This window comes from Drosophila gunungcola, unplaced genomic scaffold (assembly GCF_025200985.1).
Source record: "Drosophila gunungcola strain Sukarami unplaced genomic scaffold, Dgunungcola_SK_2 000126F, whole genome shotgun sequence".
In the NCBI taxonomy this organism is placed as follows: domain Eukaryota; kingdom Metazoa; phylum Arthropoda; class Insecta; order Diptera; family Drosophilidae; genus Drosophila; species Drosophila gunungcola.
This window is the reverse complement of record NW_026453287.1, coordinates 86183-210970: the sequence shown is the minus strand read 5'-3', so window position 1 is coordinate 210970 and position 124788 is coordinate 86183. Positions and strand designations below refer to the sequence as shown.

The 124788-nt window shown below is 43.3% G+C and overlaps 20 protein-coding genes and 1 long non-coding RNA gene across 33 annotated transcripts; 8 read left to right on the top strand and 13 right to left on the bottom strand.

The window, feature by feature from the left end:
* Positions 1-5489: 5489 nt before the first annotated feature.
* Positions 5490-6978, bottom strand: LOC128265464 (SET domain-containing protein SmydA-8-like). The gene has a single exon (XM_053001485.1). It carries the CDS (start codon positions 6701-6703, stop codon positions 5633-5635), a length of 1071 nt encoding a protein of 356 aa, XP_052857445.1. The 5' UTR covers positions 6704-6978; the 3' UTR covers positions 5490-5632.
* Positions 6979-7748: 770 nt separating this feature from the next.
* Positions 7749-17409, bottom strand: LOC128265463 (vinculin). Of its 3 annotated transcripts, none has more exons than XM_053001481.1 (6): positions 17330-17409; positions 15353-15497; positions 10251-12441; positions 9571-9701; positions 9108-9506; positions 7749-8554 (listed from the first exon to the last, which is right to left on the bottom strand). In XM_053001481.1, the coding sequence occupies exons 2-6, from the start codon at positions 15407-15409 to the stop codon at positions 8447-8449; spliced, it is 2886 nt and encodes a 961-aa protein (XP_052857441.1). In that variant the 5' UTR covers positions 15410-15497; positions 17330-17409; the 3' UTR covers positions 7749-8446. The 3 variants fall into 3 exon arrangements, with proteins under 3 accessions (XP_052857441.1, XP_052857444.1, XP_052857442.1); XM_053001484.1 differs by having other exon boundaries at positions 17232-17346; XM_053001482.1 differs by lacking the exon at positions 17330-17409 and adding an exon at positions 16021-17071.
* Positions 17410-19205: 1796 nt separating this feature from the next.
* On the top strand, positions 19206-20588 carry LOC128265465 (histidine-rich glycoprotein). The gene is made up of 3 exons (XM_053001486.1): positions 19206-19297; positions 19380-19447; positions 19929-20588. Exons 1-3 carry the CDS (start codon positions 19280-19282, stop codon positions 20320-20322), a joined length of 480 nt encoding a protein of 159 aa, XP_052857446.1. The 5' UTR covers positions 19206-19279; the 3' UTR covers positions 20323-20588.
* Positions 20589-21470: 882 nt separating this feature from the next.
* On the top strand, positions 21471-34558 carry LOC128265468 (protein pecanex). The gene is given in 11 exon segments (XM_053001490.1): positions 21471-22131; positions 22218-22527; positions 22590-23540; positions 23609-26719; positions 26782-28182; positions 28490-28650; positions 28717-29116; positions 29181-29527; positions 29594-31138; positions 31140-32090; positions 33068-34558. Coding segments are annotated over 11 exon segments (10443 nt in total). The 5' UTR covers positions 21471-21978; the 3' UTR covers positions 34181-34558.
* Positions 34559-35620: 1062 nt separating this feature from the next.
* LOC128265470 (probable ATP-dependent RNA helicase kurz) lies at positions 35621-40173 on the bottom strand. Its single transcript, XM_053001491.1, has 5 exons — positions 39989-40173; positions 39734-39925; positions 36638-39666; positions 36006-36208; positions 35621-35941 (listed from the first exon to the last, which is right to left on the bottom strand). The coding sequence occupies exons 1-5, from the start codon at positions 40061-40063 to the stop codon at positions 35850-35852; spliced, it is 3591 nt and encodes a 1196-aa protein (XP_052857451.1). The 5' UTR covers positions 40064-40173; the 3' UTR covers positions 35621-35849.
* Positions 40174-40473: 300 nt separating this feature from the next.
* On the top strand, positions 40474-43238 carry LOC128265478 (DNA-binding protein K10). Its single transcript, XM_053001510.1, has 2 exons — positions 40474-41904; positions 42767-43238. Exons 1-2 carry the CDS (start codon positions 40609-40611, stop codon positions 42860-42862), a joined length of 1392 nt encoding a protein of 463 aa, XP_052857470.1. The 5' UTR covers positions 40474-40608; the 3' UTR covers positions 42863-43238.
* Positions 43239-43812: 574 nt separating this feature from the next.
* On the top strand, positions 43813-46107 carry LOC128265480 (odorant receptor 2a). Its single transcript, XM_053001512.1, has 2 exons — positions 43813-45763; positions 45821-46107. The coding sequence occupies exons 1-2, from the start codon at positions 44615-44617 to the stop codon at positions 45869-45871; spliced, it is 1200 nt and encodes a 399-aa protein (XP_052857472.1). The 5' UTR covers positions 43813-44614; the 3' UTR covers positions 45872-46107.
* An 18-nt stretch (positions 46108-46125) lies between these two features.
* LOC128265473 (protein crooked neck) lies at positions 46126-48551 on the bottom strand. Its single transcript, XM_053001499.1, has 2 exons — positions 48397-48551; positions 46126-48330 (listed from the first exon to the last, which is right to left on the bottom strand). The coding sequence occupies exons 1-2, from the start codon at positions 48430-48432 to the stop codon at positions 46249-46251; spliced, it is 2118 nt and encodes a 705-aa protein (XP_052857459.1). The 5' UTR covers positions 48433-48551; the 3' UTR covers positions 46126-46248.
* Positions 48552-48875: 324 nt separating this feature from the next.
* On the bottom strand, positions 48876-51412 carry LOC128265487 (alpha-tocopherol transfer protein-like). The gene is made up of 6 exons (XM_053001522.1): positions 50962-51412; positions 50236-50395; positions 50004-50085; positions 49640-49942; positions 49162-49298; positions 48876-49101 (listed from the first exon to the last, which is right to left on the bottom strand). Exons 1-6 carry the CDS (start codon positions 51101-51103, stop codon positions 49020-49022), a joined length of 906 nt encoding a protein of 301 aa, XP_052857482.1. The 5' UTR covers positions 51104-51412; the 3' UTR covers positions 48876-49019.
* A 120-nt stretch (positions 51413-51532) lies between these two features.
* On the bottom strand, positions 51533-54034 carry LOC128265486 (alpha-tocopherol transfer protein-like). Its single transcript, XM_053001520.1, has 6 exons — positions 53786-54034; positions 53344-53503; positions 52845-52926; positions 52428-52766; positions 51989-52125; positions 51533-51933 (listed from the first exon to the last, which is right to left on the bottom strand). The coding sequence occupies exons 1-6, from the start codon at positions 53925-53927 to the stop codon at positions 51864-51866; spliced, it is 930 nt and encodes a 309-aa protein (XP_052857480.1). The 5' UTR covers positions 53928-54034; the 3' UTR covers positions 51533-51863.
* A 1202-nt stretch (positions 54035-55236) lies between these two features.
* Positions 55237-62305, bottom strand: LOC128265472 (UNC93-like protein). 2 transcript variants are annotated; one of them, XM_053001497.1, is made up of 5 exons: positions 61490-62305; positions 59585-60071; positions 59060-59479; positions 56485-57832; positions 55237-56112 (listed from the first exon to the last, which is right to left on the bottom strand). In XM_053001497.1, the coding sequence occupies exons 2-5, from the start codon at positions 59729-59731 to the stop codon at positions 55751-55753; spliced, it is 2277 nt and encodes a 758-aa protein (XP_052857457.1). In that variant the 5' UTR covers positions 59732-60071; positions 61490-62305; the 3' UTR covers positions 55237-55750. The 2 variants fall into 2 exon arrangements, with proteins under 2 accessions (XP_052857457.1, XP_052857458.1); XM_053001498.1 differs by having other exon boundaries at positions 56485-57829.
* Positions 62306-62460: 155 nt separating this feature from the next.
* On the bottom strand, positions 62461-64948 carry LOC128265484 (protein prenyltransferase alpha subunit repeat-containing protein 1). Its single transcript, XM_053001518.1, has 3 exons — positions 64341-64948; positions 63799-64187; positions 62461-63729 (listed from the first exon to the last, which is right to left on the bottom strand). The coding sequence occupies exons 1-3, from the start codon at positions 64430-64432 to the stop codon at positions 63020-63022; spliced, it is 1191 nt and encodes a 396-aa protein (XP_052857478.1). The 5' UTR covers positions 64433-64948; the 3' UTR covers positions 62461-63019.
* Positions 64949-65570: 622 nt separating this feature from the next.
* On the top strand, positions 65571-67716 carry LOC128265477 (U3 small nucleolar RNA-associated protein 15 homolog). Its single transcript, XM_053001508.1, has 2 exons — positions 65571-65781; positions 65851-67716. Exons 1-2 carry the CDS (start codon positions 65689-65691, stop codon positions 67363-67365), a joined length of 1608 nt encoding a protein of 535 aa, XP_052857468.1. The 5' UTR covers positions 65571-65688; the 3' UTR covers positions 67366-67716.
* Positions 67717-68615: 899 nt separating this feature from the next.
* LOC128265482 (ubiquitin-conjugating enzyme E2 Q2) lies at positions 68616-74398 on the bottom strand. Of its 5 annotated transcripts, none has more exons than XM_053001516.1 (9): positions 74376-74398; positions 72661-73163; positions 70881-70997; positions 70522-70809; positions 69824-69898; positions 69471-69762; positions 69254-69402; positions 69117-69195; positions 68616-69048 (listed from the first exon to the last, which is right to left on the bottom strand). In XM_053001516.1, exons 2-9 carry the CDS (start codon positions 72820-72822, stop codon positions 69017-69019), a joined length of 1194 nt encoding a protein of 397 aa, XP_052857476.1. In that variant the 5' UTR covers positions 72823-73163; positions 74376-74398; the 3' UTR covers positions 68616-69016. The 5 variants fall into 5 exon arrangements, with proteins under 5 accessions (XP_052857476.1, XP_052857475.1, XP_052857473.1 ...); XM_053001515.1 differs by lacking the exon at positions 74376-74398 and adding an exon at positions 74309-74371; XM_053001513.1 differs by lacking the exon at positions 74376-74398 and adding an exon at positions 73380-74073.
* On the top strand, positions 71535-72265 carry LOC128265496 (uncharacterized). The gene is made up of 2 exons (XR_008268878.1): positions 71535-71631; positions 71755-72265. It is a non-coding gene; the product is annotated as an uncharacterized LOC128265496 (long non-coding RNA).
* Positions 74399-75588: 1190 nt separating the features above from the next.
* On the top strand, positions 75589-77700 carry LOC128265491 (protein yippee). The gene is made up of 4 exons (XM_053001527.1): positions 75589-75781; positions 75930-76156; positions 76224-76383; positions 77157-77700. The coding sequence occupies exons 2-4, from the start codon at positions 76039-76041 to the stop codon at positions 77242-77244; spliced, it is 366 nt and encodes a 121-aa protein (XP_052857487.1). The 5' UTR covers positions 75589-75781; positions 75930-76038; the 3' UTR covers positions 77245-77700.
* On the bottom strand, positions 77696-78383 carry LOC128265492 (mitochondrial import inner membrane translocase subunit Tim9). The gene is made up of 3 exons (XM_053001528.1): positions 78195-78383; positions 77998-78093; positions 77696-77936 (listed from the first exon to the last, which is right to left on the bottom strand). The coding sequence occupies exons 1-3, from the start codon at positions 78252-78254 to the stop codon at positions 77805-77807; spliced, it is 288 nt and encodes a 95-aa protein (XP_052857488.1). The 5' UTR covers positions 78255-78383; the 3' UTR covers positions 77696-77804.
* A 686-nt stretch (positions 78384-79069) lies between these two features.
* On the top strand, positions 79070-83716 carry LOC128265489 (RNA-binding protein 1). The gene is made up of 2 exons (XM_053001524.1): positions 79070-79694; positions 83001-83716. The coding sequence occupies exons 1-2, from the start codon at positions 79297-79299 to the stop codon at positions 83086-83088; spliced, it is 486 nt and encodes a 161-aa protein (XP_052857484.1). The 5' UTR covers positions 79070-79296; the 3' UTR covers positions 83089-83716.
* A 360-nt stretch (positions 83717-84076) lies between these two features.
* LOC128265476 (alanine aminotransferase 1) lies at positions 84077-95551 on the bottom strand. 3 transcript variants are annotated; one of them, XM_053001506.1, is made up of 7 exons: positions 95324-95551; positions 91818-92061; positions 91374-91518; positions 87747-87836; positions 87027-87289; positions 85387-86210; positions 84077-84804 (listed from the first exon to the last, which is right to left on the bottom strand). In XM_053001506.1, exons 1-7 carry the CDS (start codon positions 95337-95339, stop codon positions 84656-84658), a joined length of 1731 nt encoding a protein of 576 aa, XP_052857466.1. In that variant the 5' UTR covers positions 95340-95551; the 3' UTR covers positions 84077-84655. The 3 variants fall into 3 exon arrangements, with proteins under 3 accessions (XP_052857466.1, XP_052857467.1, XP_052857465.1); XM_053001507.1 differs by lacking the exon at positions 95324-95551 and adding an exon at positions 94816-95060; XM_053001505.1 differs by lacking the exon at positions 95324-95551 and adding an exon at positions 94719-94742.
* Positions 95552-95767: 216 nt separating this feature from the next.
* On the bottom strand, positions 95768-98943 carry LOC128265494 (uncharacterized). The gene is given in 5 exon segments (XM_053001529.1): positions 95768-96189; positions 97544-98114; positions 98116-98257; positions 98259-98362; positions 98784-98943. Coding segments are annotated over 5 exon segments (1188 nt in total). The 5' UTR covers positions 98835-98943; the 3' UTR covers positions 95768-95869.
* A 20-nt stretch (positions 98944-98963) lies between these two features.
* Positions 98964-108518, bottom strand: LOC128265471 (uncharacterized). Of its 4 annotated transcripts, none has more exons than XM_053001492.1 (6): positions 108325-108518; positions 105221-105454; positions 103509-104788; positions 103304-103448; positions 102243-102602; positions 98964-101744 (listed from the first exon to the last, which is right to left on the bottom strand). In XM_053001492.1, exons 2-6 carry the CDS (start codon positions 105407-105409, stop codon positions 101355-101357), a joined length of 2364 nt encoding a protein of 787 aa, XP_052857452.1. In that variant the 5' UTR covers positions 105410-105454; positions 108325-108518; the 3' UTR covers positions 98964-101354. The 4 variants fall into 4 exon arrangements, with proteins under 4 accessions (XP_052857452.1, XP_052857454.1, XP_052857453.1 ...); XM_053001494.1 differs by having other exon boundaries at positions 103304-103442; XM_053001493.1 differs by having other exon boundaries at positions 105221-105451.
* Positions 108519-124788: the final 16270 nt, after the last annotated feature.

Below are 124788 nucleotides of genomic sequence, written 5' to 3'. Positions count from 1 at the left end.
AAACTTTATTTATGTCCAAATTTCTGACTTTTTTGTAAGGGGGTACATCATCATTTTTTGCAGAAATTTGACAATCTGAAAAAATTTTAACTGTGAATGCCATTCGATTGGAAATTTTATTACGAATTCAACGGTGTATGACATTCCAACATTTGACCATTATTTCCCAGGGTTTTGACACAAAAACCAAGTTTTTAATGTGTTTTTTGGGGTTTTTGGCGATTTTTCAAACAAAATTATTTCTTAAGAGTCTTTTTGTTGTAACTTCGCTAAAAGAAGACCCAAAGTCAAAAGAGTTGCTATTTTGAACAGCTGGCAACCTATGCCATCCATCCCTGATCGATTGAAAACATTAATTTAGTTTTGACAAAAAAACCAAATTTTGAAAAACGTTATATAAAAAATTTTTTTTGTCCAAATTTTTGATTTTTTTGTAAAGGGGTACATCATCATTTTTTGCAGAAATTTGACAATCTGAACAAATTTTAACTGTGAATGCCATTCGATTGGAAATTTTATTACGAATTCAACGGTGTATGACATTCCAACATTTGACCATTATTTCCCAGGGTTTTGACACAAAAACCAAGTTTTTAATGTGTTTTTTGGGGTTTTTGGCGATTTTTCAAACAAAATTATTTCTGAAGAGTCTTTTTGTTGTAACTTCGCTAAAAGAAGACCCAAAGTCAAAAGAGTTGCTATTTTGAACAGCTGGCAACCTATGCCATCCATCCCTGATCGATTGAAAACAATTAATTTAGTTTTGACAAAAAAACCGAATTTTGAAAAACGTTTTGAAAAAAATTTACTTAGGGCCAAATTTCTGATTTTTTTGTAAGGGGGTACATCATCATTTTTTGCAGAAATTTGACAATCTGAAAAAATTTTAACTGTGAATGCCATTTGATTGCAAATTTTATTACGAATTCAACGGTGTATGACATTCTAACATTTGACCATTATTTCCCAGGGTTTTGACACAAAAACCAAGTTTTTAATGTGTTTTTTGGGGTTTTTGGCGATTTTTCAAACAAAATTATTTCTGAAGAGTCTTTTTGTTGTAACTTTGCCAAAATAAGACCTAAAATCAAAAGAGTTGCTATTTTGAACAGCTGGCAACCTTTGCCATCCATCCCTGATCGATTGAAAACAATTAATTTAGTTTTGACATGAAAACTGAATTTTGAAAAACGTTTTTTGAAAACTTTATTTATGTCCAAATTTCTGATTTTTTTGTAAGGGGGTACATCATCATTTTTTGCAGAAATTTGACAATCTGAAAAAATTTTAACTGTGAATGCCATTTGATTGCAAATTTTATTACGAATTCAACGGTGTATGACATTCTAACATTTGACCATTATTTCCCAGGGTTTTGACACAAAAACCAAGTTTTTAATGTGTTTTTTGGGGTTTTTGGCGATTTTTCAAACAAAATTATTTCTGAAGAGTCTTTTTGTTGTAACTTCGCCAAAATAAGACCCAAAGTCAAAAGAGTTGTTATTTTGAACAGCTGGCAACCTATGCCATCCATCCCTGATCGATTGAAAACAATTAATTTAGTTTTGACAAAAAAACCGAATTTTGAAAAACGTTTTGAAAAAAATTTACTTAGGGCCAAATTTCTGATTTTTTTGTAAGGGGGTACATCATCATTTTTTGCAGAAATTTGACAATCTGAACAAATTTTAACTGTGAATGCCATTCGATTGGAAATTTTATTACGAATTCAACGGTGTATGACATTCCAACATTTGACCATTATTTCCCAGGGTTTTGACACAAAAACCAAGTTTTTAATGTGTTTTTTGGGGTTTTTGGCGATTTTTCAAACAAAATTATTTCTGAAGAGTCTTTTTGTTGTAACTTCGCTAAAAGAAGACCCAAAGTCAAAAGAGTTGCTATTTTGAACAGCTGGCAACCTATGCCATCCATCCCTGATCGATTGAAAACATTAATTTAGTTTTGACAAAAAAACCAAATTTTGAAAAACGTTATATAAAAAATTTTTTTGTCCAAATTTTTGATTTTTTTGTAAGGGGGTACATCATCATTTTTTGCAGAAATTTGACAATCTGAAAAAATTTTAACTGTGAATGCCATTTGATTGCAAATTTTATTACGAATTCAACGGTGTATGACATTCTAACATTTGACCATTATTTCCCAGGGTTTTGACACAAAAACCAAGTTTTTAATGTGTTTTTTGGGGTTTTTGGCGATTTTTCAAACAAAATTATTTCTGAAGAGTCTTTTTGTTGTAACTTCGCCAAAATAAGACCCAAAGTCAAAAGAGTTGCTATTTTGAACAGCTGGCAACCTATGCCATCCATCCCTGATCGATTGAAAACAAATAATTTAGTTTTGACAAAAAAACCGAATTTTGAAAAACGTTTTGAAAAAAATTTACTTAGGGCCAAATTTCTGATTTTTTTGTAAGGGGGTACATCATCATTTTTTGCAGAAATTTGACAATCTGAAAAAATTTTAACTGTGAATGCCATTCGATTGAAATTTTATTACGAATTCAACGGTGTATGACATTCCAACATTTGACCATTATTTCCCAGGGTTTTGACACAAAAACCAAGTTTTTAATGTGTTTTTTGGGGTTTTTGGCGATTTTTCAAACAAAATTATTTCTGAAGAGTCTTTTTGTTGTAACTTCGCCAAAATAAGACCCAAAGTCAAAAGAGTTGCTATTTTGAACAGCTGGCAACCTATGCCATCCATCCCTGATCGATTGAAAACAATAATTTAGTTTTGACAAAAAAACCGAATTTTGAAAAACGTTTTGAAAAAAATTTACTTAGGGCCAAATTTCTGATTTTTTTGTAAGGGGGTACATCATCATTTTTTGCAGAAATTTGACAATCTGAAAAAATTTTAACTGTGAATGCCATTCGATTGCAAATTTTATTACGAATTCAACGGTGTATGACATTCTAACATTTGACCATTATTTCCCAGGGTTTTGACACAAAAACCAAGTTTTTAATGTGTTTTTTGGGGTTTTTGGCGATTTTTCAAACAAAATTATTTCTGAAGAGTCTTTTTGTTGTAACTTCGCCAAAATAAGACCCAAAGTCAAAAGAGTTGCTATTTTGAACAGCTGGCAACCTATGCCATCCATCCCTGATCGATTGAAAACAATTAATTTAGTTTTGACAAAAAAACCGAATTTTGAAAAACGTTTTGAAAAAAATTTACTTAGGGCCAAATTTCTGATTTTTTTGTAAGGGGGTACATCATCATTTTTTGCAGAAATTTGACAATCTGAAAAAATTTTAACTGTGAATGCCATTCGATTGGAAATTTTATTACGAATTCAACGGTGTATGACATTCCAACATTTGACCATTATTTCCCAGGGTTTTGACACAAAAACCAAGTTTTTAATGTGTTTTTTGGGGTTTTTGGCGATTTTTCAAACAAAATTATTTCTTAAGAGTCTTTTTGTTGTAACTTCGCCAAAATAAGACCCAAAGTCAAAAGAGTTGATATTTTGAACAGCTGGCAACCTATGCCATCCATCCCTGATCGATTGAAAACAATTAATTTAGTTTAGACAAAAAAACCGAATTTTGAAAAACGTTTTGTAAAAAATTTATTTAGGACCAAATTTCTGATTTTTTGTAAGGGGGTACATCATCATTTTTTGCAGAAATTTGACAATCTGAACAAATTTTAACTGTGAATGCCATTCGATTGGAAATTTTATTACGAATTCAACGGTGTATGACATTCCAACATTTGACCATTATTTCCCAGGGTTTTGACACAAAAACCAAGTTTTTAATGTGTTTTTTGGGGTTTTTGGCGATTTTTCAAACAAAATTATTTCTGAAGAGTCTTTTTGTTGTAACTTCGCTAAAATAAGACCCAAAGTCAAAAGAGTTGCTATTTTGAACAGCTGGCAACCTATGCCATCCATCCCTGATCGATTGAAAACAATTAATTTAGTTTTGACAAAAAAAACCGAATTTTGAAAAACGTTATATAAAAAAATTTTTTTGTCCAAATTTTTGATTTTTTTGTAAGGGGGTACATCATCATTTTTTGCAGAAATTTGACAATCTAAAAAAATTTAAACTGTAAATGCCATTCGATTGGAAATTTTATGACGAATCCAACGATGCATGACACTCTAACTTCCGACTATTATTTCCCAGTCTTTTGATACAAAAGCTGATTTTTTACGCCCTTTTTAGGTTTTTGGAGATATAAGAAAATAAAATATTTCCAAATAGTCTTTTTGTTGTAACTTGGCCAAATTAAGACGCATAGCCAAACCAGTAAGTGTTTTATACAGATGGCGACCTATAAAATCCATTCCGTTCAAGTTACTATAAATTTCATTTTGTTATTATGCAAAAAGCGATTTTTTAAAGCCGTTTGTTAAAAAGTGGTCCATTTTCGCATATTTTTATAAGGGGTTACATTATCCTGTTTTAACAAAATTTGAAAAACTGAACAAATTTTAGCTGTGAATGCCATTTGATTAAAAATTTAATGACGAACCAACGATGTATGATATTCCACCACTTGATAACATTTGATAGCATTTTAAGAGTATTTTTTGTTTAACTATAGCCAAAACAAGGGGTACATCCAAAAGAATGAGTGTTTATTAAACCGATTCTATTTCCCCGATTAGTGCCTAAAATAGTCATTAAAATAGAAAAGAGTATGCGAACCAAAATACTCAACAAATTTTAAATTGTTTTTCATTGTCGGCTGTTTTCTGGGTCTTTCGTTTTAGATCTGTAGAATTTGTGCGCAAATTTTATATTTAAAGGAGCACAAAGCTAGTGAAAACGAGAAGAAATGGAATTAAAATGAATGTGGATTTGACGTGCTACTGGGTCAATGGGGTATTGAAAAGAATTGAGGAATGTGGGGGGAGGCTGTTTTGACGCGATATACGCGATCTTTGACAGCGCCCGAATTCGGATTCGAATAAATGTGTAATGGAATGTGATGTTGTATGTGGCTGGGGCGCCTTCATTTGCGAAGATAAAAGGTATTGGATACTTTATTATGGGGAAATAATTCAGATGGTGTGTGCACCACATTGCATTTTAGGCATTTGCAATTTAACAAGTTGTCACTGGGCAAATTAAAAACTTTTTAATACATGAAATTTTTCAAAAAATTGTGTGTGGTGTCATGCATTTGTATATCTTTCCTCCAGGAATCAATAATCCCGATAACTCTTATGTGAGCTTTTCTTGAGAACAGATAGAGTTTCTGGGGAACTGGAACTGGAACAAAAGATACTACTCACAGCAGGCCGTTCCTCCTTGTAGCCTGTTCTGAGGATCACCTGGCGATCCATCTTGACATCTTCAGGCCCAAGAACTGCTCACACCTTCGGCCAGCTGCCGTGTCTCAATCATTCACTTGGCCGTGTTGATTAATTGCCCATTGGTTGTAAGATACAGGGGCGTGCTGTAAGGGGGTTTCTTTTCAGCATAATACGTACGTCTCTTTTAGAATTTAGCAGGAGCTACCGAGAAACTTCACTTGCTAGGCCAAAAATAAACCCCTCTGCGTACGCCCATGTGATGTGACATTTTTACGGCCCAGCCGATGAAGCTATTTTCGAGGCACTTCTCGGCGATTGCGACACTCACATGCTCCCATTTTTGAACTGCAGTTCGCCCCATTCGCAAAGCAGAGAAATCCGAACAAATCGAATAATCAGGGGGCCCAATAATGGGCCAGCACTCACCGTGGGATCCTGGCAGCGAACGCACTTGCACATGAAGTGCTTGGTCATGCCGAGGAATATCTTCCTGGCCAGCGTCGACCAGAGCAACTTGGCATAGGTCATGGTGATCTCGCCACCGGCCGGAATCCGTTCGGTGGCGCACACCACAATGGTCTCCCCGTTCTCGAAGTGGTGCGCCGCGTTCGGGGTGCACTGGTGGTTGAGCAGCCCGGCCAGCGGAAAGAGGGCCCGCACCAGCACCTCGTGCCCGTCCACGCTGCTCCGGCTCTCGAAGGCGTTCGTGTTGAAGGCGCAGATGGTGCGGTAGAAGTAGTCCAGCATGTCCTGCTCCCGCGGGAAGTGCTCGAAGCAGTCGGCCGCCCGTTGCACCTCCTGCATGTAGTACCGATCCATGTTGGCCTGCATGGCATACAGCAATTTTCGGGCGGGCTCGTCCAGGAAGAAGCATCGCACCACACTGAGAATCCTTAGGGCGCGCGGTTCAATGCGCTGGCTCTCCAGGGGCCGCCATTTGCGGAAGAGCTTGCACTCGAGGTCATGGCGCGGGGATGTCCGGCAGTCGGAGCACACCGGCAGGCCACATCCGGCCGGACAGAGGGCCTCCGGGTCCGTGGAGCCTGGAATCAGCCGGTAGCAGAGCGTACAGGTGCGCAGATTCGTGGACCGATGCGCCGTCGGGCCCACCAGCAGCGTGTGCTCCCGAAAGAGCTCCTCGCCGGCGGCTATGTCCCGGCTGGCGAAGATGCCCCTGCCGGAAATGGGCGAGTCGGCCACCCGCCAGGCGGGATCCTTGGGCCGCAGTTCGCCCAGGTGCAGGTCAATCAGCTCGGCCAACTCCTGCGTGGAGGCACTGATGCTCATCTGGCTGGATGGCTTCGAGGATCGCGGCGGCTCTTCCTCCACCTCCATCTCCACCTCCATCTCCACCTCCACCTCCTTCTCCTGCGGAACAGATGGACAATTGGACATATCGACGACGGCTGTTCTTAGGGCAGCAACTCTCCTCTCTCTCTCGATTCCGCCGATTAACGAAACGCAACTGACCGCCGCCGCAGCGGAAACTCTCCGATCGTGCGAGTTTTCTCGCTTTTCATCGCTTTTCTCGGAGTCCCAGCTAATTATAGTCCCATTATAGATGGGGCTCTCGGATTTCCCAACTGCTCGCTGGACAGGCACAGCTGGCGGATATGGGGCCGTCGAGATATAAACACAAGCCTTTTATTGGCATTGGGGTTAACCCGCTGATGGCGAAGGATAATTATAGAAAATAATTTTATTACATTTAATATAATTGTCTAAAATAATTACTGCGGTAAATTTTGAAATAATTCAGATCTTAGTTAATAAGATTATAAATTGTTGCGCCCATATTTTAAAATGGTTTTATTTTCCAAAGAGAGTATAGGCCAAATGCTTTTCCTTTCATTTCTTTTAATTTAATGAATATAATATTAGTTCAATTTAGATCTTTCACTTACACCACTACGGTATTCTTTAAATAATTTTGGTTTTAGTTAATATTGATAACAAATAGTTTCATGTTCCAAAGTATATATTAGCCAATTAAATTTGTGAATTTTTGTATATTATTATTTCAATTTATATCACTAAGGTGCATTTAAAATAATATAAATTGATAATTTATATATAAATTATTTGTTAAAAGTGTGTGTTCCGGAGTAAATTAAGCCAAATGCCTTCCTTTTTTAATCTAATGAATTTGACAATCGTTAACAAGCCACTTTGCGTATACTTAATGTACACAAAGGGCATTTTTGTAAGCTATGTACGTTTTAGCACATTAAGCCTAGAAGCATGCTATAGCTTCTTTAAAACCTACATACCGTACATGCAATAAGTTATTAAAAAACTAAAAAAAATGTTGCATACTTTTGAGGGTACTCTAACAAACAGCATTACGTATACGCAAACAAAAGCAAAATAAACAAAAACTAGTTAGATATATAAAAATCAATCTTTGACAAACCTCCAATCCATCAATTAACACACGATATTCAGATTTATTTCAATTATATTTTGAACATGACACACATTGTAATTGGGTTACATGTTTGGGCTTAACACATTCGACAACAGGTGTATTCGCAGTTTTAGTGAGTTAGATTTCGAACATAAACTGGACTTTAAAGTTTAACGAGGGTCTCGATAAATGCTTCTGTTAGTACACTACAAATACGAAGGAGGTGTCGATTTAAAATCAAAAATCGAAGGGTAAGCCCACTGCATATGGTCGGTCACTTATTATATACATTGCATTCGCTTAAATCAGACTGCTTTGCTTGTATGTACATATTGCTTTCCAGTTTCTTTCTTCTCTATCCTTTTTTTTATGGTTTTTCGCTTTTTTGTTTTTATTGCACGCTTAATAATTAATTTTAAAAATATCGAAACAAAATTAGAGAAGGAGAACGGAAAAGGGAACAGAATGGGGCGGGACATGAGCATAAGTTTTTTTTTGTAGCACATAATAAATATAATTGCAGGCAGGCACTTACATAACTGAATTTTAGATGGAACATATTAGGGGATTAACATTTAAAATAGAAATCATTAAGATTAGAGTTTAGCTTTATGTATGTTACACAAGGCACGTGGCAGGTGGCATTTGGAGCAGATGGGTGGATGGTCGGAACAGATGGCCTTGCCCCAGCCCCCAGCACTTCTCCATCATCTAGTACTGCGTCCAGTCACCTAGTACTGGTACCAGGGTTGCCGGCGGACCCACTGCAGCCGATTGCTGGTCTGGTCCGATCGGATCTTAATGCTGGCTCCCTCGGCGGCGCGCACCGTCTCCTTCACCTGCGAAATCGAATGTAAAGAGAGGGGATAAGATAAAAACTTTCTATATATAAAGTTAAAAATCAAAATGATCCTATTTATGTTTATATGAAAACCTATATTTTATATAAAGTATCTATTTCACCTGTCGAATATGAGCGATAACTTTTGTACTAACTGTAGTAACTGATAAAATAATGTTATACTTCAAGTTTAAATTGAACATGACATCATAATATTACATACACTGCACACTAAATGGCATTGTTTTATTTTAAAATATTTGATTTTATGTGGAAAATATTCGATTGGAAATGAGTTCCTATTCATTTAAAATGCATTATATTGAAAATTTCTATATAAATTTTATCTAAAATCTATTCCAAAAATATTCGAATAAAAAAATTGTAATAATTTCCTTTTTAAAATAACTTAAAATTTTTAAACTTAGTATGAAATACTTTGATTTACTACGTATTTTTTTGACCACTGTTGCACATTATACCAAGCTTCTACATTTAACAATGTTCTTAGATCCCCTATTGAATATTGAGCATTGAAGACTTTAACTTACGCTCTGCATGAGGTTCTGGGCATTGCCCACCAGCATCTCGGTGGCCTCGCGATCCTCGTCGGATCCCTGAGCGCCCAGCATGGTGGCCTTCACGGTGGACAGGATCTTCAGCTGGGTGCCGATGGTGGGGATGCGCTCGCACACCTGCAGCAGGTTGGTGCGGATGCGGCGGTCCGTGCACTGGCGGGCCAGCTCCTTGGCCAGCCGCGTCACGTCCTCGGAGGCCTCGGCGATCTTCTTGGCGGTGGCGATCAGCTCCCGCTTGCTGCCCCGCGAGTCGGAGAGCACCAGCTCGCTGAGGCGGGCCATCAGGATGGCCATGCGCTTGGCGGCCGCGATGATCTCGTTGTCCTTGGACGACCACTGGCGCACCTCCTGGTGCAGGCCACGGGCGGCGATCTGTAAAGGCAAAGAGGGGTTAGAAAACCATTCAGCACGAAAGCACTAAGGTCTTGAAGCTCACCAAAATCGGCTGATTGGCATGCGGCATCGTGCGGAAGACGCCCTCATCCTCGTCATCCGTCTCCGGCGGCGGCGGACGCACCGGCGCCAATCCCTCCCTGGGCAGTGGAGGACGAGGTGGCGCACGCTCGGCTGGGCAGCGAAATAGAATAGAGCATTGAAAACGATTAAGAACATTAATATTACAATATTAAAATAATTTTTTAGGATTTTTAAAGCCCCCTTATCTATGTATATTTGAAGTATTGACAACGCTTGAGTTACTTTCTGAATAAAATAGGATTTTCTGATCATAACTCAACTGAATTTCTACCGATTTTGATATAGCTTATAACATTTTATAATTTCAGCATTTAATTTGAAACCATTCCACCAGATTTAACAATTATTGAATTTAACAAATGACTTACAATTTGTTACATTTCAATGAAGAAAGCTAGAAAAAAAATAGATGTATGTAAATCTAATCTAAGTACAAAAAAGTACAAGATCCCATTAATTTCCTTTCTAGACCATCCATTTTATGTTTTCTGGTAATTGCAAAACTAAGATCTGAACGATTTCAAATTAAAATGTTATTTAAAAAGCTTTCCTATCTTTGAACAACTTTCGTGGTTTTTAGGGTAATACTGTTATCCAAATACCAGCCATCGAGGACAGTGCAGCATGGCGTCAACTCACCATTCTGATTGGACAGATGCAGGGCGCTCAGCTCCGGAATGGGTGGCGGCAGGGAGGTGGGCAGCGGAGGCGGCTGCGGCGGGGCAATCGCCTCCCGCACCTCGCGCACATCGCCGAGGAGCCGCTGGAAGGAGTTCTTCCAGGCGGCGGCCGCCGCCGGATCGGCAATGTTGGTGGCCACCAGCTTGGCATCCCCCACCATGGCGGGCAGCGACCGCTCCAGCCGATTGGCGGCCGTATTGAGGCGCTCCGTGAAGACGGGGTCCTCCGAGTTGTCCGCCTCCTGCTTGGCCACCAGCAGCACCCGGTTGATCAGGCGGGCGATGTTCGAGGTGTTGTCCACCATCTTCTGCGGCTGCCGGCCGTGGATGGCGTCCTCGCAGAGCTTGGCATAGACCTGCATGTGCTCCTCGGAGGTCTTGATGAAGTCGGCCGGATCGGTGGCCTGGTCGCAGAGGGTGCGCATGCGCAGCACCGTGTCTGCGTACTGCTGCTTGAGGTTCTGCAAGTGCTCGTCAGCCGCCTTGCTGCCCGGGTAGTTCATCCGGATTCGCCCGGCGCTGATCAGCTGGGGCGTCAGCGAGTCCACCTGGGCGGCGGAGGAGAGCAGGATCTCGGCGATCTTCTTGTTGCCGCAGGCCCCACCGGCGGCCACCATGCGCGAGGTCTTCGAGGCGCGGTCGCTGAAGGCCTGCAGATTGTTGGACTTCTGGTTGAAGTTCTGCTCGCGCCCGGGCGTGCCCTCCGGCTGGAGCACCGCCTCCGTGAACTGCTTCAGCGGCGTGCTCACGTCCATAAAGTCCTGCACAATGCGGTTGACCAAGGCATTCTGGATGGCCGCCTTCAGCTCGTAGAGCTTCTGGGTGAGCTGCTTGGCCGCCTGCTTGGCCGCTGGCCCCGATCCGGCCGCCTGGCGCTTGAGCCGCTCCACCTCATCGCACAGCTGCTGGATCTCGGCCTTCTGGTGGCCCGGACAGCCCTCGGCCACCTTGCGGCCCTCCTCCACGATCAGGTTAATGGCCCGCTCACCCAGGCCGCCGTCGTTGATCTCCGGGTGCTGCAGCCACTTGACGGCCTGCTCCAGGCGACCCTGGATGGTGTGGGCCGTCTGCTGGACCCCGGCCTTGTCCACGCCCAGGACCGCCTGGTGGACCAGCGACTGCAGCTGGCCCAGCCGGTCGCGGATGCCGCGGGCCAGCGACTCGGCCTGCGGACTCTGACCCTTGCCCTCCTGCCGCAGCTCGCACAAGGTGTTGGCCATGGTCGTCACCTCGTCCGCCAGCTTGCGGATGGGATACGAGTCCTGGGGCAGACAGCGCTCCGAGATCTCCGCGGCATTGTCGATCACCTGGCGCAGCGCCTTCTCGCCCACGCCGCCGCGCAGGGCGTAGGGATTCGACAGCCACTCGTTGGCCAGCTCCATCTTGTTGGAGATGGCATTGGAGAGCTTCTTCAGCACGGTGAGGTTGTCCAGCTCGCTGGTGTCCTCGTCGTAGGTGGTCAGCTGCAGCACCCGGATGATCTCCTGCAGCTCGTCGCTCATCCTGGCCGCCAGGTAGTTGCGGTTCTCGGCCGCCTCCTCGGCGCCGCGTCCCTGCTGCTCCACAATGTGGATGTAGACCTTCATGCTGCAGATGAGGATGGGCGCCAGGGTCTGCACCTGCTCCAGACAGCGCACCAGGATCTCGCTGTGCACCTGGTGGGTCAGCTCCTTCTCGCGGGCACTCACCTCCCGGTGCACCTTGCTCAGGCAGGGCGAGAGGTCGCGCAGGAACGTGACCAGCTGCTCCATCGTGTTGATCACCTCCGCCACGGCCAGGTAGTCCAGCACCCGCTTGCACTCCTGGATGATCTTGCGCACCTCGCTCTCGTCGAAGCAGAGCAGCAGCGAGGAGGTGCCCTGCAGGATGCCGCGGCTCCCCTCGATCAGCTTCTTGCGCGCCGGACCCGAGTACGGATCCGAGCGGAGCATGTCGGACGCCTCCTCCAGCAGCTGCGAGGCACCCTCCACGCGGTGCAATGCCGACGGCATGTCCTGGCGCAGGATCTTGTCGTCGGAGCTGTTGATCGTCTCGCGGCCCACCTTCACCAGATTGGCCACCGCCGCCGACACCACCTGCACCGGCCGGCTGAGATCGGGCATTGCGTTGCCATCCTCGGCCTCCTCGTGCAGGATGACCAGGCGAGATACCTGCCGGGGGAATAGGGGGGAAACACACTCTTTAGCAAAGGATTTCGATGGCAAATTTAATAGCCTTAAGAAAATTCCTTAAGTTTAGGAAAACTTCCTAAAATATTAACTTCAATGAGCCCACCACAGGAAAAGATTATTTAAAAAATTACTTTCTACTTTTTCTTTATGAAAGGCTCATCATTAAGACCATGTTTAGGAATTTTTCAAAAATCTAAGGAATTTTTTTTTCTAAGTGTAGGTGGTATACGATTTTGTTCAATGGATTATGGGGCATACATGGTTTCCGATCAGTCAAAAACAGGAAATTCTTCCAAGGGGAAAATAGGAAAAGATCGCCCTACCCTTACCAGCATAATAAATATCACTGAGCTTTTTATAAAGATAATGATTTTTAGGCTCTAGAGCAAATATATATAACAGCTTTGTATACATTAAAAATCAGTATACAGAAAAAAACGTTTTGATCTTTATTTGAAATCTTGCAAACAGAACTTTCAACAAATTCATAATACCCTCTTAACTTAAAAAAAAAAGTAATTTGTAGTTTGTTTTCCGATTTAAATCATAACAATCTTATTGTAAACTGAAAAGTCGCATATAAATTTAAAAAATAAATAAAAAGAAAATCGTTTCCAACAAACTTACAACTTTTGCTGTTAATTTAAATTTTAAAACAAAGTGCCCCAAAAATTGTTCTCCTGAAAATGTAAACAAAGAAATTTACACTCTAGTCTCTGGGCAATATTTTTTATTGTTGAATGCTTAGAGCACAGAAAAATCTATCCGTGGCTGAAATTACTTCTCCATTCCTCCTGATTGCTTAATTGGAATGCGTATACTGATTTGTCACTATTAAACGTTATTAGTCGACTCCTCCAGACACGACAAACTCTTGTAATTATTTTCAATCCTCTAAGTCTTCCCTTGCTGCACATTCTTTCTATCAATCGATGCCTCACAAATTAGAGACAAACAATTTGATCTCGTAAAAAGAGTGCGCTGTCCATTGGTGATCAGTGATTTCTCAATACGATCCCCTCCATTCAAGCGCGCTGATTGATCAATCAATTGCAATGGAGTTGTTTATGGAAGCAAAACTGTTAATGATCGCGCTGCGTGATCGCTCAGAAGGCAAACCCACTCGTACTTATCGTAGATCCAACAGCTTCTCGCTCCATTCATTCACATACTCGGACGCTGATTTTGAGGGGCGTGGGTGGCGCCATGGAACGCCACATGGTTTTGGACTTGACATCAGCACCTGCTCAAGGTGGCCATTTGGCCATTTGGCCATTTGGCCATTAGGCTATTTATAGAGAGTGAGCACTAATCTCCACTGAGCCCCATTAAAGCGAAACTAAATCGAAACTAAATCCAAAACTAAATCGAAGCGCGGCTAAGTCGAAGACATAAGACCAAGCTCTTAACTGGTGTAATCCGGGGGATTAGGTGGGCATTACATGAGGCCTCCCTCCTCCTGTTCTGTTGGGCGCCACCAATTAGCAGCAATTGGCCTACTTGACTAACTAATTATGCAATTAAGCAGCACTAGGCAATGAATAATTATGTCAGAGACAGAGACATATGTGGTTTGACTTTATGTATCCATGTGCTGATTGATGTGCTGAATGATCGTTTTTAATTCATTTGTTTGCCACCATACAAAATCGGCAGATGACTAATGCACTGGGCTTGCTTTTTGGCACAGTTTTCAGACCACCAAAATCCTCACTCATCCGCATCCGCACCGATGGATGCCCACACCTTTTGGGTAAAACCGATACAGATGCAGATGTCTGTACACAGATACTCCCACACACCTTTTCAGTCCACAGTTCTCACCTCCTATAGCCTCTGCTTTTGCCATTTGCCATGATTTCATTTTCATGGCTTGTCCGTCGTAAATGTTTTTATTTTGGTTGTATCTTCCCGCTGATGCTGATGCTGTTGCTGTTGTTGTTGCTGTTGCCACCGTTGTTGTTGGATTTTCCCAAACGTATTTTATGCTTTTATTTTTGGAACTCGGCCAAAAAACATTTGTTTTCTTTGCTCCGCCTGATTTTTCATTCTCATTTGTTGCGTTATTAAATTAAAATTCTGCCTGTCCTCAGAAGCTCAGGTTGGCCGCTGGCCTCTGATCAACATTTATTCTTATTATTTCTACCTCATTTATTTTTAGACAAGTTAAGTAACGCCAAACCAACAAAGATCGCCTCCTTTCCGCGCGTTTGTTTCTTGTCGTGATGGAAAACACACAAAAATAAATGGATATACATTCGGGGGGCGATCAGATCGGATAGGATTGGATCGGATCGGATCGGAAAGGGCGGGGTGGACTACATATACGGCATAACACCCAGCACATGCCAAACAGATGCAATTGGAAGATGTCAGGTGCAAATATCAGCTATCGATAAGGGACCGATCAATGAGTGTTGGTGGGGAAAGTGGAAAGTGGAGTCAGTGGTGCGCAGTCAGGTGAAAACTCACAACTATCGATGTTTCTTCTACCACGCAAACATACACTGGGGAAATACGCGATGCCAAAGCAGTTAATATATTCCATTTAGAACATAGGTAGGCAATTAAAAATTTTTATTAGAAAAATGTTTATTCAAATATTAAAACGTTTAAAAACGTCAAATAGATAATCTGAGAATTGTATACCAAAATTTAAAAAATATAATATCTAATATCAACAGGTCTGTATCTCCCAGTATATGTCTGCGCGTTTGTTTCTTGAATATGTCCACTTAATCAACGTTTAAAAACCATGGAAAGTTACCTTCTTGGGCGCCAATTTGCCTACTAGTTATAGCTAAGCGGACAAAAGATTTACTTGAAACAAAAGTTCAGCCCTTTATCCCCAAACCCAAAAGCGAAATCCCCATTGTCACACGATGCTTACCTGCTGGGCGACAGGATCTAATATGCTCTCGATGGTTTTTGTGTGGAAGACGGGCATTTTGGCTGTGCTTTTTCGTCTGCTTCCTTCTTTTTCAGTTTGTTTATCTCAGAGTTGCTGCTTTCTTGTGGGCCAGATCTCTAGTTAACTGAAAAGATACCAAGAAGAAGAAAAAAACATTTAAATGAGCACAAGACGAACTACGAAGACACACAAACATTTCAGGGGTTATCTTTGTGAATTCCATCTAAATTACCAGATAAGCGTAAGTACACGGGGACAAATAATCAGTGCTCTTCTAGTTTATTTCGAAAATAACCACATTTTAAAAGCTTTGCTTCATGGCACGCCATTAAACGATGTTTTCAAAACACCTTGTTACTGATCATGCATTTGTCCAGACAGAAAATATTCGTTTATAGCAACTATTTAATTAACTTGCATGCAAAACTTAAACTGAGATGGAAGTCAATAAGTGAAATGAAAACAGCATCAATTGATGAGCACATAACTATAAGCCTTGTGCCCAATTTGTATTCCGAACGAATTGCTTGAGATTGAATAGCTTGAGGACCTCAGTTAACTATAAGTTTTATGGGGTATCGTATGGAAAAGAAATATATAATGAATCTACAAATTCAAAAAAGTTATTCTTCGGTGTTTGGACAAACCTTTACCCTGCCTTGCATATTTGTGAGTTCCCAAGGGTTTGGGTTTACATACATATCTGTATATCGCCTAAGTTTCCGCTGTTTGTTTCGGTTCTGTTCTGTTGATTTAATTTTGCTTGTTTGGGCGCTTTCGCTTTAATAACGATGACGCATCTCGTGAGGTCACTCGCCAGACTTTTGGGGGATGTCGATATTGGGTATCGGATTGGAAATGGAAATGGAACTGAGCCTGAACCTGGCATTGATGACGCACTAACTGGCCGAGGGTGCGGACCTTAATTGGCCATGATTTACGGCCAAAGGTGGTAAGTGGTAAGAGGAAAATGTGAAATTGGAAATGCGGCAAATTGGAAAGCGAAATCCGCGCCAAAGACATTGAAAATACGACTTCCTCTAGTGGTTAACTAACTGGGCGTTCGGTGCGTGGGATGAAACAGGTCCCATCCCCTCCTCTCCTTTACCCTTCAGTGCCTCTACTTGGAGTACAAAGTATTTCTGGATTTTTAGAACCGAACCTGCAATGCACACACACACACTCGCGGCCAGATGAATATCTAAATATATATGTCTAAATATATAGAAATAGTTGTGATGTACGTCCGCCACTTATGGAATTTTGCTTTCGATTGATTTTCGCCATTCTCAACGCCCGGATCGAACATTTTTGATGTGGATGTGGGCTGGGGTTTATTGACTTTTGTGGCGGTTTGTGGCCATTTATGGCTAACAAATTCTAGCAAATTTTTGCACAAACACACTCGTTCAATTGGAACAGGTTGATCGGCGCAGCTTCTTATCAGAAGCTGTACAAGTGCTGCTGCTTGGTAGTTCCAATGGGGTATCTGATCACATATAACTCTTCCCAGGGAAAATTCAATTTGGAATCGGGAATTGAGAGCTGCTCCCAATTGGGATAGTGATCGCATGCACACAAACACACTCCAAAACTTATGGTGCAACTCGAAAGTCTCGAAATCGAAATCGGAATTGGAATTGAAATCTCGTCGAAAATCAACCACAAAAACTCCAGAACGTGATCTCTCGTTAATCCGGGTTGTTATTGCATATTATTTGACTGCTTTTTTTGGGTGTCAAATTGGGAGTTATTAATCACGGCACCAATACTCTGGCAGCAGCAACAATTGGTTCACACACAGACGCACCACAACAAAAACATAAAAGAAATGGAAAATAAATGAAAAATAACCAACTGAAACACGGCGGACAAATGTTATTAGCTGCTGTTCATCAACAAATAATTCACGGAATGAAATACTGTCTATATGTATGGCGTTATTTTGTTATTTACTTTGTCTGGCTCGATTTTGCTGCGCCCCAACTTTCTTGCCCGACTATTCTTTCAATACTAAAAAAAGATTTCGATTGGGGGGCACACACACACACATACACATACACAGGCGCACACTCAGCCAGTCTGCGCACAGTGGGCCTGATGATCAAAGTGGCGAGAACAAGTTCTAGCTCATCACTATTTTCGTTTTCAAAGAAATATGAACCGTTAATATTAATAAATATTATTCTTATTAATTTTAAATAATTTCATATTTATAGAAAGCATGCACCAAAGAGTAAGAAACAGTATATATTCAAAGTGTTGATAACGTTTTGGTAAGTTAGATACTATCAACAATATTTCGATTGGTTTGAATACCTGTATTAGACCAACGTATTAATATCAGTTTTTTTACATAAAAATGTATTGAAGTCTATAAGGATGCTGATGTTCTTCCTTACCATTGTTGCTTAGACTAGACATCTATTGTAAGTTTATTAAAACATATTTTCGTCGTTTAAAAAGCAAAATATCTGAGGAAGACTTGAATAGTCACTTGATATTTAAACATACTCTTTTATGAAAGGTTAACTTTTAGTGAGCTTGATGAACGATTCGGACCACTGTGCTGGGGTGACGCTATTATCGCAGTTCTCTGTTCTTTTCGCCTTCTCTCTTTTCCTTCCCCTCTTCTTCGTCGCTGCTTCTTCTTTGCGTTGGGGCTCCAACCGATAACTGCCAACGATATCGATAGGCCTCCACATTCTAACAGTGATCGCATTTGAAAACGAAAAACAAATAATTTGGCCATTCGCAATTAAATAACAGCCGCAAATCTGGCAAATCGCCTGTACGATTGCATAATAAAAATATGCGCCATGTGCATGCGATCTATTTGTAACGTATTTCTCTATTTCTCGCGTTACGTGCCATGTACTTGTACTCCAGCTAAGCGGGGGAAATCGGGTGGGGAAATGAAATCCAGGGGCTGGGCGGCCATGCAACATATCTATGTGGGTATTAAACACACGCTGCACTCCTGCTATTTCCGTTGACTGAGTTTGGGTCTTTTGGAGCCTCAGTTTCGGGCGCAGTTTTCCGTGCCTTCCGTCTGCGTGAGCTGCTGAAAAAAAAAGCAAAAATATTAGAAGAAGTTCACACACAGCCAAGACAAAACGGAAAAACAAAGAGAAACACAATGGTTAAGCCCTCAATGGGAACGAAGCTCCCATGCCCTGCAAATTAGTGAAAAATCCAAAGTCAGGGGATCCTATTTATCTGATTAATTGGGCAGCCAGAAGATGGCTAAAACTGACAAAAAATTCGACTGAAAAACAATAATATATAATGCTTTAAGTCGTGACTTCTAATTCAAACCCAAATTAACTATTTATTCCAACATTAGTAATTTTGTAGACAAATTTGGTTTTTTAATACTAATTATATTAAAATTATATATTGCACTTTTTAATTTATACTATTAAAAAAGTAGATTTATTGAAATGATATGAAAACTAATTAAAAAAATGAAATTAATAAAGATAAATATACTTATTTTTCGCCGTGTAGATTTTACAAATTAAGCCTAATTTAGGCCTTAGTACGATCCCCCACCGTCTAGTCCTCACCTGGTTAAACACCACCCACAATTCATGACACGATGATCGCTGCCATCCAAAATGAATGAAAATTGCAGGTTTTCCACTGAGCTGCGCGTGCGCATGCGCAAAGCAAAACCCAAGACTCAAAACTCAAGACCCATGGCTCTGCCCATATCTCCGATGGACTGCGTCACGGAAGCGCCGCCAACTGGCGCCGGGGTTTCATATTCGCATTTGTATTGGGGTTTTCCACCGCATTCCGTGGGCCTGTATAAATAAAATGGTTGCAGTGGGACAGCAATCAAAGCAGCCGCATCGTCGGAGCCTTCTACACCTCAACACCTTAGAGATCCAGGCAAGCGATATGGATAACCGCAGTCTGGTGAGTGGGGGTCTCGGGATACATATGCCCAGGAATACGCGAGGATTTCATTATATCCGACATCCGTGATTATTTTTTGCAGCTGATGAGGCTCTCGATTGTGGTGGCGCTGGTTTTGCTCCTCGTCTGCGTGCCTGAAACGGAAGCGGGGTATGGATAACCATGGGATTACTCTAAAGGCATTTGAAAATTAGATAGAAGACAAATCGTAATTACTGGAATTTTTTTTTAAATTAAATTTTGATTAGCAATCAAATCACTCGATTTTTAAAGTTTTCATATATTTTCATCGGAGGAATATATATTCGGAAAGCAATTATAGCTTGCAAATATATTGTTAGTAAGTGATCATTTTTATTAGTCTAATAGGAAAATAACATAGTTGACTTAACGTCCTTTTAAAGCATAAAAATATTATTGTGCAAATTTCCTATCTAATTTGACAAGAGTAAAAGGATAAAGTAGTTGTGATAATAACCCTTGCACACAACAATTTTTTTTATACAAGCTTGAAATTATTTAAATTAAAATTCATTTATAAAAAGTATTTTAAAATATCAAATCGAATCTGATTAAAACGATTTATTTCATAATCAATTAGCAAACTAATTGTATTTTCTGTCTTTTATAGAAGCCACCAGAAAAAGAAGAAAATTGTGATCCACGTGCCTATCCACAAGAAGATCGAGAAGCACATCCATACAGTGGTAAAACACGTGCACCACCACCACAAGCCACTCGTTTTAAAGGAGGAGAAGAAGGTGATCCACGAGGACCACCGGCCCATCCAGATCCACCAGACCAAAGAGCACATCCACCACCACGAGAAGCACGACCACCACGATCACCACGATCACCATGACCACCACGAGCATCACCCGCTTCCGGTGGCGCCTCCTGCTCTCCCGGAGCTCGAAGAGGAAGAGGAGGAGGAGCACATCCACCACCACCACAACTACGAGCACAGGGGCGGATTGCGGGACGACTTCATCGGCGGCGATGGGAGCAGCAGCGAGGAGCGCTGACTATGCAGCGCCCAAAATAGGGCGCAGACTGATCCGATCGTGGACCGATCGCCCGTCTTATCCCGACTCTTTGTGATTCCCTAGATACTTATGTACCCTTTTTGTTTTTTTTTTTTCTAGCCCTAATCGTAGATTAAATAATATTAATAAAGTTAACTTGAAGTAAGACGAATTTAGTTATAAGAAAATATGAAGGGATATTTGGTTTTGATCTTTGCCATTATTTAATGATACAACATAAGATAGGGGACTGGGATTTTTAATAAAAATCTAATATTCATGGCTCTAAAAAGTTTTTTTAATTGTTATTACTTCTAAAGTAAAAAAATTAATAACTAATATATGCACACAAAAAAACAAACTTCTTTGCTCTTCCTTGGCCGCCCCAGCTTTTGAAATGCCATCAAAATATTAAAGAGGTGCTTTGTAATTAAAACGACTACAAAATATATCAATCTGAAAAATAAATGAGATTGTATCATTAACAAATGTTCTAAATTGAAAACATTTTATATTTATTTACCAAGCGTAATTACATTTGTAAAGTCATAGTTGAATAAACATGGAAAAATATGTTGAATCATAATGAATGACTCATAATATTTGATTGTGATGTGAGTAACTCTTCGGGAGAATCGCAAAAAAACCAAAATACCAATCAAAAATAGTCATACATGAATAAAAAACAAGCATAGATTAGCCGTTAAAGTTTAAAACGATACACGAATTTAAATAATAGCGCCTAAAAACTGACAAAATACCGATAGGTATCGGTTTTTGACTAAACTATGTAAAGTGATAATAAATAATGGTAATTGCTTACATTAATGGCTAGGCTTTATTTAATTTAAAATCTTATTTTAACACGAAGTGAAGTTATTGTTGGGTAGGTATAGAAAGTTTCCTCCAACTTCGATAGCTCAGCAGAGCTGACAACACAACGATAGTGTATCCATCGATAGTTTTGTAAATACATTTTGTAGCAAAGAAGATAATTAAAATTTGCACTATTGGTACAAAATAGTCGATTTTTGAGACATAAAATGGAAAGCAAAAAAAACAACTTTGTCTCACCATTTCATTGCGATAGTCTTGAGCTAATCGATAGTCCCTACGGTCATTGCCCAATTATCGATACTATCGACAACTTTGACAGCTCTAAACAATAGAAAAAGAAAAAAAATTACGGCAGGATTGCGAGCAATATTCGATTTATCCGTTCGCAGCAGCATTGAGACGCCCCCGGAAAGCCAACTACGGCGGAGTCCAGTCCGGAGTTGCAGTGTATCCTTGCAGCGGATCCGCAGCAGTGCCTCCTGTCCCACGGCCACAGCTTTCCCCGCAGAAAAAGCAGCAGCAGCAGCAGCGACTCTGCCCCTTCGTCCGCCCCCCAACCCCCACGCCCCCCTAGGCCCCGCCCGCCGACCACGCCACGCCCCCCGCTGTACCGCCCACACAACCCCGCCCCCCTTGCCAGCGCCAGCAGCACGGCAGGTTTAATCAGCAAATAAACAAAAAAAACGAATACGAAAACGGAAGCAAAGAGACGACGAAGACGAAGGGCACAAGCTCCTCCTGTGAGTAATCCGGAAGCTGGAGCAGCAGAAGCGTGGATCCTCATCCATCCGGCGGCTGAGCGATGCAGTATAGGCCACCATGGGTTCGCAGACCTTGGAGATATTGCGCCAGGGCGTGTGGGCCTCGCTGACCGGCGGCTACTTCTACGATCCGCACCAAGGTGTTTTCTGCAACGTGGTGCACCTCTACTTGTGGCTCTACCTGCTCTGCTCGCCCTTCGTGGCCTACCTGGTGAGTAGTGAGTAGCTACCAGCTAGCTCCTGATCTGTATATCATACATATAGGTGGGCCTTTCTAATCTCCACCTGATCTTTTAGTACTTTCCGAGCACTTGGTTGACATGGTGCCTGTACTGCGTGATAACCAGCCTGACCATTCTGATGGTGAAGCTGGCCAATCTGGCGCTGCACCGGCTGTACGATCGCGCCCAGACCATGTCCGAGGTGAACCTCAAGGGACAGTTCTTCAAGGTTACCAAGGAGACGGAGCCGCGCCACGACGACGAGGGCGGCATCGAGATGAAGGTCATCCGGCCGGGCGGCTCACGAATCTCCGTGGAGCAGGCCATCAACGAGGCCAGCGAGGAGAACAGCATCATGTCCATCGACAATGTGAACAGCATCATTGGTGAGTTGTCCTTCTTGTCCTAATCCCTGCTCCCTAATCCCTAATCCATTCCGCCACTGCAGATCTCAAAGTCGATGTGCACCGCAAGAACAGCTCCGAATCCATCGAGCTGATGTTCTACGCCCCCTCCATGCTGTCCGGCGGCAGCCAGCAGGATCAGCAATCTCTGGCCGGTTCGGCCAGCGTCAGCAAGTCCATCCGGAGCACTGGGCCGGGCGGCAACTCCTCCACCAGCGCCGCCGCCCAGGCGGATTTGTTCAACAAGTACCTCACCGTCTATCCGGAGGTTGTGGAGGCGGCCGGGAGCAGTGCGGGCAGCGCCGATGGTGGCAGCAGCGGCGGCGATAGCCGCTCCGGCGGAGCAGTGGGTGCGCTGTGTACCGCGGGAGCGGGAACAGCGCCCGTACAGCACGTCCGCACGGGACATCTGTCGCGCAAGTGCTCCGAGGTCTTTAGCCGCCGACAGCGACGACGTTTGGAGCGCCAGAGCAGCCTGGATACGGCGGCAGCCGCTGCTAACAGCTGCAGCGTGGAGCACAAGCTGATGCGCAACCAGTCGGACACGATAGCCACGGCCGCGCCATCGTTCCTGCACTCCCAACCGACGAATAAGGCCCGCCAGAGCCAGGCTAATCCGCGCCAGCACTTCATAGCCAGTACCCCGTCGTCGGGGGGAGATGCATCCTCCTCTTCCACCGCCGTCGTGGTCATCACCCCTGCCTCCGCCTCGAATCCTGCGGCCAACCCCGGACGCTCCTCGCGTCTGCAGCGCCACAGAAGCTCGGAGACGCACGACGAGCGGCAGAAGCACCAGAGTCGCGGCGGTCTCTTCCAGCCCATCCTGCAGCTGCCGCATCACAGTGCGGCCAGCAGCATTGGGGCGCTGGCGGTGATCGGCGGCGGCAGTGGCGGCGCTAACGACGTGGAAGACATGGAACTGGGCCTGGCCAGGAACGCGGGCAGCGGCGGCGTGGCCGACGCCTGCAGCCGGGCACTGCAGTCCTGGATATTAGGTGAGCTAACCAGAGGAAACCCACTCCCAGTTGGAGTTATTATTATTATCTTTCTGTTGCCCACGCAGATCCCTTTCCGGATGTGTACCTGGAGGACGATAGCTACACCAAATCAGATTTGGGCATCGAGCAGCCCCACCAGCCGACTTTCCGCGCCCAGCATCACCATCATCACCACCACCACCACCACCTGCATCATCACCTGGGCGGAGCGATCATCCGCAAGGATCCCACGAGCACAATGTCTGCCCTTCAGCTGGCAGGAGGCGCTCCGCCGTCAGCGGGAGGATCGGGAGCAGGCGGCAGTGGCGGAGGAGGAGCAGCAGCAGGAGGAGGTGGCGGCTCTGCTGCCGGGATGAAGCGACGCAGACATTCCAACGCCACCAGCTACAAACACGGCTCCTCGGGTCAGGGCAACAAGAACTCTCTGGTGAGTGGAGGCGGAGGCGGATCCAGAGGCCCCACCGGCGAGGCGGGGACACCAAGTGGAGGAGTGGGAGGAGCTGGTGGAGTGAGGCGCATCAAGAGCGCCGCCTTGGAAGTACTCTGCCCGCAGCCCTCGGTGTCCAATCTCAGTCCGCATCCGAACAGCGTGGAGGCCATCTCGGGGCAGCAGCAGATGCGCAATCCCCTGCCCCCGCCCAGCAAAAGTCTGGTGCGGAACCAGCACCTCAATCTGTATCCCACGCAGGGCTTTGGCGACGCCAATCATCATCCCACCGCCGGAGGAGGAGGCGGAGGAGGACCGCCTGTGGGCGGCAGCACCTGCAGCAGCCTGTTCTTCGGCAGCTCCAGTGCCTGCGGCTCCACAACGGCCCTGATTGAGCCGCCAGTGTACCCCATAGTGGAGCACTCGGACGAGAGGACGGCCCACGAGGACATTTGCCTGGGCATTGGCCAGGGCAACGCCGACGATGACGACGAGGTGGACGATGTGCCGATCCGGAGGAGGACAAGGGCCCTGGGTTGCAGCCAAACGCACTACAGCGCCGAGTCGGATGTGGGCGGTTTTCTGGCCGACGACGATGCCGCCGATGAGGATGTGTTCAAAGACTTCGACGACAACCTGGATCACATCCTCAGCGAGATGCAGCAGGAGCACAATCAGCTGGACGACGTCCTCAAAAGCCACGATCTCCATCTCCACTCGCAGCTGCAGCTGCAACATCACCATCACCACAAAGGAGCACCAGTGGAGGGTGTGGGATCATCCTCAGGAGCCGTGCCAGCAGGCGCCGGTAATGAGGACGACGACGAGGAGACGGAGGACAACAACACGGGCTCGCGATCTCCGCTGCTCAGCGATCGCAATCGCCAGCAGGCGACGCTGCGCGAGATCCAGGCGGACCAGCAACTGCGCCAGGAGCTGTCCCACCAGTCCAGTGCGGCCCCCGTCGCCCCCAACGCTCCCATGCCCATTCGCAGCGAGGCGGACTCGGGCTGCCCGTCCAGCGACTGTGAGCAGGTGAGCGCCAGCTCCAAGGATCAGCTGCTGTCCGGAATGGAGTCCGAGCAGAGGCTGCACCAGCACCAGCAAGCGCCGAGGTGCCAACTGGACGAGGAGCAGCCCTGCACCTCGAAAATGGCGGCCAAGAGTCTGGGCGCCATTCCGAAGGTGGTCAAGTACCGGGAGGTAGACGAACTGAGGCGGCGAAGGAGAGGAGGCTCCCCGGCGGATGCCGCCGAGCTGGGCAACGAGTTCGCCCTGGTCAAGCAGACGCAGACCGGCAAGCTGGCCTCGCGCAACTCCTCCTCCTCGAACTCGACGCACAGCATCAGCCTGACCGACAGCCTGACGGCCGACATCCACAAGATGCTCTGGCTGATGCACGGCGGGGCGGTGGACGAGCGCGGCCGACCCATTACGGGCATCTCGTCGGACGGCACTCCCATCCCGGCTAGCAGCAGCCTCGTGCCGCCGAACATGTCCAACGCACACTTCCAGTTCTACCAGGACGCCATACAGGCGCTGCAGGGTGCCCATCCCACCGCCGGCTCCAGTGTGGAGCACATGACGAACATCGAGCGGGCCCTGGCCCGCGACAAGCTGCGCCTCGATGCCAAGCTGATGTGCGAGCAGCTGGCCGCCGCGGCGGAGGCCAACTCGGGCGGAGTTGGAGTTGGAGTGCGGGGCAGCACGCTGGCCAGCCAGCAGATGACACAACAGCAGGTGGGCATGTTGATGCGCGGCAGCTCCGGCTCGCGGCATCCGTCGAGTGCTCCCTTTTCGGTGCAGGGACTGATCAATGTGATCCGCAACGAGCGCCAGGTGGCGCGCAGCCAGTTGGACGCACTGCAGCAGCTCAGCGATGCGGCCGCTGCGGTGGCGGCCAATGCCAGTGAAGCTGCCTCCGTTTCGGCCTCGGGAATCGGCGGAGGAGGAGGAGGTGGTGCATCAAGCGGGGGCGGCGGAGGAGTATTGAGCGCCCTGGGCCTGGCCAATCACCCCAGCAACCAGATCAGCCAGATCAGTCAGATCAGCCAGATGAGCCAGCCCATGCTGAATGTGGACGGGCACTTTGCGCCGTACTGCGACTACTGGCGGCCCGCCTGTCACCTGTCGGCGGCGGAGAAGCCAGTTGTGCCCAAGAGCTTCTACAAGTACCGGTTCCAGTGGTGCGGCCAGGAGCACGAGTTCAAGATCGCCATGGACCGGCTGGAGCTGCTGGCCCTGTTCGACCGCGACCTCCACTGGCTGCACGTCCTGCTGGCCAGCCTGCTGTGCACGCTGGTGGCCTGCCTGGGAGCGGCCATCCTGCAGCACGACCACTACAAGGACCTGTGCGCCCTGCTCTTCTGCGCGGTGATTGCCGGAGCGCAGTACTCGCTGGTAAAGAGTGTCCAGCCGGACGCGGCGTCGCCGGTGCACGGATTCAACAAGACGGTGGCCTACTCGCGGGCCATATACTTCTGCCTGGGCGGCGGCATGCTGCTGCTGCTCAAGCGCCTGGACACGGACTACGGGGAGAGGCCGCCGGACCCGGTCGTCTTCTTTGGCCTGCGCTACTCGCCCGCCGACGTGGTGGCCCAGCTGCTCCATGCCCTCTACATCCTGCTGCTGTGCTTCCCCATCATCTTCTCGGTGGGACTGTGTCCGCAGATCAACACGTTCCTTATGTACCTGCTGGAGCAGATCGACATGCATGTCTTTGGCGGCAATGCTGCCAGCAGTCTGTTGGGTACGTCCGCCCCTCACAATCTCGACCTCTAGTTTCTGATTCCTTACCACTTACATTTGCAGGCTCTTTTTTGTGCGTGGTGAGATCGGTGCTGGCCGTGATGCTGCTCTACGGACCGCTCTACGGAGCGCTGGACGAGCAGCGGGGCACGCAGTACATCCTGTTCTCCATCTTCTGCGCCATGCTGGTGCCCTTGGGCTACCACCTGTCGCGCTGTGCCAGCGACTTCAGCCACCTGTGGCGGCTGATCAAGACCTGCATTGTGAGCACGTATCGGGACGACGAGGACGAGGAGCTCAGCCATGTGCAGCAGGTGGCGACGACGGCGGCAGCGGGCACAGTAACCAGATTGGCCACCAGCACGCCCAAGCAGCGTAGGCAGGCGCCGGATTCGAAGGCGGAGCAGCAGGAGCAGATCGAGCTGAGCTCGCTGGAGAAGCTGGCCGCCAACGAGGAGCAGCCCGCCGACGATCAACTGGAAGCGGAGCCGCAAGATGTGCCCCTGCAGCAGCAGCAGAAGCACAGCAAGTCGAAGGCCTCGTCGCTGGGCAGCAGCCAGCAAACCCTGGCCAAGACCATCAGCAGCAGCAAGCGGGCCATCACGGCCTCCAGCTCGTGCACCTCCATCGGGGCGGCGGGAGAGGGGGCCGTGGTGGTGGCGGCGGAGGACCAGCCTGGTGGCGACCTGCTGGCCAGCGAGGAGGCAGAGGAGGCCTACGACCAAGCGGCCAAAGCCGAGGAGGCCGACGACGACAAGATATCCAGCTCATCGGCCACCAATCCCGGGGACATGTCCACGTTGACAGCGGGAGCGGGCACGGCCACCACGGATGCCACGCCTGCCTGCCTGGAGGCCGATCCGGATGTGGATGGGGAAACTCCAGCTGGCGATGAGAAGCAGCAGCAGGGAACGGGTACTGGAACTGGGACCACCGAGGCCAGTGACAACAGCAGTAGTGGTGGTGGAGCCAACGGAAATGCCAACGGGAGCGGGGCCTCCAACGATCTGCCCGATCCGCTGCCCCGAAAGCTGCAGGCCACCGTGACCACGCGGCTGAAGAACGACCTGGTGGTGATGACCCTGCTGGCGGTCAGTGTGCTGGGGCTGCACTGCAGCACCGTTTTCACCGCCCTGCAGCCGGACCTCAACGTGGTGCTCTACTCGTTCATCGGCGTGCTCGGTCTCCTGCTGCACTACATTGTGCCCCAGATGAGGAAGCACATGCCCTGGCTCTGCTTTGCCCGCCCGCTTCTCCGGCAGCGCGAATTCGGCCAGTTCGAGGTGCTCAACGCCCCCAAGATCATGTGGTTCGAAAAGCTGTACATCTACCTGAGTGTCCTGGAGCGGAATGTGCTCTTCCCGCTGCTGGCCATCTCCTCGCTGACGGCGGACTCGCAGCTGATTGTGGCCAAGTTTGGGCTGCCCTGGGGCACGCTCATTGTGGCCATTTGCGCCCTAAAATGTGAGTCATCCATAGGTTGAGAATGTTACTATGTGAACAACTGCAGGACACAAGAAAATAGTTTGACCGCCTCTTTTGAAAACCTTTTTTTTTTTAACATTTTCAAAATAGTTTGAGTGAACATATTTTTAAAATGGATTAGTTTTGCGTTATAATTGACTGCGGTCTAAAAATTAGTAGTTTTTCTTATTTTTTGGAATAGGCAATGAAATAAGTTGAAAACATTACATTATTATAAACGTCTTCTCTCTTGCTCACTTTCACGCTTATTCCAATCTACCCCTCTCTCTCTCTGTCTATTGATCAGTTGTGAGGAACGCCTACTCGGATCCGACCAACCAGTACCTGATCATCATCTTTACGGTCTTGCTGTTCCGCATCGACTTCACCATGGCCACAGAGACCTTCATCATTGACTACTTCTTCGTGTCGCTGGCCTTCCGCAAGTGCTGCGACTTCCTGCTGAAGGTGAGTGCTCCTCCAGTGGATCCCCGCCATCTAGATGGTAACCGGAGCTCCGAATTCCAATTGCAGCTCCAGTTCATTGTGACCTACATTGCGCCGTGGCAGATAACGTGGGGCTCTGCCTTCCACGCCTTCGCCCAGCCCTTCAGTGTGCCCCACTCGGCCATGCTGTTCCTGCAGGCGGGCATCTCCGCCCTGCTCTCCACGCCGCTCAATCCCTTCCTGGGCAGCGCCATCTTCCTCACATCTTACGTACGGCCGATCAAGTTCTGGGAGCGGGACTACAACACGCGCCGCATCGACCACTCGAACACGCGGCTCAGCTCGCAGCTGGAACGCGACTTGGGTGCGGACGACAACAACCTGAACAGCATATTCTACGAGCACCTCACTCGCTCCCTGCAGCACTCGTTGTGCGGGGATCTGCTGATGGGTCGCTGGGGAAACGTCAATCAGGGCGACTGTTTCGGTAAGTCCTAAATCCAAAATCCAGCTCCTTATGTTGTTGTACTCCAATACCGATGTTCTTTTAGTGCTTGCCTCCGACGATCTCAACTGCCTGGTGCACATCATCGAGCTGGGCAACGGGCTGTGCACGTTCCAGATGCGTGGCCTGGAGTTCCGCGGCACCTACTGCCAGCAGCGCGAGGTGGAGGCCATCACCGAGGACGTGGAGGACAACGACGGCTGCTGCTGCTGCGACCCGGGCCACCTGCCGCGTCTGCTCAGCGCCAACGCCATGTTCTCCACCCGCTGGCTGGCCTGGCAGGTGGTCGCCGCCCAGTACGTCATCGAGGGCTACTCCATTTCGGACAACCTGGCCAGTGCCACGCTGCAGGTGTTCGAGTACCGCAAGGTGCTCATCACCTACTACATTAAGGTGCCTTGCTTTTTTGTTGCTTTAGTACGGGCAATCCGCAAGCTAATCCCGCTTATCTTTTTGCAGAGCATCATCTACTATGTGGTGAGGAACCCCAAGCTGGAGCAGTGGCTGGCCTCCGGGCCCATCCAGGATGCCCTGCAGCACACGCTGGGCCGCCAGTTCGTTGACCTGGATCCCATTTTCAATTTCAACCTGGACGAGGACTTCGACTTCCGCGCGGTGGGCATCACGCGCTCCAGTTTCTGCTATGTGTACCTCAAGTGGATCAACTACTGCGTGGACATGCGCAGGGATGCTGCCTCCATGGGGGCAACCACATCTGCTTCGGCTCCCGCGGCATCTGCTGCTGCTCCAGCGCCGCCGCCGCCGCAGTCGTCGTCGTCAGTGGCTCCAGTGACGCCCGCCCACAATGACTCCAAGAGCACGCCCAATCTGTCGGCGCACGGCGGATCCACTGGTCCTGCTTCGGGCCAGTCCAAGTCGCAGTCGCAGCAGCAGTTGCGCCGGCCGCCCAAGAGTGTGGCCCAGGAGAACAACAGTATCGGCGGTGGCGGCGGCGGAGGAGGAGGAGGTGTTGCCACTGTCGTCACAGGAGGACCAGCGGGGCCAGGAGGAGGCACAGGCACCACCGTGGGCGGAGATCCGCAATTAAGCAGCTCACACAGCTTTGCCAACATATCGCGGCAAACGTCGGAGAGTGCACCCGGCCTTGGTGGCTATGTGACCTACATGGATCAAAACGTGTTCGTGAAGCTAGCCAAGAGCAGCACTTCCACGGCTGCAGGAGGAGCAGGAGCCGGAGCTGCAGCCAGCCGAAAGGAGAGCCAGGAGAAGCCCGCACTGCGGCTGAAGCTGGCCAGCAGCGTGGGCAAGGATGCACCGCTGGTCTCCCTATGCCTGGCCCTCGGACTGCTGGCTCGCCGATCGCTGGCCACCGCCTCGCACAGTTCGCTGACCGGCGTGGAGTTCTTCCTGCACGGCCTGCACGCCCTGTTCAAGGGCGACTTCCGGATCACCTCGCCGCGCGACGAATGGGTCTTCGCGGACATGGAGCTGCTGCACTCGGTGGTCGCGCCGGCCGTCAAGATGGCCCTCAAGCTGCAGCAGGACCACATCACCAATCCGGACGAGTTCCTCGACCCGCACGCCCTGTACGAGGCCATCGACAACTGCTCCAGCGAACTGGTCATCTCGCACGAGGCCGATCCTGTGTGGCGCAGTGCCGTGCTGCGCGGAGCGCCCAATCTGTTGGCCCTGCGGCACGTGATGGAGGACGGCTCGGACGAGTACCGCATCATCCGGCTGACGAAGCGCTGCCTCAGCTTCCGGGTGATCAAGCTGAACCGCGAGTGCGTCCGCGGCCTGTGGGCGGGGCAGCAGCAGGAGCTGATCTACCTGCGCAACCGCAATCCGGAGCGCGGCAGCATCCAGAATGCCAAGCAGGCGCTGCGCAACATCATCAACTCCAGCTGCGACCAGCCGATCGGCTACCCCATCTACGTGTCCCCGCTGACAACCTCCTATGCGGACACCAATGCCCAGCTGTGCGAGGTCATTGGCGGCGCCATCACGCTGGACACCATCCGGCACACGGTGCTGGGCTGGTGGCAACCGCATCCGGGAGCGCTGTCGGCAGGGCTGCAGCTCGGGCTCGGCCCTGGAACCGCATCCCGGTGCGGGACTTGGTTCCGGCCCGGGTGTTCTTCTGGGCGCCTGCAACTTCGGCAGCGGCGGCAGCGTCGTGGGAGCCGCCTCAACGGCCACGGGCGTGGGTGCCTCGGCAGGATCTGGCCTGGGAGGAGCCGCTCCTGGCACAGCCAGCAGCACGGGCGGCGAGTCGGGAGACCTGGCGCCCGTCTTCATCTCCGCCCCGCTATACAACACCCTCACCGTAAACCAGTACTATAATGTGCGCCCGGGAGGCGCCATTCCGGGCGGAGCCATGCCCGCCAACCTGGGCGGCAGCTATGTGAGCGACAGTTTGGCGGTGGTGCGCGGCGGTCTGGCCGTGATGCCCGTGAAGCCCACCTCCACAACTCTGATTGCCGGACTGCTGAACAGAGAGCGGGATCAGGAGACTTTGGGATCCGGCGTGGGAGGAGCATCCAGAGCCACCGGCAGTGGCGGCGTGCGCAGTCGCAGCCAGCTGCACCAGCAGCAGCAGCAGATGGGCGGCGGCAGTCGGGGCAGGGATCACGAGCGAAGGGCCACCCTGCCCATTGGCGCCGAGTCTGGCAAGGATCTGGCCACGCCGCAGACCCAGGTGGAGCACGAGCCAAGTCCGCGCAGCACCAAGCTCTCCTCCTCGTCGGGCAGCCTGGGTCTTGGAATGGGCGTGGGCATGGGCCTGGGCAACATCATCACCACGCCAGGAGACTATCCACGCAAGACCAAGGGACCCATTTGCCTCGCCGCCATGGAAACGGGAACGGCGGAGGCAAAGCCCGCCGCAGTAGTAGTCGGAGGAGCAGGAACTGCTGGAACTAGTGGAACTGCAACCGTCATCAGAAAGCCGCGCATTGAGATCTTCAAGAAGGTCATCATAGTGGATGAAACTGGGGTGAGTAAAAACAGCTTAAGGGGGGATCCTCATCAGTGACTCACATAAAAAAGTGGCTTTTACGATTAAAAAAAAATTTTTTTTTAAAGATTTAAATATATGTGAATAGTTTTTTTATACCCTTGCAGAGGGTATTATAATTTCAGTCAGATGTTTGAAACGCAGTGAAGGAGACATTTCCGACCCTATAAAGTATATATATTCTTGATCAGCATCACTAGCAGAGACGATCTAGCCATGTCCGTCTGTCCGTTTGTTTCTACGCTAACTAGTCTCTCAGTTTTAAAGCTATCTGCATGAAACTTTCCCAAAAGTTGTCTTTCTATTGCAGGTAGTATATAAGTCGGAACGAGCCGGATCGGACGACTATAGCATATAGCTCGCATAGGAACAATCGGAAAAATTAATTTAAAAAATTATAACTTTGCTGTTTTTCATTTTTTTAGTTCTTCGACCTAATGGTTAATTATTTCAGAATTACGGTTTTAATTTCATCAAAATCGGACGACTATATCATATAGCTCCCATAGGAACAATCGGAAAAATTAATAAAAAAAATTATAAATTAGCTGTTTTTTAATTTTCTTCTTAGTTCTTAGAAATATAGTATTGGGTCATTATTTCAGAATAACGGTTTAAATTTTATCAAAATCGGACGACTATATCACAAAGCTCCCATAGAAATAATAAAAATATATAAAATAACTATATAAAAATTGAGCTGCAAATCATCATAGCTTCAATGTTTTTCAACATATACGCAAGTAAATCATAATTTTAATGTTTTCAAAAGTATTTAATTCTTGCAATAGCTGCAAGGGTATATGAACTTCGGCTTGCCGAAGTTTGCTTTCTTTTTCTTGTTTTTTTTAAATTAAGGCAAAAACATTTTTTGAAGCTTACCGATAAAGACCCCCTAAATAAATGCATTTTCTAAATCTCAGTATTAATCGTGAATGAATCATTTCGAATTTCAGATCTACGACTGCCTGGACATCATCGATGCCGTTGTGTGGCCCAGCGAACGGATGCGCAACAATGGCGGGCGGCTTTCGTGGAAGGATTGGGAGCCGAGCGCCGGCATGGTGGGCCATGTGGTCCACTGCTGGACGCCCAACCACAAGGACGTACGTTTCCGATCGCATGTCAACCGCTATGTGTACCTGGTGGAGATCGGCGACCACTACGTGCCCGTGGAGGAGCTGGGCCTGCGGGAGTACAACCAGATCATGGGCAGCACCGAGGAGATGGCCAACTCGCGGCGCAGCTCCATCCAGCGCGAGTTCCACGAGTACAACATGCAGCTGAAGCTGGCCGGGCTCACTCCGATTATTGGAGGTGGAGGCGGAGGTGGAGGTGGTGGATCCTCCACGGCGACAGCCAGTGCCAGCGAGGCCTCCAAATCGCACAAGGCCAAGATCCGAGCTGTGAGCAGCAGCAGCTCCGAGGACGAGGACACCTCCTCCACGCGGTCCATACCCTTGTCGCATGGTGATCCCGGCGATCTGCCCAACTTCACCCGGCTAATGAGCATGTGGAAGGAGATAATATCGGACAATAACAAGCGGCGCTTCTACGATATGGGTGAGTTATCGCCGGAACTGCTCCGAAAGCTGGACGATGCGGTCCAGCAGCAACAGCTGCAGGAGCAGCAGGACCAGGAGCAACAGGAGACGCCTGGAGAGACGGAAGAGGAAGAGCAGGAGCAGCAGGAGGAGCAGAAGGCCACCACCCCAGCCACACCAACAGCCACAGTCACTGCCAATGAAGAAAAGGAAATGGAGGAGGAAATGGAAATGGAAGTGGAAGTGGAAACGAAGCCATATCAGGAAGAGGCTCCACTGGAGGAGGTAACCGTTTCCAAGCCCGAGGAGCAGCCAGCTCCGCCCACACCGCCGCCCAGTCCCGTGCCCACTTCCAGTGAAAGCTCACCCACCCTCAGCAAAGAAGAGGAACAGGAGGAGCAGGAGAAGGTGGTCGATCCAGACGAGGAGACACCCGCATTGGCCTCCAAGGAGGAGCAGGACATGGAGGAGGAGCCACCTGGCGATGGCAATGACAAAAGCGAGACGACGGGGACAACGGTCTAAGGGATCACGATCACTATGGACCTGCCTTTACATAGATTTGCATTTGTTTGCCAAGCAAACACACCAAACACACCAACAAAAAAAATGGCACGGACAAAGGCACACACACCCAATTGGACATGATGGACATCCACAACCTTGTAATACATATCAGCAAAGAGCAGAGATGAAAGGGCTTCCTTGCATGGGTGGTGTGGCCCATTTATATCCGAACACCGAGATCCTGGCCAGAAAACCAACAGCAACAACAAAAACAACAAATGAGAAACACTTCCAAGAAATCAAAGTAAAGTTTATAAAACGACTGCGTTTAGTGTATGCATAGGATTTAGGACAAAAACTACAATAATTCAGACAACAACAAAAAACAAAAACAAACAAAGAATTCAATTTTTAGTATTAATGAAAAGTTATAGATCATACTCAATATATAGGAAAAAAAAGAGCGCAAATCGAGAGCAGAGGAAGATTTTGGACGGGAGGAGATCATAAGATAAATATATCTAAACTAATTGTTGTAACTTGCGAATTGTATATTACGGAAACGGAAACAGAAAACCAAATGCTTCTCAAACATTACCTATTTTGTTCTTTCTCCTCTTGCTAGCCAATACAGAAATATTAAGCGAACCTAAAGAATTTATAAATGTATATTTAACGGAAATTAGTTTAAAGTTAATGTTAAAGAGTCCCACACACACACACAACACACAACACACAGACACAAAACATACCAAAATTGATTGTTAAAGAGTACACAAAAAGATACAAAAACCCGCATAAAATTAGCCTAAGCGATAAGCGAACTTCGGACAGGATTCAAGTTACAAAACTAAGATATTACACACAATTCCTAGATGATTAAGAGGATGATGAGGTTGAGGACGAGGATAAAGTGGAATGACGACATGTAAAGCTCTCACGTTGCCTTAATATATTAGACTGATTTTTTCTACACACACATTTGTAGACGTATGGAAGATGACATTCGAGGAGTCCCAGCCAAATGCAAATGCCTGGGAAGGAGGAGCTGAGCTGCAGCAAACGGAGTCCTAATCCCAATCCCAATCCCAACTAGCGATTTACATGTACATAACCATAACACCATAACATATATAAAGATGATGATATGATGGGAAGAGCGAAGCTAAGCGAACAAAGCTACAGTTTGTCGGCCAATCCGAATCCGATCGTTCCGTTCCGTTCGTTCGTTCGTTCGATGCGTATATAACCAAGGCATATATCCATACTATATAGCCACATGCCCAATTAGCCAAATCTCTCATTCAAACACAGTGTGAATGCTAATTTCTCATTAACAGCAGAAGGATTAACTTACGATTAATTACCCAAGAGAGAAAACCAACAGACAACAAACCACAAACAAACAAACAAACTAAAAAATACAAAATACAAAACACAATGAATATTGATTATTTCTATGTACATATATATATGGATTGTATTAAACTTTAATCGAAACTTAGCTGTTAACAAACAAAAAACATTTTTATTCCCCCTCACTCCACTCCATTTTTTTTAGTTCCATTTAAAACAAATTTCATATTTATATTATACATAAAAAATTATATAAATATATATCAATTAAATAAATAATAAATGAAACTTGTTATACAAAAGATCAGATCCCCCTCACTTTAACTAGCTCTTATAGTTTCTTCTTGTCAACTGGTGGCCACAGGGGCGTCAATTGGCTGAGGGCCACGTCATAGAGCAGATTCTGATACTCCTCCAAAAGGACTACGGATATAGAAAGTGGATTTGCTATAAAAATAAGATTACGAGGAGTCGCCGGTGTACTTACAGTGGGGATCGCTAGTCCACTGGTCGAGCAGCGCCTGGCGGCTGTGGATCTGCTTGGTGATAAGGGCTCGCTTAAAGCGCAGCACCTTTTCGTTCATGCTGGACCAGCTCTTGATCACGGAGGCGGGCGTGGACTTCAGTTTGCCTCGGAAGTCGGCTAGCCGGGGGCACACTTGGCCATCCAACAGAAACATGCCGAAGTAACTGCAAAAGAAAGAGTGTTTTAATCATTAAAAAACCATAAAAATGGGACAGTTTTACAGTTTTTTTACCGTATTTGTATCTTATTCAAGGGCCATTATATTTTGAATTGTATTTTTAAGCTCCAAAAAAATCAAATTTTTTTTATTTTATTAAATTTCTCAACAATAATAAATTTTTAAGGATGCAAACACACATAAATAATTTGGTTGTGGGAATGGTAAGTTTGACCAAAGACGATCAATATAGCGTTGTCTCATCTTTTTGTATGTCGATGTTAAGTGATTAATTTTTTTTGAAAAAAAAATAAACTCATGAATAATAATTGTTTGCAGTCTCAGCTTTTAGAGAATGTAATATAATCCAAAATCGCCCAAAAATAGTAACCCCTTAAGTCCCTTAAGTACCCAATGCAATATCCCAGCGACTTACCAGCAGGCCTTCTCGCTGAGCGGCATCTCCACCTCGCCGAGTGGCAGCTCCCAGCCGGACTTTCCAAACGTGGCGTCCACATGGCAGTAGATCTTGCCAGAGGTGTCGTCAAACCGGGGAGCAGGATCCTCGCGCACCTCACGTATGTTGCAGAGCAGGGGAACATACAGGAGCAGCCACTCCGGCTCGATGGCGGTGATGCCGCGGATGAACATCTTGGTGGAGTCGCCGTTCTGCAGTTCGTACGCCTCCTGGTAGACCACCCAGTCGGGCGACTTCTGGCGCAGCACCGACGAGGCGTGCAGGAAGGCCGGCTCCTCCATGTCGGCACAGTGGTAGGCGTACTTCAGCCGGCGTCGCTCCTCCTTGTCGGCGATGTCGGCCAGCGGCACTTTCCTGGCCACCCGGTCGCCCATGCCGGCCAGTAGAATCTGCCGCAGGAACCGCGCCTGGCCATCCGTGGGCGGCTTCAGTTCGGGATCCACGCCCAGCTCCACATCGCTCACGTTCAGGTTGATCTCGTTGGTCAGCTGGACGCGCAGTTTGCGCACCTCGCTGACCGCCTTCTGGCGCAGTCCGTTGGCGGCACAGAACTCTGGCAACCGGCCCTGGGATCCGGCGTACTCGGCTGCCCCGACGGCCCGCAGCAAGACCATGGGATCCCCGAGCAGCTGGTAGTTGCCACTGGCCGCCCAACTCTGGCGCTTGCGGTAGTAGCGATTGGCGCCGGGCGCCACATCCTCGTCCCGCTGCACGCCCGTCTCGATGAGCACCTCCTGGACGGAGAGGGCGGCCACCAGGCAGACGGTGTAAGGCAGCAGGTTCTGCTGGTGGGACAGGGCCAGCATTTTGCCAAAGCGCGGCGCCACCGGAAAGCGTGAGATGACCTGGCCCAAACGGGTGACAGCTGGCGGCAGGTCCAGAGTCTTCTCGGAGCTGGAGGAGGGGGTAGCCTGGGCCTCCAAAGCACCCAGCACGGTCAATCGCCGCTCGGCCGCCTGCAGCTGCACCTGATCCGGCGGCGAGGGAAAGGGAAAGTGCACCACGCGATCGATGCCCATGCAGCGCATCTGCAGCATCAAATCCTCCACGGGCTTCCGCTGGATGTCCGGCTGGGCGAAGTCCTCGAAGCAGTCGTTATAGACGGCGCTCGAGTAGAGCCGGTAGCAATGGCCGGCGCTAATGCGGCCCGCTCGTCCCGCCCGCTGATCGGCCGAAGCCTTGGACGTGTACGTCACCACGAAGGCGCTCACACCGGTCAGCTTGTCGTAGAGACGGGTCTTCTGGCGGCCGCAGTCCACCACGTACTTGATGTGCGGAATGGTGAGCGAGGTCTCGGCCACATTGGTGCTGACCACGCACAGCCGGCAGCCCTCGGGCACGGGCTGGAAGATGCGGTTCTGCTTGTCCGAGGAGAGCAGCGAGTAGAGGGGCAGCACCCAAAGGGGTTGCCTCTGGCCGGAGGACTCTCCAGAGTCAAGTTCCAGTTCCTCCTCGTTCTCGTCCTCGTCCTCCAATCCCTCCTCTAGCTCCTCTAGATCCTGCTGCTCGTGCATGTCCGCCTCCGTGTCATCGCCCGGCAGCTTGTAGTCGTCCAGGTTGATTTTGGGCAGCGCTATCTGGGCCAGGAACTTCTTCTTCGACTTGCGTATGTTGCGTATAGTTCGTTTCATGTCGAATTCCAGCTCCTTGGGATCCTCCACAGTCTCAGTAATCTCAGCATCAGCGCCATCCTTTGTTTCCTCCAAGGCTTCAGCGTTTTCCGTCACCTGCTTGGCAACCGGCTGATATGGAAAGGTGCGTCGCAGCTTTCGCACCAGCTGGTTGACCTCCTGCTGGCCCGTGACAAAAATCAGGATTCCGCCCTCGGGCAGCTGGTTGTGGATCTTCAGGGTCTTGCGATAGGCCTCCGCCACGTAGTCGTCGGGCGTGCGCTTCTGGAAGTGAATAGTCACCGGGAACTGGCGCGCCTCCACCTTCAGCAACGGCGGCGGAATCTTGAAGAGGCGCGTGTTCTCCGTGAAATCGGTGACACGCAATGTGGCGGACATGATGATCAGCTTGAGCGGCTGGCCACGTTTGTGGCGCAGGGGCACGATGCGCGATAGCAGGCCCACCAGGATGTCCGTGTAGACGCTGCGCTCGTGCGCCTCGTCCAGAATGATCACCGAGTACTTGCTGAGCAGGAAGTCCGTTTCGATCTCCTTGAGCAGCACGCCATCGGTCATGAACTTGATGCGCGTGGCCGGCGTTACGTTTCCCTCGAAGCGGATGAGGTAGGACACTTCGCTCTCGGGCAGATTCATCTCGTGTGCCACGCGCTTGGACATGGCAATGGCGGCCACTCGCCGTGGCTCCGTCACCCCGATCATCTTGTGCTGCGCGTAGCCCGCCTCGTACAGGAACTGCGGCAGCTGGGTGGTTTTTCCGGAGCCCGTCTCGCCGGCCACGATCACAATGGGATTCTCGTTGATGGTCTCCATTACCTGCTGTTCCTCGGCCAGGATGGGCAGCCGCAGGCGGGCCTCCTGCACCTCCGTGGAACGATGCACGGGCACATAAACGGTCTGGTGGACGATGCAGGCGGGAGGAGCAGGCTCTGGTTTTGACTTTTCTTTCGTGGGCGGCGTTTTCACCTTGATTTTTGGTGGAGCAACGGCAACTGGTGTTGGTAAGGCAGCTGGAGTGGGTTGCGCATCGTCTTCGTCGTCGTCAGAAGAGTCATCGTCCTGCTCCAAGCTCACCACATTCGGATTCCTGCGCTTGGCCTCCAGCTCTTCCTCCTCCTCGACGAGCAGCTTGCGCTTGGAGCCCTTGATGGCATTCACATTCGCCCGGTGGCCAGAGCCCGATCCCGAGCTCTTCTCTGCCAGTGCCTGCGCTTGCCGTTCCTTCTTCTTGGCCAGATACTCATCCAGCGTGGGCAGACGCTTCAGGCCCACCGTTTGCACCTGACTGATGGAGGTGTACTGCTGCAGCTCCGTCTCCGGGATTTGCACGGAGGCCAGGTCGCCCAAGAGCTGGGCGCGCTATAAAGACAAAGAAGATTAAATTTAAGAAATAACTCCAGTCCTGAAAATCCCTGAGTCAACCTACGCCCTCCTTCTTCTTCTTTTTGTCCACAATCGCCTGCAGGTGCTTGCGCTGCTTCTTGGTGAGGATCTTCACGTGCTGCACCTTGTCCACCTTGATCTTGGTGGCCCGCTTCCCGGAGGGCAGCACCAGGGCGTTGGCCTCATCGTATCCCGCCTGGCTGCCGCCGGCCACTGCTTCCACATCGATCTGGATCTGTAGGGGATTGGGTTAAACTGGGTGAGCATTGGTTTGTGACATGGCTGGTTCTGGGTTTACCTTCTTCACGGCCGAATTGTCCACTATGGTTTGCGGATTCTGCCGCGCCTTGGCATTGTGCACTTTCTTGCCCATGTTTACTTAATTAACAATATTATTATTAGTATAAGTAATAATATTGAGTCTTTTTGAAAACAGTAAACATCACATCACACGTGCAGCAGGCGATAACAAACATATCGACGGGCTTATCGGGTTGTCAAGTGGAAACAGGTTTAAAAATCGAATGCTGATTATAATTTCCTAGCTATATCACGATAGAAACTATCGATTAGTTTACTTAGTAATTTAAAATGTTGTCTTACAAGGAATATTAAGTGTATAAAATCAGGAACATACAGATAGTTGTACAAATAAACTTTTATGAACTGCAGCTTTGTTGCCAACTACAGCTATCGATAGTTGGGCAATCGATGCCTTAAGAGTTATTGACAACTATCGATGTTTCTATTCGATCTCTCACTACCGATTGTTATCGTAGTTTTTCCTAATATCACTTTTTTTTTATCAGAAAGTAATTGTGAATTATTTGTTGTTTAGCCGCTTTTCGTGTGTCGTTCCCTTCTCTTCGTGAATCCTTGAAGTCCTTGATCCCCTCCAGTCAGTTGGCGCTGCTCGCGATGGTGTCGAAGAACCAATTCCAGCAGAACCGGCCCATGCAGCCGCAGCAGTACCCGCAGCAGCAGCAGCCGCAGCAGCAGCAGCCGCAGCAACAACAGTACCAGCAGTACCAGCAACAGCAGATGCAGCAGCGCAACAATCAGAACAACAACTTGAACAATAATATTAACAACAACAACGCCCGAGCAGCTGCAGCTCCGTATAGGAAGCCCTTCCGTCCGGGCAACAACAATGGCTCCGGACCAGGCGGAAATGGTAATGTCAATGGTAATGGCAGTGGGAATGGCAATGGAAATGGAAATGGGAACAACCAGATGATGTTCTCCTCCAGCCAAATGCCCAGCGATCCTCTGTACATCGACTTCAACAGTCCCGCTCCGGGAAACCACCAGAATCAAGGCGATGGTCTCAAGAAGAAGCCTTTAAAGGGCATCAAACAGCAGCAGCAGCACACCAATCCCAACCAGCAGCAGCTGGGCAGGATGAACAACAACCAGAACAACAAACAGTTGAACCAGCAGCTGCAGCAGCAGCCCTACAACAACAACAACCAGATGAACGGAGGCGACTGGCAACGCTTTCCGGGCCATAACAATCCCAACCAGAATCGAGGCGGCGGTTTCAATGGGTTCCAGCGCGGACCGCCACCGAATCGTCCGCCTGGACGCCACATGATGGGTCCGCCCATGGGCCCCATGGGTCCCGGACCAGGACCCCGTGGCCCCGGCCCAATGGGCCCGTACCCGCAGATGCCTTTCCAGCCGCCGATGCCCGGAATGCGGGGACCACATCCCATGGGCGGACCACCCATGGGTGGACCACCGCCGCCGCCACCTCCGCACTTTATGCGTCGCAATGGACCTGGTCCCGGTCCGGGTCCCATGATGGGTGGACCACCGCCGCCACCCATGCACCACATGCACATGGGTCCACGGATGCCGCCGCGCGGCATGATGCCGGGTCCAGGACCCTTCCTCGGCGGCGGACCGATGAACATGAACGGCGGCCGGATCACGAAGCCCAATCCCAAGCTCATCAAGCAGGCGCTCAAGGGAAAGAGCAGCATCAAGACGCTGAAGAACCTGATCAACCAGTACCCCATCGACAAGCCCTGGGTCACGGACGAGATACGCGACGAGCACGCCAAGAAGGTGGACATCGAGAACCGGCTGAAGGGCCACAAGGACGATGAGCTCTTTGCCCAGTACAAGGGGCAGCGGGACAAGTTCGTGGGCCTCTACGAGGCGGCACGGGAGGAGTATCTCAAGCAGGAGGCTGCCAGCGTCAAGGCCAAGGTGAGCATATGCAGTACATCCCCTAGAGTCAGTCCTCCACTTCTCCCGCCCCCCCGCAGAACAGGTGTCCCATTTGAAAGCCATCCCCCTTAGGGATGCACATCGATGGCGGGTATCGATTTGCAGCCCTAACCGAATCCTTAAACCCCAATCCCTCGATCCCCCGATCTTTGTTGCGTTTGCCAGGTAGGAGAAGAAAGCCGCAACCTGCTGCACTGCCTCCGGTTATCCGGCCATCCCGGAGTACCTGGACAGCAGGTTGCGACCCCTTTCGTTTTTAACCTTCGGTTCCCTTGGCACAAATCAAGCTAAATCAGCAAAATAGAAAATCTATTTGACATAGATTTGCTAGATAACTACTATTCTTAATAAAATAATAATAATAATTACAATATTATATAGGTAAATATCTTGCATACATGGTTGCCACTTTGTATAAACTAATATTAATTTTTTACTTTCCAAGTGGCAAGCGTAGTTGCATCATCAAATGCACTCTTAGTAACTTAATATCCTTAGTTGATTTACAACTATTTCCATATTAAACGAGCCTCAGTTTTCAAGAATGTTCACGCTTTCATTTACACTTTTAATACACATAAAAATGAGCCAAATAGAAAATACTTAGTTTTCAAAAATGTAACTTCGTATTAATTTGATTTTTGAATGCAAATGATTGAAATTGAGTCTGTTCTATTTGGCCAATAAGACTTTTCGAAGTTCCTAGGCCTTTATTAGTAATTGAAATAAGGAAGTTTTCGAAATGCATGTGAAAGCGCGAACAGATCTGGGAGCGCTCTATTTATACACTCAAAAAAATCGCTTTTGAAACACGTTGGCAATACTCGTATTTCTTTTGCAGGATGCCAAGTCAGACAAAGACAAAAACGAAAATTCAAATCAGAGCGCCGCCCCTAAGGCCGGAAGCGCTAAAGATGCAACAATTCCAAATCCCTAGGCAGCCAATGCAACCGAAACCGAATTCAAATACCGAATCAAATCGAATCGAACCGAATCAAGATCAGGTCGACTCACAGAACATAGCAGAAACTAAAATTTAAACGTAAAACTAACATAAAAAACAATTCAAAACTTAAAGTCAAGAAAAAAACAGAAAAATCAGAAAAACAGAGAAAAGCGAGCAAGATCAAGAGTCTGACAATTGAAGACGTATAGAACTCAAGACCCTGACTCGATATCGGCTATATATAAAGCCTTCTTCTCTCGAGGAGGTGCTTTTGTCACACGTTGCTTTTGCGACTGAGAACTGAGCTTAATAACTATAATATTGAAACAGAAAAAAAAAACAAAAAATAAAGAACAACAACCCCAGCGATGATTATGTGGGAGATTCTTTCTAATGACAAAGATTACGATAATGAATAACGCATAACGATTCACACCTTTTTAACGATGATTGTTAATTGTGACCGTAACGTAAAGTAGAGTATTGAAATGTAACCGTAACGTAACAGTTTCCCTAATCGAAAAAACAACCATCTCTTCAATTCTAAGATGCAGCAATATCAATTATTTGTACACATAATTATACACCCTTAGCCACATATATATGCATATATATTGATATAATATATAGATAATTAATATTAATTATTCACTACCCGGTTGCTTGAGATATGCAGCGTTATTGGATCAGAGAGACCGGATTCCAAGCAACCGGGTATAAATCACTCTGTAAGCCTTGGATTACACCACTTGATTGTATTTTTAAATTAATTCTTAAAAATTACAAATTAAGATCACTCTGCGAACGTGTTCTCGATGGTGTGCATCTACGGATTTGTTTTTGTGTTCTTTTTTCCTGACTCCTGACTCCCGACCCCTGACCTCTGACCCGTGACCCTTAATCCGTTTTCTCCCTACCGATAGTAGATTTATTATGCTCTAGATCTTGTGGACCCACTTACACCTGACAAATAACGTTAAAGTAGCCAATACTAGCGAAAAAGTAGCAAGTAATTGTGGGGCCTGTTAAAAAACTCGAGCATAGCACCAATTTTGAACCAGTTAACACCAAACCCTCGATCAACAATAATTTCCTGGCCTTAAGTGGCAAAAAAATTGAAAAAAACACGTAATCAACCTCTGGTTAAATTTAACGTTCACATTAAACTCAATGAGCGCCTTTAAAGCATCGCCAATTTCCATGCAAACAAATCAGTTAACAGCAATCCCTCAATGAGCAATAACTTAACTGACTTTGAAATCAGCAGAGTAACAAATAATTTTAAGGCACAATTAAGCAACAGTAGGCCACAAGGCAAAACCTAATTGGACTTAAAGTAGAATTCGCGTAATCAGTGGGGAAACACTTCCTCAGGTAGCTAAACAAATAAACAAACTGGTAAATAGGGAATATTAAGACTAAATATTTAAGCATTTGGCACTTTGACCTTGCTTGTCAGGTGCCTTTGGGCCTTACTACCTTACAAAAACTCCCAAACCCCCCTCAAGAATGAAGAATACTGCAGAATAAAGAGAGATTTCCAACAAAAACAAAAAATAAAAGCTGAATGAAAACTTTTACTGGGGCATCATTAGGTCTAGGCCTATGGGTATTTTTCCCAGCCACTTACCCGAAAAGTTGTTGGCCCAACTAGCCAGGTAATGGCCTGGTAATCACTAATCACTGGTAATCGCCGCATTATAAAAGCCATTCCTTGGAAGGGACCAACAAGTAATCCGCATCATGGTGGCGAATCAGGAGGGATTGGACACGCATAGTGCTGTATCGTACCACTGGCGTGTTTGGGAGCTCACTGGCCTGATGCGTCCGCCGGGGATTGGCCACTTGGCCTACCGGGTGTACTCCGTGGTGCTCAATTCGGTGGTCACCGTGTTGTTTCCCCTGAGCCTCCTGGCCCGGCTCCTGTTCACCACCAACATGGCCGGAATGTGCGAGAATCTGACCATAACCATTACGGATATTGTGGCCAATTTGAAGTTTGTGAATGTCTACCTGGTGCGCTCGCAGCTCCACGAGATTCGGGCGCTTCTGAGGCGAATGGATGGGCGGACCAGGAGCGTGGGCCATCCCGCGGAGCTGTCCGCCCTGAGGCGCGAGGTGGACATTGCCCAGGGCAGCTTCCGCACCTTTGCCCGGATCTTCGTCTTCGGCACCACCTTGAGCTGCGTCCGGGTGGTCATTCGTCCGGACCGCGAACTCCTCTACCCGGCCTGGTTCGGCCTGGACTGGCAGCACTCCACGCGGAACTATGTGCTCATCAACCTGTACCAGCTGTTCGGCCTGATCGTGCAGGCCGTCCAGAACTGCGCCAGTGACTCCTATCCGCCGGCGTACCTCTGCCTGCTCACGGGTCACATGCGTGCTCTGGAGCTGAGGGTGCGTCGCATTGGCTACAGAATGGAGGAGGATGGCAGTTCCGGGGGGGATCTGGACTACGATGCCTGGCGGGAGGAGGTGTACGAGGAGCTGGTCGAGTGCATCCGGGATCTGATGCGCGTCCATCGGCTGCGAGAGATCATCCAGCGCATCCTGTCCGTGGCCTGCATGGCCCAGTTCGCCTGCTCCGTCGCCGTCCAGTGCACCGTGGCCATGCACTTCCTGTACATGGCGGACGACCACGACCTCACCGCCATGATCATCTCGATCGTGTTCTTCACGGCCGTCACCTTGGAGGTGTTCGTCATCTGCTTCTTCGGCGACCGGATGCGTACGCAGAGCGAGGCGTTGTGCGACGCCTTCTACGCCTGCAACTGGGTGGAGCAGCTGCCCAAGTTCAAGCGGGCCCTGCTCTTCACGCTGGCCAGGACCCAGCGGCCATCGCTCATCTTCGCCGGCAACTACATCGCCCTCTCGCTGGAGACCTTCGAACAGGCAAGGGATTTCATCGTTAACTACCATTTCATTTACAAAACTACATTAATATTCCAGGTCATGCGGTTCACCTACTCCGCCTTCACACTTTTGCTGAGGGCCAAGTAAGTTGCAATTGCAATGGAGCCAAGGTGTTGTCAATACTTTTGGGAACAGGAAAATCCATATTTTGTCATGTGTTCGTAGAATGAATTCATAGTGAAGAGTCGAAATTCAAGAATTTTAGGTTTTTGTAGTATAAAAGAATTAATTTTGACCTATAATATCACTAACAAAAATACCTTTAATATCACTAACTGTTCACAATTTAATATTAAAAAGAGGAATGTAGTTAAAAAAGTAAAGCAAATAAAATGCAAATGTTAAATGTAGTCATGATGATTTATTTAGTTGGTTTAGTCCTTGCATGTTCAAAAATCAGGCGAACTGCAAATGTCGTTTGCTTCGTTTCAAAAGTGGAAAAACATGGAATAACTTGCTCCGCATCAGTCACCGCTGGAGCTGGTTGCCTCCGCTGGAGCAGGATCTGCTGCTGGGGATTCCGACTCGGATGCAATGGCTGCTGGAGCGGGTAGATCGTCCTCCGTGACGTCCTTCTGCTTCTTCCACATCTTGGCGGCGGCCAGGAGCTTGAGATTGGGCCGCGCCATCTCGTCCTCGGGGAAGATGTAGTCGAAGACCTCCTCCCAGCCCTCCTCGACGCCCTCGTCCGAGACGATCTTCTGCCGCTTCTTGATGCGCCGCGGCATCTTGTCCATCACCTTTTGCAGCGCCTGCGCGTCGGCGGCGTCGCGTTCGAAGTCGCGCCACGCCTCCAGCAGCAGGACCCGCGACTCCTTGTCGCCCAGCTGGCGCAGCATCTCGTTGGCTCGCTCGTACACCCGCCTGGCCAGCCGCACATTCAGCTCCGCATCCTGACCGCTGTCGCCGTGGCTGAGGCCCATCTCGAACTTGGCAAACGACATCCACACCTTCACGTGCTGCGTCCGCTCGAGCAGTCGCTCGTACAGCTGCCTGGCCAGCTCCGTCTCGCCCAGGGCCACCTCGAAGTCTATGTACGCCTTCCACAGCAGCTCCGGCATGTCCAGGCGCGACTGCTGCACGGCCAGCTCGAAAATTGCGCGCGCTCGCTCCGTGTCGCCCAGGAGGTTCTCCAGCTCGGCGAACTTCATCCAGGTGACGCAGTTCTCGGGACCGAATTCTAGGAACTTCTCGTAAAGGAGCCGGCAGCGCTCGAACTCGCGCAGCTGGATCTCCAGGTCGATGTAGCCCCGGAAGAGCTTGTCGCGCGGACACATGCCGATGGCCAGGCCGAGCGCCTTGCGCGCCCGCTGCAGCTCCTTGCAGCGGATCTCGAACTGGGCGTACAGCAGCCACAGCTTGCTGAAGGTGAATTGCTTGTGCGGTATCAGCTCTAGGCAGGTCTTGTATATCTGTCGCGTGCGCTCCGCATCCTCCGCTTCGAGCTCCTCGTACAGCGCGTAGTTGATCCACAGGTAGATGTAGCGCCGCCAGAAGTTCTTTTCGTTGGCGGGCGGCACGTTCGCGATGGCCCGCTCGTATGTCTCCCGGATCTGATCCCGCTCGCCTTCGGCCTCGATCAGGCGCAAATAGTCGAACCAGGCATCGTAGTTGGTGGGATTGGCGGCCACCTCCTGCTCGTACTGGTACTTGCGCTTGGACACGATCACGTCCTCGATGCCCGCCCTGTCGCCGTACTTCTTCTCGTGTATCGTGTAGGCCTTGAACAGCTCCTGGGTCCGCTCCTTGGCCAGGTGATCCAGGGCGTACTTGTAGATGATGCGCGCCCGGTCGTGCTCCTTCTGTCCCTCCTCGAAGCGCGCGAAGGCGATGAACAGCCGCTCCTCGATGTACTCGTCCCCAAAGAACTCCACCGCCCGCTCGAAGACGCGCCGCGAGCCATGAATGAATCCGTGCGACTCCTCAAAGCGGGCAAACTTGATCCAGTTCTTCACGTCCGGATGCACGTAGACAAAGCGCTCGTAGACCTCGCGGGCCCGGTCGATCTCCTTGTAGCGCAGCTCGAAGTTGACATAGGTCTGCCAGGCCTGCTCCTCCGGCTGCCACTCCATCCAGCGCTCGAACACCTGCCGTGCCCCGGCCACGTTCTCCAGCATCTCCTCCATGTAGGTGTACTTGTACCAGAACTGATTCACACGCGGCATAATGGTCACCGCCCGATCCCACAGATTGCGGGCGTGGTTCACCTGCTTGTTCTTCATCTCCATTTCGGCGTACTTCAGCCAGAGGGTCACATTCCGGTGCTCGTTGTCCAGTGCCCGCTCCCAAATGGAGCGTGCCCGCTGGATCTCCTGCTGCTGCTCCTCCCACTGGGCGTACTTGATCCAATGGCTGACCACCATGCGGTTCTTGCGGAGATTGTCCTCGAAGGTCTTGCGCTTCCGCTGCTGGTAGTCGGCCAGCTCGGCGGGATCGGAGATCTTCTGCTTGGGCGGCGGCGGCAGGATTTCCAGATCCCGCTCCTTGGCCTCACGGAGCAGCTGCTCCGCCGTAATCTGCACCTCCGCCGGCGCCTTGTTCTTCACCTGGTAAAATTTGTGGGTTAACTGCCTGCTTCCAGATGATCTGATCTGCATCCATGCCGTACTCACCTTGGCCACCTTGGGCATCTTCTGCGGCCGCTCCATGGTTTAAATCTTATGTGTGTGCCTCCTTACTCAACAAACTTAACTTAAATTAGATTTCCTTTATAAATAATGCCACCAATGTGTTGCGATAACACACAATGTACGTCTTTCGATAGCTTGTTATCGATAAGCGATGAGAGGGCTGCCACAGCCGTGGCATTTCTCTTCTATTAAGTGTGAAAGGAATATTTTCACAAAAAGTAGCTAAGAAATTTGGCTTTTTAAAAAACGTATTTTTAAATAAATTAATCAAATAAAAGAGTAACAAACCGTATATACCAACTTATAAACATGACTTAACTAAACTAGTCACAATACTAGTGCATTTATTTAAAACTGTTAGCGCTCTGAAAATAATATTTGAGCTGTTTTTGGCCCAAAATAAAATAATGATTATCAGTAAATATTTATTTGTATTTTCCTTGACAAAACTCAATGGTCAATTCAACACAATTACAATATGAGCTTTATTTAAGATACGAAATGCCGCAGGAACCATTTAAATACACAGGCACATATATAAAGTCTATAAATATGAAAAAAAAACAATACCAATTAACGAGTAAGAACAATAATGCCCTCTCCAATTATTTGAAAAATCTCCATGAGTTTCCGTTACGCTTCTCGGTTTTCTCCACCACCCAGTGATTGGGATTCATCAGATAGTCACTACAAAAAAAGGCAATGGGGCGTTACTAAACGGTCCTCACTTGCAGATGACAAACCCACCGATGCTCAACCAAGGTCTTTTGGGTCTGTGTCCGCAGAGTTTCCAGAGATCCGGCCCCTCCGCCATATTCCTCCGGCAGCATCGCCCGGGGCACAAATTCGTACAAGGAGTCCATGCTGACCGTGTGGAAGCGGATCTGAATTTGAAGAAATAATGATGAAAGTTATAACATTTTATGACATTTTTAAAATTGATATAGCGATTGAAAAAGTATCTAACATTTTTCATATTTTTTTTTAATATATACGATTTTAAATTAGTTTCAATCTTAAACTTATGAAAAAAATATTTTTAATTAGAAATAATTGAGCCCGTTATAAGAATCATTTCTTTAAAATTTACCAGTTTTTTCCCTTTATTTTATACTTGACTTGACTATTTATATTTATAATTGTTCCAATTTTTAAGATAAGTGATGCCTCCAGCAGCTAATAATAAATTTATTAAAACCCATACCCACACTTTTGAGTAACCTACCAGTTTAAAGACCTCTTCGCTGATAAACGGCTTCACCACGCTGACGATCCGATCCAAGTAAGTGGGACAGTTGACCATGTGGATGGCGCGCAGGCGCACGGGAAAGGCCAACTGGAGGAACTTGATGTAGGCGCGCAGAGTGCTGATCGTCAGCCGGGAAATGTGCCGCATGGTGGTGCCCTTCATGTCGAAGATTTGCACCTCGCCTTCGGATAAAATTTCCGGGTTTCCGGGATCGTCGGGCGTAACAAAGCGACAATCGCTGACCATGAAAAAGGCGCGCGTGTCCTCCGTGTGGTGCATCTGCGGACGAGATTGGTCAGAGAACAGGAATTCTCGATTGGAAATATTATATACTGCTCACCTTGGTGGCCTCAAAGTCCCGGAAACAGTAGAGCGATACCTTATATTTTTCCGGTGTTAGACCCGGCAGCGGTAGGATGTCACTGAAAAATGATTGTAGGTTCATTATTATAAAAAAAAAAAATTTTTTTTTTATAAATAAGCCTATTACTACAAATGGATGCCATAGATGGAAAAACTAAAAAGTAAAAAATAGGATCTCCTGCTAGATAAGAAATAATGAGCCCACTCACGCGTAGTCGAAGGTGCGCCGGCTGTCCGCATCCAAAGGATCCCTCTGGATGAAAAGATGCGGATGCCGGTTGCGCAGGGCGTAGTTCACCTCGATGAGCTTCTGGGTCTCCTCCACGTTCCCAAACATGCACTGGTAGAAGCGCCGGAGCAGCAGCGGCTCTGCAAATAGATATATGTATATAGTATTCTGTCCAACTTGTCAAACACATACTTTAAATAAAAAATAATTGGAAATGTTAAGGAATATATGTAAAGTTTTAATAAATTGAAAAGTGGTCTTTAAATTTTATAACTCATACGACCTGTTGCATTATATCAATCAACTTATTTTTAGTCTGGTGGTAAGAACTCAGCTTAGCAAACAAGCAAATGTGCTCTCTATATTTCGACTCCGTTGTTAAAAATTATAACTGTCATACGTGTCGGATGAGTAATTTTTATAATGATTTTCCAATGCTTCATTTGAGTAAGGAATTTTTTGTTGTGGACCACCCTAATGCACACACACATTGTAACAATCATTTTACAAAGGTTCTTTAGTTAGGTGGTTTGCTTTAGGCACGTTTGACTGTACATCATTTGTTTGTATACAATTTACTGCAGTGACGTAAGGCGGCGAGTGGAGCGGCCTACTAACGACCTCATTAGTGGGCGGTGGGTGGTTTTTAATGGGCAATGGATTTTTGATGTGTAGTGTGCGGTGCGGATGTGAGTTTCTTGCTTACCAATTTCCTTGGGCAGCTTCTCATTTTGCCGGAACCACTCGAGCAGCTCCTTGAGATCCCGTTCCCGTTCCCTGTCCCTTTCCCGTTGCAGCTGTTCCGTCGTACCGCTGTCCTCCGTCTCCTTCCCACCCACGCGGCTCATTGGTGCGCCTGGCTATCGATTGCTCCGCTTTCACTCCCACCTGGTCCACCTATCGCCTATCGCACGCAGCTATCGTTTTCGAATCGCTTTCAAACCAATTTCAAAGAAATCACTTTCGAACCGAACCGTTTGGCTTGAAGCCTGACAAACGACTGACTTGCGAGCCCCGCATCGATTTAGTTTTTGAATATTCAATGCCAATGCGTCTGCGATTAAAAACACGTAATTTCATAATTGCTTTTGTGCCGTCGTTTGGCCAACGCTTAATTGCGCCTAAACATGTGCCGGCCCAGCTTCTGGATCTGCCTAATCACCTGGTCGTGTGCCGCATCCGAAATTCCACATCCATATCCACATCCACTGATGACACAATTTTTTGGTTTCATTTGATATTAATCTGCGAGGCTCTTTTAATAAATCCTCATAAAATACAAATATATGCATTTATTGGCAAATAAATTATATATATTGGTCACATTTTTGCTAATAAATCGACAGTAGCCCCTTATTGGATAATTGAATAAATTGAACTTAACATAAATAAATGGTAAGAGTGTGATAAAATATGAAAATAATTAGAAATTCTTGTTGAAGGGCAGCTTCGATACTTTTGAAACCCCAAACCTGTAGTAATTTCGGGCACTCTCCCGACGACTAATCGATAGCTTCCCTTTGGCAAGGCGCGCTCGTTGATCACATTTGAATACATCATATCTCATTCGCAGGATATGTGTGTGGAAGTTATCAGAATATTGGAATATCAGAACCAGGACCAGCGGCTTTTGCTCTGGGAGGTCACTTTCCAGTAACGCTCATCGCTCAGGTAGGCACTAAAATAGAATTTGAGTAACAACTCCAATATTGGTTGCTACTTTCCGAACTTACCTCTTATCCTTGATGGACTGAACACCACGGGCCTTGAGTTCCGCTATAGAGCCCGCCTTTCCACCGTACTCCTCCGGCAACATATCCCTGGGCACTTCCTTGTAGAGGCTCTCCAAGCCCTCCGTGTGATACTTGATCTGTAATGGAAATTCATGTGGAAGTGTGAAAAAGTAGAAATTATTTCGGAACTACACTGATAAAAAAATGGAGTAGTAAAAATAAATATATGGCGATTGAATTCCAAAGTTCGTTCATATTGCATATTTAAATTGAATAGTCACAATGTTGGTGCAATGCATATTATGTTACATGAGTTAATATTAGAACATTTGAATTATTGTGCAAAATATTGGATTTAAAATGGGTAATGTTTATATTTTGTATGGTTTAAATTATATTCCAAACATAGAGTATGAGTTTTGTGCTTTTATGAGCGTACCATATTGCGAACTTCCTCCCTCAAAAAGGGGGACATCATGGAGATGAGCCTGTCCAAATAGGAGGGACAATTGATGACATGCATGGCCTGCAGACGGGAAGGATACGCCTCCTGCAGGAACTTCATGTAAATACGCAGCACGAAAATGGACACATAGGCCAGGTGACGAAGAGTGTATCCCTCAATGTCCACGATCTGAACATCCCCTTTCGCAATATCCGCTTCGTCCAATTCGTAGGCCTCTTCGTTTCCGGTTCCGGTACCTTGATCCACATCCGGCATTGTAAATCGCGCATCACTCATCATGAAGAAAATTTTGGTCTCTTCCACGGAATTACGCTATACAACAATAAAATGTATAGATCATTAGATTACTTAACAGAATAATTTAAAACTTATAAGGCTGCCAATACACACCGTTTGTGGATCCAGATCGGCCATACGGAAGAAGAGCAGCTTGTTTCCCTGGGGCGTAATGCCGGGCAATATCAGAAGATCTCTGAAAACAGGATATAAAATTAGTTATCAATTATTAATTTCAGTCCGATCCTATAAGGTTTATATATTCTTGATCAGCATTACAAGGAGAGTCGATATAGGCTCTCAACTTTATACGCTACCGAAAAAACAAAAGAAAAAGAAATTATAAATTTGTTGTTTTTAAATTTTTACAAATTTTTTCTAAGAGATATGGTTAATTTAGTTTTATTTTAATTTTTAATTGTATTAAAATTGGACAACAACATAGGAATGATCAATAAACTTCATCGGAAAATCAACTTAGCTTCATTGTTCTCAAACATACACGCATGAGTACCGACATATTGCTGTTTATTTAAATGCTTAATGTAAACATTTTGTAATGGAGGCAAGGATATATAAGCTTTGCTTCCTTTCTGGTCTTTGTTTTACTTACGATACCCTCAAGCCCTTGGCTGTCATCTTGTCCTCCATATTGCGATCCATGAACAGATGTGGATGCTTATTCCGCATACTATAGTTAAGCTCCACCAGAGATTTGGTTCGCTTAACATCGAACTCCATACATTTGAGGAATCGTAACATCACTATGGGTTCTGCGAGGAATATGTTACATGAAAATGGGTAATCCTTTACACTTTACGTTTGATAATCCATGGAGATAATTGAGGGATTTAGCACTCCCCATACAGAATAGTACCATAAAAACAGGGAGATAGCCATGCACTTGACCTTCGACACTGCCCACTTACAAGGTTAATGGATCGTTGGCCATATCAGGTTATTGCGCGGCCATTAATTCTGTCTCGCACTTGACTGGCTATCAATCGAAGCGAAACCCATTTGGGTTCGATTCTCCTGGCTTACGGCTAACTTACCGATCTTCTCGGGCAGATTGGGATTGCCCTCGAACCAGGCGATCAGCTCCGCCAGCTTGGCGCTCCATTCGGCTGATGATAATGATGAGGAAGCGGACTCTTTATCCCCTTTATCTACATCATTATCTTTATCTTTGTCCATCGGGGCAAGCAAGGCGGGAACGCGTCTCTCTGGGGCCGCAAGTACCCACTAACTAAGCAAGTAACTTAGCTAACTAGCCCAATTGATAAAGCTAACAAGACTGCACACACAGACCCATATACCACACTCGTTATATAGAAATGTATACACATTGTTCCCAAGCGATCTATAGCTTTTCACGCTCCAAACGGCGAGAGAAAAAGCTCCGATGCAAAGCTCGTCCGCAGAACGCACAATTGAATCCAAATCCAGTTGTTTGTAATTAAGCAAAGACCCAGAGCGGTCTTTAATTGCTTCATTGGAACCATAAGAACCATTAGAACCATTAGAGCCCAAGACGAACCAGCAATACACTTGTTTTTTGAAATCTTTATTGGATCTGGAGATGGACACCTACAATATACAATACACATCCAATACACGTAGAACTCGATCTTATCGTCTGCCCGGCTAAACTCGTTTGCGAATGGCTTTGTATTCAATATTCAATTCAATATTCAGATGGAACCGCGCCGCTAAGAAAAAAATATATATAGTATGTCTTTGTGTATACAGTATATATAGTATATGGCTAGCAACATACTCGCCCGTAATACTTCTAGCCCCCGATGTATGAAATCGTCACAATGGTCACAAAATGGTTATTCTCAAAATTCTCAAAATGTTAACATTGTTTTTTACTAGACCTTAGACCTTAGGATTTCACCTTGTTATCATAACAGTTTGCAGCTAGCTTTATCTTTATCTTTATCTCTACCGTTATGTTCGTCTGAATCGGGATGGGTGTTAGCTATGATCAAAGTGGAGGGTCTCGAAACCTACATAACGCACATAACACCGATTAAACACATACATAACATACACATTAGTTCTGGACCGGATCAGATCGGATCGCTTCGGTTCGGTTCGGTTTGGGAACTGCAAATTGGTAAATTGGCAAATTGGCAAAGTGTCAAATCGGCAAATTGGAGTGTCGAATTGAATAGACCTACGCCTAGGAGTTTACTTTAGGAAATACTCGTACACAAAAACCTATTTTGGGCAGCATATTACCAAGGCCTTGCGGCGAAATACACACGTGGATACAGCAATTGATATCGTATCATCTCAGATCGGATATACTATATATATAACATTCTACATGCTACATGCTTATTGTGGCTTATAAAGCTCTTCTCCCCTCTATTTGATAGATAAGTTATAGACATGGAACAACATTACTGGCACTGGCAAATGCTACAAATTGAGAATGCACACATCTCGAAGGGAGTTGGGATCCCTTCGCACATGAGTATATAGATCAATTTTATGAGCTAGTCTTATCCTCTAGGCCAGCAGGTCGGAAGTCGGGAGGCGATGGGATTTTCAAGGGTTATAGGTTTGGCATCCTGGACAAGAGTTCCTAGATTCCTATGGCTCTTCACATGCATAACTGGAGGTTAGCTGTACCTCTCCGTACCCCAAAGTTTCTAGATCTCTATGCATAACTTTAAGTTAAGTTTCCCTTAACAGGAAGTTAACTGAAAGCTAGCTTAAACCGTATCTTTATAACCCATAGCCCTCGACTTCTGCCCGCAGAGCTTGGAAATACTGAAGTGTAGCTTGCGTCGTCGATTGACTTGTGTCTCTCGTTCAATACTGACGGCTTGCGATTGGAGGAGATCTGGCCGCGGATGCGGTTCCGTGTCCGTGTCCGTTCCAGTACCGGTACCAGTACCAGCACCCACACCCGTATCGGTGTCCGTATCCGGAACATGTCACATGGTGTGCGTCCGGGCCACGATATCCCGTCGCATTCGTCGGGACTAGCTGAAGATGCTGCGTCATAAGCTGACGAGCGTTGCCTTGCGCTGTGCCTCCAGTCGGATCTCCAGGGTGGCATACGGGGGCACGCTGATCACCAGGAGCACCACCAGGGCAATGATCTTCAGCGACTCGCAGAGGAAGCCGTGTCCGGCGAAGGTCAGTCCCAGGCCGAGGAACCGGAGGGCCTGCAGCGGAGCCTGCACCTCGGGCACATGGGCGGCATGGTTGAGGGTGACCAGCGAGAGCAGGAGCGTCTCCCACATCCCGTTGCAAGCGCCCCACGAGGCGGCGATCACGTAGAACAGGGCACTGTCGTCACTCGATGGCTTCCAGCTGGACAAGGCCAACAGCAAACAGGAGTGGAAGAAGAAACCGGCCACTGAAAAGGAAAATATCGAGGGATGTTCAGTTATGTTGCAAGGAAAAATAACTTCATAGAAAGTTGGCATCATTTGTTAAAAATATGTTTTATGCTTTAGAGTAAACATTAAAATATTTAATATTGCTTTTTTAAATTAAAAACTCACTTAAAGTAAACTAAAAACATGATAATGTCATGACTAAATATTTAATGGGCGTATCCAATAGTAAAATTGTAGCTTTACATTTTATTTTAACTTAAAACTGAATTTTTTCATACTTAAAAATAAAAATGAGAATGAAGCACACTTTGATATAAACACAACACCCCTCGGTGATAAATTAGTACCCAAAATATTTAATTTAAAGTGAAAATACTAATTATACTCACAAATAACGACGATCCTTTTCACATGCCGGAGAAGCATGCTCAGCGTGCAGGATACGATGAGCTGCATCAGACCCATGCCAATCAGAGCGCCGGCAATCATGCCAATGCCCAAGGAGCAGGTCACGAAGGCTCGCAGGAAGTCGCCCAACATGTAGGCCTGCTCCGTGCCCACGAAGTAGGCCAGTGGACCGGCGAAGAGCAGGGTGTCCGTAATGCTCACGTCCCTCGAGCGTTCCGGACGAGCTGGCGAAGCCGTGGCCTGGACCTTGTCCACCATTGTGGTCAGGGACAGGATCAGGGATGCCATCGCGAAGAGGACATAGAGCCAGAGCAGGGATTGCCCAGCCACGCGGGGCTCGCTTTCGATGAAGCCCGCGTAGACCGAGCTGGGTATGGAGCTGCCATTGGCCCAGCCAGCGGCCAGGAGCGAGTGCACCCGCAAGGGACACATGTCTGCCCCGCAGATCCGGTCGCCATGCTCGTTCCGGTTGTAGAAGTCCCTCAGTTGCGGCGGCCAGCTCTCGTTGCCATAGTAAACCAGTCCCGAGCAATCGCCCGTGAAGTCGCCATCGCTGCAGGCCAGCAAAATGGAGGCCAGCAGGGCTCCGCCAATCAATCCCAGATCCTGTGCCACCCGGAACCACCTGGCCAGGCGTCGCACCTTCTGGTCCCGATTGCAGAACATCTTGTGCTCCTCCTGCAGCACGTCCACTGCCTGCGACTGGGACTGCGACTGGGACTCGCAGGAGCAGCTTAGCCGACCGCCAAAGTGGACAATCAGGGCCGCCTTGGAGCCAGCCGATCCGCCCAAGGTCACGCCGAGCAGCAAGTAGGCCGGCAGCAGGGTGTAAATTGAGGCGTACAGATGGGACAGGAGGAAGAACACCACTGCCAGGTAGTTGGCCACCATCAGATATCCATAGCCATAGCGTTTCATCAGCCGAATGCTGGGCAGGCTCATGCCGGCGGCCACCAGGAAGAGGGCACTCAGCAGCAGCGACCCGATCTCCGGCCCGAGGGGCAGCCACTGCTCCCGGTGGTGCCACACCGCATTCGAGCCCTGCAGCGCCATCACCGGCAGCAGGACGCAGTTCATCAGGCCGTGGGCCAGGCTCAGGCAGCTGAACTGGCGCCACACCCTCTGGCGCACATGCGCGGGCACCTTGTGCCGGCAGTTCCGGTTGTTCAGCGTTATCAGCCGCCGGATAGAGGTGGCCCCAATGGAGCTGTTTATGGACTCCCGACGACGCGAGGCCGCCAGAGCGGCCTGCACCTGGTACGAGGACACGGGATTGATCCGATGCGAACGGGTCGAAATGGGCGACGGCGAGTATGTGGTCAAGTGCTGCTGAAAATGATAGAAGAAATACACTGATAAAAAAAAACTGAGTAAACTCAAGTATTTAAATTTATATCGCTTTGGCTTTCACCCCTTGCAGTTATTATAAATATGCAAATTTTAAGTATTGTCAACTTTTTTCACTTATTTCAAAACAAAGAATTTAATATAAAACAAATAGGGTCAATTTTAAGTGTAATATTTTCCACATTAATTTTAATATTTTAATATGCATGGTATTTATTATAAGTATTTTTTATTTTATTTATATATGTATATGTAACATTTTCCATGAATCTGGATGAAATCAGGATAATGGCGTTGCAGTCAGTAGCCTTGGGCTTCATAACAGTTGAGTGGGCGGATTGGGATGGGGAGTAGGAAATGTGGGGAATAGGTGATGTCTGACCAGGTTCGACTTAATTACTTGTTGTGCAACTGGGAATGATAATCCATTTGCGCGCTCTGTCATCTGCCACCTGCCACCAGCAGCCCACAACTTAGCGAAACATAAAGCCACAAGATGGTCAAGTGTCCAAGGCAACGGAGAGCTCATCCCCAATGTCCATTACCTCGTGCTGCGCTCAGATTCCATTAATAATATGTGACAAAGTGCATATGCCCACCGCACAAAAAGAATATTACAATATATGATATAATAGTTATTTTGAAAGGTTTTCATATTATTTTGAGCCAGCGCTATACTTAATAAGTCCATTTGGTACATAATTATTGAAATTAACATGATTAAAATATCAAAATAGAATTTTTTATCCAATAATATATATATATATATATATATATATATATATATATATATACTGCAATCAACGACTTGTAGGGTGAAAACCAACAAATTATTAATTTTTCATTTTAATTTGGTTTAATGATTAACACAGTCTTTGTTTTCATTTTTTTGAAAACGCTGCTCCTGAAAATTTGAGGACGTCTTAAGATTAAGGACCATTGAGGGTTAAGAGCGCGAGTTCTTTAGTCAATTATACATAGGACACCACAAAATCGGAAATATAATTTTAATAAAAAAAAAATAAATTCAAAAAGTGGACTTAAATTGAATTTTTTTAATGGCGAAACCCATTATTTTTTTTAAATGTAATAGTAAAAAATTAAATTTTAATTTTTTTCAAAATGTATTAATCTTGAAAGGAAGAAAATTCATTTCTGGTCTTCCTTTGACCATACAAAAATCAATTTATTATCTGTGCACCCACTCACCTCCATCATCTGCTCGTCCCAGACGTTCTGAGCTCCGCCAGAGCTGCGGGTCCGGAGCACTCGGTGTCTGGTGGTCAGCGAATGGCGGTGCTGGTGGTGCTGATGGTGCTGATGCTGATGGTGGTGCGAGTGCTGTTGTTGTGGTGCATACTTCTTGCTCATCCCCATCCCCAGCAACGCGAAGCCACCGGTGGTGGTGGCCACTGGAGCGCCCGAAGTGGTGGCCAAACCAGATCCTGTGCCCAGCGCCTGGTTCTGCGATTTGCCGGCATTCGTTCCATTGCCACTGGGCAGCTCGCCGTTTCCGGTGGTTCCGACGGCTCCGACTGTCTCAGTTCCTGTTCCTCCGGCGGCATTAAGGCTCAAGGATCCTCCGCCAATCCCCAGACCGGCCATTATATATGCATTATACGAGGATTGCTGTGGAGTAATTAACAGAAATAATTCGATACATGCTCAAATCGCTTTTTGTATTATCGATAGGCAAATGTAAACGATGACGATAGACGATAGCGCAACACTCACCTTACGCTGCTGGGCAAAGGCGGACAGTCGCTCCCGCTCGCGACTTGTGTCCCGGGCACGCTGCTCCAGCAAAAGTTCGTACTCGCGCCGCTTCTCCCGCTTGCGCTCCGCCTCCTCAAGCTCGTGAAGATTCGGCAGACTGCCCATTTCGTCCGGTTATTGCCAACTGGCCAACTTATCGAAACTTATCAGTGAAGTTATGTTGATTCTGCTGCTGGGGCCGCTGCAATTCCGACACTGGCATCGCTATCGCTCCAAAAAGGCGAACTCATGCTGCTGCTGCCCTGCTCCTTCTGCTCCTCCTTCTGTTGCTATCTCCTGGCCGGGTTTCCAGTCCAATCCAGTCTCAAGTTATTGTCCTTTCGGCGTGGGCGAGTTCATTGTCCGCCGTCGACATGCCACGCCCCCCGCGTGCCGCGCAAAAATATGTACATATGTATGTAAATATGTGGAGCAATGCAAGTAAAGTTTCGATGCAGCGGAATGCCTGTGAAATGGTGACAGGAAATGAAAATAAAGAAGTGCTAGGGTATCGAATGATAACGCCATCTATCGGCTGGTTACCGAGTTGTCATCTGCACCTGGAAACTGTCACCCACACAAACACACTTCCGCAAACATCCTTGGGCTCACACACATACGCACACATCCGCTGGTCGTACATGCATTGCATACTTATGTGGGACATGGTGCTACATTCATACATACATTCCGTACCGTTACTCACGACATTCTCAGCTATGGGTACAATCACTTACCCTACAACATGTTGTATGCAGTCGGGGTAAAAACAAAAGTGGCTTTTATTTTAAATTAAAATGAAATTACAAAAATAATTATTATTTAAAGAACTAAACTAACCTTTATTTGATTCCCATTGCTTATTAAACTAAAAAGTAATATAATAACACATATACATATATATATATATATATATACGTAATTAAATTTCAAAATAACTGCGAAGATTCCCACATTGTTAACAGAAAATATTTAAAATGGAAATAATTCCCAAGCCTACGGATATATATAATAAGACTTCCCTTGAACTTTGCTTTGATTCTAATTATTTTTATCAAAACTTTGTAGTGTATAGTGGGATACTAAGGACTATTTTATATAAAAAAAAGCCATTCCCTTCCTGTGCACTCATCTTTATAAGCATCCAATACCAATCCCTTCCAGCTTTAGAAACTGAGCTAACTAAGGACCAAACCAAATTAAAATTCCATTGAAATGGCTTACCAAGTTACAAAACCGCAATGAGGACATGTGAAGGCGAACACTAATTTGTTCTCTTCAATTCTTGGTAAGGGTCAGCCAGCTGACCCAGTTCACCTTGTGCCTAATCCGCTTATGCCAATTAGCATGAGCTGCAATAGCTATTATGGCGACCGCGGTTGTAGTTCCCATGGCCGAAGGAACTTCGCAGCACACACACCCGACGCAAATCATCAGGTGTGTCCATTTTGAGTTATCTACACATTTGCAGGCACCCCAGGGTCAGGTATTCCCGAATCCGGAATCCGGAGTATATGTATTCCAGGGCAGGACGGGAATGGGAGTTCCTTGGAGAAGGCGGGCCCCGAAAACAATGGCACACCATTTTGCAGCTCATAATCAACTCATAAACAGACTTGCCACTACCCTAAGCACCCCACCCCCCAAAAAAAAACTCAATTGAGGCGCAGTTTTGGGCCCACGCCCCTAGGGGTGGAAAAAAATAGGGGGAGGGGGGAGGGATGGATAACAAATGCAAAGGTCCCGATGAAAAACGAATATGAATATTTTAAAAGCCAAACAAAGACAGGCACACAAATAAGCACAACCCCTTACTCACTGCTCTTTGTAAAAGCATTAGGAAAATAATATACAGCTTTATAGATAATAAAAACCATTAATTACTTTTAAGTTTTCGGAGACCACTAAACTATGTGCACCTCTCTCGGGTCGAAAATTGTTTTTAAATTTCTAAACAAGCCAGCACTTTAGCCACTCAACAACACACACTTCACTAAAACACCGCCGCTCGCGAACTGCTCCAGAAACACACTGAAAAGCTGGCAGGGATTACGGTCTGGCGACTCTGAGTCCGCTGCTGAAATTGTTGTCATCTCGGGCCTTCGACAGCATCTCGCAGCTCGCATTTCGCATCTCGATGCCAGACCTGCGCACTGGCCCCCAAAAGTCCCATTTCTGCACCGCCACAAAAGCGATATTATGCGATATAACATTAAAAGCAATCCCTATTATCAAGCGTGTTAAGTGCTACATTCAGCTGTGGGCAAAACGATATCCCCAAACTGATAATGCTCTATGTTAGATAGCATTTCCACAAAACGTTTATATCAATATTATAACTTTGGAAAAACAAACCCCTATATGATGCATTTAAAATGGTCATTATTACTATTAAGAAATCGATATCTTTAAAAGGAGAGGGCAGTTCGACAAAGTTTAGTTAATTATAGGTTTTCATAGCTATGTGGTCATAAATGTAATGAATTTTTGTTATCGCAAAATTTGTTTTTCAATTGCTAGGATGATAAACTTATAACATTCGATGCAACATGATACATTTTAAGAATACGTTATTTAGTTTACTAACCTAAATTTGGATTTTTAGTTTTTTTATAAACTATAATTTGAGTTAAATTATTTGCATACACTCTTTAAAGTTTATATTTAAATTTCAAATGAACATGTTTAAGAATTACTTTCCCAGCTCTATAATTTATCTTAGTTTTTGGTATTAGGTAAGATCAAAATTAAACGAAAGAGTAGCAAATTAAACCCGAGCAAGAACGAATATTCGCCGATTTCTCGCTGTGCTGGGGATAACAAAGTCTGACCCACCCATTGAGCGGCCACCTCCGTTGTCTATTGGTTGGATTTATTTAAAAACTAACTGCAAATTGGCTAACAACAAACACGTGCATGGCATTGGTTAAATCTGAACAAAATCTTAACAAATTATGCCAGACCAGATCGAGAATAAAAGTGAACAGTTAACGCTAACAGATATCGAAATGCATCTGGTGGACCACTTGGGATCTATTTGTCATATCGGGCTAGTTGAACTTTGTCTTTGGGACGTACAAGTAGAGTATATATTATTTATTTTCCGTATTCCGTTTTCCAATCCGATTAAAATGCCTGATGTTTTACTCATTTTCCTATTTTTGGTGTATAACCGTTCCTTACAGACTTTTTGAAAATTAGCATTTTAGTTAATAAACAAATTATTACTGATTACAACTATTTCTAGTTTTTATATAATTTTCGCTTAGCAAATTTTGATGTTTTCGAAATGCATTTGCTAGAATTTGAACGGATGGAAAACGTCAATAGGCAAAGAGATTAAGTAATCCTATTGGGGTAGATTGATTTGAGCTTTTCTCAAGGTTTTAGGTTTCAGGTTTCAGGTCACGCTGTCTAATCCGCCCGATAGCCAAAGCTCAGGTGGAGATTGCACCAGCGCCGGTGCTTACCGCCCAGAGAGGACTCCTCGCGCCGCACGGCATCCAAAAACGGCAGCTTCTCAAAATCAAAGGTACCCAAATGGACCGTGGGAAGCGGTTGACCGCTGTCCAAACCCATCTGCAGGCGGACGCACTGCTCCACGATGAACTTGAGGGCCGCACGGCGATGCAGCTCGAAGCAGTCCCGCGGTCCATACATCAACCGTTGCTCCACACACAGCCGCATGTCGCTGGCGGCCACATTGCAGCAGTAGAGGAACGATCTCAGCCTCTGGCTGCTTATGGCGCTGCGGTCCACATCGGGCAACAGCACCTGCAGCAAATCCTCCGCCTTGGGTTCGCATTTTAGTCCATAATTGGCCAGCAACAGCTGCAGACTGGCCAAAGGCCAGGAGGAGCCACCACTGGCGCCGGAATCGTTGGGCAGCGCGAAGTTGAGCTCGTACGCGCGTCCCAGGAGTACCTGGCGGTAATGGTAGCAGCTGTAGTCGCTAATGTGCTTGCGCATGAACTTCTCCGTGCGCAGCAGCTCCGACTGGAGCAGGCAGGGGCCGCTCTGCAGGATCCACTGGCGGTGCGACCAGGCGTGGTAGTTACTGGCACATCTATCGGCGGCCCTTTCGCAGATCCCAATCTCGTTGGGCCAGTCGATGGCATCGGCACCTGGGCGGGAAAGAAGAAAATGTGAAGTCTGTTGGTCTGCAATCTGTAATTCCCGTCGGGAACACTCACTTTGGAAGGAGTACAGCCAGCGGCGGTAGGCGAATGCCTCATTGGACTTCGGTTTGATGGAGAGCACCAGGGCCGAGAACTGCAGCTCCTTGTTGATACTGAGCCTATTCTTTTGCACCAGCTGGCGGCGAATGTGCCAGAAGGTGGTCACGTCCGGATTGATCAGCAGGGCCACGTTCAGGTATTTGGCCAGCGAGTCACTCTGCTGCTGCTGCTGGAGCGCCCGGAGCTGCTGGGCCGACGTCTGGCGGCGATGGGAGATGAGGGTGCGGTGGGCGTGGTCGTAGACATGCTGAGCACACCACGATTCCAGGCCCAGATTGTGCTCCACATGCACCACCGGTGACTTGTTGCAGTTGGTCTCCTTGGGTATGATCTCGAAGGAGGCGCTGGTGGGGAAACAGGTGCAGATATTCAGAGATTATAGAGGGTTTGAGTTTATGAACCATTTATTAGCCTATGATTCAGTGAATCATAGATTCTGTATGCCTTGCAAGTGAGTTCATAGATGGATCGATTGGGTGCCAAACAGCCAGACTCACAGATCTTGATCCTTGAGGAACACCGCATTGATGTCCCTGATGATCTTCTCGCAGAGCACCTTCTTCTCGTTGCGTTCCTCCTCCATCTCCATGGAAGTGGGTCCGACGAATGTGCAATTCCGGGGTGGTGGATGATTCTTCCTCGGGAATAGGGATCTCGCTTCTGTTCCGTTCGATTAGAGGGTCTCAGGCACATTGATTGTCTCCAATTAATGCAAACATGCTCAATGCCTCCGGTTAATTAAGATTTGGACGGAGGAGGAGGCGGCGGCGTCGGCGGCGGAAGATGGAGGAGGCTGGGACCCTGGCACAATACGGCTAAACGTCTATGTCTATGGAACCCCCAGTGGCGGCCGCATCACAACAAATAAATTTCAATTAAAGCCGGGACTCGAGATCTAGCCTCTATTATTATTATTATTATTTTAGTGCCCAGTGCGAGGGGCTGTCACTCTGGATCTGGCTCTCCAGCGGATCGCAAATTTGGAAACGTTTTTCTCTCTTTTATGGGGAACAGCGAGCATATGTTGTTTTGTTGCTGGTTTGTTTCTATTATTTTTTGATTTGTTGTTGCAAACATGTGTGCACACGCACCGATAACGATATCCCACGCACCTGCTGCGTCTGTCGATAGGTGGTTGGCCATAGTGATGCGACCTGACGGGAAAGAAAGCTATAATAAAATCCAGAGGTTTTATGACTAAATTTGTTTACATTTGCAAAGGGTATTCTAATTTGGTCAAATATTTGTATCTCAGAGACTCTTCTTACCCTATATTGAACATATGTTTATAAAAGTAAAAGGCGACCGGCCTCCTACTCCAATGGTGATGCTGATAACAAAAAAAATAATATTATTAATTTTAGGGTGTCAGGATAAGATTTGTATACGTTTTCAGAGGGCATACTAATTTTGTGAGTTTTTTGTAACGCAGAGACTCTTTCACAAGCATTTATATATATGTTTAATAAAATAATACACTCTATACCGTTGGAAGAGTCTATGCGTTACAAAAAGTTGACCAAAGCTAGAACACCCTCGGCAAAAGTATACAAACATTATGACACCCACTTTTTTTTATCAAACTTATTAGTGGGGCTTGATAATATTACAGTTAGAAACCCCCGTCTGTTTTATTTTGTTTTATTTACTTTTTTCTTACTTTTTCATTGTGCATTACGCCAAGCGCCAAATTTGGCTTGAAAGTAGCCAGACTGTGAGCACTGTTTTAAGGACTGGCCACACCGATTTACTTAGTTGTTTTTAAACACGGTTTTTTGGTGGAACACGTGCGCGCGCGTAGAAGAAAACACTAGCTGCTCTAGAATCACCGGAATCACAGCCAGGATGCAGAACAACTTCCTCCCACTGAACACACGGCGGTTTCAGCAGCGGGCGCAGGTGGAGACACCGGATACTGTCTACTGGGAGCGATTGGCGGTAAGTTTGGGAAAGATTGGGAGGTCAACGGCAGCAGGATCACTGTTTTCCATTTTTGAATCTACATAGAAACCGGAGCTCCTCAAGGAGCACAACACCATCGACTATCTCGACTTCAGCCCCAGTGACCCAGACAACTTTGTGCTGACCTGCTCGGTGCGCGTGCAGATCTTCAATTTGGTTACAAAGCTGGTGGTCAAGAATCTCTCGCGATTCCAGAAGACCGCCTACGGGGCCACCTTTCGGCAGGATGGCCGGCTGCTGGCCGCCGGCGACGAGGAGGGCCACGTCAAGCTGTTCGACACCACCAGCCGGAACATCCTGCGTCTGTTCAAGGGACACACGGCGCCGGTGCATCGCACCTTCTTCACGGCGGACAAGCTGCAGCTGGCCAGTTTCGGCGACGACAAGGCCGTCCGCCTGTGGGACGTGGCCAACGAGAAGGTGGTGCAGACGTACGAGGACTCGCACACGGACTACATTCGTGCCGGAGCCATGCATCCGCAGGCGGGGCACATGTTCGTCTCCGGCGGGTACGATGGCAAGATCAATCTGTACGATACGCGAGCGGAGACGGCCGTGCAGCGCACCTTGGATCACGGAGCTCCGGTGGAATCCATGCTGTTCCTGCCCAACGGCTCCATCTTCGTCAGCGCCGGCGGCAGCCAGGTGCGCGTTTGGGATCTAATCAGCGGCTGCCGGCTGCTCACCATGATGTCACAGCACCACAAAACAGTGACCTGTCTGCGGCTGGGCTCCGATGGCCGTCGGTTGTTCTCCGGCGGCCTGGACCGGCATGTCAAGATCTACGATGTGAGCACCTACAAGACGGTTCACACGTTGACGTACCCCAATGCGGTGGTCAGCATGGCTGTGGCCAGCGGAGATCAGGCCGTGGTGGCCGGCATGGTGGATGGTCTGGTCTCCATTCGGCGCATGATAGTGGACAGCAAGCCCAGTCACTTGAAGAAGATCAGTGCGGATCGAGGGCGCAGGCATGGCAAAGGTCTAATGCATCCAAACAACACCCAGGCGGTGGATCACACCATCAAGGAGCGAGTCAAGGGACCGGGACTCAAGAAATTTGATGTGCTACTGCGTCAGTTTTGCCACAAGAAGGCTCTCGACGATGCGATGGCGACGCAGAGGACACAGAAGAAGCCGGAGCTGGCGGTGGCGGTCATCAATGACCTGCTGCATCGCAAATCTCTGTACAAAGCCCTCACCGATCGACCCGATGAAGTGCTCGTGCAGTTCATAGACTTTGTCTGCAATCATTTGGGTGAGGCGCGTTTCATGCGTACGCTGATGATGGCAGCCAGCACGATCCTGGACGTCTTCGAGCGGCAACTGGTGGCCTACAGCCAGCAGCTGATGGAGGCCCTGGAAAGGCTGTCCTCCGCCGTCCAGGAGGAGGTGAAGCTAACCGCCGAGCTGATGCAGCTCAAGGGCGCCATGGACATGCTCATTGGCGTCTCGATGGACAGCGGGGAGGTGGCTCACAAACCCATCTACGTGGAGACCAAGGCACCCAAGATGCAGCCCTCCCAGGCGGCGGAGAAGTACGTGGTCTTCGTGGAGTGACCTCGAACCGGACCATCGCCGTTCAACGATCTGGGCGGATAGTCTAGCATTAGTCTAACTTTATTTAATATAGGCATCGAGGAGGAAAATTATCTTAAGGAGATGAAGCTTTAGTTAATATTCCTGAAAGTGTTTATGGTTAATTTTTTTCTAGAATTTAAGAAATACATATTTCTATTAAAAAACTCTGTTAAAAGTGTGTTTTTTTTTTTTGTAAGGAATCGGATTTTGCCACCAGAAGATACTTTAAGAACACCTTGAAAAGAGACCCAAAATTCACAATTAATTTCTTTCCGACCCGTGTTATGATGTATATCCTTCTTTATTAAATACATACTTAAAATGAACATTTCGTCGTGCTTGCCAATTTCTGTGTTGAAATGTACATTGAAATTTTGTCTGCCGTTGTAGAATAAAAAAAAAACAATGATAATGGGGACAGCAAAACAGTTGCCCTTGGATTAACTCTTCTCGTTTTTGTTTTTTTGCTTTTACTTTAATGCATATTACATTTGAAAATATTTTTCGGTTTTCGTTCTCCAACTTTTCGATTTAGCTTTATAGTTTAGCTCTTTTGTTTTTCATTATTTTTTTGTTGTTGTGTAGATTTAGATTTACGTTTACGTTATTTTACGATTATTTGGAAAGACGAATTTACACTTAGAATTTGCTCATCTTCGACTCATCGATCTGTATTAATCTGCTTAAGCTAAACTTTCGCGCTAATTTTAATATATATCTTTATATTTATGTGTATTTATATGTATTTATAGGTATATATATATATATATATCTATTCCGCTCGACAACGCGTCAACTCTCTTGCAACCGTGCCGATCCTAATTCTTTTGTTGTTTGCTTACCAGTAAAGAGAAAAAATATAAGATACCACGGATTTGTTAAATTAAAATAAGAATACAGTTAGGCGTCTTAACTAGTTTACATTTTAGGCGTGTATGTGTATGTGTGGTGTGCGGGAGTATGTGTGCCGGGTAGCAGGTTTTGGGTGGTGTTTGTTTGGAAGGTTTTGAAGCCACTACATTTACATTTTTAAATTACAAATTATATTCATATACATAACAGATATTGCCTTTACATTTTACACACGTCGGCTGCAGATTCTTTTGCAACTTCTGCGCCACTCTCTGTAATCAGCTCCAGTTTCCAAGACACTGTACAAGATACACGATTTCAGTCCGGGCGATTTGGATTTGGTTAAAAGACTACTCACTACAAGAAAACAAGAGGAGTGGGGCATATACATATGAACTTCATGCAACGAAACATTTAACCGTGATTATAAAAGTGTGTGTTTAACAATTCGGTTTTGGGTTTACAGGTGCAATTAAACATATGCGCATGTGGACGCCGCTTCCATCCAACTTTCATCCACGATGCAAACCGCGTACAAAAAATGTGGGCCGCCTTCTCCTTGAATTCGGGGGCGTCGTCCATATTATGATATAATGGTTGCTGACCAGGCCAGATTATCTAATATCAATATCAGATTAAACCGGCAGTCAGAGCGGGGTGTGTGCTTTACGGATGTGGATAAGGTAATGCTGACGGTGAGTGGGGGGTTCAGATGGGACTGTGTTGGTTGTGGCATGCGTTATACTAGAAAGGATGTGCGTCTGGAGACTCTTCTGCCTTAGCCATCCTCCTTGGGCGGTGTGAACCAGCCTGCAAAACGAAAGGGTGCTCATTGAAACGGAATGCTCTCTTTATGAGTTATATCACTGGATTCTTACCATTCTTTTCGTGGATTTGCACCAGCGACTTGAAGCTCTGCTGAGCTCGTGCCAAACTGTATTGGCCCTGGGTCAGTGCCTGTTTAGGAATGACTTATATTAGCTTCCTTGGCATTGTTAACTTGCATTTTACATACCTTGGTGGCCCCGAACTGGATGCGCGCCTTTCCCTTGACGAGAGTGGCAGCAATTTGCATGATTACCGCCTCCACGGTGTACGCCGAGCTCCAACCCTGTTTGGTCAGCAATTCCATGCAGATGGCGCCGCCGATGAGCACATAGCCGCCTAGTAAATAAAGCATACTTTCACGTTCTAGGACTACATTTACACTCTATCAAGTGAGCTAATCGCACCTGAGATAATCGGATGGACGACGCGCACAAAGGGCGGCTCGAAGGGATACGTCTCCTTGAAAAGTATATTGAGTAGTATGCTGTCCTTGCCCTCCTTCTCCTTGAGCATTAACAGATCACTGTGCAGCGGACTGTCCGGGTCAACAGACTTCAGACGTATGTTCCATTCGTAAATCGACTCGTTGACGAGCTCAATTGAATACATGTTCTTCTTGAAGGCGTCCGATCGATAAATATCACGTAGTTCCTTCATTAAGCGATCGGTTGCCTGCACGGAACCCGAAACGGAACCCTAAAATCAATGAAAAGTTTAATATACCACGTTTTCTCTTACCAAATATCATTGAACTTACTTTTAGATAGTCTTGTCTTTGACTTTGACGCAGTCTTTCTAAAGTTGCTAAGTGTTCCACTTCCATGTCGTCCTTCTGCATGTTTCAGATTTCATTACGAATAATTAATAATTTATTAAATTTTAAATTAGTATAGCATTTCAGTTTCAACATTTTCTTGGGCTACACTTATTTCTTCCAAACACATTTATAATTTTTTAGTCGTTTAAAGTAAATTGTCCCCAAAGCAATTTCCTAACCAATTCAAAAGTTTGTGCAAGTAAGAAGAAACTTATATTCGGTTGCAACAAATATATTTATTTTGTCAATTTAAATGATATTTCATCGGAAAATAGTCCTTTAAAGGTAATTACTACTTAAGGGCTAGCAGATGGCACTTTAGCGTAGGCCAAAGTTCGCAATATTGATGGTGTGGTAACAGGTGCAAATGTCAGCAAAAACCGAAATAAGGGCTTATATTAAAAGAACTACAGTTGACGCCCAAAGTCGTTTAAATTAAACTGAAACCCTGAATGGTTTTGTAAAGTACATGGAAAACTACTCAGATACCCCTAAGGTGGTTTATATTTAGGGAAATATACTTAAGCTTTAAGATAAAATACCACCAAGCCAATATCAGTCGCTTGGGGCCTCTTAAGTCTTTTACAGGTCTAATCCACGAGATCGCCGGACATTAAATAACCTATAACATAGCTCACCTTGTTTGTACTTCGTACATCATCCATTTCCAACGGCAAGTCCTCGTCACCCTCGCTCTCCTGTTCGCTCTCGCCGATGGGATCCTCGATCTCCTCCTGATCCGAATCGGTCTCCTCGTTGCCGTGCGGTCCACCGCCGCCCCCCGCTCCCCCGCCCCCTGGCCTCTGCTCGCAGCGAAGTGGAGAAGCGCATGGCGGCGGCGTTTGCAGCGGCAGGGCCAAATTATCGATGTCGGGTGGCAGTGGAACGTTGTGTAGTCGGCAGAGCTCACGCAGCAGTATGCCCACCTGTGCAAGATATCGTTTATCAGATTATAGACAAACTGAACTCTATATTTTACAAGGATAAGGGTACCAACCTGATTAATCACGTGATTATCACGTCCATTTGTATTGCTAAGTATTTGAACAGCATTTGTGACGCTCGTCTCCTCACTCTCGGCGAACCAAACTGGTGGCGATGAGGGATACGTTTCCTGCAGGAAAAAACCAAGAATATAACCATATATATATAGCTAGTATATACTTGACTTTATACATATTCGTTAGCAATAGATTTCGTTAGCGATACTTTAGATAAGAAAAAATATTGCCAAAGACTGTAACTATTCCTTACAAGTTGCAAATCTAAAATTCATTTATAAAAACATATTCTAGACATTAGCCGTAAAAGGTTTGGTTTAGTTGAGGTAATATATTTCCCATATTATATTACATTTCAATGGTTTAATCTTTAATAACGCAAGTTGTACCGGGGTGCACCTTGCAAGTCGCGTGTGTGGGGTGGGTCAAGGACTTATACTTTGCACTCGAGAATTGGACACACACAAAAGATCTCTCTTATTTCCATTCGCGTTCTCATTTTTTGCCGTTCTCAGGTGAATTTGTCGACGTCGTTTGCGATCGGGGCTACTTTGCATGCACATGTAAATAAACAAATAATAAACGACAGAGAACCGAACCCGACAGCAAGTACGAAATTATAACCTTTAATTAGATCGTTGAACCAAGCAGGGATCAGTGCACAGAAAACAGAAAACAGAAAGCAGAAAACAGATGGAGCAGCTTGGCAGCCGATGGTCGGGTGCAATGAATCACACCTCATCGAGGGTAATTTTTATTATATTGCAAAAGTGTAGGACAAGATGGCCAAATTTTGGAATTCATAATTTCATGCCTTTGGGGTTTTAAATTAAAATAAATCAAGATTTGATTTTTTTTGTATGAATTCAGGAATACACTTTTTAGGATCGGTAGTAGTGGCCACAACAAAAGGAAGATCACACAGACTACTATACATATACATACACACATACATGTATATCTCATCTCAACTGAGCAGCGTGGGAATAAAGAAGCAGCACAAATATTCACATATATAAACTCGTGTGCGGGAATGAGAAAGAGAGAAACGATAAAGTAAAATTAAAAAAGAAGTAGAATCGGAGAAAACAGACAAGGAAAGCACTATTTCAAGGAAGAAAGGAGACATTCAGGAAGAGGAATATAAGATTTATACAGGGCAGGAACAAAATCACGATGGAAGAAGATTACCTCGAAATTAAAGTAATCTTTGAGTAATTATCCTTTTGTATATACAAAAAATAAAATAAGAAAACAAGTTGCCTTATATGGGAGCTAATTTTTAGGTAAAATCTGTCTAGAACAGAATAGTTTTAGAAAAACTTGTATATTTTTTATAATGTCGAATGCTTATAAATCTCAAATCTTCTAATGTTGCGAAGCTATTGTGATTTTTAATTTATCGCCGTTTAAATATATGTATGTAGTTATATATTTGCATTGGGCATGAAGTAAAAAGTAAAGAGGAAAAAACGGGCAATACAAATGACGCGACTAAACAGTGGGTTTCCTCCCAGCTTCATATCTTTTGTAAACACGGCGCCATAATAACAGTACTCCAATACCCATACCACCATCTTTCGATAACGACAAATAAAGTAAGTGGTGCATAGGACGATATATATATATACATACATATATTTAAAAGTGATTAGACTTATATATCGAAGTTTATATTTGTAAAATATTTGGAGAAGCTATAAGCCCTTAGTCTTGAAAAGTTAAAATTTAAATGATACATTTTGTTAATATATACAGTTAAACCAAGAAACTTACCGTTATATTGGCATGGATGTCGTAGCGCTTTCCATTCTTATCGATAAACCTGCAGAGCAGCTCATCGACGCTGGAATTAAGGATCTGAAATCGCTCGTGATTCTTCGGGAAGATTTTCTCCAGAGTTTTGATTTCCTGCTTCAGAGTATTAAGGCACGCCATCTTGTGGCGGGCAATGGTTTTTACTCGCCGACGCTAGATGGCGGTTTTTCCTATTCCAGCCGCTCGATGTTGTTGTTGTTTTCTTATATTGTTTATTTTTCTGGATTTGGGGTTTCTTTTTCAATGTTTTGTTGTACACTCATTTGATTATTATTTTTTATAGAATGGTGATTTTGCATATGCTTGGAGAGGTAGATTGAAAAGGCGACTTATTTTTAGTCGCCCGGTTGTTGTTGTTCTTTGTTGTTTTCATATGTCGGGTCCGCTTTCTAACCTGTTCCTAGTATTTCGTAATAAATTTCTATATAGTTCACCAGTTAAAGGAATCTCTCTACTAGTAGCTGTGAAAAGTAAAGAGAAATAGTATTTTTTTCCCCAATTCTCTCAAAACTCTATTTGAGAGAAAACACCTTATGACCCACAACATAAGATAACTTTGAATTACATTTTATTTTATAACACATTTGTTTAACTGATTTCTAGTCAGAAAATATATTTAATTTCTTCCACTTTCTCAGTGATTTTTTTTTTGCACTTTGACTTTCTCGACTTATTACCGTTTTTCTTTTGGTTTTCTTGTTTAGCTCAGTTTTCTTTATTTGGTTGCTGGCTTGTCCTGTGGCTTTCGACTGTAAATCGAGTATTAAACACGTGTTTGCAAAGTGTTGTTAATTTTTCGTTTATTATTCTTTTAGTAGTTGTTATTGTTGCTAGCTAGCCAAAACAAAAACAACTAATGGCTCACACGCACACACACACACACACACAAGCAAATCGGACAAAACTTTACACGCACACTTGTGCAAATAGTCTACGCAACGATCGGAATTAATCGAAAAACCGATTGGAAATCGGCAACAAAAAACCACAAATTTTGCGTTCATCTCCTATCCCCCTTTCTTTCTCCCTCTGTTTCTACTGTTTATTCTCTTCTCTTCTCTTCGCTCGTTTTCTGCTGCGTTTGTTATTTTCGTGTGTGCACACACAAGGAAATTTTTACACAGAAAATATACAGAAAATTCATGACAAAGAGGAAAGTGTCAAGTATGGGGACAGTCGGAAATCGTAAATCGAAAACTGATCCAATTTTTTTTGCTCTCCTTTTCTTCTTCTCTCCTTTCCTTTCCCCACTCTTCCGTCTGCGTTTTCAGTATTGCATACACACACACACTGGCACACACTCGACACGCACACACACATCCATATGCAGTCTGGCCCTTTATCATTTATCAATATTTAAGCGAAATAAGGGAAAAAAGCAAAAAGCTAACTGAGTGTGGAGCCCGAGAACAAATCCTTTGTTTGCACAGAACACGGAGCACAAAAAGAAACAGACACACGGAAAAACGGTCACAAAAAAAACAGCAAGTCTTCTCGCACACTTGCGGAAATATGCATGTAATTGTAGGCAAATCAGCAGCAGAGAAAACTGTTCAGGTAACGTTAATGCAAAAAAAAAAAGAAAAACAACTGAATATACACGCACACAGCAGCGAAAATTAAGACACGGTACGGAAAATAAATTCAGTTCCACGCACGTCCGCCCGCTTTACCTTTTTTTTTACCAACAACAAACTGTGGGGTCAGTGTGACCGCTGGCAGAAAAATATACCGTCTGGCTCCCAAAAAATACTTTTTATACCGTTTCAGATATGCCATTATTTCAATATTCCAACCAGGTTTGTTAAATGGGTGCAGGCGTTATTGCACTTTGTTAATCTCAATTATTTTTGTATAATTTACAATTTTTAAAATATTGTTGTCAGCTACTTTTAATTTTATGTGTACTTATCAAAGCCATTTAATTTAATACGTAAACTTATTGAAATATGAAGAGCAGGAAAAATATTTATTTAACAAACAAACAAATTAGAAATGTTTATTTTTTCGCTAAGAGCTACGGACAGCTCGCTAAACTTAACAATAAATAAAAAAAAATTAATAGCAGTAATATTTAAGTAACAATAAGTTGATTAAATATTTGGAGATGACATAAATTTAATGGCTCTACATAAGTGGTAAATTTTATTAAAAAATTCATTATCATGGTAAAATTAAAAAAAAAATCCTTTTTTTTAGGTACGATTAATATGTACTCCCTTAAGTATTTCACATAGAATTTATTAAGTACATGTGTGGCAGCACTATGGCAAGAATTGGTTTTTCAAACATTTCTGCTCTGAAATACACAACAAAATATAAAACATATTATAAATTGTGGCTGCTTTTTAATCTGAGCATCCGGTTTTTTATATTTAATAATAATAAAATTTAAGCATTCTCTAATTATGATTTCAAAATTTATTTCATATTTTTATAAAAAAAAAAGGAAGCAAAAATTAAATATTCTTAAAAACATTAAAACTATTATTACTTGCGTATATGTTTAAAAACATTGAAGCGTTGATGTTTTGCAGCTCATTTATTCAATAGTTCCTATGGCAGCTATATGATATCACTTTCCGGTTTTAATAAAATTAAAATAAAAATTAATTCTGGACTGCCAAATTTTAATTAGTAAAAAAGACTTAAAAAAAAATTAAAAAAAAAAAAATAAATTAAAAAAAAAAATTTTTTTTTAATATTTTTATTGTTCCTATCGGAACTTTATGAAATTTTAACCGTAATTCTAAAGTATTCAACCATTACTATATGTCGAAGAACTAAAAAATATTATTCATAGAAATAAAAATCCATAAAATACCGATAGTATCGAGTAAATGTAGTTTAAATACCGATAGCTATTCACCTGCAGTCTGGCAACGTTGTCGAGAGCCCACCCTGTGGCAACACTAGAAGTTTGCTTTCGAGCGTCATTAGTAGTTCTGAACCCAAATCGCTATTGCTATATATCTCCCATATCATATCTAATCCGATTGCAAGTGCGTGGCGTGAGGGCACAGGAAATATCCCGGTGAATACGGGAAGAGTGTCCACCAGATCCGAGCAGCTGATCAAGGTACTACTGCGTTGTTGTTCGATTCCCCTGGATTGTGCAAATTTTGGAGTCCAAAACAAAAGCACAACGCAGATCGAGATAAGGAGCATTACAAGGCTCAAAGTAATCAAAGTAAATGCCCGTGCCACCCGCATTATTCCCCGCATAGAAACAAAGGAACCCCAACAGCAAGTACGGGTACAAGCGAGACGGGGCGAGACTAGAAGAGCGAGAGGGGAAGAGAAAGGTGGGGAGGGAGCGGACGGAAGAGAAGCACAATGGGACGCATTTTTCTGGAACACCTCGGCGGGCTAAAGCTCTTCAATTGTGCCCAGTGCCACACAAACCTGACCAACCGCAGCCAACTGATCAGCACCCGATTCACGGGCGCAACAGGTGAGTCCTTCGATCTGGATTGCGATGTGATCGGTTATGCAATATTAATCGTATTATCTTCTGGCAGGACGCGCCTATCTGTTCAAACGGGTCGTAAACCTGACCTTCAGCAATATCCAGGAACGGGTTATGCTCACCGGACGACACATGGTGCGCGATGTCATGTGCAAGAACTGCGGCGCCAAACTGGGCTGGATGTACGAGTTCGCCACCGAGGAGTCTCAAAAGTGGGTAAAATCAGGCTGGCATGGCTGTATTAACCGCGCAGATCAGGAAAAATAATTAAGTAGCTTTTGTTTACTTTTTTATTCCAATTAGGTTGAAGTATATTTGTAGATCAATGTAAAAGTAATTGTAATAGTCCCAAAAGTGGAAAAAGAATGTTATTTTACCTTTTTAAGTAGCAATTACTTTGGAATATATGTGTAGATCAAGGATTTTAGGGCTTAAGGTTTCTGATGAAAATGTAAAAGTAATTGTATCAAACCCAAAAGTGCAAGATATCAGGCTGATACGGTTTATGTGATCCTTGCAGATTGCAAAAAAAAATGTTTAGTAGGTTTTAATAACCGTTTTATCTCTAAGAGATTGAAATATTGTTGAAGGTAAAGAAATTTAGGTTTCTAGGCTTTAGATAAGTCTGTAAAAGTAATCGTCTTAATTCAAGTTGGCTAGTTTTCTTTTTCCGAACTACTATTTCGTTAGCTTATACTACCAGTTTCCAGTAGCTTAGATTTCCCTTGCACAATAGAGGTTTTATAGCTTATACTCTAATGCTCGTGGCGATCTCCAATAAAAATCAAGGATTTGGTCAGGAACTTCAAAGTTTGGTAGTGGTTTATTGGTTTGGACTAGGATGTGCCGAGTTTTATAAAAAACAAACATGCCTGAAACTGTATGTATACATAATCAATTTAAGCTTCAAAACTAAAAAAGCCGGCAAGGCTAGTAACAGCGCTAATGAGATCTTCCGAATTCATTATCCTTTCTTTTTTCTCAGATACAAGGAGGGTCGCGTGATTCTGGAGTACGCCCTGATCACAGAAGCGGAGGGCTTTCCGTCGGAGGCCCCCACCACGAGTCATTGAACGGAGAAGCTCCCAGCCGGAAAACGAAAACCACGCATTGGCGAACCGTGTGTAGCCCTAAGTATTGAGTAGAAAGCCGCAGGCGATGGCTTCTATGCATTAAACCTAGTTAAGAGATCGCCGTAGTCAGCAGGCGAGTCAGCACCAAGTCCAGTAAACCGGTTGCACGTCATCCGGCACGGAGGACTCGCCAGCGGCCCATGGTCTTAACGTGACTTAAACGTAATTGTAGGCACATCTAGCACGTAAGCAGCTGCGGCGTCCGATTCTACCATTTAACTACTACTGTCATGAGGCTGAAGTGCTAAAAGAAAGAGATATTTCCTGTTACGTTGCCCTGCTCCGCAGAACCGCAACTGATCCACACTTGTGTCTTTTGAAACAACAAGATCTCTAGACCGTAATCAATCACCAATCAATCAATCAGCAATAAAGTAACACAATTATCGAATAGTAGATACCGTCAACTCGTTTCTTTACTCTTTACTCAGCTACTATGACAAATGCAGGAAAAATGCATCATCTCAGTTGTCTAAACTAGTTAAGATTGTTAATAACACCTAAAGTTTGCCAGTCTTTTGGGCCATGGCCAGGGCATTCTCGTTGGCGACCACCTGGAACTCCTGGAAGCGCTGCGAGACCCGCTGGTTCATCTTAAGGTACTTCTCCATGCAGTTCAGCGAGCACTTCTCCTATGAAGGAGATTGGATGATGGATATATTTGAAAATTCACAAGACTTTGGGAGAACCCACCTCGGTATCCTTGACATCCCGGGATGTAAAGTCGCGCACGCAGTCTGTGAAGCACCTCTCGGACAGCTTGTTGTAGGACATCAGGAAGTCGGAGAACTAGATGGTAAAAACCAAATCAAATGAAAACCACATTGCATCATGGCCCCATTGACTGACCACCGGCTTTTGTGTGCTATCACCACATCCCTCCCACTCACCGTCTTCATTTGATCCTTGTCCAGCTGATCCAGCGCTATGTTTTCCGGGCTCTTGGCCATCTTGTGCTACGATATTTGATTCAAGTTTCTCCAAACGAATGGGGCCAATAATAATGTGCCTTTATTAAATAATAGGGACAGCTGGTTGGAGCTGATAACTCGGTTCATCGATGTTTTCCATGCTCTCTATACATCGATAGCTTGACAGACGATGTAATCGGGGAAAATTGAAAAATGATTTTTGAAATATTTTTCTATGGTATTCGGTAAATTCTAAAGAACAATTTCTTTTATATATTTCGTGAATGAAATAGAATAATTTCTAGCCATATTTGATAAAAGCCGCACAAAACAGTCTTTCCTTAGGCTATGTGTCTTTGTTTGGCCAAGTTACTACAAAAACTCTTAAGAAATGTATTATTTTTTGTCAAAATTCTAAAAGTGCAATTAATACATTAAGAAATCGGTTTCAATTTAAATTGTCATGGCTCGTTGAATTCGCAGAAATTGTCATATAATATCGAAACGATTAGCACAAACAGATATAAATTGTTGATAGAAGGTGTAGTTTCCCAAAAAAAATGTTCCAGCTAAAATATGTTATTAAATTCCAAATTCGCAAATAAATTATTAAATTCAATAAAGCTCGAAAATCGACCAAAAATATAATTTATTAAATTCAAACAGGGTTTAATATTTTTGGGCTAATAGCTGCTCAAAGCAATTAGTCTTTCGGCCGTGCATCTTACTTTATTTTAATACCGTTTATAAATATGAAAAAATGAAGCGTGAAACATGTATTTAAAAAAAACAGTAGACAGCGCAATCGCGAGTTTTTTAAGGTGTATTTTTAATGCCGTCGAACGGTCTTGCTAATTCGCGCACTTTTCAACACTGCCCAGCGCGCCATCTTTTTTTCTTCACAAAACATATTTTTTCGTCCTGCTTTTTGGGTGTGTTCGCTGCGCAAAAGGCGAGAAAAAGCCAGGATAAGCAAGGAAAACCCAGGAAAAACCGAGCAGCAAACACCCACTGATAGCCAGCGGGAAAAAGGAGCACGCACATACACACGCACCACAAGCCATATCCATATCCAATCATAATGCCACGCTACCGGGAATGGGATTTGGCCTGCAAGGTGTACGTGGGCAACCTGGGCAGCTCCGCATCCAAGTACGAGATCGAGAACGCGTTCAGCAAGTACGGACCCTTGCGCAACGTTTGGGTGGCCCGTAATCCGCCCGGCTTCGCCTTCGTGGAGTTCGAGGATCGCCGCGATGCGGAGGACGCGACCCGTGGCCTGGACGGCACCCGCTGCTGTGGCACCCGCATCCGCGTCGAGATGTCCTCCGGCCGTTCGCGCGAGGGGCGTGGTGGCGGCGGCGGAGGCGGTGGAGGAGGCGGCGGGGGCGGATCCGGGGGCGGAGGCCGCGGCGGAGGCAGTGGCGCCCGGGCCGGAGGAGGCGGTACAAGGGCCGGCGATGGCGGCGGTCGTTATAGGTGAGTAGATCGCATCCCCCCCTCTCTCTCAACCACCATTCGATTCGATTATGAAACATCATAATTTTTGCCAATATGTGCGCAGAAAAAAAAACAAACACATATATATTTTTGATCTGTGTCGTGTGTGCGTGTATGTATGCATGTGAAAAATCGATTCGCGTATACATACGAAAGCGGGGCCAGCCAAATTACACAAACACACATACGTCTACCTTAACAGTGGGACACCACTGTAAGTCAGCACAGTGACGTCCGGTAAAAACAGTCCTACCACCACTCACACACACACACACACAGTGGCGTCCTGGTTGTTGCTATTCAATCGATTTTCTAAGTTTTTTTTTTTTTAGGGTATTTTCAATATATAGAGTACCCCATTTCATTGCTCATTACGCACCCCCGAGGTCCATAGTTTAAAGTTCAAAGAGTATAGCTTTTACCTAGAGAAAACGTTTTGTTTGTTGTTTTTTAGTAAAAAAGTAAAAAAAAATATTTAAAAAAAATAATTAAACATAGTAAAACCAAAGTAAATCGTTCGATTTAGAGCCAATTTTAATGTGGTCTCACAATCATTTTGCAGGATAAAGTCTTCTTCTTCTACTACAACAAGCACAACAAGAACTACTACAACAACAACATCAATAATAATAATAATTAAAAGAATAACAAAAAAAGAAAAAAAAAAACAACAGCTACTACTACTAGAACTTCTACTACTCCTCTTCCTTCAACAAGAACAACAAGAACAACAACAGCTACTACAAGAACAACTAGTACAACAGCAGATCCTGCTCCTCCTATTACACACATTTCACCAACAACAACAGCCACCTCACCACCACCATGCAATTTGTTGTGCGGCCCTTGTCAGAAATTCAACAAATTCAATATATATATTCCGCTGACCAAGAACCAGAACCAAAAACCGAATGACCGCAACACTACTCCCCCTCCACCACCTGTTCAGCTCGACCCAGGCCAAAAAACAAATCATCAGCGACGTCTTCGGCTCCGCAACTACAAAAATAATGCACCCAAAAACCAGTTCAAACTCACCCACAGCCACCTGCATACATACATCCCATTATGGGGCAAACGACCACTATTTGTGTTGGTTATTAATAACATAAAAACGAAGCCAAATTTAATGTTTGTTTTTTGATTTTTTCTTTTTAATTGGCACAGAATTTCTTTTGTAAAATAATTTTTGATAAATTTTTTGGTTAATATCTTGAACCAAATACTTGAAAGGTTTAAAAAGGAAAGCGTATTTAAATTGAAAAGTAATTCTCCTCCTTTTTTAAAGCATCAGTCGTAAGCATTTTTTATTATGCTTTAACTAAAAAAAAGAGCTAGTAAACAAATGTGCACTTTAATATAGTTTGTTTTAGAACAACATTGAACAAATCCAACAATACTTTAGACGTAAAAAAAGTAATTTAAACTAATTTTTAATATTGAATCTATGCCAACAAAAGCTATCGTATGCCCCATAGTGCATCCCACATTCTCACATCATGTACGGTCTGTTAGTTGACCCCATCTTCAGGCTACACAACAAACACACACCATTAACCACACCAATCACCAAAAACCACAGCAAACCGGGAATCGACGGCAACAGAGCAACTCCATCAAGAATCTAACTCCAATATGTATCTAAGCATATATATATATATATACACTCACCAGTCCAGCAACGCTTCAATAAGTCAACTTCCTACGCCTCCAAGTTCTGCTGCGGTTGTCTTCAGCCTGCTTCCTTCGTCCCCAACAAACCACCCACCTCATCATCCGTCATCTTTAGTGCAGCTACAGCAGCATCAGCAACAAGCTACAGCTACAAAGACCAACTGCAACAACAGCTTCTACTTCTACTACTACTACTTCTACTACTACTACTACTACTACTACAACATCTGGCAGCCGGTCAGCAAAAGTATCTCTCGTAGATCTTTTGCTGCCACCACCACCCAGTAAATGCACCTTTCCCTTGCAATCAATCAAGATTGAGGCTGCTGCTTCACGCTAATTCCTTCAATCGCAGCAAGTATGAAACCTTTGGCCGCCACCAACACCACTTCCCTTCGAACCGAACCGAAACAAAACGAAAACGTAACGTCTCTAACAAAATCCGTTTGTAATATTTCTATTTATGGTTTCTGCTAATATTTTTTTTTCATCTTTCGTTCTTGTATCCTAACATCTACTGAGATAATATTGTTCGCGCTAACTATATATATATATATATATATATATATTGTGTAAATGTGTTTATGCATTGACCCGATCAACTAGAACTCAAAGTCAGAAAGTCAGATCAGACGGTTCACCAACCACCAACCAACTAAACGACCCCACCAAGCACTAGCAGCATCAGCAGGGCAGGGTCTTCTTCAAGCTCGTCTCTCCACATCGCGGATGGTAGGAACAGCACCGCCACCACCACCACTAAACCACAACCACCACCTGAACCTCTTTTGCTGATAACTGATGCTGATGCTTCCCCACCAACTGCTTCTTCATTCGACCTACGTTCTTCGGCTGCTGCAACAGATAACAGAATAGATTGATTCACCAATATTTATATATATATCCACCAACAACACACACCAAAAAAAAAACACCACACCACAGCCACTTTAGTCACAGTCAATCAGCCCAGAATCAGCTCAGTATCGTATTCGTATCAACAGCCCAAACTACAAATTACAACAATTCAACAACAAGAACCTACTACTACTACTACAATTCAACAACAACTACAACAACAACAGTCTTCTCAGTCTGCTCTGCTCATCAACCAACTAAGCAACTACCTACCAAGAAACCAATCAGCCAACCAATCCAACCAACCACCACCAATTACTTTATGTAAATGTCACACCAACGCTTTCGTAAATGGGGCCAAAAAAAAAAAGAACCAAAAACCAAAATCAGCTATATCTCCACCACCTTCAAGCACCTTCAGCCACAAAAAAAAAATACAGCCAGCTCTCAGCTCCGCTCAAATTAAAGCTCCAATATCAGCTCTCCGATCCGTATCCGATCCACCAGATCCGTCAGCCCAAGTTGTGTGTTGTTTGATCGAGACCACTCTATCAACTTTACGTATCTTAAGGAATTGTTATCTTACTACACGCCTAGTTAAGTTTCTCGTTTGTGCAAAATCTATTTAATTTGTATTTTCTCTCTCTCTCTCTCTCTTTCTTTCTCTCCTCACATCGCCTCTCTCTTTCTGTATCCTGTCTGTGTGTGTCGTGCCAATCTGTTTCCCCCAACGCGCCACCCATTTCTTTGCAGATCCCGCTCACCCCGTCGCTCCAGGACACGCAGTCGCAGCTTCTCACGGGATCGTCGCAGTCGCTCCGATTCGAGGGATCGCCATTAGATGAGCACAGTAAGGAGGAGCAGCCCCGATCCGGACAACACCCTATTGCTTATACATATATATATATAGATAGAGATATGTATAACACAGCCACACAGTTTGGGGCCAAAAATGTGTCTGTTTTGCCCCCTACGAGAAGAGAGCGCCACAGATTCCTTAGTTTGACTCAAATATTTCCTTCCTTGCAAAACGTATACATATATATATCCCCTCCAAAAACAAAATATTAAAGAAGTCGAGCAACTCCACAAAAAAGACCACCACACAACCCAGCCATCTCCGATCTGGATCTGGATCGCAAGTATAGCCACAGTACAATTACGGTACATATTGGTATTTAGGCTTTAAGACTTTGGTAGATTTTAATTCCGAAAAAGTGAAAAATAAGTAATCCAGCAACCAACAACTTCAACACACAAAGAGTGAGGCATCAGAAGAAAGAAGAAGGTAAATGCGATTCTACATACATTATCCATTTGGTTCTTCTCTGAATCTGTCGCAACACAAAATGTTTATGAGAAAAGTGAACATAAAGAAAACGTAAGAAGTTCTAAATAGATTGACGAAAGTGCAAGTAATTAAGTCGTAAAATGAGAATCAATAAATTGAACATAATTTAAAACCAAAACGCTTTTACTGACCTTGTTATTTTCGGGTGGGCTCAGGAACTTTATAAAGATAGCTATAACAGCTATCACTCAAATGGCGTTTTTAAAGCCATGGATTTCTAGTAAGAGTTGGGTTTAAAAAAACTCGAAAAAAGTGCAACTAGTTATTTTTTAATGGAGAAATCAAATTCTTTGTAATTATTTGTGTTTCCTGCTTCCGATTTTGTTATACAAATTAAAACTATATTTTGAATTTAAATATATTTTGAACGCGAAGAACCATGATATATTGTTCGCTTCAATTTGAAATTTGTGAGTAAAAGTCTAAAAGAAATCCCAAAAACTAATTTTTCCATTTTCCAAGTTAAAAACATTCCAAGTCTTGTTTAACAATAGATTTGATTTATTTTCATATTGTGTTTTTTTTTTATAACAATTAGTAATGACTTGAACGCACACACATTGTATGTTATCGTGATCGATACGGGATAATCACATGCAGGGCTAAATATGCTATGTATGTAGATAAATATGTATATGTGTACATAAAGCAAATAACTTTCGTCTAGAACAATATCAGAATTTCCAATTTGGCGCCAACTCTTGGCTCTAACAAAAATTATTGTCACTTCTCTGCCAGGAGAATCTCAATTCAATAAAGATTAATATATGGTTTAACAAGTGGGTTAACTGCTAACTGGAAACTTGATCGTAGATATTATAGCTGCGCAGGATAGGGATACAATTCAGGGGAACTTAAAAGTTGTACACAATTTATATAATATTTATATATTTCATATATAAAGCAGAGTAAAGAAGCATTCAATTATGACACAGTAACAGATAAAAAAAAAACAAATAGGGAATTTTATATTTTAATCCTAAGCCGGAGGATCGACACTTTTAACACAGGGGCAGGGGTTCGGGGGACGGGTGGTGGGCGTGGCGCTGGGAGAGGTCTACTTGTACTTCTTCATGAAATCGGCATGGAACACACGGAACTTCTCCATCATCAGCTTCAGCTTGTCCGTCTGCGGAAGGATCGTGCTGCGGAAATGCCAGGTGCCGGGCTTTTGGCCAAATCCGCTGCCAGGAACAATGCAAATGCCTGTGGAGGAGAAAGAACCCAAGAGTTAGCCACTGGTAAAATAAAGGGCAATATATACAGTTACGGTCAAGTGTTTAAAAACATACCTGTTAGGCAGGGACAATTTTTTTGTTTAAATTTATCATAAAGCTTACTTACCAATCAACAAAAAGAAAAAATCCTCAATGCTGTTTTAGTTTTCAAGAATATTTACAATTGATAGCAATTTCTTAAATTTTACTTTTTAAGGTACTGTACTAAATGATTTTATACAAATTTTAGGAAAATTAATTATAAAACCTCGTTCACCTGCACTCGGTATTGAAATAAAAATGTTTTTAATACCTGTTTTTTTATGAGTTAATAACTAAAAAAGAAAAAATCTTTTAAAAACTATTTTATAAATGTTTTCAGATTTTTTTGTACCTATGTTAAATTTAGAATTGCATATTTCCCTTACTTAATTTATAGCATTAGCTTTACGAATATATAAAACGTTTTTGAAAAGTTTCTGCCAAACTATTTTGGGTTGCTATTTCCATAAGCTTAAGAACTACTATTGTTTTGACCGCGCAGCTGTATATTTTTATAAATGAAACTTACCGCTCGTCTCGAGCAGCTCAAATGCGTAGAAAACATCGGGGGCCATGCCCTTGGCCTTGGCGGCCTCAACGGCCTTGGGCGGGATCTCGATCTGGGGGAAGACGTACATGGCGCCCTGCACGGGATTCACCTTGTAGCCCTCGAAGCTGCTGAGCGTCTTGTGGACGAGCTCGGCCCGCTCCTTCAAGGCGGCGAGGATGCCGTCGCGCTCCTGCTTAAACAGTTCGTAGGAGGGCTCGCCGGGCTGGGGCGGATTGACCAGGGCACTGACCGCCACCTGGCCGGCGGTGGTGCTGCAGAGCGCCGCCGTTATCGACTTGGTCAGCATCGCCTTGACCTGGGGGTCCAAGTTGAGCACCTCCATGTAGCCGCCGCGAATGCCGCACTCGCCCAGGAAGCCCTTCGACGTGGACAGGAAGCTGCACAGCTCGAGGCTGCGGTACGGCTCGCCCATCTCGTAGGCCACCTTCTTGAACGACCAGAACTTGGAGTCCTTGTCGTACACGTTGTCCTGGTACACCTCGTCGGCCAGCAGCAGCACCTTGTTGTCGTGCGCGAACTTGATGATCTCCTCGATGTTCTCGCGGGTCAGCACCTGGCCGGTGGGATTGCCCGGATTGATCACGACCAGGGCACGTGGATTGCACGTCTTCTTGGCTTCGTCGAAGGAGCGCTGCAGCTCCTTCCTGCCCAGACTCCAGCCGGTCTCCTCCTCCAGGTAGTAGTCCACCTTGGCCATGCCGTACTCGGAGATGGTGGCCGAGTACAGGGGATACTGCGGAATGGGCACCATTACTCCCGGAGCCATGCCATCCACCTCGGAGCTGAAACAACCAACTGATTTAATTTGGATTCAATATAGTCTTATATATATAGTCTTATGTATATTTAATAGCAAATAAATAAAGAAGTAAATATCAATGTTAAATCAATATATGAATCTATATAAAAATATCTCAAGAACTTAATTCGTTAATTCCCCTTTATAACAATTTAATTTTAGACCCACAATGCTTTTTTCCAAATCAAATCTCCATGCCTTATGTTAAAAGTATTTCAAAAAATTATTTGGCAACCACTTAAACCATCTCGATACTATTAAAGACTTTGCTTAATTTCAAATTATGTTCGTCCCTATAAATATTCCTCCTTCAAAATATTCTCCTATGTTTGTCTAATTTCAAATTATGTTTGTCCCTATAAATATTCCTCCTTCAAAATATTCTCCTAATGATGCTCAATAATTTATTGATCTGTAAAACTTAAATAATCTTCCTAAGATACTCAACTCACTTGCCAAATATGATAGGTTGAGTAATTTACCATTTCTGTAGCTTTAAAAAAAAAAAAAAAAAATCTTAATTATGGTTATTTAGCAAAACTTACAAAAAACAAAAACCATATTTTTGTAGCACAGTATCTAACCTATTTAAAAAAAAAAGCCACTTGTATAGCTTTTAACTATACCATACAAATATTTATCTCTGCTACCTTCTTTCAGAAGCACTTTTACCCAAAAAAATAAAGAGATATATAGGCCATATCCCTGGCATTATATAATAGCTCCTGAAAGACAAGCCTTATCTAGTGCAATAAAGAAATGTTTCCTGGAATTTGGTTAGGTGGAATTTGCGGCATACTTGATCATGGCGAGAATGCTCTTGATGCCGGGAGAAGCACCGCCGGTGAGATAGATGTTCTGCCAATCGCTGGCGATGCCGCCGTCCCGCTTCTCGATGTACTTGGCCACCTGGCGACGGACCACCTCCAGTCCGGCGGAGTCCGTGTAGGAACCAACCGATTGACCCTGGCAGCCGTCCAGAATGGCACAGGCGCGCTTCTTCACGTCCTCCGGGTAATCGGGTGAATCGAGCAGACGAGACTCAAAGGTCAGCGCCATCAGCTAAACAAGTAAAATAAAATAACATAGATTAAATCTAAGAAGAAAGAAAACAAACTTCAGCAAGCCGAATTTTATATACCCTTGCAGATTTCATAATGTCGAATTTCCTATACCGTTGACCGATTATAAAATTTTGTAAAGGTAAATTATTAATATATCTTGGATATTTTTATAAAATTAAAGCAACAAAGGTAAATTTTTTTGTATATCTTTTTCCGGTTATTACTATTTGATCTTTCAAGCCGGCTTGATCCGACTAGAATAGAATAGAAAGAAGACTTTTGCGAAAGTTTTTTTTCAGTTAGCTTTTAAACTTAGAAACTATATTGCGTAGAAACGGACAAATGCTTATACGGACGAACATGGCAAGATAGACTGATCTAGAATATATATTCTTTAAAAGGTCTTCTTCACTGCGTTGCAAAAATCAATCAAAGGACTATCCAATCCAACTCACCTGTCGCAGGAAGGTCAATGGCTGCTGACCCATGGCATGGCAATCTCCAATGTTGGCACGGATCACCTGGTCGAATGGCTTCTTGGCACCCTGCAATCAAATTCAATGAAACGGAAGGTAAATTACACATTGTTTACTATGTTGGTCGTCCGCAAATTGAATTATGATGGCGGATCAAATAAGCCTCTAATTTCTGGTTTTCACTATGCAAATTACCCTCAAGTGTAATTGTGGCCCTCTAATTGGACACACACAAACACTTTCGACTGCATGGAATATTTGCAATTGGGCCAGAGTAATCGATTGAACTGAAATTCCAATTATTTTTGTATCAGTCATGTGCCATCAGGGATTAAATTGTAGTGCTGGTGTATTCGGAATAACTACTAAATGGGCGAAATTAGAATCACCCATAATTGTAGAGAAAGTACAACCCAAAGTAATCAACGGATTGACAATTATAATTAGTAGTTTATCACTAATGTGCCATGAAGTGTTAAGCAAATATTGTATTTTTTTTTTTTTAGATTTCGGTTAAAGTTGAAAATAATAATTAAACAAATAAAGTCAATTTTTGCTGATGCATAATTATGCCAACTATATTTATCTATCTCAACAAAACATTTCGTGTTATTTGATTTAAGGGAATAATTTGTCGGAGTTATCATTTTTACTTTAAAATAAATTCGTTGCGGATACAAATATGAATACTGTGTTTTTTAAAACAGGATATACAAATTTTAAAAAAGGCTCTAATGATTTTGCGAAAAAAGGAGCTTTAGGTAATTTGGGTTATTTTCTAATAATTTTTTCTTAGTTTTAAAACTATCAATGTTAATTAAAGTGTAGTAGTATAACTGTCAACAGTGTAAGTTTAACACACAATTTGCCGGGCACATGCAAGTTGCAATCATTAAAGACCCCGTCATCTCGGGTTCAATTTCACCACGCTCGAATGGCCAATTTGCTACATAATGTATTACAATGGAGGGTGGAGGGACCTGGATATTGTTGGTTTTGCGGCTAAATAATGGAAATTGCGCCTTGTAAGCGAGCTTCATCGCTTCCAATTGACGTCATTGGGTATTTGGTGGTGTGTGTGTGACTGACAAAGTAGTTATTGGAAAATTAAGGAATTCACAGCTCAACTCAACAATATTTCTGACATTGAGCACATAAGCATTCTTCGCAAAGTTCTCCCCGTGTAAACGTGTTCACACGGCCATCGCGCCGCCTTATCGAATCTAGTTAATTATTTCTTTTTTCAATTTCGAAAATTACTGATAAAAGCGTTGCCAAGTCGAGGTAAATGGATTGCACCCACAATCATGTGTTTGTATTTCACATGGAAATATCTATAGTATTAGGCTCTATCGCAAAAAAAGTGGACCTATTAGGCTAACAGAGGGGGAAATAATTTAACTTGACCAACTGCAAAGGTTTTAAATTAAGTTCTCACTTAATCTTCGACTTGAAACGTAGTTAAGGAATTATGTGGATATATCTACTTAGTAGTTGATCACCGCTGTATGTGCATCTAGAATTTTTCCAGATTCTCTCTTTTCTCATATTTTCTTGCTTATACCCTTCGAACATTTCGCACTTGAAATCGTTGTAAACAAACTTTTTGTGCTAAGTGCCAATATAATTGATAACTACATACATACATATGTATGTATACATATACTCGCACAGGTAGAGTCGTATAATTATAGAGGTCTTGTATACAGGCGTTGGCAACCCAGACATTATCGCTGAACGAGCCTAAATAATAATAATATGCTATAGCGATTAGACTAGCGAGTTCTAATGTCAAATGGAAATGTGCACAAACTGAAAATAAGTGTAAGGGAAATATAGTTTAGCTTCCGAAGATAATAATTATTATGTGAGTGATATATACAATTTAGATATTTTAAATACAAATATAAAATAAGTTACAAACAACACCTGAAATTATACATATATGTAAGTATTTTCATACCTTAAATTAAAACTTTTATTAAGAACAAAAGAAAGTTGAACCAATATATCTGATAAGAATGTCTGTTGCTGTCAGATGAGGACTTTTTGGAATATTGCCAAAGTGCACAAGTTGAGGAATTTGATAAAACGCAGATGGAACACAACACACAAGATTCAGATTCAGTCGTGCGGATAAGGAAATCAATCGCAGCGGGAAACTGAGGGGAAATCAGCTGGCTGTCAGTGGCATTAAAACACACAGAATGTGGAAAGTCAGCGGGGCCAACAATGGATTTAAATGCGATTTATATTCCTACATGAACGAGAAGTACATACGCCTGCGGGTCAGCAAAGGTCGAAGAGAAGAAAAAGGCGAAAGAAAACGTGTGTACAACATATTTCCCTTAGCTCATGCGCATGTTGGGCCTTTGTTTTGATTTTTCACTTTCACACAGTGATAACAAAGAGGTTCTCAGAATCCGACCCACCCACAATTTCCGCACTTATGTAAGCCAAGTTGAAGGTCGTTCAGTGAACTTAAAGTGTGTCACAATACTCCTCTACTTTAATTAGAGTCCAAGAAAGTCTATGATACGCAATTTGGAATAATTACAAACATTCATTAGCAATTAAGACCATGACCCGTTATGGAAAATGAGTGAAAAAAAAAACTCGATTTTAAGATGAAAAAACGGGTAAGCTGCATTTGGCGACCTTCCCAGGGACATTTCATTCACTCTAAAGAGCAATACTTCAAGTAATTACTTTATTTACTTGTTTACTTTGCTCCAAAAGTTAAATTCCCTCAACTCAAAGTTCACTTTCAACATTTTTTGGCATTTTATTTGCAGCCATTATAGGGAATATATTTCGTTTTAGATAAGTTTCGATAACTATATGGCCGGCAGATTAGAATTGCCCATGGCTTTGTGGATTAATTTCGATACAGCATTTGTAGATAAACAAAAGATATTGTTTCTATGAACACGAAATTCTTGGCAATTTTATTGCCTTAAGACACTTAAGTAGTGAAAAACAAAATAAAGTGATGCTTTGCTATAAAACTGGTTTTTTCCGTTAGATTATTTTGTTCTTAATGTGAGCCTTTTATACAAAACAAAAATCTTATCACTCAAAACTTGTGGCACCAAAAAATAAGATATTCTCAGGAGTGGTTTAAAAGTGTTTTCTTAAGCTACTCATGACATACATAGATAATACTATTTCACGAACCAATAGAATATTTATTTTCTGTAACCATTTTACATGTGTTTCTCATGCTATTTTTTAGCAAGACTTTAATTACTTATTTTCGTGGTAGTTTTTCCAACAGGTGTCCTTGAAAGGGGGGGAATACGAGGTAAATGATTTGGCGTGGCGGTCTCGCCCATTCGAGCGTAAAACAAATGAATAAAAAAGGGCGGCAAAGCGAGGCGGCACAACACATCCAAAACAAACACAGACACTGGCACAAATACTTATATATAAAGATATAGCGTGCTTAGACATTAAATGCGGGCTTTGGGTTGCCATCATATTGGGAGAACCAAAGGGGAATAAATCGCTGGATAATGGCGTCGCATTTAGCGCCCTGTTTGGCATTACTATGGGACTACGTTTGGATTCACTTTTGGATTACTTTTGATCACGTTTAGAACTCACCTTTTCCAGTTCCTTTTCGATTTCTCCAGCGCGAATAACCAAAGGACCGCGAACCGCATATTCCATGGCAATAAAGTTGGGATTTATGTTATCCAGTTTCAGTGATTTCGACGACGACGGCATTTTCTGGCTGGTTGAGAACGAACTGAAAAAAAATTCGGATTCACAATTAAAGCACTTAATATTTTTTTTTTAGCGAGCGAATTTTGTTTAGCGAGCGACTAACGGGAGAAGTGAATAAACATTAGTGCCCAACATCGACGAAACGATTTTTTAAAAAGGTTTCATCGATGTTTGGCGGGGCAATATCGATGTTTTTCCATCTCTACTCTGCTTTCCCACTGCTGCAGCGCTGCCCCCTCACAACATTCCTCTGTTAAATCATCGTTTGTTAGGGAAATATCTTAAATACAAAATAGGAAAGTTAACAAAACACCTACTAACCGGCGGACTTCTAACGGTTGAATGAAATTGTCGCTTTTGCCGTGTCTCTGTTGCGTCGCTGCCGCTGCTGCCGACGTCGACGTCGCCGCTTTCGCCGCACGGCGACTGCCATTGTTGCTATTGTTTTGCAGGAACGATTTCCAGCGGCGAATCACATATTGTTGTTGCTGGCGTTGCTGTTGTTGTTGCAAGGCGGCTGAAACTGTCGCCGCAGCGGGCTTAATTAGCATTCGGCTCATTATTTCTGCAAAAATGTTAAATAAAATCCAGTCAGTAAATAAGTTATTAAAACAGACAGCGCATAAATGACGGAAAACTAAGCACACTAAAAAGTGGAAGAGGAAGCTGGAGAAGAACTGAGGGTTTGCGCGTGTATAAGAGTCGAGCTCACAATTATAAGAGCGGCGAATTCGGTGGCACAGCTGTTATCACAACACCGTCAGAAAATTCAGTATAAATAAAAACATTCCATTAAGCTAGTGAAAAAAATTATGGGGGCTTAAATGGATATAAATGTTTTTTTTTTCTTTTTGTCTATATGTTTTTATAGTGGAGCATCTGCAACAATAAAGACATTTTATTTTAGAACATATTAAAATATCACATTGATATGTACAAACATATTTTTTTGTCGCTCAATATATGTCGAGTAAAATTTTGATATCAGGCCCAAAAATGTATAGAATACATCCATAAAATTAAAATTATCATATAAGCTCTTCTTTTTGTGCAATATCTTTGGTTCTTATCATTGTGAGAAGCCAATTATCAGTAACATTTTAGGGCTTATCAATGGGTGCTATATTTTATTTATTGGAACTTTGATTATATATGTATGTTATTAAAGCTAGAGAGTATATATTTACGAATACTGGAATTTTTACATTTCAATTCTGAGCTGAAAGGGCATTTAGTTGGTACGCAAACCCAGTCGCTGCACTTGGGCGCGATCTTTTGAAATGCGGCTAAACATATCTTTTTAGAATTTTTAGAAAATCTATTATAATTTCCAAATAAATTTGAAATCATATCATTACTAAACCAGATATTTATTTTAATTTTTAAATACAACTTTAAACTTTCAAAATATTAAGTTCCTATTTATGTATTTGATTTAAAATTGGGGGTCTTAACCGAAATAAAAAGGAAATAAAGTGTGCTATTGCAATAGGTTTTTTAAAACCAATAACTTTACGGTACTATCTTTAAATAAAGAGCTTATCGCTGTGGAAGTTTTTTCAGAGGCAAGTCAACGGATTTTTGGGCTATTTACTGTGGCATTATGTATATGATTTAATAGCTCAATTTCTCCATAAAATCCGACGGGACTCATTGGTTGCCCCTATCAGTCAAGCGTACTTTTGACTTTGAGCTAAATTAGCAGAGCTTATCAGTGACGTCCCAGTCGCAGCTTACGATTTCTCATCTTTCAATTTAATATGTATAATAATTTTCACGTTTCAAAATGTTTGCACTTTGGAGCGCTAATTGCGTAATGCGAAAATATAACAAAAGATGGACAAAGAATCTTTTAGAAGCATGACAATGACCAGAAATCGCTTACCTCAACCTCAACATTCTATATTTTTTTCGCACTCAAATCAAGCGTCAATCAGCCGCATATTGTTTGCTTTCTTTTAAGCGACAGCGAATTTTTAGAAATTAAAAACGTACTAATGTACATATGCTGTTCTATATATATATTGGTGGTATATAAAAAAAATTTGTTTATTCAAGTCCAACCCAAACTCGTTGGTACGTCGTTTTGTTCGATTTCTTTAAACCGGTTGCGGATTTACTAGAATAGAAGAAAAGGGAAAGAAAAAAGAGGGAGTGTAGTCCAAATTTGCGATCGAAAGAGGCAAGACAAACACTTGAATAGACATCACCGGCTAAGTTTTACCGTTAATACTCGTCTACTTTTTAATATACTATCTAATTTATATGCAACAAATTAGATAACTTTCTAAATAATATCTTATTTTGGTATATTTTACGAGAGAGCTATTATAACCCAATATAATATTTTAAAGCTTATATTGGTTGCTTATTTTCGGCAATATAAAGTTATTGAAAAGAATAAAGTAGAATTAAATTGGTCTAATAAAAAAAATGTTCTAATCAGTCAACAGTTTAACAGTCGTTTTTAAAGTAAAAAGGGTTAAACCACGTATTTGTATATATATTTACAATTAAGTTTTAAAAGCCTTGTTTTTTGTGGGTACAAAACATTTGAGAATCACTGTTCATCTGCCATAGGTTTGAACTGTACCCCTTTTGTTTGTGATTTGTTTTGACAACAAACTGCCTTATGCAACAAGCTTCAAAACAAAAAAAAAACTATATTATGTGGACTTGGCGCACTTTGCTTCATGGTTTAACCCCCTGCTCCGCTCTTTTAACCCCCCGCATTGTGGATTATCAGACATCCCAACTGGATAAGATAGTAAAGATAAGGATTCCAATTAGAAACACTGGCCATCCGGATGAAGTTGTTTCCAACCGACGAGAACAAGTGAATTATTTTGTAACTCGATTGACACGTAGCAAACAAAATAACAAAAATATATATAATTGATGGTTGGGGTGGGGGGTTGTATTGTGATGTGCTAATTGGCTCGCTAAACAGCTGTTAACGCCGCACAAATTGGTAAAAGAAAAACGCGGCACGCAATTCAATTAAGAAACACGCAAAACGATAAACAAAATCAGGGTACTACTCTGTATTATTTCTTTTTTTTTGGGCGCACAAATCACTTTCACTGTCACTTCCTCGGCGCTCCCAATTAGAATTTCTCGGCCACGGTGCTTATATATATACACACATACGTGTTTATATATATATTTATGTAGTTCAAGAGCGTAAAATCGATTTTTCGCTGCACTTTTTAATGGGTTCACCTTGGTGGGCGCTATCTAAGTGGGTGTGGCGATTATCTAACGGCGTTTGTTGTGATCCCAAAGAAACTTGCATAAACTTATTAATAAACATATATACCTAATAAATCTGTGTGTGTGTGTGTATGCGTATGCGAGCGAATTCCAATCAGAAACGAATCGGAAAATCTAAGCTGCTTGGCCGTTATCCGCAATTAAACGACTGAATTGAAACTGAAATCGAAACCGAAGTGCTGGCAATGTTTTCAGTTGTTGTTTTCAGTTGATGTACCGACTAGATGTTTTTCTTATTGTTGCACCGCGCGGAAACGGCGTGTGGCGAAGTCACGATGAAGCGGTCAGCGATTAGATTTTAAAAATATCACGTCTGCAGCCCTGGCGCCTTGGGGGCTTTCGATAGACCGCGATAGATCGCTTGATGACCGTATATGCTCTGGAAAGCTCTCAAGATTTTTTGAAAAATAACGGATTTATTCCGTTGAATATTTTCTCATAAGACTGCCATAGCGGAAATCACACATTTTTGGGCAGATTTAACAATGCAGAAGTGTTATTTAATTCAATGTATTCAATTAAGTAAATAATATTAATGTGTTGTTTTGACATACCCCTAATTTTTAACATCACTGTCGTCCTTATTAATAAAAAAAGATAATTGTGCAAAGGCTTAAAGACATGGCACTTTAAAAGATGTAAATCCAAAAAGGTGTTCCAAAGTTCTGCCCCAGAGCTTTAGGTGTCCATTGAAGCAGGGTCCACGGATTCCAGGTGTTAAATTGGCATCTCTAAATTTTCCCAATTCTCAAGGTGTTTTTGTTTGTAAAGTGTCGATCCTGGTCTGAATAATTTAAAACAAATTTCTATACTTTTTAACTAAGGCATACTTTGGTCTTAAACATTTTTTGCTAGAGGATAATACGTTTTTGTTAAATAAAAATGTACTTAGTTATTATAATTTGGTTAATGGAATTGATTTAAAAGAATAAAAATACCAGGCTTTTAATTCAAAACATTTTCCGTTGTTTTATTTCACTCGAAACTTATGGGGCTAGTCAAAAAAAAAGGTCGTCTTATTCTAGGGCTATGTACAGAGTGTATTTTAGATGGAGGAGGATAGGATGATGAATATACCCTCTTGAGTTCTTGAGCCTTGGCTACGTGCTGATGCCCATGATGGATTCGATGGAGAAGCTTAGCTTGGGCTTCTTTTCGGAGGCGGCTGCGGAGGCAAAGGGTGTGTTCATCGAGGGATGTGCATACGTGGGCGGCTTCGAGGGCGGGATCGTCGGTGGCATCGGGTGATATATGGGCTGCTCGTGATGGACCGCTGCCGCGGCAACGGTGGCGAAGTACAAAGCGTTCCCGCCCAGCGTTGCCTCCATAGCATAGTTCAGTTCCGGATCGGCGAACGCTCGTCGTTTGCGCATGCGCTCCATCAATGGCGAGCTGAACGTGGGAAATCGCTGTTTGTACTCTAAAAAAAAGGGGAAAAATAGTCAGAAATTAGTACTCTGGTAAAATAGTAGTAAATCCTAGTATTTCATAGTCAATATTTAGTTTTGATTTATATTAAAATTGATTCAAAACAGGTTCCTAAATATAAAAATTAAATTGAAATTGAATCCATATTAAACTTAAATGTAATGCATTCAAACCAAATAATATATTCCACATTAAAGCAAATATTTTATTTAATAAAATAAATATTTAATGTGCAATGCATTTTATATTATGATTTTATATTTAATTTAAATTAAATGTTGAATTAAATATAAATTTATTTTCACTCCTCCATTCTTTTTATCAGTGTAACAGTTACAGGGATGGGCGTTATCACTACAAATTGCCGCGATTCGTTCGAGATTGGACCCATTAACATTGAGTAATCCGAGACACGCGTCGCGTTCCCAGACAGTCTGGCACCTATCGTTGAGGATCGGAATCGGGATTTGGGATTCGGGATCGCCACTTATTCGGAAACCAGATGGAAAACCCAAAGAAGTCAATTGCTGTTGCCACATTTTCATTTCTTTGCCCGAAGAGGTTTTTCCGTTTTTGGTCGCGTCTCAGTTTACCGAATGCGACGAATGCGACTCCCTCAAGTGATTGGAAAATGTGCGTACACACACATTTCGAGGCATCCGATTTCAATTGTTTTTCGTCAGTCGTCGAATAATTGCTATTCTATTGTTATTGTTGCCAGTGTTGTTGTGCATCAGCATCAGTCATAGTCATTTCCTGTCCGCGTCTACGGAGGAGATCCAAAACCAAGATCTCCGATTACGGACGGGCCAGACAGTCTGGCACCGCATGGACAACCAGAGAAAAGTCGGGGGTGTAGGGGCTGTATTTATCATTTCAGCTGGACCATCTACTTTACTACTTTTTAAAACATATTCATACCTATTAGGTGAGAGGCTGGGTTTTTTCGAATTTAATTGTGATGTTTGAAAAAAATATTCATACAATCCTTTGGTATTTTAAAATAATGTATTAATCAGGGAATTCTTCAATATTTTAATACTCTAATATGGACATTTAAGTTTTAAAATAAGGTTTGAAGTGGCTTATGCTTGTATTATGTAGTGATCATTAACTAATTCATTAAAAAAAATTTTTTTGTTTTAAATTTACATTTGTTAACCAAATATCAGGGTTGTAATTAGTAAGATTTTTTATATAAATGAAAAAATTGGAAAATAATAAAATACAAAAATAATTCTTTTATAGGGAAGTTTGTCCTTAAATAACAACATATGTATATGTATATTTGTTAGGGTTAGTGTTGGGGATTCTTGGGGTCTTAAATTAAGTTTATGTCAACTAACCTTCCATGGCGGCCGTTATGTGGAGCGTTGACTGTTGCAAACTGCGCAATCGTTGCTTGTAGATCCTCTTTTGGGCCATTAGAGCTTGTCGGGTGGCGGATGAGGATGAGGATGCGGATGCGGATGCGGATGCGGATGCGGAGGATAGACGAGCGTATGGCGGCGGTGATGTGGAGCTGATTGAATCCTCGCCCTCGCTGCTGGAGGCAGTGCCCACTGCAGTGGGCAGTCCCGATTTCTCAGATTTCGAAGCGGAGCAGGAGGTGGCCCTCAAGGCTCCCAAAGCCTCCATGGTCTGTTGGCGTCGCAGGGCCACCTGGGCGGCCATCACACGCTGGCGATCCACCACCAGCTGGCAATTGGGGCAGCAGCACTCGCGCCATCGGCACAGCCGCTTGTGACCTTTGACACAGGAGATGACGCCGTGATTGCGACACCTGGCGCACTTGGGCGTCCTCAAAAGCCTTCGTTCCCGATGGCTAGAACTAGTACTAGTTCTATTACTATGACCAGCACCGCCAGCACCTTTACTAACACTTATGTCCTTGCTCATCCTATCTCGCCGATCGACTGAAAAGGATGCGGACCGGGGCGCGAACATATAAACACTGACACTGAAACTGGACGACGGGCCAACAGCCAACAACCAACAGCCATCAGCCGCAGCTACTTGTCGCCGTCAGACAGTCTGGCAGCGTCAAGTGGTTTCAGTCGGGGGATCCTAAATATACGAGCTATACGAGATGTACAAGATATTCGAGGTATACGTACGGGATGGAAATCGGTCCCTCGCCTGCCATTGGCTGCTAATCGCTGGCTCTAAATTTAGACGATCCAATCGCCGCACAGATGTCTCGCATCAGCATCCGAAAGATACATTCTGCTACAGGAGTAAGTACCTAACTCAACCAACATTGTACAAATTCTAAAGGAGTTGCTTTGGATTAATAGTATAATATAATATATATTATATTATAAAAAAATCTTTTGAGTGCTCAATATTCCTCTCTTTTAGGTTATATTATCATCTAATAGTGATAAAACTATTTCAGAATTTTTAAATTTTCTTATTCTTTGGTTGTTACGGCAGTTTTATAAATTTTCCTGTTTTTTTTTTTTTGTTACTCTTGTTATTTTTTAATAGATATTCATTTCAAGATAAAGCTACCTGAAAGTCCGTAAGAAATGAGCTAAAAATTCTCTGATCGGGCTGGTTCGACTTAAAGATGTTTGACTGTACATTTCCCATCCGCGCATCTTTGTTTGGACTCTGTATTTCGTCAAAGTGCATATTGATTTCTGGATGTCTTCCATTAATATCTTTATTCGTTTATTTGACTCAATTGTATATATTGTATAACAATTTGTAGCATTATCTTATATAGCACATACATTTATATTTATATATATATATATATATATATATATATATTTCCGTATAAATACAAATTCAACATGAGTTTAACATTATCGCTTCATTAGTTTAGCTAACAAACAGTAGTAAAAAAAGAAAAAAATTCTCAGCGGTTTATATTCTAGTAAGTGTTTTGGGGCAGGACTTTTCATTTTGATGCCTTTTAAATGCCTTCTTTATATATGTATATATTTCATATATATTTTTTGGAACAGTGCGTTTCACTAGTATCAGACAGTTGGACTTTAAAGTTTTGGAAATATTATAGCCAATTTAGGCGATTGTCAGCCAGCTTTAAATGAAGATATGTAATCGAACTCACCATTAAGGGTGATAAATTAGGAATTCTTGTCCTCAAATTAAATAACACTTTACAATAGTGAAACGCACTGTCCCACTTTATACATCCATTTAGTAAGTGCGATTCGAAAAGGTGAGTGAGTTCTATTACAGGAGTTCGTAGATTAAAGCTTCAGCTAGAAGTGTGCCAGGTTTCCGATTGGTTTGGTTTGGTCAAAATACAGGTGCGACTTGAAAAAGGACTATGTGCCTCCGAGTGCGTCCCATTGTAATCTACGATGTTTTAACAAGCGGACAATAATCGGGGGTAAACTTTGATTAATGTTCGATAATTATAATTACTTGATTTACACTGAATCATAAATGCTTGCAAAGTTATTGTCCTTAACTGTCAAAAAACGCTCTCTAAACGGAAATCGAAATGTGTCCGTATTGTGTTGTGTATATATCATCTATTTTCCCCCTTAAAAAGTTTGATCCTTGAACCAACTAAATCTAATTATAAAACACGCGGCTCTACAAAAATTCGAACGAACGCAAATCACAAAAGTACAAACACTATATATATAATACTATTACATACATCTCGGCTATGGAATGTAACTATCGTAAATACTTTTTGATTTCTGATTTCCTTCAATACGATTCTTCGCTCCTGACACAGACGCACTCTGAATTCACTTCATTTGCTATTTTATCATATCACAATGCTTAAAGGGCTCAACGTTTCTCGATTTTCGACTTTCGACTTTCAATTTTCTCAGTTTCAATGTTTCAATTTTTCGATTTTCTCAATTTCGAATTTCGATTTCGATTGGGCTTCAAATTCAACAACGATTGATTGCCAAACGACGATCTATCTATAGAGTTATAATTTAACAGGCTCACTGGTCGCTAAACTATATCATACAGCTCGCGAAATAATTGTATAACCTTGGTATCTCTCTTATTTGGATTTCACTAAGTTTTCCCTTAGCAAAGCAAACAAAAAATAACTCAGGGAGTAGGATTACATTAGAGTGGGAAACTTGAGAACCCAAGTGGCAGATGATCTCAAAATATATGAACCAATTTTGGGCATTAAAATGTAAGAAAAGACCTTTCTGGTTTTTGTCTTAAACAAAAAAAAACTACTCTAATAAATACAAATGTAATTGTAAAATTCTTCTAGAAAGTATCTTCGATTCTTATAATAATAATATGGTTTTTTTGCATAGGAAAACCCCAAAGCTCTCCAAATATTTCGCTTGTTGTATGCGACAAATTTCAACAAGTGCGTGACTCTGATGGAGTCTGAATCTACCAGATATCCAGAAAGAATGTACATCTCTTCGATATAAATCTTTACATAACAATTAGTGCGCGACAATATTGGTATATATAACTAGTCAATAGGCTCGTTTGTCCTTTGGTGCGGGTTTTTTTTTAGATTTAAAAGATTTTTAGATTACACGGCCATCTATAATAATACTCGTTTGGTTGTGGGTAAGCAGTAGAAAAGTAAGAAAGTCTCATGGCTAAAGTGTGGTAAATGCAATTTTCCACAAGGTTTTCTATTTTTGCCCTTCTTATTTTTATACCCTTGCAGATGGTATTCTGATTTCATTCAGAAGTTATCAACGCAGTGAAGGTTTCGACTCTATAGAGTATATTTATTTTACTAGAAGGGTCGATCTAGTCTCTAAATTTTAAAACTATATAAATGAAACTTTCCCCTTTTGCTATTGCAGGTAATATATAAGTCGGAATGGGCCGAATCGGACCACTATATTAGTAATAGGTAAACAACAAAATGAAAACGAAAGTTATAGATTTATTAAAACTACACGTTATCGTATAGCTCCTTAAGAAATGAAAAAATTCAGCGGAAATTCGAAAAATAGTAATTTTCAAAGAGTATTTAATTTTTGTAGTATCTGCAAGGGTATACAAACATCGGCTTGCCGAAGTTGGTTTCCTTTCTCATTTGATCTCCTTTTGAAAAGGGGTTTTTCCAACTAAAAGGCGGTAAATTTCGGTTTGCCAACGAAGTGGAAAATTTCCATGAGCCAGTGCCGCCGGTGTGATCGGTGATCGGCGATCGGCGATCTGTGATCTCTAGACGATGCTGTTCCGCTTGGCGGTGCTCCGTTGGAGCGTGTTTTGCATGGCGGCCACCACCGCCTCGGCGCCGCCCGTGAAAATCGGCTGATTGACCGCCCGCCGCAGGACGTGCCACATGGCCACCGGTTTCCTCAGCGAGGAGAGCATCTGGTGCCAGTGGCGCAGGCCCTTGCCCACCGCGCAGCTGCCGGCCACGATGTGGCCCAGGGCCATCACTCCGCCCGCCGCCGTCACCCCGAAGACGGTGACCCTAAGCTGGGTGGTGGTCAGACTGGGTGGCGGCACACTGAAGATCATCGACTCGTTGAAGATCGGACTGCGGTCCTTGCGCTTCAGCGAGGTGCGCTTCTTCAGCACCTTGCGATCGTTGTCCATTAGGTAGACCTGTTGGCAGAACTCAAAATATATATTTATTATGTACTATATTCCATGGCCTAGTTAATGACTGTCTAAGGTGAACAAGATAATTTCACGGGGTTAAAATGCTGTCCTATTTAAACTTAACCAATGCCTGTTTAAACTAAATTTTATGTAGATTACATGATCTAGTATCACACTGTACTAGGTAATCTCAGTCATTCCGTAGTCTTGCTGACCTGTACTCAAAGCTACCCAAAGTATGCCTATAAGAGTGGCTGAAGTAATACTATATTTATCTTTAAAAAAATTGAAAATTTACAATGTTGTTTTTAGTTTCAAATGTTTTTTCTTTCTTTTAAAAGTGTCTTAAATATGAAATTGACAATTGGGAAAATATGAAATCAAAGTAAAATATTTAATAATAAATTCAATTGATTAAGAAAAAGCTACCGACCTTTGCCCTATTTATGACCTTATTCATAAGAATAAAATGTATGCATGCCAGACATTGAGCGAACCCACCTTGACAAAGATGCTGTTCACCGTGTCCATGGACTCCGGCAGATCAACCGGCTGGTCCGCGTCCAGCTTCAGATTCCGGGCCTTCACCACCACGATGGTCAGACGCTCCGCCGTGGGCAGGTAGCTCAGCGAGAACATCAGCTCGCCCCAGCGCGCGTTGCACTTGCGCGAATCCGAGAGCGGGATCCACGTGGTGATGGGGCGTGGCAGCTCCCCGATCTCCATCTCCGCCTCCCCGATCAGCGTGTGGGCGGGGCCGTTGTGGTACAGGTGAAACCACAGCGAGTGACGCGCCTGCCTCTTCTGCAGCCAGAAGTTGAAGCTCTCGTTGTAGCTGGGTGTTAGCGCCGCCCTTACCACCTTGTTTGGATTATCAAATTGAGTTACGGTTACGGTGAAAATATGAAATAAATCTGTTCAATAACTTCTTTATTGTTGATAACATTGTTTGTCGATTTAGGCAATAAATTTGTAACATATAAATAATCTGTTGAGCACTACTTCCCAGGAATTTTTTGAGATTTGTTAAAAAAAAATAAAAATTTTAAAGACTTATTTGTTGTATCTTGTTCAAATTTTCGATTTTTTTTACGCAAAGCCTAACCAGTGACTGTTTTGTACAGCTGGCGACCTATAAAAACAATCCCGATCGATTAACAAAAAATTCATTTTGTTTTGGTATAAAAAACGAATTTTTAAAGCGTTTTTTTTTAAATAGCCAATTTTCGAATTTTTTATAAGGGGTTACAACATCATTTTTGGACAAAATTTGAAAAACTGGAAAAGGTTTAGCTGTGAATGCCATTTGGTTGGAAATTTTATAACGAATACAACAATATATGACATTCCATCTTTTGACCATTGTTTCACAGGGTCTTGATACAAAAACTGATTTTTAGGTGATTTTTTGTGTTTTTCTAGATATGTGAAATACAAAATTAAATTGTTTTTTATTTAAGTATTCTCTGCTCCTTAAGATATATTTTTCATCCCAATTTGTAACTTGTCTTTGCTTAAGTCAACTAAAAAAGTTGTTAAATAACTTTTTGAACAGTTCTCACCTTGGTTTGCATGGCACCGGGATGATCGGGCACCAAGTAGATGCGCACAAATGTGTCCAGAGACTCGACGCTGAAGGGACAAATGAGTCCCTTGGCCTCCAGGACACTAACAGTCAGTTCCATGCCCTCATTGCTAATGCTGTTCCTTTGAAAATGTGCTACATCTTTAGGATATTCAATTAGAAGGGTATGTTCGTTAGCTTACTTGTCGTAGTTGAGGCCAATGCACAAGTAGCCAGTTATCTGAGTGTAGGGCTGATCCAATTGATCCAGGAACAAGGTCGAATCCGAGGTGACCGAATCACAGGAGACGGCTCTTTCCAAATGGATGCCGTCCATCGAACCCACCACCGATCCCGATCCCGAACCAGAGTCCAGCGAGATCTGTGAGCTGTTCCGCCTGCCCAGGCCCAAGCCCATGCCCATGCCCAGACTCAAAGTAGAGTCCTGTCTCAGCAGGGAGCGTCCAAAGGACCAGGTGCCGTTGCCGTTGCCATTGCCATTTCCATGTCCGTGGACATGATTGAGTCCATTGCCATTGGCCATGGAACTGTGACCATTGACACCGGAATTGAATTTCCGGAAGAGATAGTCCTCGGAGATGGTCTTTTGGAGGAGGTGCGGTCCCTTGACGCGTTGCGTGAGTCCAGTAAATGGATTCGTGGTGTTGTGCATTTTCAGCAGTCTGCTGGACAGACTGTGGCTTTCCACGAAGGGATTGCCATTGGCATTTGGGGTTTCCGTTGCCGTTGCCATTGCCGGAGTGGTTGTATTTGCAGTAACAGTTGCATTTAGGGGATCCGAAAGGGGCACCTGTTCGGTGGACTCGCACAGAAAGGGATTGGTGCTGGAGTTTCTCCGTTTTAGGGCTGGCGTTTTCCTTTCACCCTCCAGCGCCGGAGTCACCAGGGTCTTGTCCTGATTGATGCCTTGCTGCAAGGACACCTGTCGCTTGGCAATGGGTCTTGGTATGGCCGTGCCTGATAAACTCACGGTCACGGAGGAGGTGAGCCTGGCCGGAGGTGGTGCCTCCAGTGGTTGGGGCAGGACACCGCCCAGTGAGCCACCCGTAGATGCGTCTTTGGAGCCTCCCACAGAGCCAACCTTGGGTCCATTCTTAAATCCACCCACAGATCCACCATTCAGACGCAGGCAAGAGCGACGTTCCTGGTCGGCTGAGGTCACCTCGGTGACCTCGTTCACCTGGGTGAAGGAGAAGGTCACCGTTTTGCCATTCGGAGTGGGAGCCGGTCGAACTGGCGGTGGCGGAATGTAAATGTGCCCCGGGGGCGGGTTCCACATTGGCGTGGTCTTCTCCAGGACGCTGGAGCATCCGGTTATCGACACCGCTCCACCTCTGCCTCCGCAGCCGTTCATCAGGAGCAGGTGCGACTGCTGCGAGCGGTTGAAGTCCTCCTTGTCGATGGTGTCGAAGCGCTTGAAGCTGCCGCTGGTGCTCAGCAGGAACTCCGATCCGGATTGAATCTGCCAGTGGTAAGTGGATTATGCCATTAAATCTACTATCTACTTGGATAGAAAACATTTACTTAAGTCTTTCAGGATTAGAAAATTAATGTTATGATATGCATTCAGAAACAAAATATATTTTGGAAAATTTGTATTTCAACATCAATTATTGTTAGATGCCAATGAAGTATCTAGTGTTTTAAAATCACTTATGAACCTCGGGATATATAGTTTCATACTTATGGGCACCTTAATATGTAATTTCAAAACACTAGTGATTGGAAGGCACCTTACCTTTTGACTAAATTCGTATTCTTATATTTAGCTCAGAAATGTGTTGTTTAAAATAAGAACACTAAAGCTACATTTTTTCTTCATCTGATCTTCTGGTAGTTACTAATCTGTCAGTATTATTATGTATTATTTTATGATAAAGACCAGCATACGTACACTGGCCATATATCCATTGGCATGGAAGAGCTTCTGCTTGTGGTTGGACAACCCGATCTTCTCCTCCTTGCTGGACCGCATCCGCATCCAGTTGGCGGCCCTCGGACCAAGACAGTGGCAGGCGAACAGGATGCCCAGGATCAGAACCGCCACTAGCAGTAGCGCCAACGTAATGGTGAAACTCATCATCTCCGTGTCTCACTACCAATCCTCATACATTTCTTTGCTTTCCTGCTGGAAGGAGGGAAAACAATGTTTAATACACTCCTCTTAAAATTATAACAGAAATCTCTCTAGTTTTTAATAGAACATCATAGTTTGGTTCGAAAGCTACAACAGTTTTACATTTTTTCAAAATTACCAATCAAAATGCATTATCTTTTATTGCCTGCAAAACTAGATAACTAGAAGATAAGAAAATGACTCATCTTTCCTCAGTTTATCTGCCTCTAAAAGCGAAAATAAAACCCAAATGTTTTCATTGGAAGCCGATGACGATGGCGAGAGGTGGGGCTGGTATTTTAGATATTTCGAAAACACTTTCATCTCGCATCGCTTTACACTGAGCAATTTGCCTCATCATTGTGGACGTGGGCGCTTTTTTTTTTTTGTTTTTTTTTGGGGCGGGGACAGGTGCTTGTTCTCGTTCTCAATCACAAACTTTGACAGTTTTTCAATTGAATTTGTAACCGAAGACGCAGCATTGCCACTTCAAAGCCGAGGCGACCGACAGAGGTGATGGGAAATGGTGGGTGACAATAGATCACTTTCAATGACAGCCCTCTCGTCCAAACTCTTTATCATCCATGTTATCATCCGCTCTGAACCGACGTCGTCGGTCACGAAATGAGCTTAGGTAACTTGGGACTTGGTACTTGGGTCTTATGACGGATTACAGTCTTACCTGAATAAGTTGAACACAACAGAATCTTCGACTTACAAAATAACATGCTTACCTATATGTATATATGCTACCCTCAATGAAATATTTACTTTTTCCCAATTAAATGACATACAACAAGAAGGAAAGCAAACTTCGGCAAGCCGAAGTTCATATACCCTTGCAGCTATTGCATTAATTAAATACTTTTGAAAACATTTAAATTATGATTTACTTGAGTATGTGCTAAAAAAAAACATTGAAACTATGATGATTTGCAGCTCAATTATTAGATAGTTATTTTATATATTTTTATTATTTCTATGGGAGCTATATGCTATAGACGTCCGATTTTGATAAAATTTATACCATAATTCTGAAATAATTAAACATTGCTATATGTCGAAGAACTAAACAAAAAATTAAAAAACAGCAAAGTTATAATTTTTTTTCATTTATTTTTCCGATTGTTCCTATGGGAGCTATATGCTATAGTCGTCCGATCCGGCTCGTTCCGACTTATATACTACCTGCAATAGAAAGACAACTTTTGGGAAAGTTTCATGCAGATAGCTTTAAAACTGAGAGACTAGTTTGCATGTAAACGGACAGACAGACTGACAGACGGACGGACAGACGGACATGGCTAGATCGACTCTACTAGTGATGCTGATCAAGAATATATATACTTTATAGGGTCGGAAACGTCTCCTTCACTGCGTTGCAAACTTCTGACTGAAATTATAATACCCTCTGCAAGGGTATAAAAATATTACTTGCCCAATGTTTCATTTTATAAACATTTGAGGATAAACAATAAAATAGTAAATATTTAAACATTCATAATAACATTATAAAAGATATTTCCAATAGCAACAGGTTTTATAATGTAATTAGAAGTTCAACATAGTACGGTTTCACATTATTTTGCAAGTACATTAAATGAAAGTGTTTGCTAAGCCTTGGTATATATTTTCCCCATTTACTGTCCGCATTAATTTGCCCACTAATGCTACGCTGCATCGCATCCAGTTCATTGAGCTGGGCATTAAATCGCTTTAACTACATGTCGCCGTAAATGCATTTCAATTAAATGCGAAGGCGGAGAGTCGCCCATTTGGTACCCTGTAGTGCATATTCCGGCCCATTAAAGCAGCTAAAGTTGGCGAGAGCGCATACTTACATAAGTGGCTTGTGCACACCCTGTAAATAACTTGTATAATGAGCGCTTAATTGGACGCTCACACTCGTAGCCTACACTAAAAAAAAAAGCAATAATTCTGGTAAATCTTTTCGGCAGAAATAAGACTAAAAATATTAAAAACATTATCGAAAAGCTATACGAATAAACTAAATAAAATATTTAAGAACAATTGTACTACTTATTTTAAGGTCTCAAAATATGTAAAATAAAGTGTTTAAATGAAAATGTATTTCAATAAAAATGGTTATATGTATGTTGGCTTTAAGGGCAGAGTTTTGCTTAAAACATTTAATTTTCATTTCATGTTAAGGGAATACTAATGTGACTTTATAAAATAATTGTGAGTAGGGACCATTCTTGTCAGTGAAATTGCAAGTATTTTCAGGCTTAAAAGGCTATTAGATTCTGGCCAGTGTAGTGCCAAGTTGGTAACACGTCTTTGTGGTCGAGGAGAACTTTAAGCCAGGCAGCAGCCAGCTAAAGTGTCACTTTTCATTAACCTACTGCGAGGTCATTCCACTGGCTTCGCTCTATCTTTTGTTGCTGCAGCCCTCCGATGTCTGATATATATATATATATATATATATATACTATACTATACTCTACTATATATACATATATATATAGTAGATTGGGCCTGAATGTGTCGTCCCGCATTAGCCAATAACCAAGGGGGCTAGTGACCTCTTTTTGCGGCCTCAAAAATGGGACAAACTGAAAAATGAACGCTAGTCACGTCAGCGAGAGACAACTGTAGCCCTTAGCCATTTTTTTATTTTGCCAGAAAACAAAGAAAGAAAAACAGGAATCAAAAAGTTTTCACTGTGAAAGGGAGAGTAAAAAGCAGGCGAAAGTCAAAGTAATCAAAAATGTGGAAGTGCAGGAGATGGAGGCCCGAGATAAAAGGCCAAAAATCTAGAGCAAACACACACACACTCAGACACACAATCGCAGCTCATTTGAATTTTCCTGGGTTTTCTTATAGTTTTCCAAAAAAAAAGGAACAGAGCAACCACTCACCTGATTTTTCGCTAGTTTTATATAAAAAGCATTCGATGCTCATATGGCCACTTGCATCAAACAATGTTGTAGCACTTTAATGTTTAACAATAAAATAAATAACAACTAGCAGCAGCGCTGCGGAAAGAGGAAGAGCAGGAAGCGGAAGTGCGGGCGGAAAAATCGCTCATTTTCGTAGACCGTTCGGTGCCAAAACTCGCGGCCAACTGGGAGAAAGCTGGCAAAACAGCAACAACTTTGGTCCACTTTCCGCAAATTGCACTCTCTCCTCGAAATTTCCTTTTTTTCTACACTTAAGCTTTGTTTTTGAAAAAAAGCTTTATTTCGTCCTTTTTTCAGGTTTGCGCTTCGGTTAAAATCTTAACTAACTTGAAAATGGGACGATTTGAAGTTTGCGCTTTGGTTCAAAGCTTGATTTCGTCCTATTTTCAGTTTTGGGACAAGCGCGTGCCATAAGGGATGTTTATGGCATTGAACGCCATAATAATATAGCAGGTCAAAAGCACTCGGGCATTCTATAAATTAGCAAAAAAATGCAATAAATTAACCATAAATGGGTGATGCGAAGTCCCAAATAATGCAACTCACCACCCAAAAATAGTTTATATAGTAAGTTGTTGATTATCTAAATAATATCAAAGTTTAAAGAAACAAATATAAAACAAACTTTTCAATATAATTTTAATGAAAATTGCACTTATTTAATAAGTGTAAAGTTGTAAAAATAAAATATTGCACTATGTAATGCTTTGAAGAAAAAAACTTTAATAATAAATAACATTTTACGTCAAATTTAATGCATATTCTCAAGTTCTACTTTATTTATTTTATCGTCGGAAAATCAACGGCACTTACAGGTTTAAATACAAATGCTTACTTAATCAATATTATATTGTTATTATCAACAAAAAAAAACTACTTACAGTTTTAAATGCAAAATATAAAAATAATTCATGTACAATGGTTTTGGTTATAATAACCATATAAAATCAACTTAAATACAAATACACATATGATGTTTCGCTAATAGTAATAATATATTTTTTTGAAAAAATAGTAGCTATTTAAAAAATGAATTTTTTTGAACTGATATATTCCAGTTTTCTCGTGTCACGGGAGCATCTTTTTCTAATTTCTTTGCTAAAGCGGGGAAAACCAGCTTGGAATGCATATAACTGAAAGCTTTTCGTTATACAGGTACTAGGTTGATACAACGGGCTTTAAGTTTTTTAGGTACTCAACAGGGGTACATGGTACAGCAGCCCCTAACTCTGTAAGCCAACTGTACCTAGCTTCAAAATCAAACCCAAACTCTGTTATGCCCCAATAACAGTGACACTTCGTGCACTTTCTCCACTTTCTCCTTACTCTTTGGAAGGGGTGACATTTTGTGGATCGAAAGCTTTCGAACAGTTTGACCTTACTCAATGTTACTGCACTCCCTAATCCTGGAATTTTAACATTTGCCGAACCAATTTCGCTTTAAGCGGATTAAGAAAAAAAAGGGAGAAAAAAAAAGACAGAACAGAACAGAATAGACAAGAGCGGGTCTTAAAAACCTGAATAATAGATAGATACACACACAAGGGTCGGCCTTTCGGCCGATAATGGCTTTAATTCGTGGTCAATCTAGCGTAACTCCCCAAAGGATGCTCGGCGCGAAATGTTTTTACATCTCTCAGCCCCCGGAGCGGCTAATAAATTTCCATTTTGCAACTTGCCGCATTTTGATTTTCGGCTATTACGCAATTTTTGGCACACACAGGCAGGCAGGCAGGCAGCCCAATGAAACGAAAAACGTAACGAAAAGTCCCACTGCGCCAAAAATGCGCCGTGTGATGATTAAAAAAGTACACACACCACACCACACTTTCCCATATCCACTTTCCACTTACCAATTACCAGTTGCCACTTTTGCTGTGGATAATTTTCGCAGAATTTCACAACAATTCCCACTGACAGCAGCAATCAGCGGATGGTGTTGGCCAAATCAAAATGCTTTCAATCGACACTTTTGCGATGATAATTCCTATCCACCAGACCCGGACGGGTCTGGGTCTGGGTCTGGGTCTGGGTATTCTCGATGCCCGATTCTCGATGCTCGATGCTCGATTGTCGGTCAAATCTTGGTCTGCAAAACCGCATTCGGTCTAAAATGAAACAATAAAAATGAGTGGCAAAAGGTTTTTCATTCTTTCTTTTGTTGTTTTGTTTTTTTTTGGGTGCGGCGGCAGCGTTAAGGTCTAAATTGAAATAAAATGAAATGAAATGCAACGGAATGAAATAAAATAAAAAAAAAAAAATAAAAACAATGGGCATTGGCATTCCCTAGAGTTGAAGAGTCAAAGGCAAAGCAAATAAATTGTGCAAATTGTGGTAAATTGCGACTAACACAAACAGCAACTATGTTTGAGTGCTTCTGTATATTCTGTATAGCATGTATAATAATGCCAAATGCCGAAATGATTTCAAATGCAATTTCAATTGAATTTGCAAACAGGCTTTTCCTGATGCTTCACCCGCATTCCCTCTTTCCCGCTTTTCCTCCCCTGATCGGGCATTACGAAAAAGTTTTAGGCCATACAAATAACGGCAAAAGACCCTCCCATCGAATGCCTATCAACGAGCCCGTCAATTCATGGCAAAATATTGCACAAATGTTAAGAGACAGGGGGCGGAAAAATGGGGAAAATTCAAGGGGGGATGGGGTGGCTGTGAAAGGGGTAAACACGAGGGAAAAGCGGGTAAAAACATGGGAAACAAAATGGATAGGGAAGGATATAGCAGCTACGGCAGATGCAGCAGCCTGCATGAAAACTCGTTGGCCAACAAAGTTTTCCACCCCTCTGGGCCTTCTGCCTTCCAATCCCATTACCATTCCAGTTGGCAACCCCCAAGGCCCAACTCCCCACCACTTCCAGTTCCCGTTCCCTTTCCCGTTCAATTGACAGTCCAATTAACCGGGAATTACCCGAAGTATGTGGGCCCGTGGAAGTAAAAGTAATCCCTATTCAACGTCCCGAGGAGTCCCATTTATCGCAGCTCAACTGGGCCCCTTTAGAAGTGTTGTAATTACATAAGCACTGCTATTTTTTTATATTTTATTTTGCTCTACAGTTTGCAGTTTGCAGTTTGCTTTCCCCGCTGCCAACCCCTCCAAGCGAAATTGTTATAATTACAAATGAAATGCTTTAAAAGCAGCGCACAACACTTTTTTCATCAACTCAGTTGAGCGTAATTAAAATGGCACAACACTTTAAATATATCCAAATGGAGTTCATTTTGCTTTACGCCCACGGTTCAATGAACTTCGCCTGAGATTTTAACCAACTGCACAGACATTTTTTCATCTCCCTTTTGTGTTGCCATAATTATAAATAAATGTTTTTAAAGGAGCTGTAGCTGTAGCTGTATAAGCACTGGAATTTGTGCAGCTTAAACATATGTATATATACGACAACTGGGTTTATTTGGTCCGGCTTGCAAAGATTCAATCAATTTTGCATGACATTTAAATTGACATTTATCCCACTTCTCTGTGTTATAATGAAAATTTTATATTTTGGGTAAACTTTCATGTGTAACTCTTAATATGTTTTTCTTGGGTTTTCATCATGAATAAATACAAACAAAAAACAGTTTACCTTGTCCCGTTCATTGAACTCTAATTTAATAACATTCATCTTTATTTAGTGTCGGCAGCAGGAACCTTTTTTTATTACTTCCGAATTTAATTAATGTACGGAAGTTGCGGCCATCAAAAAGTTGCAAATTTAATTTTCCAAGGAAAGGAAAGTAAGTAAGTAATTTAAGTTTTTTTGCACAAACTTTGGGCAAGTAATAAACTGTCAAAGAAGTGGATCCAGAATTTATCACTCAATCTTATTTACGTAATGTAATCAACGGTACGAGTCTTGAACATGTTCTTTTATGGCCTACCAACATTTTTCTCCCAAAATAAATACCCAGGAAATATTACATACATATCTCAAGGAATAAAATTTGTAGGTACCTCTATTCAAAGGTGTTTGTAATCCAATGAGTCTGATGAAATGTCCGTACATTGTGCCCATTGCGAACACAAAACACACTCCCTGTTGCAAATGCCTTTCCCCTTTTTAATTTTCCTCAAAACTAGTAATGTAAGTTTTCCGCCGCTCAAAAGCAAATGAATATTACACAAAAAAAAAATAAAGAAAAAATTCCGTAAATTCAATGACGAGCCCACATAACACAGCCCCATATATTTTTTAAAGACCCAGAGAAAGCCTGCTCTGTGATAAGCTTTCAGGGCATAGGCGGGATTAGTTTCCATTCATGATAATTCCGTTCCTTCTTTTTTTGTATTTTTGTATTTTTGCCCCCCGTTTTTTGAGCTCGTTGCTCGTTTTTGCGTTCACTCAGTGGCACCCGTTTGCCGGGCTTACCTTTTGCCACACGGCCCAGACAGGGGGTTAAGGGTCTTCCCCTGTTCCGCCCCTTTTGCGCCCCTTCTCGCCCCCCTCTGGGGCCTTCATTATAGGCGTAATCTAGTCATCGTGCCTTCAAACTCGTCCATTGATGCAGTGACTCTTTGTGTCTTTCATTGCCAGGCGCACACACATATGCAGGCGGAAAAAAATATGCAACATGCGGCGAATGCGGGTTAATCTGGTCTTATTTCAGATTTTTCATAAAGCCGGCTTAATATATTTTTAATTGGTGTTTTCTGCCATATTTAAGTAGTTCAATGTACTCCCCCCTCCGCTCAATATGCTTAATGCTTCTGATAATGCTTTATTAATGGTTCCATGGTTTGCACAATGTAGGCATTTAAACATTATACTACATAATAGCCACGTGCCAACACTGCGTATGAGTGATGGAAATAAAATTGGAATTAACTTAAAGTGGATCTGCAGTGAGGGCACATGAGTATAAATATTTTTGGAGCTTATATAATTGGCAGTTTAACAATGGTTTACTGACCTTTTAATACAAAAAATATATAAAAACTATACATTTAAATAGTTTAGGGATTAATTTAACGATTTTTTTACTAATCTATCACATATACAAGGAAATTGTTTTCTGATATATTTACAAATTTAATTGATTCAATTAACACGAAATAGACCTATTATATTTTATTTGAGTTTTATCACTATGTTCCTTTAAATCACAATTAAGTGTATGTATCATTAAAAGTGCAAACATTAGTTTAATTTTGCATTTTAAAATCTTTAAAAATATTTTTTATATTGTTTTTAACTTTTAAAATCAGTAAGAGCGATATATCCCAAGATCCATGTCAATAATTTTATTTACCTCCATGTTAAAACTTTAAAAATATCTAATTGCTACCAAAAACCATCTCTTTGATGTCCGATCACATTTTTGTCCGTGTGCAGGTACACATGTAACCAAACTAGTTTTGAGCGGATGAAAACGAGGGGGGTTAAGCGTATTTTTTGAGGGGGGAGGGCGGGAGAAGGGTGAGGGGGAGGGTTTAGGTGGGCAATAAAGGTGGGCCAGGTGCATTTCCATGTGCCAGATGACGTTGCCCCAACATCGGCATATCCGTTGCCCGGCTGGATGACTGATATACCAGTTGCCCTGGACAATGGACCCACCTGACTGCTGCGGCTGGCCCCAGCCACGCCCACCTCCTTTCAGCCTGCGCCCTTGCCCCCCACCCATTCTACCCACCCACACACGCATAGAATGATTTGTCAACAAGGGCAAAAAAAAAAGATAAGAAAGGAAGCAAGCTTTGGCAAACCGAAGTTTATATACCCTTTGCAGCGACAATGACTTTATATGTATTTCGATTTTTAATTAATGGAGCTTTTCGATTTTGCAATGAATTTTTCGATAGTTTTATGGCAGCTGTATGATATCTTTGACGTATTTTTTATTAAATTAAAAAAGTAATTCTTAAATTTAAAGTGTATACAGATAAATTGAAAAAAAGCGAAATTATAATTTGATTTCAAATTGTTTCCGATTGTTCCTTAAAGAGCCATATAATACAGTCCGAATTACATAATACCTGCAAAAGAAAGAAGAGTTTTATACAAATAGTTTTGAAACTTTGGGAAGAGTTTGCGTTTAAGCGGCTAGATCTACTCTCCCATTGATGCAGATCAAGAATATATATTTTTATATATAGTTATAGGCTCGTCTAAAATTATAGAACCTTATGCAAGGGTATTAAAATGGGGGAAAAATACAAAAATCAGAAAAGAAATCGCAAAAAGTGCGCCGGAAAGGTGGCAAGGAAGTGGCCATTGTAGGGTCCGTGGCCGGATTCGCATTGCGACTCCGGTCCGGAGACCATTTGTCGGAACAGAATCAGAATCTAGCGACGGACATGTGTCCTCGATGGCCATCGATGTAGACGTCGATGTCAGCCAGATGGCCCCTGATTGTGGCCGCTTTTCATGACGGACCCAGGGCTCGGGCTCTGACTCCGGCTTTTTCCCAGCACCCCCAGCTGGCATTGTTCCCCCCCAGTTTTTTCCCAGTTTTTCCCAGTTTCCCCTGCCTCACCCCGCCTCGCCCCGCCTTGCCTCGCCCAAACCATTTCCATTTTTCCCCATTCAAACTGATCACTGCTGACGTTGGCGTGACTTTTGTGACTTTGGGTGTGACCCCAACGGAGATGCGATGATTGTTCAAAGGGGGTTTTAGCCATGAGATTTATTCGGCCGGAACTAAGAACTGGCAACTGGGACTTTATACGTATGTATATGTATGTATGTTTGGCCTGCCTGACGAGCGGCAGAAAAAAAAAATGGACGAAAAAAAAATAGGTGGCTTTTTTGCCGGAACTGAGATTTCATATTCAGCCAGATGGCAATTTACAGCGAACAAAGTTGATTTGTCACACGAGTATCCCGTGGTCTTTATTTACTTTCAGATAAATGCGGTTTTTATTAACTGGGCATTAAGTTGCCCGCAGCGAGTGCTTTTATATTTGATCTTTAATATTTACTACACTCATGAAAAAATGGAATAAACGAAATGAATATCTGACTATTGCATTAAAATTATAATATTAAATACAATGCATATTAAATTGCATAATTCAAATATTTTAAATAATATAAATGCATTTTGTTTAAGTTAAATGTGGTTTAAAATTAAATTAAAATTGAAATCAATTCCGAAAATAGTCAAATGAAAAATTTTAAAAATAGTTCATATTTTAATTTTTAAAAAAACTAAAAACCGCAATTAATACAAATCAAAGACAAAAATATTTGTTTTACCAGTGAATTCAAAAATAAGACTTATGAATGCTTTAGGTGTCCAACATGTGGAAAAATATTTTTAATAATAATACAGTTGTTTTAAATTGATCGCAACGAATACTTTTAATATTTACCATGCAGAAGAATTTCTGTGTACATTGGTATGGCCTTTTACTATTTTTATTTAATTTACTTAAATAAATTATATACAACGTTTTCTGTTTGAACGTATACAATATTTGCTCTAAGCTAAGCTTGTTTTCCTTTAGGACAAGTGTATTGATTTCCCACCTGAAATATAAATTTAATTGCATTTAGTTTGTAGTGATGTCTTTGTTCTTTAGTTGTATTTTATTAAAGAAGTAAGATTTGTAAAATTGTTAGTTTTCTTCTTAGAATTTCCATCCCAAAGTGTAAGTTAAGTTTTGGGTGTCCAAAATAAGGAAGAACATTTTTATTTATTTTAAAATCAATTTCAGTTGTATTTTCTTTAAGAATTTATGCACAATGCCAACTACAAAGGTTTTAACCTTACAATGTTTGGTCTAAGCCAAGTCAGACACTTAAACTTATTCAAACAAGGGTATTGATTTCGCACCTTAAATTCAAATTAAATCAAATTTAGTTTGTAGCCAAATCTTAACTAATATTTAAAGATTCCAACCACACAACCTCACTGGTTTGGCATAAGTATGCTTTTGGCATTAGTTTGTGCTTTCTAACAGCCTTGTTCCACTAAACTATTTTTTGGCACATTCAAAAAGTCAAAAATTGTCCTCAGCATTTAATTTTTATTGTGCAAGAGGACGGGCCAAATATTGATTTTTTGAAATGGGCTCCAGAAAATCTCCAGGCGAAAATAATTATATGTACTTAGGACTGTTGTCTCAAGCTCTCCGGTTAACTTGAAAGTGTCAGGTGGACCAAAAAGTGCCTGTACACATAAAATATATACGTATATATGGGTGTGGGCGAGTGGGGGAGTGGGGGAGAGCCGTAAAGAACAGAATATAAACAATCAGTGGGCCCAGCACCTACACCTACACCTACACTTACACATTTCATAAAAATCTCTCCTTTCAGACATAGCACAGCTCATCGCCGAGGCAAGAATTGTGGTGGGAATCGTCCTGGAGAGGGTCCTCCAGTTGCTCTTCAGCCAACATCATGGATGTGTCAGCATAAATAGCAAGTGCCATACACTCTCTGCTTTTTGCCAAGCTTAACTGCAACATTAAGCTCAGCTGGAGCTGCGGAAAATGGGCCCTAAAATGTAAACAACAAGTTGACAGACAAATGACATAAACTACACTCGAAAGTCGTCTTGCACTAAATGTAACTTTAATTTGATGCTGACTTTTACGGGGCCCGTGGGAGCAACACTCGACATGGATTTTATTCCATTGTGACTGCCATTAAATGTCGTCATGATTTCAACGAATAAAAAACAACAACAACAAAAAATGAAAAAAAAAACACCCGGAGCTAGTTTAATTTATGAAGTCATTAAGTCTTTAGAGTAATTTATAGTGCTTACTTATGCGTCGGCTACTTGCAAAATGAAATATTTTATAAAACTTGACACACTATGAAATACATTTATTTGGTGCAGGGATAGTTGGTTTTGAATGATCTTAATTGCTTATCCTATTTTATACTTGTCTTACATTTTACTCAAAATTAGCTATGAATCCAAAATGTATAGTGGAAGGCTTAAAGTGAATATTTTAAATTTTAAATAATAAATCCAAAGCAAAAGACTTAAAGCGTAAAGTCCTCACAGCAATTTACCCAAAATAAAATCATTATTAATATTTAAATCAATATTTACACCTCGCCGCAACAAATTTAATAAAAGTATTTATGGCTCTTCTTTCACGCCAGTTCACCTTTATGAATGCTAATGAATATTTGATTTTATAAAGGCTTCAAATTGTGGCTAGTTTAATTTGTTTAATCGAATAAAATTTTATGTAATTTTAAATGAACTCACTTATTTACTTTGCCCGATACTTTATGAACAAAATAAACAAGATATTTGCGTGTGTTTTTTTCTCATTTTGGCAATTCAGCCTGGTAATCAGTAGAATTAGCTGCAACTTTATTAGTGCGCGTAAATGTCATTATTATTTTTAACGAATTAACAAATTGAATTTATGAAAGTTACTAAGTCATGACTTTTTTGTATTCTCTTTTTAATCATAGCTGCTAATCATTACTGTTTGCAGTGACATTGTTATTTGCTAATAAAAAATACACAACGATGACAGTTTTATTTGCAAATAGGGCGTGTTCTATTTGTTGGCTGTCATTGCCAACATTTTCTATTTGCAGCGACATTGCGACATTGCGACATGTAAGGCCCTTCATTAGTTAACCAACTTTTATGCTCATAGTCGTCGGAGAGCTCTTCTGTTTATCTTTTCATGTAAGCCAATATTCCGGCCAAAACTTTTGCTGGCATCGCATAATAAACGAGGGAAGAAAAAAGAAAAAAAAAAGGCAAATGCGACATACGAATGCGGTGCGGCACTTTTGACTGAAGTAAAACGTACTGCATCTTTAATGGGCCTTACACAAAAATGAAATGAAATGGACTGACAGTAAGAGCAGCAGCAGCTGAATTTATTATACTAAAGCCGGAGTGACTTATGTAAGTGTCAGGGCGGCGGTATCTTTAACCCTCTGTGGGCCAACGCCAACGCCTCCGAAAACCAAAATGAAAATATAAATGAAAATGAAAATCCATCGATGAGCCAAAAGGCGTACCATACTTATGTGGGCAGGGCAAAAGTTATTAAAATCAACAGCAATAAATTAGCATATTTTATGCTTTCCTCGTGTGTGTGTTTTTGTGTGTTTTGTGTGTGAGAAGTTTGGCTCTCAGAAAATGTGGCTGGCCAAAAAACTAGAAAATACTGATACTGAAGCCGGAGAAATGGCCGAGAAGAGCAGGCGACAGAAATGCAGCAGGCACATAAATCAGGACAAAGCAAAGACAAGTGAAATATATATACATATATAGTACCCCCGTGTTCACCCCTCTTTAGGAAAAACTACCCTAAGCACCCACAAAAATATTAGGAAAATGGAGGGAAATGCACAGAGTTTCTCTTGCCAATGGACAACCAAGTGAGGATTTTACATTTTGCTGGCCAAAAAAGAATTTATGCAAAACAATTGTCAACAATGAGGGACAGAGTTTTTCGACAAGCAGGGAGGGGGGGGGGATTAGTTGGAATGGAAAAAGAGATGGGGGGCATATTCAAAGTGCATTGTTCTCGTTACCCCAGCATTGACTCCCACGTCCACTCCCTGGAAAATCACTTGCAAATGCGTAACGCCTTGGCGGCCCAAATAAATTAACCGACCATCATCAACCCCCTTGAATTTTTGCGACCCTAAACCACACTGCAATGTGACATTATCTGCTTAAATTGCATAATAAAGCACTTTTAATTAGGTTTTTACATAAGAGTCAGAGCAGTGGCCACGCCCTCACGCCCTCGAACCCACCGCCCCCTAAAAAAACCGCACAAGTCGTTAAATGCGAAAGGAGTGGTGCGGGGGAGAGGGGTCTGGGAATTCGACTATAGGATCTGTGAACATAAAACAGAATCTCATTTAAAAACTGCTTAAAGAAGAAGCGGTTTGGGTGTGGTCGCTGCACAGTGAAAAACCAAACTAATTAAAACGATTGAAAATAGTCTCATTTTTAAAAACATTTAGAATTTTATTATTTAATTAATTTTCCAAAACATATGGACTTATTATTGCTTAACGTAAGAAAACTGCTCAACTATAAATTAATAACAAAAAATAAGTTTTTAAAAATAAAATTAACATAAAATATTTACAAACCATTGCATTTAAAGTATTTATTAATAAGTAAACATTGGATTCAGAATAATTTCTTAAAAGAGTTAAATAATTTTGGCTCACTGGCACCTTATAAAAATTATTTACTGTATATATCTCAAAGATCATTTTAAAATATAATTCTTAAATCAAAATGTCAACTATAAACTTTTGTTTCTTTCAGTTTAGAGGCAATTTCCTGATTTGCCACTGTTCACTGGATTTGCAAATCTCCTGACAAAATTCTTGCGACAACAAAGTTTGATTTTCTTTCCGAATTTTATGGCAGCCAGATATTTCTGTGACCAACGTAAATATTTAATGTGCTGCAATCAAATTGCTGGGCTGTAATCTCAAAGTGAAATAGCACAAGCGCTAACAGTTCAATTAACGAAAGTGTGTGTTAAAAATCAAACACAGCTTCCTTGCCTTTAGTTTTCATTACCCTTAATACCAATCAATCGCTTTAAATGCAGACATTTTTGCATATTTATTTTTTTGCCTTTTGTGTGATAGAACATGCAAACATGTAGCCAGCAAATAAAAAAGGTAAACAAAAGCAACAGTACAGCACAGCGGCGGCCATTCGTGTACACTTTTTGAAGTATTTAACACCTCTTGGCAAACAACACACACCATCCAGTGCTCTTTTATTGACAATTAATTTCGAACCTTTCAGCTGCTTTTGACATTACATTTTCCATTGTTTATTTATTGCGATTCTAGGGAGCCCAGCTGGAAAAATTATTTTTATATTTGTCAGCGCGACCGAAATCGATTTGATGGCAAATTTTTCGCGATTGCGATTGCCATTGCGATGGTAGATGTGGCAAATGGCGAATGGCAAATGGCGAATGGCGATGCCATTGTTTTTCACTGTGTCGTGAAAACATGCGGGCTGTGGAAAAAGGCGTGACACAAAAGTTTGGCTGTCTATATTCCCATATCCTTTATATCCTTTTCTTTTTCGGTGCGCAAAAAACAACGAGGACGAGAGCGGCGGGTGAAAAAGTGAAAAACTTAATCCAAGTCCAGTCGAGCTGAGCTGAGCTGAGCTGAGCTGAACTGAACTGAGCTGAGCTGAACTAAGGATGAGGATGGGGATGAGGCTGTGCTGCATGCACACGCAATGCCAAAAGGCGTGGTGACAGGGGGTGGTTGGGGTGGTATATGGGTACATGGGTTTTAGGGGGTTACGGGTGATGGGGTTGGCTTGGCCCAAAACGACCTTGCTACTACACTGGCGGAGGCAAAAGCTGAGGCTGAGGCTGGAGCTCCGGTTCTGTCGCTGTTTGTGCTTCAATTATGCCAAAAATGCGCACTGACACGTAAAAATAATGCATACTTCAAGGCGCGCCACCAAAACCGCATACTACAATATATATATGTGGAGGCAGTGGGACATCCCTAAGTGAAATCATATCAGTTCACACACAAATTTGAGCAAAAGAGGGGCGAAAAATATTTATTAAAGCTGTTTCTAAGCTACCATAAACATTTGAATTTTTTATTTTTAGCACTTAAATAATAATGGGCTAGTTCACCCCGATTAAAGAATCGAAAGTTCATTAAATATTTAAGGCTAGGATTTGAAAAACATTTAATTAAACTGAAACTTTCTGAAAAATGTAGTTTTACTCCATAAAGTAAATGCTTTTGGTAACATAAGTCCAAATGTTTAGCTTCAAGTGATTTATATGATTTATAATTAAATAAATTGCAAGCCATTTAAATCCCTTCAAAATACACTTCCATACGCGCATAATTACTAAGGCTTAGTAATTAAGCTAGCAAAATTGGTCTCCAAAACAAAAAACACAATACAAAATCAAAACATTTTTCAAATGAACTATTGTTATTTAGGGGAAAATTTTATAAGCTTGAATACTAAGCCCAAAAATTTAACGATTGCATATATGTAGAGAGTTCTTAAATATTTACCGATAGACACAAAGAGTTTTAAACAAAACGTATAAGTATTTAATTGGTTTTAAAACTTTTTGATGTTGGACTTAGAGAAGGAAAATTCGAAAATATGGCAAATAAATAAATTGCATATTTATTATTGTTTTACAATTTTTGAGAGATTTATTTGAACTTTTCCGCAGAAGATTTTCGATTAGGGAAACTCATATTGGGACTTGCAAATTAGGAAAGTTTGAGTTATGGAAGTTGGCCCGTATATATGTGGCACATGGCGATGAGAAAGAAAGAGGGACCGAGCGAGTTGACAATGCCCGAGGAGACGGACGGACACGGGAAAAATCGAGAAAAGGCAGGAAGGGAGGGTTGGGGAGGGGAGGGGTCTGAGATGGAGAAAGTGGGAAAGTGGAGGGTCGCTGGAGTGAAATGAGGAAAACCAGCACCGGCAGCCATGGCAATGCATATAACATTTTAATTTCCTGCTTATTAGCTGGGCCACTCCCACAAAAGGCGGCCCACGCAAACTAACCCAGCGCACGACCACACACATGCCCCCACACTAATACGCCCACTCGCCCCTAAACACACACACACACTGACACACTCACACACTCACACTCCCACACATCCACACACCCACTCACCCACACAGAGAACTAACGAGCCCGCACACTCTCACAGCCACTCACCCATACCCGCACAAATAATACAATACAAACAACGACTTGGAGTGCACTCTGCGAAGAGATTAAAAATAGATTTGAAGAAAGCGCTTAAATGGAGCAAATATAAGCCGAGAAAGCGCAGTGGAAAAACCTCTGTGGAGAAATGGAAACAGCGAAGAGACGAAAGCCGATAAGTGCCAAGTACAAGAACCTTCAAAGATTTGAGGACAGTCCCTCAAACTATATAATAAATCGGGCTTAAAGTGCACCGACATCTGAAATATATTGCCATTTTTAAAATTATTAAGCTCTACTTGTTGTTTCTTAGCTTGAAGTTGATTATTATTATTAAGCTTTAAATTGTTAAAAGGGCAGTTCCTCAAACTGTACAAGAAATCAAGCTTAAAGAGCACTTACATCTAAAATATATTATATTTTGTATCATTTTATAATTATGTTTAACGATCTTAGCTTGAAAATAGTTTTACCTTGACTATTGTGCATTGAAAAACGTCTTACTAAAATATTCAAAAAGTAATTTAAACGTAGTTTTGCAAAAGTATTTCGTTGCCTAAAAGACTCCCAAATTGACAAGATATTAAAGTTGTACTCTTAGTAAATGATTTATGAAATATAACATTGCTGACTTCTAGGCAGCTTTTCATATAGAAATTTCCGTTGAACTTATACATATTTCAAGTGGATATTAATTATATTTTAGCCAATCATTAAACTAATATTGGGAAACTTTGCAAGGAAATCCCTTTTTCAGCATCATTAAGACTGCATTCAAACCCAAGTTTAAACCTAATTAAAGCCCAAGAAAAAGGAGTGGCCAATATAAGCCGAAATGGCGAGCTGAAAAAAAACATGGGTACTCGAAACTCGTTGAGAACAGACGGCACAAAACCAAGGAAGGAAAAAAAATAAAAAATCCGATAAGTAGGCGGGCAAGAAATGGTTAAGATTACAAGACAGTTTCTCATAAGCAGATATCCATTGCAGTTTTCTTTAATATCAAAAGTGGGCGGAAGGAAGGTTGTATAAAAACCACAACTTTAAGGAAGGAACACATGGAAATCTCCATATTCCCATCATACTTTCAGAACATATATAACAAATTTTTGTTAACCTAATTGAAGCAAAGGAGGAGGGAGGAAAACCTTTAAAGTGAATTTCAAAATATGCAAATAGATACTCTTATCTAAAATTTGCATTTCTGGCATGTACATAATTTTTACACCAAAGGGCATGAAGTTTACTCTAAAGTTCGTGTATTTTTTTTATGTTTTGGGTACTACTTTTTATGGCAAAGTAAATGTGAAAGGAGGTATGTTTTCTTTTATCTTCAGCTCAGTTTATTTGCCTTGTACTCCCATTAGTGTGGTGTATGTATATTTAGCCATTTCGGCCTTAACCAAAATCAAATAGTTGCTTCTCGCAAAAATGTTGTATAAATAAAAACAATGTGGAGAAAAAACATGGTTTTTAATTGGCTGTACAACATTGACCTGGCGTACGTGACGTATGAGTGATATTTATGTGTATTTGTAAATGACTTGCACAAATAGCTGAGAGAAATGGCCGAGAACAAGAGACGGTTAAATGCCGACCAGGAAGAGGATGGGGATAAAAATGGGGGGAAGACGGGGCAGAGAAAAGGGTGAAAGTGGGAAAACGGATGGGGAAGAGGAAAAGGAAAAAAGGACGAGAAAATCCACTAGCGAATCTACCCGGTGACCCAGGCGACTAACGGGACATGCGAAGATGCAGTGGCAAAGATACAAGTACAGGCTGACAGGGCTCCTCATGCACACGAATACTCGGCTGCAGGATACACTCACACACACGGCGACACTCACACACGCGCACGGACACTCACACACACACAGGCAAGGCGCATAAATGCAGGCATTAGTACACTGCGACAAAAAAAACATGTCACACTCAGCAGTAATTAGCTAAGTTAATTATAAGTTTTCAAGTGTTATGCTAGAAACTATTAAAGCGAATAAATAAATAATGCCAACACTACTACTATGAAAAATTAACACACTGCTGTCAAAATTATACTAGTTTTCTAACTTATGGAAATTGCTATCAAAAATAGTTTGGAAGCAACTCTTTAAAATAATAATTATGCTAGCCAATACTTCCAGGCTTAAAGAGTATTGCATACTTATGGGCAACTTGGTGGCGAATTTATCATATTTAATATTTGCACAATCAGTCTTAAAGTTGGTATGTGTTTTTTTTTTCGCAAGTCAAACCCGTCTATCCTAAAAACTTTAGATGCATCAAGAAGCGCAAAAACAATGGCATTGTTATTTTTCTCGGTGTGTGAGTGTGTGTGATGCGTTTTGTTTGTCATGAGCGCGGTTGGCATCCAGCCTACGAGGCCCCACATCCGCTTCCCGCTCCCTGGCGCTCTTATCCTGGTAGGGGAAAAGGACCCCCAGCCCAGCCGCGCCCCCACAACCCCCGAAACCCCCAAATCCCCCGAAACCACCCAAATGTCCCTCTGCATCGCTCGTTTTCCTGTCATACCCCACACATTTTTCATTACACACTCTGTCCCTTGCAGCAAACGAAATTTTTGGATGCGCCTCGCGCGTCTTGCCACGGCGGCTTGTACTTTGCCACATACTCACACACACCGGCACACTCGACCACACACACACCAATACACCAACACACTCTCGTACTCGAAACACACACATGTGGCCAAACAATATAAATCACCAGCACTCTCACAAACGTGCGACAGTGGTGGAGTTTTGAGG

Excerpts from the sequence above, each read along its gene's own strand:
- LOC128265464 (XM_053001485.1), bottom strand. The coding sequence starts at position 6,703 with ATGTCCAATTGTCCATCTGTTCCGCAGGAGAAGGAGGTGGAGGTGGAG.
- LOC128265463 (XM_053001481.1), bottom strand. The coding sequence starts at position 15,409 with ATGCCCGTCTTCCACACAAAAACCATCGAGAGCATATTAGATCCTGTC. Across the intron at positions 9,702-10,250 it reads GCATCTGTCCAATCAGAATG|CCGAGCGTGCGCCACCTCGT; the intron begins GTGAGTTGACGC and ends TTCGCTGCCCAG. Across the intron at positions 9,507-9,570 it reads ATGCCAATCAGCCGATTTTG|ATCGCCGCCCGTGGCCTGCA; the intron begins GTGAGCTTCAAG and ends TTGCCTTTACAG.
- LOC128265465 (XM_053001486.1), top strand. Across the intron at positions 19,448-19,928 it reads GTGCCTGAAACGGAAGCGGG|AAGCCACCAGAAAAAGAAGA; the intron begins GTATGGATAACC and ends TGTCTTTTATAG.
- LOC128265470 (XM_053001491.1), bottom strand. The coding sequence starts at position 40,063 with ATGGGCAAGAAAGTGCACAATGCCAAGGCGCGGCAGAATCCGCAAACC. Across the intron at positions 39,926-39,988 it reads ACAATTCGGCCGTGAAGAAG|ATCCAGATCGATGTGGAAGC; the intron begins GTAAACCCAGAA and ends AATCCCCTACAG. Across the intron at positions 35,942-36,005 it reads GTGGACTAGCGATCCCCACT|TCCTTTTGGAGGAGTATCAG; the intron begins GTAAGTACACCG and ends CTATATCCGTAG.
- LOC128265478 (XM_053001510.1), top strand. The coding sequence starts at position 40,609 with ATGGTGTCGAAGAACCAATTCCAGCAGAACCGGCCCATGCAGCCGCAG. Across the intron at positions 41,905-42,766 it reads CTGCCAGCGTCAAGGCCAAG|GATGCCAAGTCAGACAAAGA; the intron begins GTGAGCATATGC and ends TTTCTTTTGCAG.
- LOC128265480 (XM_053001512.1), top strand. The coding sequence starts at position 44,615 with ATGGTGGCGAATCAGGAGGGATTGGACACGCATAGTGCTGTATCGTAC. Across the intron at positions 45,764-45,820 it reads CGCTGGAGACCTTCGAACAG|GTCATGCGGTTCACCTACTC; the intron begins GCAAGGGATTTC and ends TTAATATTCCAG.
- LOC128265473 (XM_053001499.1), bottom strand. The coding sequence starts at position 48,432 with ATGGAGCGGCCGCAGAAGATGCCCAAGGTGGCCAAG. Across the intron at positions 48,331-48,396 it reads AGATGCCCAAGGTGGCCAAG|GTGAAGAACAAGGCGCCGGC; the intron begins GTGAGTACGGCA and ends AAATTTTACCAG.
- LOC128265487 (XM_053001522.1), bottom strand. The coding sequence starts at position 51,103 with ATGAGCCGCGTGGGTGGGAAGGAGACGGAGGACAGCGGTACGACGGAA. Across the intron at positions 50,086-50,235 it reads CGGCGCACCTTCGACTACGC|TGACATCCTACCGCTGCCGG; the intron begins GTGAGTGGGCTC and ends ATCATTTTTCAG. Across the intron at positions 49,943-50,003 it reads GGGACTTTGAGGCCACCAAG|ATGCACCACACGGAGGACAC; the intron begins GTGAGCAGTATA and ends TCTCGTCCGCAG.
- LOC128265486 (XM_053001520.1), bottom strand. The coding sequence starts at position 53,927 with ATGGACAAAGATAAAGATAATGATGTAGATAAAGGGGATAAAGAGTCC. Across the intron at positions 53,504-53,785 it reads CAATCTGCCCGAGAAGATCG|AACCCATAGTGATGTTACGA; the intron begins GTAAGTTAGCCG and ends TATTCCTCGCAG. Across the intron at positions 52,126-52,427 it reads GGGAGGAAGTTCGCAATATG|ATCAAGTATCACACGGAGGG; the intron begins GTACGCTCATAA and ends TTTCCATTACAG.
- LOC128265472 (XM_053001497.1), bottom strand. The coding sequence starts at position 59,731 with ATGGGCAGTCTGCCGAATCTTCACGAGCTTGAGGAGGCGGAGCGCAAG. Across the intron at positions 57,833-59,059 it reads GGGACGAGCAGATGATGGAG|CAGCACTTGACCACATACTC; the intron begins GTGAGTGGGTGC and ends TATCATTTTCAG. Across the intron at positions 56,113-56,484 it reads GAAAAGGATCGTCGTTATTT|TGGCCGGTTTCTTCTTCCAC; the intron begins GTGAGTATAATT and ends TTTCCTTTTCAG.
- LOC128265484 (XM_053001518.1), bottom strand. The coding sequence starts at position 64,432 with ATGGAGATGGAGGAGGAACGCAACGAGAAGAAGGTGCTCTGCGAGAAG. Across the intron at positions 64,188-64,340 it reads TTCCTCAAGGATCAAGATCT|CGCCTCCTTCGAGATCATAC; the intron begins GTGAGTCTGGCT and ends TTTCCCCACCAG. Across the intron at positions 63,730-63,798 it reads CTGGCTGTACTCCTTCCAAA|GTGCCGATGCCATCGACTGG; the intron begins GTGAGTGTTCCC and ends TTTCCCGCCCAG.
- LOC128265477 (XM_053001508.1), top strand. The coding sequence starts at position 65,689 with ATGCAGAACAACTTCCTCCCACTGAACACACGGCGGTTTCAGCAGCGG. Across the intron at positions 65,782-65,850 it reads TCTACTGGGAGCGATTGGCG|AAACCGGAGCTCCTCAAGGA; the intron begins GTAAGTTTGGGA and ends GAATCTACATAG.
- LOC128265482 (XM_053001516.1), bottom strand. The coding sequence starts at position 72,822 with ATGGCGTGCCTTAATACTCTGAAGCAGGAAATCAAAACTCTGGAGAAA. Across the intron at positions 70,810-70,880 it reads ATAATCACGTGATTAATCAG|GTGGGCATACTGCTGCGTGA; the intron begins GTTGGTACCCTT and ends TATCTTGCACAG. Across the intron at positions 69,763-69,823 it reads AAAGACAAGACTATCTAAAA|GGTTCCGTTTCGGGTTCCGT; the intron begins GTAAGTTCAATG and ends CATTGATTTTAG.
- LOC128265491 (XM_053001527.1), top strand. The coding sequence starts at position 76,039 with ATGGGACGCATTTTTCTGGAACACCTCGGCGGGCTAAAGCTCTTCAAT. Across the intron at positions 76,157-76,223 it reads CCGATTCACGGGCGCAACAG|GACGCGCCTATCTGTTCAAA; the intron begins GTGAGTCCTTCG and ends ATCTTCTGGCAG. Across the intron at positions 76,384-77,156 it reads GCCACCGAGGAGTCTCAAAA|ATACAAGGAGGGTCGCGTGA; the intron begins GTGGGTAAAATC and ends CTTTTTTCTCAG.
- LOC128265492 (XM_053001528.1), bottom strand. The coding sequence starts at position 78,254 with ATGGCCAAGAGCCCGGAAAACATAGCGCTGGATCAGCTGGACAAGGAT. Across the intron at positions 78,094-78,194 it reads ACAAGGATCAAATGAAGACG|TTCTCCGACTTCCTGATGTC; the intron begins GTGAGTGGGAGG and ends TTTACCATCTAG. Across the intron at positions 77,937-77,997 it reads GGGATGTCAAGGATACCGAG|GAGAAGTGCTCGCTGAACTG; the intron begins GTGGGTTCTCCC and ends TCTCCTTCATAG.
- LOC128265489 (XM_053001524.1), top strand. The coding sequence starts at position 79,297 with ATGCCACGCTACCGGGAATGGGATTTGGCCTGCAAGGTGTACGTGGGC. Across the intron at positions 79,695-83,000 it reads GATGGCGGCGGTCGTTATAG|ATCCCGCTCACCCCGTCGCT; the intron begins GTGAGTAGATCG and ends ATTTCTTTGCAG.
- LOC128265476 (XM_053001506.1), bottom strand. Across the intron at positions 87,837-91,373 it reads TCGAAAAGGAACTGGAAAAG|GGTGCCAAGAAGCCATTCGA; the intron begins GTGAGTTCTAAA and ends ATTTGATTGCAG. Across the intron at positions 86,211-87,026 it reads AGCATTCTCGCCATGATCAA|CTCCGAGGTGGATGGCATGG; the intron begins GTATGCCGCAAA and ends TGGTTGTTTCAG.
- LOC128265471 (XM_053001492.1), bottom strand. The coding sequence starts at position 105,409 with ATGATGAGTTTCACCATTACGTTGGCGCTACTGCTAGTGGCGGTTCTG. Across the intron at positions 102,603-103,303 it reads CCGGTGCCATGCAAACCAAG|GTGGTAAGGGCGGCGCTAAC; the intron begins GTGAGAACTGTT and ends AATCCAAACAAG. Across the intron at positions 101,745-102,242 it reads TGAACAGCATCTTTGTCAAG|GTCTACCTAATGGACAACGA; the intron begins GTGGGTTCGCTC and ends TTCTGCCAACAG.